This window comes from Mus musculus, chromosome 10, assembly GCF_000001635.26.
Source record: "Mus musculus strain C57BL/6J chromosome 10, GRCm38.p6 C57BL/6J".
NCBI classification, from domain to species: domain Eukaryota; kingdom Metazoa; phylum Chordata; class Mammalia; order Rodentia; family Muridae; genus Mus; species Mus musculus.
This window is the reverse complement of record NC_000076.6, coordinates 3,161,853-3,306,031: the sequence shown is the minus strand read 5'-3', so window position 1 is coordinate 3,306,031 and position 144,179 is coordinate 3,161,853. Positions and strand designations below refer to the sequence as shown.

General features: G+C 41.3%; 1 protein-coding gene, 1 long non-coding RNA gene and 4 pseudogenes across 6 annotated transcripts in view; 4 read left to right on the top strand and 2 right to left on the bottom strand.

Moving 5' to 3' along the window:
• Gm29826 overlaps nucleotides 1–38,334 on the bottom strand; it is a 97,712-nt gene extending 59,378 nt beyond the window's left edge. Inside the window, exon 1 of one of the 2 annotated variants that reach the window (XR_380036.3) lies at nucleotides 37,911–38,334. This is a non-coding gene — a long non-coding RNA (predicted gene, 29826). The remainder of the gene's footprint in view (nucleotides 1–37,910) is intronic. The other variant, XR_003948982.1, reaches the window with a different exon arrangement.
• Gm18703 (predicted gene, 18703) lies at nucleotides 2,651–2,983 on the bottom strand (annotated as a pseudogene).
• Gm16514 (predicted gene, Gm16514) lies at nucleotides 37,261–37,702 on the top strand (annotated as a pseudogene).
• H60c (histocompatibility 60c) lies at nucleotides 37,941–49,830 on the top strand. 4 transcript variants are annotated; one of them, XM_030245225.1, is made up of 7 exons: nucleotides 37,942–38,046; nucleotides 38,167–38,386; nucleotides 38,682–38,791; nucleotides 45,612–45,797; nucleotides 46,060–46,323; nucleotides 46,623–46,760; nucleotides 47,832–49,830. In XM_030245225.1, the coding sequence occupies exons 2-6, from the start codon at nucleotides 38,211–38,213 to the stop codon at nucleotides 46,724–46,726; spliced, it is 840 nt and encodes a 279-aa protein (XP_030101085.1). In that variant the 5' UTR covers nucleotides 37,942–38,046; nucleotides 38,167–38,210; the 3' UTR covers nucleotides 46,727–46,760; nucleotides 47,832–49,830. The 4 variants fall into 4 exon arrangements, with proteins under 4 accessions (XP_030101086.1, XP_030101085.1, XP_006512548.1 ...); XM_006512485.4 differs by having other exon boundaries at nucleotides 37,943–38,046; nucleotides 38,679–38,791; XM_030245226.1 differs by lacking the exon at nucleotides 46,623–46,760 and having other exon boundaries at nucleotides 37,941–38,046; nucleotides 38,679–38,791.
• Nucleotides 49,831–70,998: 21,168 nt separating this feature from the next.
• Nucleotides 70,999–123,766, top strand: Gm6667 (annotated as a pseudogene).
• Nucleotides 123,767–123,829: 63 nt separating this feature from the next.
• Gm51789 lies at nucleotides 123,830–132,052 on the top strand (annotated as a pseudogene).
• Nucleotides 132,053–144,179: the final 12,127 nt, after the last annotated feature.

Genomic DNA, 144,179 nt, shown 5'->3' with positions numbered 1-144,179 from the left:
AGCCCAGAAACTTAGTATACCCAAGATATAAGATACAATTTGCAAACCACATGAAACTGAAGAAGAACGAAGACTAAAGTGTGGACACTTTGCCCCTTCTTAGAATTGGGAACAAAACACCCATGGAAGGAGTTACAGAAACAAAGTTTGGAGCTGAGACAAAAGGATGGACCATCTAGAAACTGCCATATCCAGGGATCCATCCCATAATCAGCCTCCAAACAATGACACCATTGCATACACTAGCAAGATTTTGCTGAAAGGACCCTGATATAGCTGTCTCTTGTGAGACTATGCCGGGGCCTAGGAAACACAGAAGTGGATGCTCACAGTCAGCTATTGGATGGATCACAGGGCCCCCAATGGAGGAGCTAGAGAAAGTATCCAAGGAGCTAAAGGGATCTCCAACCCTGTAAGGTGCAACAACATTATGAAATAACCAGTACCCCAGAGCTCTTGATCTAGCTGCATATGTATCAAAAGATGGCCTAGTCGGCCATCACTGGAAAGAGAGGCCCATTGGACATGCAAACTTTATATGCCCCAGTACAGGCGAACACCAGGGCCAAAAAGTGGGAGTGGGTAGGGGAGTGGGGAGGAGGGTAAGGGGGACTTTTAGGATAGCATTGGAAATGTAATTGAGGAAAATACCTAATAAAAATATTAAAAACATAAAAAAGAAATTATTGTCCTGGCAGGAAAAATGGAGGAAGGGGGCAGACATAGTGCTGGAGGAGTTGAGAGTTCTACATCTTTATTTGAAAGCAGCAGAAATGAATGCCACACTAGGCCTAATCTGGGCATCTGAGACTTCAAAGCCTATTCCCACAGCAGCACAGTTCCTCCAACAATGCCACATCGACTTCAGCAAGGCCACATCTCCTAATAGAGCCATCCTTATAGACCTATGAAGGCCATTTTTATTCAACTCACCACAGTGATGATGATATGGAAATCAAGGTGGTGGATTTAGTAGTGGCGGAGGAGGGTACGGTGGTTACAATAAAGGAGAAAATTATAGTGGATGTGACTATGATGGTGATGGGAACTTATAATAATTTTGTAAATTATAGAGGACAGCAAGGTGCATAAATGCTGGCCAATAGCAGCAGCAGGCTCATTCCAAGAACGTATGATGCTTGAAGAAAATTTTATCATTTAGATAGGGAAAGGAAAGAAGGATTTGTATTTGTCCCTAGATTAAATTCAGAGGTGCAGTGTAGCAGGAACAGCAGGGCTGCCTCTATGTAAATGCTGGGGGTGCTGTGCAGCTGCAAAGGATTCTCCTGCAGGAGGACCTAATTGAGGACTGTTTGAGAGACTAAAGACAATGCCAGCCAAATAGGAACTACTGTTTAGAAGCCATGCTTCCTTGGAACCAATGGGGGCATGGGTGGAGAGTATTAAAGGAGCTTGCAGCAGTGTTCAGATAAGCTCACTATAGTGTTTCTCACCTGCTCCCAGAGTCTGTGTCATTGACTCTGTGCCAAATCACCTCCAATCCCCAAGGGTAGGTTGGGCCAGGAGGCAAGTAGTCCAGGGCCCAGGTGACACCTAGCATCCAGTGTGGTAGATGGGCTACTTCATCATCCTTGTTTTGTGGCTGCTTACGAACCTCCTTTTCTGGGGCTCACTTTTGCCTGTTGCTGCAAGGACTGTGCTTGTGGTTCAACCTGCTCTGCTCTTCTTCTCCTCATGGTGCTGATGTTGTGCCCCCTTTGGTTGTTTCTTTGGTGAGTTGGCCCCTTAGTGTTTTATGTTCTGGGTCCCACGAAGGTGAGCATGTGAACCTCATTTCTGTCTTCTTTGTCTTTTCTGTCTCTGTGTCCCAGTGACATCGCTTTTGGTTTCATTTCAGTTTGAGGGTGAGTGTGTGGCAGCCATCTTTTCATTCTTCTTTGTCTTTGTCCACTCATTTTAACTTTTGATCTGGATTCATCCTGGTACCTGACATAGGAGCTGGTTTCCCAGGTTGTGGTACCAGGAGTCGGCTCCTGAATGCCTTTTCCATCCTGGGTATACCATCCAGGCATAAGGCCTTTGAACTATAACTGAGGGAGTCCCCTGGTTAGTACATATTGAATTTCATCGCCTCTTCTGTCATATTTGTCATATCTGTTCATCGTTTGATTCCTTTGTGCTCATCGTCATGGGTTCCCTCCCCTCAACCATCAAGGAACCCCAGATTAGGGCTCTGAAGATCCTTCTGGTTATTCATGGTCTCAAGATTAAGACTCATGACCTGGACCAATTTTGAGAAAAACTGGTATATTGGCTGTCTGGATATCACTGGAGAACATGTGGGACCCTAACCTCTGGATGCATGTTCTCTTCCTTGCCCATAAGTGCTAGGGACAGCCTAAGATTATCCTTCCCTTGTTCTTTGTCCCCATCCTCCTTGAAGTCATTCCTTACCAGGCTTAAGAATTCTTCCTCAGAGGAAGTTGTGGTTGCCCATAACAAACACTGCCAGGATCAGGCTGATATTCACCTTACTGACCCTGTGGTTGATTTTAGCGATGAGGATGTGGGTACCTCTGCTCCAGTCCTCCAGCCACCAGGCTCCAAGCTACCCTCTAGTGCTTCTGTCCAAGGGTTCCTCAAATGTCCACTTTCATGGGACTTCCTATCCCTTGGGACCACTGCCAGCCTGCACTAGTAGTTCCAACATGAGGGTGACATTGGTCAAATCAAGGTTATCTTAATCAGTTCCTAGCAAATCTTGAAAAAATTTCCACCTATGGCCACTGGTGCTACTCATTGAATGGCCGAATTTGAACCTCTTTTCCTCAAATCTTTGCTTCTGTTTGAGAATGAGCTCATTCACCAAGAAATTAGGATAGAGATGGTCAATATTGCGCACAACATAATTACACTTGGGACATCTATTATTGTCCTCTGAACTCTGATAAATACACTTGTAGCAAAAGCTGTGGCCACATTTTGTCATGTATGCCTCCTCTATCATTTCAAAGCAGATGGGGCTGTGTGATGGAGAGGTGTCAAGAGACCACATAAGACCTGCTACAGGAGCTGAGTCAACTTGGCTACTGAATGTCTACCAAGAGGGCCCAGCTTTGTCAACTTAAGGTCACCTATCTGGGGTACATATTCAAACTAAGTTGGCTAACACATCATATTGGACACCTGCCCAGAAGCAAACCATTGTTAGCATCCCTATCCCAGTTCCCTCAACCTGAAGGCAAGTACTGGAATTTCTGGGATCTGCTGGGTTTTATAGACTTTGTGTAGCCTCCCCAGCCTGAAGCGGGCTGGTGCAGACCTTGTTGCCACTGAGGTGGGGTCACCTGGGCGGTAGCCTTCCGACCTAGATGGTTCTATTGTTCTGTCATCTGCCTGCTCTTCTCTGAGACTCTGCTACCTGCTGAGAGGCCCTTGAGGTATTCCAGAGACTGCAATGGCAGATCACCTACAGGCTGGTGACAGGCACCAAGAATGGATTGGCGGGGGATGGGTCTCCCCTCTTTATAAGCACAGACTCTTAGTAAACTTTGGGGCCTTGAACAGAAACATGTCTTGGCCTCCATTATTTCTCTCGTCATTTCCTTCAATACAGCTCCGGCCTCCCACTCAGGAACCCAGTTAGTGTGGCTGCAGGCAGCTACACTTTGGGTACTAGGGTTCACTGAAATAGCCAAACTATTAAGAAGCTAGACCCACTGGCCCAAGGATCATAGATAGTCACTCTAGATCACTGCCCTGCTAGTCAAGGATGCTGTCAAAATAACCATGGGGCGGGAACTGGTTATCACCACCACCCATGCTATTGAGGGACCCTTAAGAATCCATCCAGTCAGTGGCTGTCTGATGCTAGACTAGTGCACTTTAAGGCTCTACTTTTGAATCCCCCTCATATAAGATATAACCCATTTTCTGCCCTAAACCCACCCTGCTACCTGACCTGTTCTCATACATGTAGCAAGATTGCTCTATAGTTCTGTGGCACATCCACAACATCATGCTGAACTTGACTGACATACATATTCTGGCCAGACATGGAACATATCTACTTCATGGACAGGAGCAGCTTCATCCAGAATGGAATCAGATATCCAGGGTACTGGACTTGGACTCTGTATTTTGGGCAAATGCTTTGCTGCTGGGAACTTGAGCCAAGAAAGTTAAACTAAAGGCTCTAACCCAGGCTTTAAAACTGGCAGGAGTCATAGCTAACATTTACACTGACAGCAGATGGGATTACTGACTGCTGACGGAAAAAAAATCATCAAAAATAAGAAAAAAATAGTTTTGTTATTGGAGACATTATGGCTTCCTCTCAAAGTGGCCATAATTTATTGCCCTGAGCATCAGAAAAGGACATAAGAAATAGCCCAAGAGAACAGGCTAGTCGATAAAGCTGAAAGGGTGGTCGCCAGAGTTTTCACTATTGACATCCTGGTAGGTTTGCTGTCCTTTTGCTCCTGGCTATGCCTGAATATACTTCTAAAGACAAATAGCATCAGATGAAATGCCAAGGAGTTCACAGAAGAGTCTGATGTCTGAAGGCTGCACTTTTTTTTTTTTTTCTAACTAAGGAGTTTGCTCAGCAAATCATCCATCAGATTTATCAATCAGGTTAAAAGAGTTAATTGGGTTAAAAGAATAGTCATTTTTCACTGTGTTACTAGGCTCTCTCCTTGGCATAGGGCTGGCTACAATAGCTAGTGTAGGGACCTCAGCCCTAATACTCCAAGATAAAAATGATAAAGCCCTAAGAATGGTGATAAATGCAGATATATAGGAGATGGAAAAGTCCATCATAGCCCTGTAGGATTCCCTATCCTCTCTGGCAGAAGTAGTCTTACATAAGAGGCCTAAACTTGCTGTTCCTCCAACAGGTAGGATGCAACCTTAGATGAGGAATGTTGTTTCTATGTTGACCACTCAGGTGTGGTCAAAGAACCCATGGCCTTAATCAGAAAGAGACTACAAGACAGATCCTTCTGATGTTACCTTTGACTTGTGGTCCCTACATAATCAATGCTTTAGATAGGTTTTTTAAGGAAAGGATGGATTTATTAAACATCTCAAAGATTTGAGATAGCCCAAAACTGAAAGTAGAAGTGAGAAGGCTAGGCTCACTCCAAGATAGGCTTCAAAATGGCAGTTCAGCAGACTAGGCCTAAGAACTGGGCAAGTCCAAGCAAGTAATTTACTAATAGAAAAAAACCACAGGCTGCAGCCTCCTCACCCCGGTAATAGTTCCTCAATGCCTAAAAACAGAGCAAGATAAGGCCACCTACTTGGGCATTCCTCAGCAACAGTTACCAGCTTCCACACCCAGGTAATAGTTCCGGAATTAAAGATAAGTACGATGACAACCAACTGTGTTTATTTACTTACTTACTTTTTACTTATTGCATGATGATGTATGTATGTGGGGAGAGGGCATGCAAGTCATCACCAGCCCTAGGAATTGAGTAATTTATACCAAAATGGATACTGAATTCCTATAGTTGTATAAGATAAGAAATCAAATTCAATATGGTTGCTGTGATACAGGACAGGAAGACAAGTGAACCTGACCACTAGGGAAGAGCTTATACTCACAGCCTTGAGCCTTTTCTAATCAACATGAATATACTCATGAGGGATCCATATTAATGTTGTAAATGCCTCTTAACTACCACCTCCCAACAGGGCTATACCAGGAATAAAGTCTCCAGTAGATGTGGAGCTGTGCTCACACTGCAGCAGATAGTAGAGAAGGATGGCTCTCTACCATCTTTCATGTCAAAATAAAGGAATAAAGGAAAGGCTGCTGCTGCTGTCTCATCCTGATCTGACATTCCCTGTTGCACACCTTAGGAGGGTTTCCCGAGGGAAGTAAGTGTCAAACAAGTCAGAACATAGACCCTTAGAAGGTATGACATTAGCCAAAGCTCATGTTGCTATTAGAACTACTTATACAAGAACAGGATTTCCCAGTGTCATCTAGGTTCATAGATCTTAATCATGCACATTTGACTTACAGAACCTATCATTCACTTCTTCTCCTGGCAAACCCACCTCATTTGCAAGCACTCATGTCAGATGGCTTTCCACAAACCTGCATCCATTCCACAGATTTGCTTAGGTTCTGTAGGTACACATTTTTAAAAACCTACTTTTAATATGGATTCTTTAATGATTTTACCTCCCTTCTAGCCCACCACTCATCAGATGTAGTAGAAAAGAAAGGTTATTAGGATACAAGGGAGGTGGACATGTTTAGAAATTGTTCTTTGGAGCAAATCCAATTTGCATTGTCAGGAAGCCAGCAGCTCAATTCACAGGAATCAGTAGCAGCACCTCAATCCACTTACAAATACTTCATGAATATATCTGTAGTACAGTTTAGTAGTGTTGGGATAGCAAACTCGAATCATCAGTGGTGGCATGACCAAGTAGAAACAGCCAGGCCTCAGCCGAATCAGCAATAGTAAGCAGGAGTGACCAGGACCATCAAGAGAAGTTCTTTGTTGTGCCTTTCTCAATGAAGTGAAGATCAGTGAAGACATGAGACCAACAATGTGTTGTAAAGCTAGTTATATAAACCCTCATCACTGTACTTGAGCCCTAAGGGTCTGTTGTCTGCTGTGTGGTGTGGGATGACTGCTGAGAGTAGCATACATGACACTAACCTTGTGGAGTTCCTGGCTAGAGGAGGTGATGCAGAGAGATTAAACCATGAGATAAGAATCAAAGCAGTCTTTGAGGCAGTGATATCTCAAGCTGCCTCCACCCTCAGCATTGTCCTTGCCTGTTATAAAAGTGGGCTGGCTGGTCTATGCCAATGTGATACAGACTTGAGTAATTGGAGAAGAGGGAGTCTCAATTGAGAAGATGACTTTGTAAGATAGGGCTCTAGTCAAGTCAGTGGGGTATTTTCTTTATTAGTGACTGATGTGGGAGGGCCTACTTTCTATAAACCTGGTCCTGAGTTAAACACTTAAACACACACACACACACACACACACACACACACACACACACACACAAATTGGGGAGGCCACTAAGCAGCAGTTCTGCATGGCATCTGCATCATTTCCTGTCTCCAGGTTCCTGACTTTCTTCTATAATGAACAGTGATGTTAGACACATAAACCAAAGCAACCATTCCCTCCCTCCTCAGTTTTCTTCTGCTCACAACATTTCATGATAGCACTAGTGACTCTATGACAAGCTAATCACTGATATTTAGAACTGTGGGGTCAATCAGCTTCCTGCCATAATAATAAGGGACTAAACCTCTGAACTGTAAACTAGCCCCAATTAAATGTTTTCTTTTATAAGATGTGCTGTGGTCATGCTGTCTTTTTACAGCAATAGACACCCTAACTAAGACAAATAATTTGGTAAATCTCAGATAGTATCAATAAAGAACAGTCCACAAACTTCAAATTAGATTTGTTTATCATTATGGCAGCCTTTCCATCACCACAGTGCTTTGAAGTGTTGGATTCCAGTCTTCACCTCTACCCTCCTGTCCATCACTTCAAGATTCTTTCCACAGCCTTTACCATGTTTGCTCTTTCCAATAACCTGAAAGGCAAGCAGGGTGGCTATTCATATTTCCCTCTCAGAGTACATTTATGTGGACTGATGAAATGGTTCCACACATAAAGCAATAGCTGTACAAGCCTGACAAGTTGAGTTCTATCCCTGGGACCCACATAAAGGTAGGAGAGAACTGACCCCAAGGAGTTGCTTCTGACCTCCACACATTTGCCTTGGCATGCATATGCACACATGCACATGAATACACACACAAACCAACACACACACACTCACACAAACATACACACATACACACACACACACACACACACACACACACACACACACACACGCCATCACCACCACCACACGATGCACACATATAATAATATGGAACTAATATCAAAAATACATTTCTCTATTGTTAAGGGGCAAAGACTAACTTTCTTGCTTGGGTCGTGTGTTGATTGGGTATACAGAAAATGCTAGGGCCATAGACCATCCTGGGCTCTTCCCTGGGCCACTAAAACATTACTTTTTAAAAATTTCTAATTGGTTAAGAAGCATCCAAAATTAAACTGAAGGACCTCCACATAAAGCCAGATACATTGAAAGTGATAGAAGAGAAAGTGGGTAAGATCCTCACACACATGAGCACAGGGGGACATTTACTGAACAGAACACCAGTGGCTTATGCTCTAAGATCAACAATAGACAAATGGGACCTGGTGAATTGCAAAGCTTCTGTAAGGCAAAGGACACTGTCAATAGGACAAAATGGCAAACAACAGATTGGCAAAAGATCTTTACTAAACCTACATCCGATAGAGGGCTAATATCCAATATATACAAAGAACTCAAGAAGATAGACTCCAGAGAAACAAATAACTCTATTACAATTGGAGTACAGAGCTAAACAAAGAATTCTCAACTGAGGAATACCAAAGGGCTGAGACACACCGAAAGAAAAGTTCAATATTCTTAGTTATCAGGGAAATGCAAATCAGAATAATCCTGGGATTCCACTTTACACCAGTCAGACTGGCTAAGATCAAAACCTCAGGTGACAGCAGATGCTGACAAGGATGTAGAGAAAGAGAAACACCCCTCCGTTGTTGGTAAGATCGAAAGCTGGTATAATCACTCTGGAAATCAGTCTGGCGGTTCCTCAGAAAATTGGACATAGTACTACCTAAGAACCCAGCTAAACCACTCCTGGGCATATACACAAAAGATGCTCCAACATATAACAAGGACCCATGCTCCACTATGTTCATAGCAACCTTATTTATAATAGCCAGAAGCTAGAGAGAACCCAGACATCCTTCAAGAGAAATTGTGGTTCATTTACACAATGGAGCACTACTCAGCTATTAAAAATGAATTCATGAAATTTTTAGGCAAATGGATGGAATTGGAAAATATTATCCTGGGTGAGGTAACCCAGTCACAAAAGAACACACATGGTATGCACTCACTGATAAGTGGATATTGGCCCAAAAGCTCAGAATATACAAGATAGAGTTCACAGACCACATTATGCTCAAGAAGAAGGAAGGCCAAAGTGTGGATGCTTCGGTCCTTCTTGGAAGGGGGAACAAAATATTCGAGGGAGGAAATATGGAGACAAAGTGTAGAGCAGAGACTGAAGGAAAGGCCATCCAGAGGCTGCACCACCTGGGCATCCATCCCATATACAAACACCAAGCTCAGACACTATTGTGGATGCCAAGTGCTTGCTGACAGGAGCCTGATATAGCTGTCTTCTGAGAGACTCTTCCAGAGCCTGACAAATACAGAGGCAGATGCTCACAGCCAACCATTGGACTGAGCACAGGGTCCCTAGTGGAGGAGTTAGAGAAAGGACTGAAAGAGCTGAAGAGGTTTGCAACCCATAGGAAGAACGACAATATCAACCAATCAGACCCCAATCCCCAATCTCCCAAGGACTAAACCATCAACCAAAAGAGTACACACGGAAAGATCCATGGCTCTGGATGCATATGTAGCAGAGGATGACCTTGTCAGACATCAATGGGAGGAGAAGTTCTTGGTCCTGGAAAGGCTCAATGCCCTTGTGTAGGGGAATGCTGGGGTAGGGAGGCAGGGTGGCAGGGTGGTGGGAGTGGGTGGGTGGATGAGGGAGCCCCCTCATAGAAGCAGGAAGAGGGAAGATAGGATAGATAGAGGGTTTCTGAAGGGGAAACTGGGAAAGCAGATAACATTTGAAATGTAAATAAATAAATACCCAATAAAAAAAAAAAGCCAAGAAATACGGCCCAAAGAAGCTGTCTGCAAGAAATTCCTTTGAGTCTTTAGTTCTTGTATTAACAATCATTTTACTTCATAGTCCAGTGTAATTCATTTTAATATAAATATGAGTTAGTTAATTTTGTTAATTCATAATAAATACGAATTAGCTAATTTAGCTTACTTTTTTTTTTTTACTAAAATAGACTTTCTGTGCCAATGCACTAAACCAATGCAACCTCCTGCATGCTTGTCACTCAGCAGAGAACGAAAAGATATGCAGCATGAAATTCACTTTTATACCTCACTTACATCTCTATCCACAAACTTCATGAGCTGACACATGTGTCTCAAAGAGAAAGATATAAGGCCATACATAGAGTGCACAATGAGTACCAAGGAGAGAATTATTTGAGGCACTGACTTTTGATACATTTTTTAAAGAAAGGATCTCACATATCCCAGGCTGCCCTTATACTTATACAAGCTGAAACTGGACTGGAAGTCCTGATCCTTCTGCCTCCCCCTCCCAGAGTGCTGGGATTACAGGCATGTATCACCACGACCAAGAATAACATAGTGATTGTTAGACTGTGCTCCCTAAGGGGCAGACTTTTCATGCTTGCCAGCTGACACCACACCCAGGAGTTTCCAGTAGGATCAGACAGGCACCAAGCAAAACATCATCAGCCAAAAAGGAAAACAGGAGATTCATCTGCTCTGTGCGTTAACTGGTACTCTGTGGGTTTTCCCAATAGCATGGAAGGATGAGGAATTTACTTTATGCCTCAAACACATCCAATCATGTAGCAACCACTGCACATGTCCACTGTTGATTTGTAAGAAGCACCAAAAAACATCCTTGCTCTTTTTTAGTAGCCGTATCTGCTCAGGTTTGTGGAATCTTTTCTGTGTTTGAGTTGATCCACTTTTCCCTCTACCCTTATATTAGCTGGTTGTAGCTCATAAAAATCTCTAGTTTACTGAACATGTCAGGGTGGAGATCAAAATGGGAACCATAGGGCCCAAGAGGTGGCTCAGGAGGTAAAGATTCTTGCCACCAGGACTAAAGACCTGTGTGTGTGTGTGTGTGTGTGTGTGCGTGCACACACACACACACACACGAAGCAACTGTAATGTTTTAAAGACTGGCAACAGTTGATGGAAAGTTCTGTTATCTATTAGAGGCTCCATTCGCCTTTATTTGCTTCACTTTTGAAACATTATGTAATTTATCCCATTATATACAAGGTCATTTCCATAAAGTTCTTTATTCATGCCCTTTATGTAATTTCAACTGAGAAACAGAGCATATATCAACATAAACATTATTATCCTACAGATAGATGTGGATAGGTAGCTTAAGAGTTATAGAAATTATTTCAGGATCATGAGGTTGTCTCTTTTATAAAAGTTGATTATAGCTCTGCTTTTCAAACAGTATCATCTCTCACAGTTAGAAATGGTTCACATATCCTTTTATCAATGGTGATCTGCCTCCAAGATACAATGGCTCTGTGGTGGCACACAAGTTGAGGGAGAGACCAACCATTATCTGGAATTGAGGCACACTCCATGACATAGAACTCATGCCCAACATTTGTAGCCAAGAACCTGGGACTATTTGGTTTCCTGTTAGATTCATGGCCTACATAGTCTCAGGTTCATAATACCACTGGAGTTGTGTTGTGAATGGATTCTATATGAGTAGGCTCATGAATGTAAGGGAAAACCAAATACTACTGTTCTGAAAACAAACAAACAAACAAACAAACAAACAAAACAAAACAAACAAACAAACAGCATCATTACAGCCAGGCATGGTGGGTGACTCATGCCTTAAATTCCAGCACTTGGGATGCAGGCTGATCTCTCTGAGTTTAAGGACAGCCTGGTTGTCCAAATTGAGTTCCAAGGCAGTCAGGCTGTTACACAGAGAAACCCTGTCTCAACTTAAAAAACAAACAAACAAACAAACAAACAAACAAACCAAAAGACTGATGACATTCTGCTATACTTGTAGATTCGTTTTATGCTCAGCCAGCACCAGAGAGACTTTCTTCTGCAGCAGATGGGAAGAAATGCATAGACCTACAACTGAATAATGCAGTGTAAGAGTGTGCAAAGTAAGACATCTTGCAATTCTCAATTTTACATGGGATGTCTTCTTTAAATCCCTCCCCTTGGGGCTCAGAGAACTCTGCAGGAGACAGAAAGATTGTAAGAGCCAGTTGGAATCGAAAACACCAAGGAGACAAGGCCTTCTAGACACACATAAGAACTTGGAGAGACTGTAGCAGCTTGCACAGGGTCTGCATAGGTCTAAGTCAGATGGGGTTCCAGTACTGAGAAGGGAAGTAGACACAAGCCCTAACCCTTACCTGGAAGCTACCTCCAATTTATAACCACTAAAAGAGGAAAAATTAGTTTTCTCCAATAGAGTCTCATTGGGTACCTAACCACATGTAAGGGCAGACCCCATGTCCAACAGTCGATGGCTTAAACAAAATGAGCTCAGTGGTGTTTTGGGAGGTTGCTTGGCTTTGTTTTGCCTAGCAGTACTTTGTTTTTTCTGGGTTTTTGTTGTTGTTTGGGGGTTTGTTTGTTTCTTATGGTTTTTTTTTTTTGCTTATATATTATTTTTTCTGATTTTGTTTCTATAGTTTTTCTGTATGTGTGGATGTGTGTATCTCTTCATCTGTATGTATTTCTTGTGTTTTTTCTTTGGCTTTCTTTTTCCTTTTTTTCCCCTCTCTTTTGGTTTGTTTCTTTTTATTTTACCTCATTTTATTTTTAGATGCTTGTTTATTTTCTAATGAGAGAGAAAAAGGGAGGGGGGGGGAGAGAACCAGTTGGGTGGTGGGGAGGATTTAGGAGTTGGGGAGAAAAAACTGTAATCAGAATACATTGTATGAAAAACATCTATTTTCAACAAAATACGTTAAAAGATAAAAATGGTTCAAATGAGCACAGTAATTGAAACTAATTTAAGCTTTCACTCAACAATCACCTATCCATCTTTATCAGTATTTGCTATTGTCCTGATGTATATGTCTTGGAGAAGAGTTTTTCCTTGAAGCTGTAGTTACATGCAGTCATGGCTATGACTCCACTCTTCATTTATTTACAAGACACATCTTCCATGAAGTACTGTGAAAGTTTACAAAACTGACATAATATAAATATAGATTTTTCTCCTCCTCCTCCTCCTTCTCCTCCTCCTCCTCTTCTTGATGTCCCACAACTTCTATGGTTTGGCATATATTCTTATGCAGTAGAAAGTGGCATGATTTCCTGTTGTCAGCCCAGGATATGATTTTTCTGCCTAAAAGGTCTCCCTGAGAAATCATCCAAGCTACATTGGTATACCAAACACTCAGTATAGTTGTTTATTGGCTCAAACCCATGTCTGGGTAGTCTTCTTTGGTGGAAACCTCAGGACATAATGTGAAGGTAACTCTATAAAACGATTTTGGTGGAGCTGGGAAATGTAAGTCAGTTGGTAGAGGATTGCCTAGCATGATTGCTTTACCATACATAATCCCCAGCACCATACAAACACATTTAGTCCTAGTATTAGGGGCTATCAGCAGGAGTATCAGAAGTTCAAGGTTCTCTTTGACAGCATAGTGAGTTCAAGGCCAGTATGGACTATAAGAACCCAGGTCCAAAAAAGAAAAAAAAAGAAGAAGAAAAAAAAAAAAAAGAAAACAACAACAATGACAACAACATCAACAAACAAGCAAACAAACAAAAAACAAACAGACTAGCCTGGCAACAAAACTGTAGTGGGAGGAGCTGATAATAAAATCTGGTTCCCTAATTGGTTCTTGATTTGGCCAATAAAGAAGGTGGAAGCTAATTGCTGGGTGAAGTTAAAGGTGAGACTTCCAGGTCCTGAGAGGAAGAGAAGGGACACAGGGAAGGAGGGGCTTTTCAGCAGGTTTTGGAGTGGGAGGCAGGCTACAACTATGCAAGAACTAGGCAAGGCTACAACAATGGCCTCTGCCACCACCAATTGGCTGAAATCCATTAGCTGATAAGAACCCAGCAATTGTGTGATCTGGCTAGTTTTAAAATAATAAAGCTGTCTAGTGTTTTTCTTCCATGAGGCTAAGGTGGGCAGGAGAAAGGAGGAAGCTGGGGCAATAGCCGGTGGCTTGGAGAAGCTAGCCTAAAAAAGGTGGTAGAGTGCGGACAGCAGCTCCTGGATTTCCAGGGTTGGGGGATGGTTGAGATCCAGTTGGAGCTTGGGGAATGAACAGAGGTCAGAGCCCTGGATACGGCACAGGGCAAGGAGGAAGCATGTTTTTAAAATTACCTGCAACACATGACTCAGCAGATCATTCACTCCCCTGGACTCACATTGTAGACAGATAAAAAACCGACTCTCACAAGTTTTCTTCTGACTGCCACACATTATGCAGTGACACAATCAAGTCAACATGTGTACATATACTAAATACATACATTTGGATGTTTTAATTAATTAATCTTGGTTTGTCTTCATGTTGGCTACAGCCTGGGGTTATCTACACAGTTTTCCAGCTGTACTCAAAGAATTTGATTTTGGAAGATTTAGGCTCTGTAATTTTAGATTAGGGATGTTTCATCTCTCATCTAAATGCTTGGAGGCCATTATTTATGCATAACACAAAACGTTAAGCAATGAGCTATGTGGATAACTCAGTCAGTAAAGTGTGTGCCTTGCAATCATGAGACCCTGGTTTTAATCCTCCCTCAAGCCCAAGTTTAAATAAGAATGGTTGTAGTACTCAGTCAGTGGCCACCCAATCTCACCTAATCAATGAACCCCAGACCAGAGGCAGACCCTGTATCAGTAAAGGTAGACAACAGACCATTGAGGTCTGCCCCTCTCATAGCATAGCTATAACCATTTGTTCGGTGCTGCCAGCTATTTCATATTGTTGCTGTAACATGCCTACCAGTCTTTGACACAGAAAGATAACTCAGAGCAAGGTCATACCAATCACATTCCATGTTATCTTCATTAATCTTAAGAAATTCCACGGAGCTTTATGAACCATTATGTCTAAAATGGCTTGAGTCAGAGCCAACCACCAGGTAGCACTTCCTGCACCTGCAAATGAACTCATTGTGGTTTTTGTGGGTTTTTATTCCTTTATAGGCTGACAAAGATGGATGTTCGATACCATGGCTCAGTGCCTGAATTCTTAGCTATGGTCCTGATTGCTCAGTATTAGGGTCTGCATTCAATAAACTATCCCTGTCTAATTGAGATTGGTGCTTGTATGATTTGTGGGGTCACTCCTGAACCCCAACAGGACTGGAGAGATGATTCAGAGGGCTCAACAGTTAAGATCACTTTCTCTTGTTTAGGCTCAGTTCCCAGTACCCACAATAGGTGGCTCACAACTGCCTATGGTTCCAGTTCCATGTGTCTGATGTTTTCTTCTGCCCCATCATGTGTGACACACACACACACACACACACACACACACACACACAAACTCATACATTAAAATAAAATTAAGAACCAGTCTGTGCAGGTGAGCACACAGACTGCAGAGGCAACACATCTTCTGGGACAGGCCATGTTTCTGGCCTTCATCTTCAGCCAGAAGGCAGGTCTGAGTGCCAGACCTCTGTGCACCTTCCCTGCAAGAGAAGAGCTTGCCTGTAGAGAGTACTCTGATCACTGAGACTCAGGAGAGAGCTGGACTCCCAAGACTGCTGACACAGGCTAACAGAATCACAGGAGAAACAAGCTCCAGCCAGAGACAATTATAACCAGAGTTTTCCAGATGGCTAAAGGCAAACATAAGAAACTTACTAACAGAAACCAAGAGCACTCGCCATTATCAGAACCCAGCACTCCCAACTCACCAAGTCCTGGGTACCCCAACACACCCGAAAAGCAAGATTTGGATTTAAAATCATATCTCATGGTGCTGGTAGAGGACTTTAAGAAGGTCATTAATAACTCACTTAAAGAAATACAGGAGAACACTGCTAAACAGGTAGAAGTCCTTACAGAGGAAACACAAAAATCCTTTAAAGAATTACAGGAAAGCACAACCAGACAGGTGATGGAATTGAACAAAACCATCCAAGACCTAAAAATGGAAGTAGAAATGATAAAGAAAACCAAAAGCAAGACAACTCTGGAGATAGAAACCCTAGGAAAGAAATCAGAAACCATAGATGTGAGCATCAGCAAAGGAATACAAGAGATGGAAGAGAGAATCTCAGATGCAGAAGATTGGACACAACAATCAAAGAAAATGCAAAATGGAAAAAGATCCTAACTCAAAACATCCAGGAAATCCAGGACAAAATGAGAAGACCAAAACTATGGATAATAGAAGTAGATGAGAACGATGGTTTTCAACTTAAACAGCCAGCAAATATCTTCAACAAAATTATAGAAGAAAACTTCCCAAACCTAAAGAAAGAGATGCCCATGAACATACAAAAAGCCTACAGAACTCCAAATAGACTGGACCAGAAAGAAAATTTATCCTGATACATAATAATCAGAACAACAAATGCACTAAATAAAGATAGAATATTAAAAGCAGTAAGGGAAAAAGGTCAAGTAACATATAAAGGCAAGCCTATTAGAATTATACCAGACTATGCCAGCACCGGGTACCTTGGGTGTGGAGTCTGTGGACACCTGCAAGGTCCCCACGGGACCCTCCACGGGATCTTAAGACCTCTGGTGAGTGGAACACAACTTCTGCCAGTAGGCAGGTTCGAACGACAGATATCTGGGCAACTTCCCTGCAAGAGGAGAGCTTGCCTGCAGAGAATACTCTGACCACTGAAACTAAGGAGAGAGCTAGTCTCCCAAGTCTGCTGATAGAGGATAACAGAATCACCTGAAGAACAAGCTCTAACCAGAGACAACTATAACAAATAACTCCAGAGATTACCAGATGGTGAAAGACAAATGTAAGAATCGTACTTACAAGAAACCAAGACCAATCACCATCATCAGAACGCAGCACTCCCACCCCACCCAGTCCTGGGCACCCCAACACACACGAAAAGCTAGATGCGGATTTAAAAGCATGTATCATGATGATGGTAGAGGATATCAAGAAGGACTTTAATAACTCACTTAAAGAAATACAGGAGAACACTGCTAATCAGGTAGAAGACCTTAAAGAGGAAGCACAAAAATCCTTAAAGAATTGCAGGAAAACATGACCAAACAGTTGATGAAATTGAATAAAACCATCCAAGACCTAAAAAGGGAAGTAGACACAATAAAGAAAACCCAAAGTGAGGAAACGCTGGAGATAGAAACCCTAGAAAAGAAATCTGGAAACAAAGATGCGAGCATCAAAAACAGAATACAAGAGATGGAAGAGAGAATCTCAGGTGCAGAAGATTCCATAGAGAACATCGGGACAACAATCAAAGAAAATACAAAATGCAAAAAGATCCTAACTCAAAACATCCAGGAAATCCAGGACACAATGAGAAGACCACACCTACGGATAATAGGAGCGGATGAGAATGAAGATTTTCAACTTAAAGGGTCAGCAAATATCTTCAAGAATATTATAGAAGAAAACTTCCCAAATCTAAAGAAAGAGATGCCCATGAACATACAAGAAGCCTACAGAACTCCAAATAGACTGGACCAGAAAAGAAATTCCTCCCGACACATAATAATCAGAACAACAAATGCACTAAATACAGATAGAATATTAAGAGCAGTAAGGGGAAAAGGTCAAGTAACATATAAAGGCAGGCCTATCAGAATTACACCAGACTTTTCACCAGAGACTATGAAAGCCAGAAGAGCCTGGACAGATGTTATACAGACACTAAGAGAACACAAATGCCAGCCCAGGATACTATACCAAGCCAAACTCTCAATTACCATAGATGGAGAAACCAAAGTATTCCATGACAAAACCAAATTCACACATTATCTTTCCATGAATCCAGCCCTTCAAAGGATAATAACAGAAAACAAAAAAACCAAAAAAACAATACCAGGACAGAAACCAGCAGCCTAGAAAAAGCAAGAAAGTAATAATTAAACAAACTTAAAAGAAGATAGCCACAAGAACAGAATGCCAACTCTAACAACAAAAATAATATGAAGCAACAATGACTTTTCCTTAATATCTCTTAATATCAATTGACTCAATTCCCCAATAAAAAGACATATACTAACAGACGGGCTACACAAACAGGACTCAACATTCTGCTGCTTAAAGGAAACCTACCTCAGGGAAAAAGACATATGTGAAAGACCGGTAAACAAGTTTCCAAGCAAGTGGTCTGAAGAAACAAGCTGGAGTAGCCATTCTAATATTGAATAAAATGGATTTCCAAACTAAAGTTATCAAAAAAGACAAGGAGGGGTACTTCCTACTCATCAAAGTTAAATCTACCAAGATGAACTCTCAATTCTGAATGTCTATGATCCAAATGAAAGGGCAGCCACATTCACTAAAGAAACTTAGTAAAGCTCAAGACACACATTGCACCTCACACAATAATAATACTGGGAAACTTCAACACCCCACTCTCACCAATGGACAGATCCTGGAAACAGAAACTAAACAGAGACACATGGACACTAACAGAAATTATGAAACAAATGGATTTAATAGATAGCTACAGAACATTTTATCCTAAAACAAAAGGATACACCTTCTTCAGCACCTAATGGTACCTCCTCCAACATGACCATATAATTGGTCACAAAACAGGCTTCAACAGATATAAAAATATTAAAATTATCTCATGCATCCTATCAGATCACCACGGACTAAGGCTGATCTTCAATAACCGCATAAATAACAGAAATCCAACATTCATGTTTGTTGTGTCCGGCCAGCGGCTCACATGTCTGGGTTCTAGTCTGGAAAGGCATCTTGGAATCTGGAAGAGAAGGGGGGGGGCGAGGTGGCGAGAGAAAGATGAAGCTAAGACAAAATTCTGATCAAAGCTCAATTTTAATGACAGCAAACACACTTTATAAAGAAGAGGGGAGGCCTATTCCTAGCCATGCAAAGTTCCTTTGAAGTAGACAGATCAACCTTCTAGTGGGAACTCATGAAGATCACAGTTTGGTGCTAACTCCTGAGAACGGGTTCTGCCTCAGGCAGGTTCTGCCTCAGGCAGGTAGTGGCACATCAAAGGAGAGGGATGAGAAGCAGCACAGCAGGTGGCTCAGCTTAAGCAGCAGATGTTCACAGCCAGCCTTGCTAGGCTGGAAGGAGGTAACACATATTGAAACTGAACAACATTCTACTCAATGATTCCTTTGTCAAGGATGAAATAAAGAAAGAAATGGAAGACTTTTTGAGTTTAATGAAAATGAAGCCACAACATTCCCAAACTTATGGGACAAAATGAAAGCAGTCCTAGGAGGAAAACTCATAGCTCTGAGTGCCTCCAAAAAGAAATTAGAGAGAGCATACACTAGCAGACTGACAGCACACCTAGAAGATCTAGAACTAAAGGAAGCAAATTCACCCAAGAGGCATAGACTGCAGGAAATAATCAAACTCAGGGCTGAAATCAACCAAGTGAAAACAAAAAGTACTATTCAAAGAATCAACCAAACCAGGAGCTGGTTCTTTGAGAAATTCAACAAGATATATAAACCCTTAGCCAGACTAACTAGAGAGCACAGGGACACTATCCTAATTAACAAAAACAGAAATGATAAAGGAGACATAACAAAAGATCCTGAGGAAATCCAAAACACCAGCAGATCCTACTACAAAAGGCTATACTAAACAAAACTAGAAAACCTGGATGAAATGGACAACTTCCTAGACAGATACTAGGTACCAAAGTTAAATCAGGATCAGATTAATGATCTAAACAGTCTCATTTCCCCTAAAGAAATAGAAGCAGTCATCAAGAGTCTCCCAACCAAAAAAAAAAAAAAAAAAAAAAAAACCAGGACCAGATGGGTTTAGTGCAGTGTTCTATCAGACCTTCAAAGAAGACCCAATTCCAACTCTTCTCAAACTATTCCACAAAATAGAAACAGAAGGTACCCAATGGTATTCATTCTATGAAGCCACAATTACTCTGATACCTAAACCACACAAAGATCCAACAAAGACAGAGAACTTCAGATCAATTTCCTTTATGAATATCAATGCAAAAATACTCAATAAAATCCTCGCAAACAGAATCCAAGAACACATCAAAACTATCATCCATCATGATCAAGTAAGCTTAATCCCAGGGATGCAGGGATGGTTTAATAAATGGAAATTCATTAACGTAATCCACTATATAAACAAACTCAAAGACAAAAAAAACATGATCATATCGTTAGATGCTGAGAAAGGAGTTGACAAAATCTAACACCCCTTCATGATAAAAGTCATGGAAAGATCAGGAATTCAAGGCCCATACCTAAACATAATTAAAGCAATATACAGCAAAGCAGTAGCCAACATCAATCTAAATGGAGAAAAACTCAAGCAACCCCACTAAAATCAGGGACTAGACAAGGCTGCCCATTTTCTCCCTACCTATACAATATAGTACTTGAAGTCCTAGCCAGAGCAATTAGACAACAAAAGGAGATCAAGGGGATACAAATTGGAAAGGAAGAAGTCAAAATATCACTATTTGCAGATGATATGATAGTATATATAAGTGACCCTAAAAGTTACACCAGAGAACTCTTAAACCTGATAAACAGCTTCAGTGCAGTAGCTGGATGGAAAATTAATTCAAACAAGTCAATGGCCTTTCTCTACACAAAGGATAAACAGGCTGAGAAAGAAATTAGGGAAACAACACCCTTCTCAATAGTCACAAATAATATAAAATACTTTGGTGTAACTCTAACTAAGGAAGTGAAAGATCCGTATTACAAGAACTTCAAGTCTTTAAAGAAAGAAATCCAAGAAGGTCTCAGAAGATGGAAAGATCTCCCATGCTCATGGATTGGCAGGACTAATATAGTCAAAATGGCTATCTTGCCAAAAGCAATCTACAGATTCAATGCAATCACCATCAAAATTTCAACTCAATTCTTCACTGAGTTAGAAAGGGCAATTTGCAAATTCATCTGGAATAATAAAAAACCTAGGATAACAAAAACTATTCCCAACAATAGAAGAACCTCTGATGGAATCACCCTGCTTGACCTCAAGCTGTACTACATAGCAATTGTGATAAAAACTCCATGGTACTGGTATAGCAACAGACAGGTAGATCAATGGAATAGATTTGAAGAACCAGAAATGAATCCACACACATATGGTCACTTGATCTTTACCAAGGGAGCTAAAACCATCCAGTGGAAAAAAGACAGCATTTTCAACAAATGGTGCTGGCACAACTGGCAGTTATCATGTAGAAGAATGCGAATTGATCCATTCTTATCTACTTGTACAAAGCTCTAGTCTAAGTGGATCATAGACCTTCACATAAAACCACAGACACTGAATTTTATAGAGGAGAAAGTTTGGAAAAGCCTCAAAGATATGGGCACAGGGGAAAAAATTCCTGAACAGAACAGCAATAGCTTGTGCTGTAAGATCAAGAATCAACAAATGAGACCTTATAAAATTGCAAAACTTTTGTAAGGTAAAAGATATTGTCAATAAGACAAAAAGGCCACCAATAGATTGGGAAAGGATTTTTACCAGTCCTAAATATGATAGGGGACTAATATCCAAAATATACAAAGAGCTCAAGATGGCAGACTCCAGAAATTCAAATAACCCCATTAAAAATGGGGTACAGAGTTAAACAAAGAATTCTCAACTGAGGAATACCAAAGGGCTGAGAAGCACTTGAAAAAATGTTCAACATCCTTAATCACCAGGGAAATGTAAATCAAAACAACCCTGAGATTCTACCTCACACCAGTCAGAATGGCTAAGATCAAAAATTCAGGTGACAGCAGACGCTGGTGAGGATGTGGAGAAAGAGGAACACTCCTCCATTGCTGGTGGGATTGCAAGCTTGTACAACCACTCTGGAACTCAGCCTGGCAGTTCGTCAGAAAATTGGACATAGCACTACCAGAAGATCCAGCAATTCCTCTCCTTGGCAAATACCTAGAAGATTTTCCAACTGGTAATAAGGACACATGCTCCACTATGTTCATAGCAGCCTTATTTGTAATAGCCAGAAGCTGGAAAGAACCAGATGTCCCTCAACAGAGGAATTGATACAGAAAATGTGGTACATTTACACAATGGAGTACTACTCAGCTATTAAAAACAACGAATTTATGAAATTCTTGGGCAAATGGATGTATCTGGAGGATATCATCCTGAGTGAGGTAACCCAATTCCAAAAGACGTCACTTGATATGCACTCACTGATAAAGTGGATATTAGCCCTTAAACTTAGAATACCCAGGGTATAATTTGCAAAACACAAGAAAATCAAGAAGTTTGCTTTGTATTATTTCTGTTGTTATTGAAGATCAGCCTTAGTCCATGGTGATCAGATATGATGCATGGGACAATTTCAATATTTTTGTATCTGTTGAGACCTGTTTTCTGACCAATTATATGGTCAATTTTGGAGGAGGTACCACGAGGTGCTGAGAAGAAGGTGTATCCTTTTGTTTTAGGATAAAATGTTCTGTAGATATCTGCTAAATCCACTTGTTTCAGAACTCCTGTTAGTTTCACTGTGTCTCTGTTTAGTTTCTGTTTCCTGGATCTGTCCATTGATGAAAGTGGAATGTTGAAGTCTCCCCCTATTATAGTTTGAGGTGCAATGTGTGCTGTGAGCTTTACTAAAGTTTCTTTAATGAATGTGGCTGCTCTTTCATTTGGAGCATAAGGTATTCAGAATTGAGAGCTCATCTCGGAAGATTTTACTTTTGATGAGTATGAAGTGCCCCTCTTTGTCTTTTTTGATAACTTTGGGTTGGAAGTTGATTTTATTCTATATTAGAATGGCTACTCCAGCTTGGTTCTTCGGAACATTTGCTTGGAAAATCGTTTTCCAGCCTTTTACTCTGAGGTAGTGGTTAGGAAGCAACTGAAGTGCCCTATAGAAGAACAGGCTGAAATACAAAACTGGAATACTACTGATGTATCAGCTTCTTGGCTACAGGACAAGAAAAAAACCTACAGAATGGTCAAGGAAATATTGCTAAAATATTTTTGTAATATTTGACATGTCATCATTACATTTAGTCAACAAATTCTGATTTCTAGATAATATAAAGGTTTTTTCTTCAATTCCAGAAGAAAGAAAGAAAGAAAGAAAGAAGAAAGAAGAAAGAAAGAAAGAAAGAAAGAAAGAGAGAAAGAAAGAAAGAAAGAAAATCAAGAAGAAGGAAGAACAACATGTGGATACTTCATTCTTCTTTAGAATAGGGAACAAAATACCCATTAAAGGAGTTACAGAGACAATGTTTGGAGCTAAGACGAAAGGATGGACCATCCAGAGACTACCCCATCTAGGGATCCATCCCATAATTAGCCACCAAACACAGACACTATTGCATATGCCAGCAAGATTTTGCTGAAAGGACCCTGATATAGCTGTCTCTTGTGAGGCTATGCCAATGCCTGGCAAATACAGAAGTGGATACTCACAGTCATCTATTGTACCCCCAATGGAGGAGCTAGAGAAAGAACCCACGGATTGGAGGGGATCTGCAACCCTATAGGTGGAACAACAATATGAACTAACCAGTACCCTTAGAGCTCATGTCTCTAGCTGCATATGTAGCAGATTATGGTCTAGTTGGCCATCATTGGGAAGAGAGGATCCTTGGTCTTGCAAACTTCATATGCCCCAGTGCAGGGGAGTCCCAGGGCCAAGAAGTCGGAGTGGGAGTGTAGGGGAGCAGGGCGGGGTGGGGGAGGGTATAGGGGACTTTGGGATAGCATTTGTAATGTAAATGAAGAATATATCTAATAAAAAATGAAAAAAGTAAAATAAAACTAATATCTTTTAATTGAAAAAGTGAATAGCTCTTGAGGAACAACACCCAAAATTATCCTTTGACTTCCATGAACATTTACAGGCATGCCAACAGACACACACATACACACACACACACACACACACATTTTCCTACACACTAAAAGTGAGTAACTTTTTTTTTTTTTTGGTCTTTTTGAGACAGGGTCTCTCTGTATAGCCCTGGCAGTCCTGGACCTCACTTTGTAGACCAGGCTGGCCTCGAACTCAGAAATCTGCCTGCCTCTGCATCCCAAGTGCTGGGATTAAAGGCATGTGCCACCATGCCCGACTGCAAAAGTGAGTAACTTTTAGTGCTGCATTTTCTCCATGAAAGTACTTGTAAGACTAAGCTTAGGAATATACATTATAGATAAGGACTTACCTAAAAAAGACAACAAATTAAGACCAGAAAAATGATATGACTAGTCATGATCATACAATGCCCTGGCCTTACTAACCTAGGCCTTCTGCTACCAGAAAACAAAAAGAGTTATGATTTACTAAGTAGCTATCTCGAGCCAAGCATACAACAGTGTTCTGAGGGAAGTGTTCTCACATTTACTTTAGAGGTGGGAGGGATCTTTGAGAGGTATTGAGAAAACACATACCCCACATCACATGAACAGAGGTTTTGATGTGGGGTATGTGTTTTCTCAATACCTCTCAAAGATCTCCCCACCTCTAAAGTAAATGTGAAAGCACTTCTAGAACCCATGCTTGAAATCACTATTAATCTTACTCCCTTTATAAGATTATGTACACATATACACAACTGCAAATATATGAGCATACATGTAGATATGATAAACCAATAAGCAAGATGAAGTATTATTCACACACTTTTGAGACTATAGTAATTCCATTCTAATTGTGCATACCAGTGGTGGGGGTGGGGCAAAGCGAGTGGGAGGCCTGGCGTCCATGTTATCTTCTTAATGCTGTCTCTTCCTATGCTACAAAAACAGTGAAGCTAAAACTGCATTTTCCAGGCTCCTTTGCAATCAAACTCCTGAATAAGATTCAGATTCCATCAATCAAATACAGCAGAATTGGAGTAAGGCCAGGCCTCTGTTGCCCTGGCTGGCACACATGGATATGGAGACATGTGACTCTACCACAATAACATTGGCAGTCACACTAGTCTAGGCTGTGGTCACAGCTTAGAGGTTCTCAGTATCAGTTAAGGGCACATTCTCAAAGGCACAATGTGAGTCCAGACCAGTAGCAGCTGTGGCTTCCCGCTGTGGTGACTTCTTGACTACTGTGGTTTCCTAGTCTTGCTTGGTGGTTTTCTGTAACTGTGGTAGAAGTGGTTGGGGGGGATTTGTAAGATGGCAGAAGACACTCAGGTATAGTTTGTTAGACCTGTTAGGAAATAATCTGTGGGAAATTTAAAAAATAAAGCAATTACTAGAAGAAGAGAATGGTACCCAAATGTTTCTACTTTAATTAAAAAACCGAGGCTGGGTAGTAGTGATGTACACCTTTAATGCCAGTACTCAGGAGGCAGAGGAAAATGGATCTCTGTGAGTTAGGCCAGCATGGTCTACAGAGTGAATTCCAGGACAGCCAAGGCAAAGCAAAGCAAAACAAAAAAGAAAAGAAAAGGAAAAAAAAGAAAAGAAAGAGAAGTTGACAAAATAGGAATAAAACAGAAGGCAAGTTCAGAACTACAAGAGATTAGGTATGTTTGAGGTAGCACTCTGTTCCCACTATGAGGGAACTCTTTCTACAGACTTAAGGAAACAGAGAGGCTTCACTGTACTTTCAATGACAGACATTCTAAAGACCTGAAAGAAGTTCTGGACCCAAGACAGTAGTAGCACCCAAAGAGGGAGAAAGATGCTGGGGGACCTCTCTCCTCTTGGTACGATGTGGTTAGTACTTTCACATAGGGAAAAAAAAAACGGCCCCACAGCATCATCAGGCCGGGAGCCCAAGATTTTCTGCAAGTCACATTCTAGGAAAACTAAGGACAGGTGTCATAGGACAGACTATACACAAAAACTGGTCACCTGGATATCGCTAGGATATGGGAAAGAAACTTTAAATCAGGACCATGCACACTCTGAGAGTTGAATATTTTCTGGTTGGACCTGGAGTCTACAAAGAGACTTTTGCACAATCGCCAAACAGAGCATTTTTCTGGACACTGGGGAGGACCCACCTGAGGGACAGGACCTGCATTTATAATTAGAATGCTTAAGGAACAATCAGAGATAGGAGCAGCCTCTGAGAAACATCACCCACAGCCTCGAACAGCATTTGTAATACAGTCTCAAAAGAAGGCCCAGGGGGAAAAGATAAGTGTCCACTGTACAGGAATTCTCAAGCACCAGAGAAACTTCTAGAAGCCAGGCAAGGAACTCCAAGAGACCTGAGGCTGAATCCAGTAATCAGGCTCACCAACTCTCTCCCACGTTCCTTCATGTCTGTTTCTCCTTTATTTAATAGCCAGAGTTAATTTGGCTCTGTTCTCATCCTATATCACAATTTGTACTCCCTTCTTATCCTTTGGTTTTTTTTTTTTTCCATTCCTTAAAAACAAAAACAAAACAAAACAAAACAAAACAAAACGTCCTCCCTGCAACAAAAACCAACAAAACCAAATGGACACTGGCATGGTTTGCCAGTTCTCTGTATCTCAAGACTTTTAAAAAACGCGACCATTCTCACATAATCTGGTTGTATATCTTTCTCTTTCTCTTCTTCATATATCTTTAGCCAAACTCACCCATGTCTCCCCTCACCTGATACTGATCACTATCTTTTTTTCTCCACTTATAAACACATGGGGTTGCTGGTGTCTTTACTTCCAAAACTAATGCCAATTGGACACAATTTGGAATACTAGGAAAGCAAGTCTTGTTTGTTTTTAGTTTGTTTGTTTGTTAGTTTTTCTGTTGTGCAGACCTGGCTGTCCTGAAACTTCAGCAAGTTTCAAACTCAGAGAGATCTGCCTGCCTTGGCCTCCCATGTGCTGTGATTAAAGGTGTGCCAGCACACCTAAAAAGAGAGTCCTAATTGAGGAATTATCTACAGAAGGTTGGCCTGTGGGCATGACTGTGAGGGGATTGTTTTGATTGTTAATTGATGTTGGAATCCCCATCCCAGTGTGGCCAACATTGTCCCCTAGTCAGGGTCTGTAGCTGTGACATCACTAGCTGCTTTAAGTTAAGAGCTGAATGAAACCCCCTTTTCCCCTAAATTATTTTATGCCATGATATTTTTTATCACAATAGTGGAAATGAAATTAGAGCAAGAGGTGGTCATTTAAAGTTCTTAATGTTTTGTAGTTGGCATACCCCTGGATTGTGGCTGTTGTCACAGACAGCATTCTATCATCAGGGAAGGACTGGGGACAGAAATGAGAAAGAGAGGATTCAAATAGTGTGAGATAAGAATGGTCTGCAAGCTGAAGTTGAGCAGAAGAAGGCAAGAACATTCCTTTGAGATAAGGATTACCAACACAAAGAAATATGAAATAGCTTGACAGCGATGAGGATGGGTAGCACTCTCTAGAAGAGCAATTTTACCATTTACCATTGTGAGAGAAAGAAAAAATAATCCATAACAGTACATAGAGCATAAAAGAAAGGAAAATTAACATCATTAACTCCTTAGGTAAACAGAAGTCAAACTGAATAATTATTACATGCCTGCTCTTCAGGCAAAGTAATCTCATTAAAAAGCACCTTGTTAGCTTTTTGTCTCGTATTCACACATTCTCAGGTAAATAGGACTCCAGTCTGTGTAAAATGACCGTCCAGTACACATAGGCAAGAGAAGTATATGCTATTTATCGTTGTTACTTGTTTATTAGTTTGTTAGGAGGAAGAAGCATCTTCACCAAAATGTTTCAGAAAATAAAGATTTAAAATAAGTTTATTTCTAGCAGAAATCTCTCCTGGCTCTCTTCCTTTGCTGTTGCTAGGTCACATGGCATCTGCCAGCTAGAGCTCAACAGTCAATTATGCCGTTTCTATGCAGAAAATGCTCCCATGGTAAGCAAACAGCCAGTCATCCCATGAGGTGACTCTGGTAATAAGGGTTTCACTGCTCAGTTGGGTTTTCAAATGTACAGTTCTCCTGACTCTTTTCAAATGTGTTCCTAGTGTTTGCTTTTGCATATTAGCATCAAAGTCAGTGACTCCCCCTCCCCCCACAAAGGCCAAATGTTACTATAATTCACACAGATTAGGCATATTAAATATTCAGATCTATTTAAAATTATTCATAAAGCTTATGTTAGAATCATGAAGATGTCTCATAACATCTGATGAGTTTAGTGGAGAGTAGTTTTTAAAAGAGGGCTGTTCTGCAAAATTCATTGTCTGTCTTTGTTTGTTGGTTTGTGTTTGTGGAGCCTGAGATCCAACCCAGGCGTTTGTGCATGCCAGACAAGCGCTCTGCCACTGGATTCTCACCCCAGGTCAATTGTTCTTATAGCCTAAAATTAATGTGTATGTCCAATTATGGTTTATTTATATACCATAATTACAATCTAGGATCACATGAGCTGACTTCATGGAATGCATAAAACACGGAAAGGATAAAGAATGTAAGAGAACTTGATGCGGTTCTGACTTTCATTTTGTCTAAAATATAAAGCACATTCACCAAAACCATGGTTTTTCTGCTGCATACCTAAAAATAGTACTACTTGGAAAGAGGTACAGGGTGTTAGGTAACTAGGAGTGGCTACATAATGGACAGGGCGTCAGGTACTGCGAGCCATCTGCTTTGACTTCTGTATTGTCCATTTACTATTTTTGCTTTCTTTCTTTCTTTTTTGTAATTTTTTGAGACACACTTATATAACCCTGGCCATCCTGGAACTCACTATGTAGACCAGGCTGGCCTTGAACTCACAGAGATCCACCTGCCTTAGTCACCCCTTCTAGGGTTAGGATTACAGAAGTATACCACCACACTTAGCTCTAGGCTTCCAATGATGCTCCCTCAAATAAAATATTTTTAAAGTACTGTCTGCATGTTATAATTTCAATAAATTCAAATTTTATAAAACAAAATTATATATATAATATATAATTATATAATCATATAAAACAAATTTTATAAGACAGGAAGAGATAATTATTAGCTGAATTATAGAAAAAAAATCAACTAGCCATGGCCACAAATGCCAGGTATGAAACAGGGGGAAGGTGACTAACTATGATTAGCAGCTAAGCAAGGTGGAAACCAATTAACTGAGATGTACCTGAGCCACCCAGATCTCTAACTTACAAAACTGTGCAGTGACAGTTTAAGCTGTCACTTGAGACACTCTAAAACCACCTAGGAAGAGTCTCAAAGGTGGGTTGTCTAGATCCGTTCGACTTTTGATCGTGTCTGTCGGGGATTTTCTTGCTTGTATTAACTGGGGTGGGAAAACCAGCTTATTGTGGGGGGCACCCTGCCCCGGGTTGGGGTCCTAAACTGTAGAAATATAGAGAGGGGACTGAGCATATGTGCACATGAACACAAGCATTTATTATATCTCTGCTCTTGGCTGTGCACATGACCATCTACATCAAATTTTTGATGTCCCTGATCAAGTGCATTGAGATCCCTGAAATAATGGACCATAATCTGGTATTGGGAGCTAAAATAAACCATCCCTTCCTAAATGGCTTCCCTCACCCCACTCTGGTATTTTATCTCAACAGAAATGAAAGTAGATTATTCGATTTAGACAGCATATCTGTTAGATTTCTATTGTTGTGATAAAACACCATGTCAAGTTGGGGAGGAAATAATTTATTTCAACTTACAACAGTCCACCATGAAAGGAAAGTCAGGGCTCTACTGGCCAGGAAGAACGACGCTGCAACAGGATCCTTCTGCACATGTTTATTGGGAGAGCTTGATTGTAGAGGCGAAAAGACCCTGAGCCCAGAACTGGTGCTGCTTACATAGGCTTAGGAGAGGCGTGTCTCACATCTGATTGGTTAACTTGTCTTGGCAAAAGAACCTTCACTGCCTATGTATGTGTGGTGGCCAGCAGTAGCCAACTGCCACTCTGCAACAGCTTCCCACATCTCCTCCTTTTTGTTTTAATAAAATGAGGCTGGTCTAGGCCTGTGCAATTATGTCCATCCGCCGTAGCTCCTGTTTTAGGTCATTCCTGTAATGTCACAGCCTTTCCCGTCATAGGGTAACCCTATCGCCACTGGGCCCCGTGTCTTAGGTTGGTCTGTGCATGAGGAAAGTTGACCGTCTCTGGATAACGCAGTACTGTGTGACAGTAACTGCTAAATGACCTAGGGCGAACTTATGGCCCACAAAGGTATACTTATCCCGGTCTCAATCATCAGGAGCAGGATCATCTTCGGATTCATCTTGATCTTTCACGAACCCAAAGTGGATTTTCTTTACCCGGTACCACCATTCCTCAGCTGAAGAGTTCTGAATCCATGCAGTCCGGATCCTTCTCAGCAGTCTGTTTTGCAGGAACACTTCATTACCACCATTCCCCAGCTGAAGAGTTCTGAATCCATGCTGGATCCTTCTCAGCAGTCTGTTTTACGGGAACCTTTATTACCACCGTTCCCCAGCTGAAGAGTTCTGAATCCATGCTGGATCCTTCTCAGCAGTCTGTTTTACAGGAACCTTTATTACCACCGTTCCCCAGCTGAAGAGTTCTGAATCCAGGCTGGATCCTTCTCAGCAGTCTGTTTTACAGGAACCTTTATTACCACCGTTCCCCAGCTGAAGAGTTCTGAATCCATGCTGGATCCTTCTCAACAGTCTGTTTTACAGGAACCTTTATTAACCGCTCCTTCCCCGTGATGCAGTTCTGAATCCTCCCTGTAGCAGGGGTCTTCGATCATGCCTGAAGATGTTTCTTTTCCCGGATTTTCCGCACCACTTCTTGCGCGCGCTCGACTGGCCAGGAAGAACGACGCTGCAACAGGATCCTTCTGCACACGTTTATTGGGAGAGCTTGATTGTAGAGGCGAAAAGACCCTGAGCCCAGAACTGGTGCTGCTTACATAGGCTTAGGAGAGGCGTGTCTCACATTTGATTGGTTAACTTGTCTTGGCAAAAGAACCTTCACTGCCTATGTATGTGTGGTGGCCAGCAGTAGCCAACTGCCACTCTGCAACGGCTTCCCACAAGGGCAAGAACTTGTGGCAGGAACTGAAGCAGTGACCATGGAAGAATGCTGCTTCCTGGCTTGCTTCCCCATGGCTTGTTCAGCCTGCTTTCTTACATCACTCAGGATATCTGCCAGGGTTAGCACTGTCCACAATGGGTCCTCCCATACCAGTCACCAATCAAGAAAATGCCCAGTAGATTGTCAACAGGCCAATCTGATGGAGAGATTTCTCGATTGAAGTTCCTCTTTCTAGATAACTCTAGAGTTGGCAAAAGCCTAACATGGACAGGCAGCTAGGTTTATTATAATTTGCCACAACCATAAATGCGAATGACTACAGCTTCCTTTTCAAGGGAAGACTTGATTAGATATAAAAGTATTTCCATTTCGGAAAGACTTTATACTCTTGCTGTTGGAGAACCTAGTTTTAGGCTTTAAACATAATTGGATGGGGCTATAGTTCACATGAGCAAGTGCCTGGGTTCAATCCCTGGTTTCACAGACACAAACAAATTGGAGGTGCAATCCAGAAAGCTGTCCCATGGTGGCTTGAGAAAGAATAACCCCATAGGTCATAGATTTGAATGTTAGGTCACCAGGGAGTGGCACTAGTTGAAAGGATTAGGAGAATGTTTGTCCCTGGGTGTTGGGGAGTGGGCTTTGAGGTTTCACAAGCTCAAGCCAGGCCCAGTGGCCCTATCTTCCTGCTGCCTATGAATCTGGATATAGAACCCCTTCTCTAGGACCATGTCTGCCTATGTGCTGCCGTGTCTCCTGATGTGCTGATAATGGGTTACTCTTCTGAAACTGTAAGCAAGCCCCAGTTAAATGCTTTCCTTTATAACAGTTACTATGATCATGGTGTCTCTTCACAGCAACAGAACAGTGACTAAGATATGTGTTTACATCTCAGCTAATTGGTTTCGACTCTGCTTAGATGCCAATCATTGAGTCAGAGGAAGTTGGGGACCTTCAACTTCTCGAGGCCTGTTGCCACATTACAGAGCCAGACACAGCACAACCAATACTTCTCCTGTCTGCAGTCTCTCTAACTTCTGCCTTGGCGTTTTCTCCCCTGGCCAGAGAAACCTCTCTGATTTTAAAGATTGTGGAGCAGCACTAAGCCTCCTCCAAGAGTCTGGGGGAGAACTTTGCATTTTATGATTAACTGACTTATTATAATGATAACTGCAGATTACCTTTTGAAAATGACCTAAGTTTGATTAAATGACCAAATGACAGGCACCTGAGAGAGTAGAATTTCCCTATGGAAGTGTATTTAAAATATTTTGAAGTTGGGTATGGTGGCACAGTCCTGTAATCCCAGTACTTGTGAGGCAGAGGTGATTGTTTTTGTCATTTGTTTCAAAAGGAAATTGCAAAATTTAAAAAATTATATTACATATTCTATGATAAATATACACAAATATATATTACATTGAATGCCTAAAATATATTTGCCCAATAAAGTTGTAAATTGACAATAATGTTCTGTGGAAAGTACTTTAACAAGAAACAGAACCAGAGGAGAGGGGGAGCACCCTCTTGGAGGCAAGGGGGAGGAGAGATGGGCGGAGGAACTGTGGGAGGAGGACCAGAAGGGGAGCCAATGGCTGGAATGTAAATAAATAAAATAATTAATAAAAAAACAGAATAAAAATGAAACAAAACAAACTGGTGACAATAACTAAGCAACACGAGTGGCCCATTAATTTATTCAGAGTTTTAAATGTGCAACCAAGTAGGAGAGGAGGGTTATATTGAGACAGCAGAAAATAACACTACAGTTAACCGAGTTATATAACTAAGCACACAAAAAAGGATATGAATACATGATATATATTGTTTTCATTGAATGTAAGACAAAAACAATAATACATGTGAATCAAGGTTGGTTTGGTTCAGAGGTCTGTCACAACTATCATGAGAAGAAAAATCGATGTCTATCATTTCAAACAGAAGAAACTATAGCCTGAAAACTGATCCCAGATGAAGGGAAGTACCATCTCCAAATGCACAATAAGGAGATAAGAAGGCAAGAGGGACAACTATTTTAGTGATTACAGTAAGTTATTCGATCCATCAATTAAATAAGTTAAACCCTTAGGTTCAACCTTTAAAATGTATTCTAACAAATCATGGTTTTGAAGATGCTCTTGAAATGAAAAAATAGGTTAAAAATTACGAAGGTGCTTAGTATGTGGTGGTTCCTTTTCATAAGCACTCTGAAGGATCAAAATCACTCGGAAGACACAATTCTAGGCGTGTCTGCAAGGGGGTGAGCTAAGTCATTTGAGGTGAAGACATCCACCCTAAATACCTGAAGCACCATCTCATGGGGTGGGTACCTAAACTAAATAAAAAATAAACAGAAAGGGGACAGTAGCCTCTCTCACTCCTCACTCGCTCTCCTCTCTCCCTCCCCTCCCTCTCTCCCTCTCCCTCTCTCTCTTTCTCTTCCTCTCCTTCTCCTCCCCCTGTCTCTCCCCTCTTGCTTCTGTTCTCCTAGCTCTCATCCCTCCCTCCCTCCCTCCTTTACTCCCTCCCTCCCTCCCTCCCTCCCTCCCTCCCTCCTTTACTCCCTCCCTCCCTCCCTCCCTCCCTTCCTCCCTTCCTCCATCCCTCTTTCCTCTTTCTCCTACTCTTGCTCAATCCTTCCAGACTCCCAGTGTGACATCAGCAGCTAGCTGCCTCCTGCCCTGTGACTACCCCTGCAGCAAAATCAACTCCTCCTTCCTTAAATTGCCGTTCTTTTGTAGTTTGTTATAGCAACCAGAAATGTAACCAATACATAGTATATCAAACAAGACATGCTGTTTTTATTGCCAAAATAGATACCAAATAGTATTTACTGTATGAGAAGGGAGGGGGAGGGCTGTGATCAGGATGTAAAGTGAATAAAAAAGAAAAAAAAAGTAAAATTTTAAAAAAAGTTACAATGAGAAATGTTTGTACATTTTACACAAGGTTGTCTCCCTGCTCACTCCCCCCTCACAAGACTGTGGGAAAAATTTAATAATACTGTAAAGGGTTATATCTGTCATTTATAAATAAATAAAATAGAAAAATTATCTCCTCATATATTATCTGAACTATATTTACTGTAGCTTCTCCCCTTTTCATGTAAAGCATTTTTTATTGGTTGAGATTTTATTTTCTTTTTTTCTTAAAGCAAGGCATACAACTATAATACATGGTTCTGATTTGCCAAACACCTAAACATATACAAAACTGTTAACGAACTGGTAGATAGCAACATTTTCTTGGACAAACCACTGAAGAGTTAGAGATCACATTTTCACTTTCTACTACTGTTTCTGGGCTAATCTTAGCGCTGTGGTAAGAAAATTTTCTGTGCTCTGAAAATGTCTAAGATTTGCCCTTACTAAGTGCTACATTTTTATTAAATTTACAAATGAGGTACTTGTTCTTTGGTTTAAAAGCAAACACCATAAAATGTGATCAACTATCATACTTTAAATCTCTGCACTGGGTAGGGGGTTGTCAGCCTTTTGACTGGTTTGATATTTGGTTTTCAAGTGTTTGTTAAAGAATGATTTTTTTCTTCAATGTCAAATACCCTCACATTGAACTTGATTATTTTGAATTTGTTCACAGGGGTAGATGATTCTTAGCAAATAAGAAAACTTTGTTCAGAGAAGAAACTGTGTCTCAAAATTGGGTTTCTGTTCAATTCCAATAATTTACTTGTTTATAGTTGTCTTTCCATTACATTTATTTATCACAGCTTTTAAAACTTAATTTTAAGTGATCACAAATGGGCTGGCACGAAAAACAGCTAAAATCTGACCAAAGGCCTTATTATAACACCTGAAACTTAGAAACTGCCAGAAAACAACAAGGGCAGAACAAGATCTAGGCACAGACAAGAACTTTGTGAAAAAAGTTTCACATACCACAGGAAACAAGAACTATTTCGTAAGGTATGTTCCCCGAGGTTGACAAAATGAGATTGCACAAACTGAATAAGCTTCTGCCAGCAGAGGGAACACCCAGGAGAATGCAGAGGGGGCCAAAGAGCACAGTGGATCACTGCCAACTGTACTTCAGGTGGGGGTGAGGGATGGAGGGCGGGGCTGAAGCCTGACTGTATAAAGACCTATAAATCTCTCTCTCTCTCTCTCTCTCTCTCTCTCTCTCGCTCTCTCTCTCTCTCTCTCTCTCTCTGTCTCTCTCTCTCTCTCTCTCTCACACACACACACACACACACACACACACATGCAAACGAGCATGCACCTTCTAATTAATAAATTGGTTATTGAACTAAACAGATAATTCCAAAAATAAGTACCAGAAAGAGCAATAAACATTTGAAAGACAGCTGTTGTACATCTTTAGCCTTCAGGGAAATGCAAACTAAAACTTCGTTAGAGTAGCTATCACCCTGGTCAAATTAGTTTTCACGGAGAAAACAAACTATAGCTAACACTAGTGACTCAAGACTTACACACTGCTGGTTGAACTGTAACTGACCCAACCACTGGGGAAATCAGAAACTAAAAAGCCACTCCTGAGCATTCCAAATTATCTAAGTCCTGTCACATCCATGTTTATTGGGGACGTATTCACAATAGTTAAGACATAGAACCATTCAGTTCTACACAGAGAAACTCTACTGAAAAACTGAAAAGAAAGAAAACAAAACAAAAGAAAGACATAGTGCTTCTATGTTAGCAACCCTCACAGCAAACTGTGATCTTCTTGGGATTCATGACTTAGCTGCTGAGAGGCCTCAAGCACATTCTTCGCCCTTCCAAAGACTAATTTTCATCCCTGTCTCTCTATGCTGCTTCTTCTCAGAGCTCCTCTCAGAGTTTCACCTGCTCAGGGATGAACACTAGGCCACTTCTGTTGTTTTCTATTGTGATAGAAAGGCGGCTCGTGTCCAGACAGACCATACCAGATGGCTCTCTTAGATAGAGAAACTAGTGGATTAGGCCAGAAAAAATCCTGAAAAGATAGATAGATAGATAGATAGATAGATAGATAGATAGATCAATAGATCGATCTCAGGCTCCTGAAGGTTTAAATGAAAGGTGTGTACCCCCACACCTGGCCTACCATTATTTCTTTTATAGAAAGATATTTTTAAATAAAGATGTTAGAATGGCAACAACCTTGTGTGACCTTCCAATATAGCTTTATTCCTTTCCAGGGTTATTTCTAAGATTCACAAGCAAGACTAAATCATTGTTTTCAGTTAAGAAAAAAAAAATCTCATGCCCTGCTCTTCTTTTGACTTAGGCTTTTACTCATCAGTTTGGATTCTATCCAATGAACCCAAGAGCTACATCTGGGTTCATTTGTCAAACAAAGGAAAAGTATACTGGCAACAGTAGCAACACCTTCTCAGAGGTCTTCCTGTCTTGACTTCCCTCCCAGACACTTCTGACCCTCATCTTTAAAATCTCTTTTTAGTTAAGCCCAACTCTGCTCCAGACTTGCTCATCCTGAAATTCTTTTCTATGGTGAAGTCAAGAATCTGGCTTAACCCTGGCAGAGATCCCTAAAGGCGAGGGATCTCTTGGGTAGGGGGAAGTCTCCATCCTAGACAGGAAGGGGCTTGACAGTCCAAGCCCATGAGGCCTTCGAATCAGCCAGGATCCTGGGAGAACAAGAATAGGGCAGAAGGTTGAATTAGAGAGCTTTAAAAGAAAGCCAGATGAGAATGGGATGTGTCTCTAAGCTTTCCTCTGCCTGCCAATCTCACACCAGTCTCAAGATGGTCATGGACTTGGCCCTAGAGATGATTTTAATGAGTTGCAGGCTACAGATACAGCTTTCAAAAGTTTAAGCATTTTGATGAAATTGTGGCATTTAAAAAATGTGTCCTGCTCAATTTCCACATAGCTAGGAGTGAATACTCTTCCCTCGAGGAATTAATTGGGGTTAATTATGGAAGTGACCCTAGATGAATATAAGTAGTACAAGTGACTAGCTTAGTAATAACTCTGATTTCTGTGACATCACAGGTCCCAGTTTCAGCTAATTCAAGCTGGAACACTATCCTAACCAGGGCCACTTGAATGGATGGAAAAATCCCTGAATGGAGAAGAGAAAGATCACAGAAAGGGGCCACCAACCAAAACCTGAGTCTTCTCAGAGTCCATACCTAGGTGTTACTATTTCACTCTCACTGGTCACCACACCAGCCTCAAACAGTCACTTGAGGTTGTTTAACTAGCCTTTAGCCTATAGCTGGGTGAATCCATGAATGACTGTAGGGACACCATGGTTGCAAAAGTCACTAAAAAGAAAATCTCAAGAAAAGGGACCCTCTCCCTCATCACCACCACCACCACCATCACTGCAAGCTGGGGTGCGGATAGCTTGGTTATTAAAGTATTTGCCTTGCAAACGTGAAGACCCCAGAACTCACGTTCTAAAACTTAAAATACATTTAAAAGCTGTCAGTGAGGTGGTGTGGACTTGAAGTGAGTCTTCAAGAAAGAAAATAGGCGGCGGGGATTGCTTTCCTCTTTCCGCCATCTTGGCACCTGTGGAGGCCTGCTGGGAACAGGACTTCTAAAAGCAAGTATGTCTGGAAGGCTTTGGTGCAAGGTCATTTTTGCTGTCTACAAGCGAGGTCTCCGGAACCAAAGAGCGCACACGGCTCTTCTTAAAATTGAAGGAGTTTATGCCCGAGATGAAATGGAGTTCTTCTTAGGCAAGAGATGTGCTTGTGTGTACAAAGCAAAAAACAATACAGTGACTCCTGGAGGCAAACCAAGCAAACCCAGAGTGATCTGGGGAAAGGTAACTCGGGCCCACGGAAACAGCGGTATGGTTATTGCCAAATTCCGAAGCAACCTTCCTGCAAAGGCCGTTGGACACAGAATCCGTGTGATGCTGTACCCATCCAGGATTTAAACTAATGGAGAGTAAATAAATAAAAGTAGAAAGAAAGAAAGAAAGAAAGAAAGAAAGAAAGAAAGAAAGAAAGAGAGAGAGAGAGAGAGAGAGAGGGAGGGAGGGAGAAGAAAGAAAGAAAGAAAGGAAGAAAGAAAGAAAGAAAGAAAGAAAGAAAGAAAGAAAGAAAGAAAGAAAGAAAGAAAGAAAGAAAGAGAAAGTAGACAAATCCCTCAGGGTCGGCTGACTGGCAGCTTACCTTAGTCGGCAGGTACCACGCCCAGGCACTTGAGGAATGACACCCAAGGAAAACTCTGGACTCCACGAACACTTTTCCTAAGGTCTTGGCTTTTCCAAGTCACGGTGTATACTGGGAATGCACAGCGCTGCTAAAAGTATGGTAACAATTGTCTTTAATCGTCTTGATTTCTTATTAGGCAGTATTTGGGAAGAGACCTTCTGGGCTTTTAAAAAACTGAAAATAAACCAAGCCAGAACTTGTCTTTCTTCTGCAGATGACTATGCAATTTCGGGCTAGGAGGTAGGAGGAAGGAATGGCATGGGGAAGAGCACAAACACTCCAAGCTCCACCTGGCTGGGTGGGGAGACAGACACACCTATTTCTCCCCCACGGTGCAGCCACCAGTTTCTCCCTCAGCCTGCCAGCGATCCCAGCAGAAGGCATCAATTTTATTGTTCGTTCCTGCTTCTGATATTGATGGTCTCTGGGCACTGGTGAGTTCTGGGAAGGGACCTCCAAGCCCCTGGGAAAACCAGGGGATCCTGGAGACCCGGGTTAGTCAGGACTTCTGTGAACTGTCGGAACTGGATAGAAAGAATCATCGAGGTCCAGAAAGTGAGCAGCGCCCAGGGACCCGGGAGTGATTCCCCTCTAAGAGTTCAAGGAAAGGATGGGACTAGGGACAGAGATAGCAGGAAGGACAAAGAGGGAATGCTTGAAAGCACAGCCCACAGCTCTGCAATCATCCGCTGAGTTACTTAGGCTTCCTTTGTTCTCTCTTGAAAGCAGTCACGCCTGCCTTCAGCTGGCTCCAGTCATCGAAGGCAATGCTCGCAATGCTGGCAATGCTCTGCTTGTTATGGCTCTACTTCTCTTGATCCTGGAGTCCTGTAGTGCAGGTGAGTCCCTGGGATCTGACTGGAGGGATGCAGGGAGTGCAGACTCAAAGCCAAAGTGACTAAGACTGGTCTTCCCTGTGGGACCGCTTCTACCCTTCCTCAGCCAACCATCACTTCTGTAGGCTCCTTCTGGGTCTTGTTCTCCAATGTTTCACCACTTGGAGAGGGGTGGAAGAATGGCAGCATTTAGTTACTGCAGGGTGGGATGAGGGAGGCTAGGAATCATGGGAGGTTAAGGTGGCAGATAGAAATCACTAAACAGATGTTGTGACTGAATTGGCACACGGTGGATCCCTCTAGGAAGTGGCACTTCCTCTCTCCACGTTTTGTGCACTCTACAAACTGTCTTCCTCATTCTCCTTATAATCACTCCAGTGTCCCTGGGTTCTTTGCACTTAAACTTTATCTTGAACTTTACCAGGTGGAAGCAGAGAAAACTCATTCACTTCAGATACAGAAGCTGAAAACATGAAAGCTTTACTTTCTGAGTGGTCAGGGAGGAAGCCAGTTTGGGATCTGAACCGTGTCCCAGAAAATCGATTGCATAACATTTTAAAAAATATTTATTTATTTATTATTAATTATTTTATTTATTTACATTTCGAGGGTTGTCCCCCTTCCCATTCTCCCCTCCACAACCCCCTTCCATCCTATCCCCCTCCCCTTTGCCTCTAAGAGCCACCCACCCACTCTTGGCTCATCCCTCCAGCATCCTCCTTCACTGGGGCAACAAGCCTCCAAAGGACCAAGGGATTCCCCTCCCACTGATGCCAGATAAGGCAGTCATCTGCTACATATGCAGCTGGAGCCAAGGACCCACCCCTGTATACTCTGGTTGGTGGTTTAGTCCCTGGAATCTCTGTGGGATCTGGTTAGTTGATGTTGTGGTTCTCCCTATGGGGTTGCAATCCCCTTCTGCTCCTTCAGTCCTTCCCCTAACTCCTCCATTGGGGTCCCAGGCTCAGTCCAAAGGTTGGCTGCGAGTATTTGCATCTGTCTTAGGCAGGTGGCAGAACCGCTCAGAGGACAGCCATACCAGGCTCCTGTCAGCAAGCACTTCCTGGCATCCACAATAGTGTTGGGGTGCAACTACCTCCTAAAACCCGGCAAATCAGAACACCCAGAGCCTGACCATCCATAGCTACCCACTGCCCCTTTTGTTGTCTGTTTTGAGGCAGATTTCACTCTGTGACTCTAAACAAGGCTGAGCTATAAATCACTGAGTAATCAAATCTGGCTGCTAGTGGGAGCAGTCACCTCGCTCAGCCTGTAAGGAATGTTCCACCACACCCAGCTTGATTCTCTAAATCAGGATCCCAGCTCTCTCATAAGTGACAACATGCAGCCTCCTTCCTGATCACGAATCCTTGAGTTTGGTAATTATTTAAATATAGCAACATCTGATTGGCTGATCATCTGTTGTGCTCTGGGACCTCTGTGTTCCGTTAGCCATGACCCATCACCTTGGTTTCTGGTCCCACACTGCAGTTACCTCATTAGTCGTATAAATCATATGCTGTTCACATTTGCCTGATTTTATTTCTGTTCCTATGACAAAACACTAGGACTGAAAGCAACTTGGAAGAGAAAGTCTTGCCTGATGTATAAATCCAGGTTAAAGTCCATTATTAAAGAAAGTCAAATAGGAATTAAATCATGACATTTATAGTCAAGATCAGAGAGAGACAATGTACCCATGTGACCTTCTTACCTGAGCAGGTGAATTTTTCTTAGGTAGTACAGCATTTCCTACCCAGGAATGTCTATGTATAAACACTAGCTTTTTCAAAACCTAAGAGGATAGCATTGCCCAGGTACTTACTCATATGTACCCTGAAGATCTTCATAGACCAGCACATATAAATAGTCACTTTTCATTTTAATAACACATGACATATCATTCTAGAACTGTGTCCTAAGATTCCATCTGTGCTGTGTTTATGAAGACTATTCATACAGACTTAGTTTTGGCAAAAGATGATAAAAAGTAGCCGAAAAGAAATTGATGCTTTTCTGAAGGACAATTGGTAATATTTATCAAGAGGCTAAAATAACAAAACCTAAAATTGAGACTATAAATACTGGAGCTGAAGAGAGGAAGAGAGAGAGAGAGAGAGAGAGAGAGACAGAGACAGAGACAGAGACAGAGACAGAGACAGACAGACAGACAGACAGAGACACAGAGAGAGAGAGAGACAGAGAGGGGGGGGGAGAAAGAGAGACAGAGACAGAGAGAGACAGAGAGAAAACGCTCTGCAGTTAAGAGTACTCTGAAGCAAATCCACTGCTATTTATACCTGGGAAGGGTATGAAAGTTCATTCTAAGAACAAACCCAGGTTTAAGAGGAACAGAGGTTACAAGGCTCATGGCTTATTTTCCCAGTTTCTCAAAAGCTCAGAATTCTCCTCACACAGTTTCATTCATGGACTGTGTTCTGGCAGTACCCATCTCTTCTGCATCAACGGGAGAAAGGGGGAAAAAGCTTCTGACAGTGTTAGTAATCTGTGCAATTTCATTTCTGACAAAATATGGTATGAATTAGTGAAATAGACAGTCTCCACGCCTCCTGTCTCACTTCATCAAGATATATCAGGTCATTGACATCAGTGACTCCATCTTGCTTTGTTCCGGTTCTCACTCTTAGACTTGTAGGGATCAGGCTGTGCCCTGCTCTAGGTTACTCCTTATTATGTAAAATGATGGCTTTCAGGCTGGATCTTGCCCGAGGTGATTCCATTTTACAAGCAACAAGTTGATGACTCGACACCATCTCCTCTACAAATAGATATACCCTCTGTCCAGCACCACCATTGAGGCAAAGACAGATAAATCAGTAATTTTAAAAGTGAAAATGTATCATTTATAACTATTATCAAAAATTAATTGGACACAAAAGCATGAGGGCATATCAAAACCATACTGGAAATAACAGATATAATATTCCCAACTGAAAAAGGGTGCAACACACTCACCTGGACCCATAAAAAAAACACACCTAACTCTGCCAACCACCACCAATCTGCCAACAGACTCTGATGTGTGTATCAAGAGGCCACCAAGCAGGGAAGTCTTGATGGTCCCCTGAGCTTTACCTCAGTGACTACTGTTAACATGTGCTTCAATTCCTATCCATGCTGTCTATTCAAACTGACCTGTCCTTCACCTCATCTCCCTAGTCCCATGATCCTGCACTTCATCTTCTGCAGTACCATTCAATTCTGAGCCTGGCCAAGCCCCGTTAGCCGATAGCTCTGCACCTGGCCAACTGCGTCTGCATCAACTCTACTTTTGTTTTAGTGATCTTTTTATGCTGTGGACACCTTAATCTTTCTCTGGTCATTCTATGACCTACACACATACATCATGTGTATGTGCACACACACATACACAAAGACAAACACCACATACCTGTGCATACACACACACACACACCACCATTCATGCATACATATACACCACATACACACACACACATATATACCACATAATGCATACACACATATCACATACATACATATATACACCACATACATGCAAATACACATGCATGCAAACCTACATATATATGTATATATATATATGTATATATGTATATGTATATATATATATATATATATGCATAATCTGAGACCTGGCAGGAAGTTGTATCACACACCTTTAATTCCAGCACATGGAGACAGAGGCATGTGGATTTCTGAGTTTTTGGCCAGTCTGGTTTACAGAGTGAGCTCCAGGACAGTCAAGGCTACACTGAGAAACCTTGTCTTGAAAAATCAAAACCAAACAAAAAATCTGGGAGTTAAAACTAGTAATCACTATTGGAATAAAGAACCCATATTTGCCATTAGCCACCTATCAAAGGTAATTGGAAGTCCTTGGCAGATTGAAACCAATAAAACAGATGTATCCTGCAATTTCATTATTTCTCAATAAATACTGGTATTGTAGAGGACAGAAACATATCCACCTACAAGCTGACATAGCATTTTTATGGCAGAATTCCATTTGTTAAAGAAATCAAATGAGTAAACAAGCCTTTAGCAAAGGAATTAGAAACATATAATTTTCCCTATCAAGTTAAACCATTTAGGCATGTAAATAAAAGTCATTCGCCCTACCAAAGACACATAGACAAGAGACCGAGCTGCTCTGCTGATTCAGAACCTGCCTCACACCACAGTGTAACCTTACACTGTTCAGGGTGATACCTGACCCATGGGCTGAAATGAGGGAAACCTAAAATCCAGGAAGATCAGGAGTCAGAGATCTGGGATTACAGGTGTGTGACATCAGGTTCAGCTTCAGTGATCACATGGCTCATCAGCCACTAGCCTGCTCAGCTCCCTTCCCTGCCCAACTAGCCTTCCCCACTTTCCCTTCCCCAGAATGCCTTTTACCCCAACAGGGGCAGTCTGTGCTCATTCCTGAAGACACCTCAGCTAATCAGAGGCTGGAAAGCCTTGTCCTCTGTGGAGGACTCTGGCAATGGTACTGAGTGGAGACCTATAGAAATTCTGCCCTTGCTTCCAGGCCCATGTAGTCTACCTTCTATGGAGATGGCATTAGAAAATGGTGTTCATTAGTCAGGAGTGGGTTCCTTATTTTCTAAATGGAAGATACTACATTTTAAAATGCAATTCGACAAGCTTCACTGTATATCTCTCTGCATCAAATACTCAATTCTGCATTTGGTGTGACAGCAACAGAAAGCAACAAGCTGATGACTGAGTAGCAGATTTGTCCTCTAACCCAGATTAGGGTGTTTCCCATGTATAGGTGCCCATTCCCCCCAGAGTGTCTTCAAGAGTACTGTGAAAGCTGCATCTTTCCCAGGCAGCAGTGGATTCTAAGCTGCCAGTGACTTCTGGGTCAGGTAGAAATGGCTGGAGGAGGTCCTGGATTTAAGACGTCTTGATCTCTCCATGGCTGTCCAATGCATTCCGTGGATCCCATAGAACAAAGAGGACACCCCCTTGAAGCCCGAGGTGCTTGATGAGGAAGAGGTGGCTGCTAACTTGAGAACTGGCCACAGTCACTTCCTCAAGATGAGATAAGATTTACAATCATCTGGGGAAAAGAGGATACTCAGGCAAAAGTGCTTGTCTCTTTCTGCTCTCAAAACATAGTGGCTTGTTATGTCTCTGCAGCAATTCCCTCTCATTTCTAAATATCTTATCTGAATGTGACTTGTCCATCTAATAACCTGGGGAAAAGAACTCACCTTATGATGTGTCCCTGAGCCTGATGCCCTATCTGATAGTACAGGAGTAGAGGCTGATCTCTCCCAGAGCCCAAACCTGCGACATATGGCACAGAATAAGCATTATCTTACTGAAAGGGAGAAAATGGAGCACAGTGAGGAAATGCCAGGCCCAGACAAGATGAATGAGCAGCAGATTAAACTTCAAACCCTGCATCTCCATGTCTGATGTCAAAGTACTCTCCAGTTCTCCAAATCCTTTCAGCTTTGCTGACTGCAACAGACTTCTGTCCCTGATGCTGGATCTACCAGTTAGCAGATCTCACTGTCAGGTAGCCCTAGACTGTGGCATCTCCAAAATTTTGGGTTCTCAATGAAATCCAGCCTTCTCCTTCAGAGCTTCACGCCAGGGTCTCCCTGAGTCTCCATGCATGGACACCCCTGACACAGGCCTGGTCCCCACAGCTTACTTAGCTAAGCATGGAAATTCCATAACCCCTTTCTTGTATCCTTGACTCTAGAGCCAGAGCCACAAGACCAGAGCTGCCAAGTTCTTCTACTTTTGCTGAGGCAAAATAAGAAAAAATAGTAGAGTAGGGGAAAATGAAGACAGGAAGAAAACAGGTGGAAGTGGCAGAGAGGGAAAAGGAAGGGGAAGCTGGAAGCTGGTTGAAGGGAACAGGAAAGAGGTCCCCACACCTATGTCACTGTACTTGACACGTAAAATCTTAGGGAGAGAAAGGGAAAGAGGTTTTGTTTTTGTCTTTGTTTTGTTTTAGCACCCCATTTGCAGTTTTTAGTGTAACTACAATGCAAATTTGTTAGATGTTACTTTTATAAAAAAATATTTAATTTTAGATTCCAATGCTCACACAAACACGGGACAATAAGTGTGCACACACATCTCTAGGTCTTGCTTGCTTCTCTGTGCATTCTGCTAAAGAGGATAGCTCCATGGTATTGAGTCCTCTTTAGCTGTTAATGAAAGTCTGGGTGACCAGGAGCCGTAAATGTGCTGGGAAACAAGGACCCAAAGAAGGAGAGAGAGATTGGGGTTTCAACCAGGCCACAGACAGAGATCTCTCCCTGAGAATGCATTAGGTGTGTGGTTTAGGGTAGGAGAACCTGAGATCTGATGCCCAGCAGTGTTGTGTAAAGGGTACAGTGGGAGCAAAGATGAGCACTGAGCTCACAGCTGGCAGCTCCCTTTCCATGCCCAGCTGCAGCCTTACTCCAGGATCTTTCCTAAACAACAGGCTCCATGTTGAATTTACCATGTGTTTCATGATGCCTCCTTTCCCCTGTGGTCAGCTAGATTTTCATCCCCAGGAATATGGATGCTAACTGACATACTTTATACTTCAGAAATTGATATTCATCAATAAAAGTACTTGTAAGATGAAGCTACCTGGGGATAGCATGTGTACCTGTGGAGTCCTACTAACCTAAGACAATCAAAGATGGCACAGAATGAAGGTTCCAGAAGGTGGTGGACTTCTTGATTAAAGTTTACTCTTCCTAACCCTTCTCCTGTCAGAGGGATTCTGAGTGCTAGAAACCCATGACTCCTCTGGACCCTTGCTCCCACTTTGGACCTCACTTGCATGTTTCTATCATAGGCACATATGCCCTAAATTGCAAACTCACTGTCAAGTATCGTACTCTACAAGGACTGTGCTCAGTGAATGGAAAGACTTTCCTTGATTTTGGTGATGAAAACCATGAGGGAAATGCCACTATGCTGTGTCCTGCTTTATACCAAAGCCTGACAGATATTTCAGAAGTAATGTGGAGCCTGCAATCAGGTAAGTATGGGACAGAATGCAAAGGTAGACATGATGAATGAGAGAGAGCAAGAGAAGAGCTCGTGAAGGAAGGGGCTGCTGAATTATTTGCATAAAAGAGATGAATATTTTCCCTACCTGGAACTTAATGGTATGGATTGTGTAAGCAATGGCAATCCAGGGAGGGAAGATTACAGGTCCCAAGTGTGCAGAGAAAGCCTGGACCATTGGGGGAGTGATGGTTCTATAAAGGTTAGAAGATGATGTTGTGTGTCATTTGTAGGTAATGATGCCTTGAATGTCACAACAAGATCTCAGTATTATCAAGGAGAATTCATTGATGGATTCTGGGACATCAACACTGATGAACAGCATAGCATCTACGTTTATCCACTTAATAAGACCTGGAGAGAAAGTCATTCTGATAACAGCAGTGCCATGGAGCAGTGGAAGAACAAGAACCTAGAAAAAGATATCAGGAATGTCCTCATGGTAGATTTCAGTTGCTGCCTCAACAAATCGTCGCCACACTTTAGAGAAATGCCAAGTAAGTGGTTAGGCAGATTTTCACAAGGAACACTCACAGGGTGGAAAAGACATGGGAGTGCTCTTGAAAATTCTGATGACTTCCTCATTTGAATGTGAGCATGTGTACATAATGGAAATCTTCACCTTTGCTTTCGTGATAGTGAAATAAACTCTGTAAGGTCATCTCACACACTAGCTGTTGCACAGCAAAAGGGGTGGATTTCTGTGTGCTGCTGAATTACCCAAGGACCCAGAAGCTGAGGAGATTTGTTCAGATTTGAGGTCTGGTTTAAGCCTCAACTTATGTCTTCATTTTAGCCTTGCCAACCACTGCTGCACATGTGGACCAGCCTCGATCCATGGCATGCAAGTCCAGCCCCTTTGATGGGTTGATAATGATATTGCTCATCTACATCCTCTAGCGTGTTTTCTAAGGAGAATTCTTGACAGAGACAGGTACTGGGGACAATTTTGGAAGTGGAGTAAGGGACAGATGGGTGAGGACTGAGGAAGCAGGAGTGAGTGAGTTCCAGGAGTCCTGCTCCTGTCGCTCAGCTGCAGATTCTTCCTGAGAAAGGAGGCAGGAGATTCAGGTCAGGTCACCTGCTAGCAATAGCTTGTGCATGTTCAGTCTTGATAGGAGAGGAACATGATAAAGACCAGTGGAAATGCCAAGGGAACACAGCAGGTGTCTGGTCAGAGCAGGTTCCTAGTTAGGAGCATGCCATGCTGCAGATGTGGGGGCTGCAGGAACACATTAGAAGAACATGGTTATTCTTCTTAATCTGTAAAGGGAAGAGGATTCCAACTCACAGAAGAATAAAAAAAGAGAGAAGATTAAAGAATAGGGAGATACCCACTGACAAGCCCACTTGCTGACCCATATTTTATTCCAAACTCACAAGCACTACAGGTCGAGGAGGTCCAACCCCTTCTTCTCCAGAGACAGAGGCATTCACACAGCCACCTTGCAGACACGCAGCTGACACTCATGAACATAACACAGAAACAAACAATGCAGCAGCAGCTGGAGCAGTGTTCCCACTGGAGACAGGTGGACTGAGCTGCTCCTGGAGTCCATTGCTCCCACCTGAACTGCCCTGATGGCTAAGGCGGGGCAGGGACAGTCACCCCCACAGCTGGGAGCTACTCTCAGATGTTGAGAGTTTTAGAATGAAGGGGGAAGATGTCTAGATCCCCACTCAAGGCCTGGACAAACAGGTCCCAGGCTCCACTCTGGATAGGGATCCTTCAAGCTCCTCCAACCCCTCACTTAATCTGAGTCAGGGAGCAGAGCTGTTCATCAGTCCATTAACCTGAACCTCCATGCTCTGCAGCAGGGCCTGAGGCTGACTCTGGGATGCGGGGAAGGAGGGAAGAAGACAGTACAGGCTCCAGGGATGTAAAGCCCAGGAATGATGGGAGGAGGGAATGACCCTCAGCGAGTGGGTTTAGGAGTACTGATGACTGGTACAGGTGACCCAGGCTGTCCTCAGACCCTTTATACGATGTGTTTCCTTGCTGTAGGGTGAAGATGCTCCAGAGAAAGTCGTGACAATTCATCGGGTGCAGCCACTGCCCCTTTTCGTCATCCTCAACATATGACTCATCATGCTACAGACATAGTATTTCAAGGCCTTTCCACTGTGTGCTAGGCACTGTGGCCCTTGCTAATCACAGGTTCCTTTTTCTCTGGGTGATTTGTCCATAACATGCAATTACTTGATCTAGAGATTTGGAAAAAATATATTTATGTATCCATACCAACCATAAAAAAAACAACAAGAACAGAATAATCAAATCTCTTTAGTGGGAGTGTGAAGTCTTTACTCCTGTATAATCCATCAGTGTCTATGTAATTCTGAGACTGTCTAGGAGAAGCCTGCACAAGGCAATGTTCTCTATACCATCAATGAAAAATAGATATATGCGCCATTTTATATGACTATATATGATAGAAAAAAAACTACTTTATAACATAAGGTGAAAGTTTTTATTATTATTACTATTATAGGTTAGTTTGTGTGATAAGCACTAAGTAGCCCAGCCATGGCCACATGTACACTGGTGCAGCAGAGAACTTGGAACCTGCTCTGTCCGACAGGCTGGTTGCCCCTGCAGTGGCAATCTGGCAGTGAAATCTGGAAGGTCCTGGGCAGCTGTCACTACTGAGTCCACACCCTCTGATGCAGGTTCTGGGTCAGTGTTGCTTTCCCCTGTGCTGAGAGCATCTTCTTTGTGCACATACAGAAGCTGTGGTACAGGAGAGTGAACTCACGATTGTTCTCTCTGACCTCGGCATAGGCACTTTTGCACAAGTGCACTAGCACTCACACATCCTAAAAACGTGGAGATTGTAGAGTGTTTGTTCACTGTTGAAATACTGTGTTTTTTGAAGCAAGGTCTCACTCTGTAGACAAGGCTGGCCTGGACCTCACAGAAAAACACCTTGCCAGCATTAAGCTTAAAGACGTGTGTCACCATGCCTGAGTGATCACAGGATTTTAAGCTCTAATGGTGTGCTACTCAAGTATTAGAGATTTAAAATTGTCTTTTTCACACAGACGGTCATGTTTCTGAGAATGGGTGCTCCCTATTAATTTGTGAACTTTAGTGGCACTGAGTTGATGGGTATTATTATGTATCTGAGGAATCACTAAAGGGATCTAAGCCTAGGAAACAGAAATTGAGGAGTGTTTGTTTAGTAGAAGTAAATGGTAACTACATCAGGTCCCCAGACCTTAGCACAACTGACTCCATTGTGGAAGTGTTATTCAGGCTGTAAAACTCAGCACACAGACATCACCTACAGCCAAAATGAAAACAAAGACCTCATCCACCAAAGTCCATGGTTCTGAGATGTCTCTAATTGCAACAACTTTGCTCTTTGGCTTTTGTAGTTCTGCTTCTGACTAACTTCCTGGCAACTGAAGTATATCAACCCAGAATGGTTTTTGTGCTTAAAAGATCTCCCTGGTTAAAGCTCCATTCTATACTGGAACGCCAAAAATTTAGAATAATCAGGGCCAGCTAATAAAGAGTTTCTATTGGCTTAAATACCATTGTTCGGGGAGTTAGGTAGTGGAGGAAGCACGGAAGGGAGACTGCAAACAGGAAATAAAGTAATTAATCTAAAAAACATCGGAGCATTCTTCTTGGCTGAATTCCCCTAGAACAGCAATGTCCTTTCTGCAGTTTCCTTACTAGAAGGCTCTTACCGCTGGCTCTGGATGTCTAACTGCTGACTTGTATCTTTAAATGGATCTCTCTCTCTTTAGACGTTTGCTAACTTTCTTCAGGTGATTGGTTTTCAGGTGTTCAGGTTCCTGCGAATGGGTGCTGTCTGTATTATACAATGTGTACTTGAAATTTTCATAATATTTTCAGAGTATTCTATTGTAATTATATTACCTTACAAGATTTGTGGGGCTTCTCTTTGATTTGTGATTACACAGTTTTAGTATATTTTGTGTTCTTTAGTCAGACTATGCAATTGTCTATGAAGTTCAGTAAACTTTTGAAAAAATTTTGTTTCCATTGAATTTCTTTATCATTTCTATTCCATATTTAATTCTTGCTGAGACCTATTCCAACTTTCTTGCTTTACATTTGGTTGCATATCATTATTTATTCATGGCCCTTTTTTTATTTCGCATATGTTGATTAGGGATGTGTTGTTGGATGGGCTTGATGGATTATGCCTTTAATTCCAGCATTCTGGAGGCAGAGATAGGCAGATCTCTGAATTAGTGGGAACCTCTCTGATCTACACAGAGAGTTCCAGCACAGGCAGGTGTATACATAGAAACCTTGTCTTGAAAAGATGAAACAAAGAAAGAAAGAAAGAAAGAAAGAAAGAAAGAAAGAAAGGAAGGAAGAAAGAAAGGAAGGAAGAAAGAAACAAGTGTGTGGTTGGGGTCAAAGTGCAGAGAATGTGTGTCTGCAGAATACAAATGGGACATCTATATCATATGCCCTGCCCCCAAGGCTTAGGAGCCATCATGAAGAAGGAACGTCCTATCCAGGTTTTACAATAGTAAGTTTTCCTTCATTAGCTTAAAGATTTATTGTCATCTTCAATGTTTATTTTTATTATCAGTTTATGGTGCACACATATATGAGCACCATGTCATGCAAAGCTGGCAAAAGCCAGAGAGACATCTGAGCCCCGAGAACTGGAGTCAAAGACATTTGTGAGCCACAATGTCAGTGCTGAGAATTAAACCCAGGTCATCTGGAAGAGCACCCAATGATCTTAACCACTGTACCATCTCTCCAGTTCATAAAATATTTTTTATAGAGACAGAAAGTTGGAGTGGTAAGAGTTGGTCTGGAAGGAGTGAGGGGAAAGTGGGGGCCATGCATATGGTCAAAATACATGAATACAGGCATGACAAGCTCAATGAACAAAAACACCGTGTTTAGAAATGTCTTGTTTGAATTTAGAGGCCCACTGTCAAACCTTATGCAGAGAGTGCAAGACCTTGGAACACTCAGCCCTAAATCTATATCTCCAACAAGTCCCTCTTCTCTAAGAGTATTAAGTAGTGTTTCCAGCCCAAATTTCCAAAGTCTTCCACACCTATTCCTCCCCAAATCAACAAATTCAGGTTATCATATATTTAGCCCCACATCCAAGGCTAGAATTTCTTTTAATTTTATGTGTGTGTGCTATTACTATACACACACACACACACACACACACACACACACATATAATATATATATATATGTATATATATATATATATATATACACACACACACACACACACACATGTAGTCTCCCCTCCCCCAGCCTGAAACCTGCTTGCTCAGGGGTGGAGCTTCCTGCTCATTCGTTCTGCCACGCCCACTGCTGGAACCTGCGGAGCCACACACGTGCACCTTTCTACTGGACCAGAGATTATTCGGCGGGAATCGGGTCCCCTCCCCCTTCCTTCATAACTAGTGTCCCAACAATAAAATTTGAGCCTTGATCAGAGTAATTGTCTTGGCTACATTCCTTTCTCTCGCCACCTAGCCCCTCTTCTCTTCCAGGTTTCCAAAATGCCTTTCCAGGCTAGAACCCAGGTTGTGGTCTGCTGGCCGGCCACAACAATTGGCGAACCAACGTGGGACTGAGAAACGGCAAAGGATTTTTGGAAGAGACGCTGCTGGTTCGGAGCTCCATAAAATAAAGGATAAAGGAAATTCATACCGGAGAAGGTATGGGCTAAGCTGAGACAGCGTTAAACCCGAGCGCTGGTTCACTTAGGTTCAGCAGTGAGGAGCTGGGTAATAGGCGGTAGGCCGTAGCTCTCCGAAGCTACATGAGGTGTGAGAAAAGAAAGGGTTTATTAAAAGGAATAGGCGGATTGCCCCAGTTAATAAAAAATGCATCATAAGGGAGGAAAGTGTCCCCAAAAGCAGAGAGAAATTTCTCTCTGGGCCTTATAGCAGGAGTACTCTGTTCCCTTTTGTGTCTTGTCTAATGTCCGGTGCACCAATCTGTTCTCGTGTTCAATTCATGTATGTTCGTGTCCAGTCTGTATGAATGAATGTTCTATGTTTTGTGTTGGATAATAAAGATGGTATAAAAAGCTTTATCTGCAAAGCCGAGAGCTGCCACGTGTTTCAGCCAGGAATCAGACACGTGGCGGGAGGGCCCCTGCTGGAAAAACTGTTCGTTTTAGGAAATAAGGGCGAGTGCACAGCCTCTTAGTTTCGGAGTAAAAAAGCTAATAAATGGTTCATGATTAATGTGTTTGACAATGGTAAAGTGTTTTTTATTTTTATGGTTGTAGCTACAAAAATTATTATTCTCTGATTGGTCTAAATGTAACTGCTTCATTTGGTTCTTTTTTATTGGTAATGTGCTCTGAGTGTCTTCACATTCAGCTCATAAGTTGTTGGTTAAGATTAATAATTGTTACATTGCTACAGATGGTTAGTGTTATGTCAGGATACTCTGGTGGAGTCAGCTTGTGAGGCAGAAATGCCAAAAAGCTGCTCATGAGAAATGAATTTCTAGGACTCTCCTCCTGGATATTCTGGCGAAAGCCAACTCTCCAGTTTGGATCGGTTTGTCAGGCGAATAGCCTGGAAGCTGTTTCACGAGGATAAGAGTCCAGGGAAATTTTCCTCCCAGAGTTATGGCATCTCTTTCTCTAACCCATTATATTTAAATTTCCACCACATTAATCTAGTGTATAGATTCACGTGCACTCTATATAGTATTACTTTATAGTAAATGCCTTTTAAGACTGTATTCTAACATAGCTAAAGCCTTTTTCCAGTGTTCTTAGATTTCAGATAGCAGCAAGGAGCTTAACCTATTCAGTAACTAATTAGCCCCATCATAAAACAATATAAACATCTGTCATTTACTCAGCTGTCTGTAGATAGAGACTAAAAGTCTCACTGAGATAGAAATCTTTTACTACAGGCTACATTCTATGTCAAGTATAGTTGATATACTACCCTGATAAGGGGAAACTCTCCAGACAAGATAAGTTTTACTAGACCTAAAAATTTAGAGCTCTGTGATAGCGCATTACTCTTAAGGCCTGTCAAGAGTTAACAACCCCCTGATGCTTTTAACCTTAAAGTGTGAATTTCTTGCCTGACATTAGGCTGATCCTAGGCAGGGCTTGTTATCCCTAATGTAAACATTTAATTAGTCCCTGTAAATTCCTTTCTGCTGTAACTGGTGAATTTCAGTGTATCTTGTCTTTTTGTGATTTGTATCCTCTGAAAATTCGTTGTTATATAAGTCTGAAGCTCAACCAGAACAATACATTCAGATCCAACACCATTCTCCGTGTTCGACTGTCTGTCACTACATCTTATCTCTGCCCATCTACTCTAGAGACCCTTTCTTATGCAGGCACAAGGGACCAGAGGGCCTGTGGCAGATGGCGCCTTCGAACAGGGACACCAGAGTAGATTAGTCTTTTCTTTTCTTTCTTTTTTTTTCTTTCTATTCTTTATTTTCTCAGGCAAAGATAGGACCTCGTCAACCGCGCTGCAGACGGGCTGATACGTATATCAGTTAAGAAACGAGTAAGTTTTTATCATGGGGCAGTCAAAATCAATAGGGAATATTAAAGCATGTGTAGATGCCTCACTGGCTGTAATGCAGGAATTAGCTTACGCCACAGCAAGGAAAGGGAAGAAATTCGGCGCTACGTGTGGAATTACATGTTTCGGTTGCAAGAAACCGGGGCACCTGAGAAAAGATTGTAAAAATCTCTCAGGAGACAAGAAGAGCATTCCTTTGGGTCCCTCCCAGTGTTGTGACAAGCACTGGAGAAGTGAATGTAAATCAAGGTCCCATAAGGATGAGACTCAGCTCACTAGAGAAGCTGGAAAGACAAAGAACTATAGAACTGCATGTTTCGGTTGTGAAAAACCGGGGCACCTGAGTAAGGATTGTAAAAATCCCTCGGGGAAACAAGAAGGGCCTTTCTCCAGGTCTCTGTCCAGGCTGCGGTGGAAACGTTGGGGGAATGATTGCAGATCAAAGTCCCATAAGGATGGGACTCTGCTCACTAAGAAGCAGGTAAGGCGAAAAACTAAAGGGGCAGTCTCTTAGCCCCGTTCAGAAACTGTGGAGCTCATTATAGGACACAGCTCCAGTTATAAGAAAAACTTCAAGTTGTGAATTCTGATACTTTAGGCTAAATTAAAAGTTATGGTTAAATTATGGTCAAAGTATAAAAAGAGACTTCATAAAAGTCAAAATATAGGTCACTTCTTACTGTTATCTTATTTACAATTTCCCAATCCTACATTGTGCTAAAAATTCGTAGAAAAGGCTCTATTGAAAGTTAAGTAATCTCCTAAAACATACATAATTCATTCCATAAATGGTATTTTTGTTGGTTGCAGAAAATAGCATTTTTTGCAGGTGACTATAAAATATATGACTAAGTGTGGACTGATGATGGCTTCAAAAAGATTCAGCATGGTAAACTTTTAGGCTATTTGAGACATTTTAGTGTATAGAGATTGTGTGTTTTCTCAAAAATTTGCCCTCAGATTAAATAAATTAGAAGTTTGGATGCTTGCCAGAGCTGTTAGAAAATTTTGGATTTTAATCTTGATTTGACAACCTGTCTCTTACAAGCAGGAAAAGAAAGGAAGGGATAAAAGAAAATAGATTTTAGAATTCTCCCAGGGACAGAGAGAAATCGGGGGACGCCCTGTTTCATTCTCTCTGGCCCCTACAGGAGAAATTCTTTACCCCCTATATGTATTGTCTAATGTCAATTCATGTATATCTCTTTTGTTTCATTGTCTGAATGATTGTGTCGTTGTCTGAATGACTGTTTTATGTTTCATGTTGAAAAAATAAAACAAAAATAATGGGTAAAACTTTACCTGCTGATTCACTCTCAGTTTGCACAAAGGAGGCTGAGAAAGAGCCTTCACTATAGCCATAAATCAAGCACTGCAAGAGAGGCCCTGCTAGAAACTGTTTTTAAAGAAAAGGAATCTGCAACCTCTTAGTTCTAAGGCAAATAAGCTGATAGTTGTTTTTTCCTAAAACTTTCTCTGCAAGTTTGTGATCATTGTGTTTAGCAAATAACAAATTGCTTTTTTATCTTACAAGTATAGCTATAAAAGGTAAAATTCTTTAATTGATCTAAATCTATAAGATTCATGTAACCACTTCATTTGGTCTTTGATTGGTCTTAAAGGTATAAATATGATCTAACATGTCTTGGTCATAGAGAATTGGTTTTTAAGTTATTTGGGTATAATTAAAAAGATGTAACAATAGTTACAAAGTTAACTTAAAAGTAGTAACTCAAAGATAGAGTCATTTTCAAACAAAAGCACCTGACATAAATCAGCCCAGAAAACTAGTCCTCTAAAGATACTTCTAAATTGAGATAACATTTTATGTAATTCTTATCCTAAAAGATAGACTTATGAAGATAAGATTTTAAAACAATGTCTCTTTAATGAAACATTAAAATTTAAACTGTCATACATTAATGAAAATTTTGTAACGTGGTAGTGATGTTTTTAGTATTGATTTTAAGGAAAATAAATTGTTTAAAATTGGGTCTTACTTATCAAAAGTTATAGATATGTTCTAATATTACAACAAAAACTTAAAAATTCTGATTAAAATTGCCAGTGTCCCATTGACTGCAGTTTGCAGTTTAATCAAAAGCTTAAGACTTTTAACTCACCCATAATTAAGATTATTACTAGAATAATCAACTTATAAGAGAGCTAATGCTGCTCACTTGGGCCATTCAGCCATACAAAGCAAAACAAAATTAACTAGATATATTCATCTTTGTACAGAAATTAGACCCTCACACAATCAATTTGACTATGGCTGCGGCCTTGTAGGACCATAAAAGGTCATAAAAGAAAATGTTTAAGGTATAAGTCATCTTAAGAAAGATTGTCCAAAATCAGAGGCATGGACAAACAGTTAAATTGCTCCTTTAGAATCTGTCCTCATTGCAGGAGGGCAAGATGCTCAAATTAAAAAATATATACATTTGGGTTAATACAAAGCTTAAAGCAGCCTCAGAGAAGCTTGTGCAAAGTTTCTTGCGTTTTACAGACTGCGCCTAAAAAAGTTCTTGAAACTTCACCCTCCCTGCCTACAGGGGAAATTTCTTTTAGCTAAACAACATTTTTTCTTTTCAGATCTACCCAGGTGTTGTTCATAATAAAGACTAAATTAAAGATTTATATAAGGTCAATCAGGCTATAAAACTTATAAAGGCATTACAAGATAACTTGCCTACTTCATGTAAAATTATTATAGATTTAAAAGTTTATTTTTTCCATTTATAAAGAGTTTACTTCTAGTGAACTGGTGACCATTAAAGGTTTTTACCCCTAGGTACGGCTAATATAGTCTTATATTATGTAAGAAATTTTCATTGTCCAGGCTTCAATACAAGAAGCAAAAAGTTTAAATCTTTCAGTATATATTGTTTCCTAAGTGGAAAAGTATTTTATTAACTAATGTCTCTAAAGAGAAGTTTAAAGTTCTGTAAAATAGTTGTTGCTTCATAAGATTCAGAGGCAATATCTTTTTAATATCTAGGGTTTTAGTTATATTAAAAATTGGTACAAATTTACTTCAAAATTTTATTTTCAAAAAGCTTCCAGGAGATGTTAATTGACTAAGACCTCACCTTAAATTCACCACAGGAGAACCTAAGCCTTTGTTAGGTACTATCAAGTGAGATTCAAATTAACTGGAGAGAACTAAAAAAGCTTTAACAGAAAGTAGAGAAAACTTCTATAATATATTAGTATCAATTGTAATTGATGGTAATCAAATATTAGCTACATATTCTAGTTATTGTTATTAAATGTGTCCACAGCTATTCTTTGACAAAAGAAAACATTAATGTAAAAGTTCACCTTTCTTCACCTTAAAGTTTTAACATCCTATTATATATAAGGCTGCTGTGGTACTAATTAAGAATTAAAAATTCTTTTTTCCAAACAGCTATTAGTTATTACAAAATATTGATATTTGACCTATTGCATACCATCATTTTAAATAAAATTAATATTCATCCTAAAAATAAGCTAATTGCTTATTATACATGCTTTTGTAAATTCATACATACATGCATCCCATTTACTGTATTTAAAAACAACCTTTCTATGGAAAGAAAAATATATGTAAATTGGATCACATGTTTATTCTTTTGAGTTTCTGCCTACTTCAGCACAGATAATTAAATTATGTGCTGTAGATAGTGTTTTAAAATGTTAAAGATTGCCTGATAAAAACCTCTTAAGACAATGCCACGCTAGATTTCTATCCCAGGTAAATTATAGATCTTATACAAAAATAATTGCCATATAATCTCATTCTTTACATCATCAAAATAGTAATGGCTCGAGATAATAATTTGGTATTTAAAATAAATAAATAAATTAATTAATTAATTAATGTGCATGTCATATTGTAAAGATTTTATCTCAGTGTCCTCAGTTTCTACCTGTTACACACATTGGTATTAATTCTCGAGGACATATATTTAAACAATTATTACAAATAGATACTTTTTGATTTAAAAAAAAATAAATCATGCACATGTGACTATTGATACCTTTTTAATCTTTCTAATTACAACTGCTCTAATAAAATAGCAACTAAAAGTATAGTTGCCTGTGTTGATTTTTCTTAAACTTGGTGTTCCAAATCAAAATTAAAACTGGCTATTACAGCCAAGCATTTGAGATGTTTTATCAACAATTTAATGTTATCCATGTTACTGAGATTTTTATTATTCCCAAGGAAACAGTACTGTGGAACTTTAAATCTATATCTTTTAAAAAAAATTTAAATGTCAAAAACCTCTCTAAGTGTCTATGGCACCCTACAATCTAACATACTCATAAGATAAAGGGATCCACTTATTGGCACATGGCATGATCCTGTTCAGATACTTAATATGGGGAAAGGGGGCAATATTTCTGTTTTTTCCACAGAATGCTACAAGAGCATGCTAGCTCCCAGAATGATTCCTGTGACAGGCTGACCTGTGAGTTCCTGAGTGCCCTGACAGTGGTGACCAGAAAGCTGTATTGAGTGCACAGAAAAAAAAAAAAAAAGAAATCAAAAAACAGTCACTCACAAGCAAAATAAAGAAACTCTTCCTATCTCCGCCATGGGCTATAACAAGGAGAGCAGACCTGGTGTCAACTTGAAAACAACTAAAAAAGCTGACTCGTGAGGCACAAAGACTGCTACTAAGTATTGGACAAGATTTCATCAGAGACTGTTTTTGGCCATTCAGGCCAACTCCCCTATAGCTGTAAAAGCTTGTGTACCTTACCTGTATGCTTATTGTTAAATGATTTTAAGAGTTAAGATCACCAATCTTGACAAGTCTTTTTATATACATTGTAATTCCTGTCATTTAACTAATTGTGTAGATCCTAATTTAAATAAGAAATCTACTGTTATGATTTTGTTAAAAAGATTCTGCTTATGTTTTACTGTCTGTAGAGTTAGGAAACGATCCTTGGTTTAAAAATTCAAGATTGCAAGCTTTAAAAAGACTAAATGAACTTATTAGACCTAAGAGATTTGTAGCAGCTTTGATCCTAGAAATTACTGCTTTAATTGCTATTTTAACTTCCTTTACAATATCCACCACAGCCTTAGTACAGCAACAACATACTGCTCATTTTGTTAATGACATGCATAAGAATATTTCTGTGGCATTGTCAGAGTTGTATTTTATAGATAAAAAATTAGAAGCAAAGGTTAACGCCCTAAAAGAAGTCGTGCTGGCAATAAGATAAGATATTGCTAATATCAAGACCAGGTTAGCTACTAAATGTCATGCTTCTTTCCAATACATTTGTGTCACTCCTTTACCTTACAACGACTGACTAGAAAAAGACAAAAACTCATTTACAGGGTATATAGAAAGACATTGATATTTCTCATGACTTAGAACAGTTAAAGGTAAAAATTTCAGATATTAGTAAAAGCCATCTGGACACTTGGAACATTGATGAATTGGCTAGAGATTTAAAGAACAACTTAAGTGCATTAAACCCTCTAGATTGGGTTCAATATATTATCCTACTTGTTATTATTTTTGGCATTACTTTATTAGTAATCATTGTGTTTCCACTCATCTTTAGAGTGCTCCTGAAATCTGTAGCTACGACGAAGCGGGACATCCTAGAACTTCGGCTAAGAAATAAAGATAAATTAAAAAAAAAAAAAAAAATAAGGGTGAGATGTCAGGATACTCTGGTGGAGTCAGCTTGTGAGGCAGAAATGCCAAAAAGCTGCTCATGAGAAATGAATTTCTAGGACTCTCCTCCTGGATATTCTGGCGAAAGCCAACTCTCCAGTTTGGATCGGTTTGTCAGGCGAATAGCCTGGAAGCTGTTTCACGAGGATAAGAGTCCAGGGAAATTTTCCTCCCAGAGTTATGGCATCTCTTTCTCTAACCCATTATATTTAAATTTCCACCACATTAATCTAGTGTATAGATTCACGTGCACTCTATATAGTATTACTTTATAGTAAATGCCTTTTAAGACTGTATTCTAACATAGCTAAAGCCTTTTTCCAGTGTTCTTAGATTTCAGATAGCAGCAAGGAGCTTAACCTATTCAGTAACTAATTAGCCCCATCATAAAACAATATAAACATCTGTCATTTACTCAGCTGTCTGTAGATAGAGACTAAAAGTCTCACTGAGATAGAAATCTTTTACTACAGGCTACATTCTATGTCAAGTATAGTTGATATACTACCCTGATAAGGGGAAACTCTCCAGACAAGATAAGTTTTACTAGACCTAAAAATTTAGAGCTCTGTGATAGCGCATTACTCTTAAGGCCTGTCAAGAGTTAACAACCCCCTGATGCTTTTAACCTTAAAGTGTGAATTTCTTGCCTGACATTAGGCTGATCCTAGGCAGGGCTTGTTATCCCTAATGTAAACATTTAATTAGTCCCTGTAAATTCCTTTCTGCTGTAACTGGTGAATTTCAGTGTATCTTGTCTTTTTGTGATTTGTATCCTCTGAAAATTCGTTGTTATATAAGTCTGAAGCTCAACCAGAACAATACATTCAGATCCAACACCATTCTCCGTGTTCGACTGTCTGTCACTACATCTTATCTCTGCCCATCTACTCTAGAGACCCTTTCTTATGCAGGCACAAGGGACCAGAGGGCCTGTGGCAGTGTTAAATTTGATAACTCAAGTTTAGAGTCCTTCCGACACATGGCATAAGGCAGCCCAAGAGGCTGGGTCTCTAAAGATATTTCTAGTTTAGGTAATAATTAATGTGGTTCGTATCCTAAATAGTAAAATTTAAAATAAGATTTAAAGCAATGTCTCTTTATTAAAGCATTAAAGCTTGCTTTAATAGGTATTCATAGGTATTAATTGACATCCAAACTTCGTAATATGATAGTAATGCTTCTAATATTGATTTTAAAGATAATAAATTGTTTTAAACTTGGGTTTTGCTTTCCCAAGGTTATAGGTATTATCCTAACCTTGCACAAAAAACTTAAAAATTATGGTTAAAACTGCTATTGTTCCATTGACTGCAGCTTGCAGTTTGATTTCAAATTTAAGATCTTTAATTCACCTGTATACTGTAATTAAGATAATTACAAGAGTAATAATCTTATGAGAGCGCTCATACAGCTCACTTCATACAAACTGTGACAAAGTTATCTAGTTATGTTTGTCTTTGTGAATAGATTAGACACACAGTTTGGTTATAGTTGCTGCCTGGCAGGAAACTGCAGTACGGGCAATTTTTTCACAACACTAAAGTTGTGAAGAACATTTTAACTGTAAGTCATCTTAAGAAAGAGTATCAAAATTTAGAGGCGTAGACAGTTATATTGTTTCTCTAGAATCGGTCCTTATTACAAGAGGGCCAGGATGCTCAGATTAAAAAGTATTTTACGTTTGAGTCAATGCAGGGCTCTGGGCAGCCCCAGAGCGGCTTGTGGCCTTTCTTTTGTTTTGCAAACAGTGCCTGAGAAAGTTTTTTCCCTGTGTTCAAGAGAATTTCTTTTTAACAGTGTTACAGATCTATTCAGATGTTTAAAATAATGCTTAAATTCAAAGAGTTTTGCTTCTAGTGAACTGTAATCACTAGAAAATTCTGCCTCTAGGTACAATATCCTTTTATTACTTAGGGTTTTAGTTTACTACAAAGGTTTTTACAAAAAATAAAAAAAGCTTTTATAATTGTTATTAATTGGTAATTAAAAATTGGTTGTGCCCAAAACAATTCTTTGGCCAAAGAGAAAACATTATTGTAAAGTCATTTTTCTCATCCTCCCAGCCGATCGTTGGCCCACGTGGGCCCAACTAGCTTCTGTGGGGCGGAGTCTTAAGACACAGTTTTCCCTGTTCCAGCACAGATGATCTAATTGTGTGCTGTAGATGGTGTTTTAAAATGCTGAACAATCAAACCTTAATTTGTATATTAATAGTCAATGCCATATCTCTGAGCTCGCAATTGCTTAAATTGTTCATCCCTCAGATACTATTAATTCTCAAATTTACAATTGCTTATGCATATTTCTAGTTAATAAATAAATTATGCTCATGTGACTCTTAATAACTTTGCAAGCCTTCTAGTTACAACTGCTCCTTAAGAAAATTGATTGAAAGTGCAATTAGTCACTGCCCTTTACAGCCAAGTATTTAAAATGTTTTGTCAACTAGTTATTAATTCAAAAGTTTAGGTATTGTAAAATTTTAAAACTTTAACTTCTTAAAAGACAAAAAAGAGAGAAATTGTATCCCCGTGCATACTATTTAGTGCATTCCCATGCACACCATTGAAGTCTTACCTTTATTTTCAAAATTTAATATTTTAATGTCAAAGAGTTTAATAAATGCTTTATAGTATCTTAAAGGGATCTACTTATTGGCTTATAGATTAATCCTAAAACAGCTACCTTATTAGAAAAGGAAAAAACAGGTTTTCTCCACAGAACGCTGCAGAAGCATATTAGTAAATTCGTGTGACGAGCTGGTAGGTAAGTTGACTCATGTCCTGATTGAATTGACTAAAAAACTAAATTAAATTCATGTTTTAGATCCATCCTTACTTGTCATTTTTCCAGTTTAGAGTAGCTTCTAGCCTTTTAACTTTATGGCAATAGTACATCAGAGACTGTATATTCAGACTTAGTAAAATTAGTCATTTAATAGAGTCATAATGATTTTTCTCTTTTCTTCAGTGTGACCAGCCATTCTAACTCAATCTCAGACTGGTCTAATATTCAGTCCAATGTTAGAGATTCCTATATTCTAAATTACCTAGCAAAGTTAATTCAGAGCACATCCCCCACTTCCCCTAGATCCCTAACCTCAGAAGGATTGCTGGCCTTACAGCTAGTGGAAAAAGCTATTAAAGAGCAATTGGTCACTTAATACATTGGTAAAATAGAAGGACCCCCTGACTAACAAATGGAAGGGTCCAGATCCAGTTCTAATTTGGGGTAGGGACTCAGTTTGTGTTTTTTCATGAGATGAAGATAGAACGCAGTGGCTGCCAGATAAATTAATTTGTTAGATGAACACAGATTCTAAATCTTCTAAAGTATCACCTTGAGGACTAAAATTCCTCTTTTGCTTAAAAGTCGGCTTGAGGACTCAGGCTCTGAAAAAAGCTACTCTCTGAGCCAGCTCCCGACAGGAGGCCAGAGACTAGCCTCAGCTTTACAATTTGCATTTAAATAAAGTACCTAGACTTCCCCAAAAGAAGTTCTGCTTTCCTACTTTCTCACTGTCGAGATTTTGTCTTTCAAGCAGGTAAATCAACATTCTCGAGGCGGACCAGCGGATGTGCATCCCCGCCCCCCTAGAGCACACAGGTGGCTGCTGTTATCTCCATTCTCAAGACATTCCAGCACGTGGCCTTCAGTCTGATTTAGAAATTAGGTTTACCAAGAGGGCTAGAAAAGTAGATATTTCTATATTAATAAAGATTGGTTTTTATTTTGATAGACAGGCTTAGTCCCTTAGCTGACCTCTGGCTTTTCACCCTTGCTGTTACTGCAAGGTGTCCTTAGGCTGTGGAAAAAACAGGGATGAGGAGAAACGACTTCCAGCTCCTATTTTAGCCACAAATCGTGGTGTTACTAACGACATAATTCTTGCTTAGGCTTTGCTAATTCTGAGGTTGATAATTCTCCTTTAGGAGCTGCACAGCACTCAGAACTGTGCATACTGGTTTGTGATTGTACAAATTCAGTATGGGCATCGCTTGGTGCAGAGGTACTGCAAGGGAAGGGCCGGCTTGACCATTTCTGAGTTTCCTGTGAGATAAACCCGGTTTAAAAGAGGTTGGTATCATATTTTGGTTAAAAATCAAAAATATTTTCCGGCTCTGCCTCGCCTCCACAAAAGATACCCAGAGCCACATGTGTGGGTCTTATCAATACCCACGGGAGGAATCAGGTCCATGTCCACCCAAGCCAAGGTTAAAAGCCCACTCATCTACGGATGAGAAAATCATTTGATCACCTCAGTTAAGCGTTGCCTTATTTAACTTAATCAATAGGGGGGAGAGAGATTGGAGACGTACTATTGAAAGGGCAAGCCCTTCACTGCCTCCCACCCAAATAAAAAAGCCAATTGGCCTTGTACTACAAGAGCCGGTCAAACTCCTTCTCCCTGTTTCCCACCTATCATCCAAAAAAGCGGAGAAATATCAACTTAGTGTTATTATAGTGTATTTCACATTTGTTCAGTCAAACTTAGCCAGAGTTCCAACGCCCTACTTAAAATTCAACTAGAAAGTTACCTACCAAGTACTAATTAGCATTATAAAGTCAGAGCCTACAGCTCCAGGCTTTTCAGTTAGTTGTTCACTAAGATAAGAAAGGACAGTCTTAGCCTTATACAGTTTACCATAAGAAAAGTTAAGGAATCCCATGAAAGCAAGTTTTTTCTTTAGCCCTAGATTCCAGGCAGAACTATTGAGCATAGATAATTTTTCCCCCCTCAGGCCAGCTTTTTCTTTTTTTAAATTTTGTTAATAAAAGGGAGGAGATGTAGTCTCCCCTCCCCCAGCCTGAAACCTGCTTGCTCAGGGGTGGAGCTTCCTGCTCATTCGTTCTGCCACGCCCACTGCTGGAACCTGCGGAGCCACACACGTGCACCTTTCTACTGGACCAGAGATTATTCGGCGGGAATCGGGTCCCCTCCCCCTTCCTTCATAACTAGTGTCCCAACAATAAAATTTGAGCCTTGATCAGAGTAATTGTCTTGGCTACATTCCTTTCTCTCGCCACCTAGCCCCTCTTCTCTTCCAGGTTTCCAAAATGCCTTTCCAGGCTAGAACCCAGGTTGTGGTCTGCTGGCCGGCCACAACACACACACACACACAAAACTCTCTCTCTGTCTCTCTCTCTCTGTCTCTCTCTCTCTCTCTCTCTCTCTGTCTCTCTCTCTCTCTCTCTCTCTCTCTCTCTCTCTGTGTGTGTGTGTGTGTGTGTGTGTGTGTGTGTGTGTACATCATGTGTATGTCTGGCTTCTGAAGAGGCCAAAAGAAGGCATCAGATCTCATGAACCCAGTGTTGAAAATGGTAGGTTACCATGTAGATTCTGAGAATAGAATTCTGGTCCCATGGAAAAGCTACCAGAGCCCAGGATACACCTTAAAGTTGTTGAATTTTCACCTGTTCTTTGGATCTCTCATTCAGGGAGAAACAGAACGAACACACTTGGCTGTACCTAAATTAGGTATTCTGTTACAGTCAGAGTTTTAGGACACAGTGGCGATGAAGACTGTAGCATGAGGGATAAGTTAGCCGAGGATGAAGAGATCTGGGCCTGAGGAAATACTGCTAGACTCAATGGAAAACAGTCAATTGAAGAGGAGAGGAGCAGACTCAGGCTATGTCACAAGCTGCTGTGTAGACAGCAGCACACCAAGAGAGTGGGCCATGGGCCCTGAGGAAACATCACTGGGGTGGGCTTGGGGGGGGGGAGCTGCCATGGAGGACACTGAGCCCTTGACAAGTTTCCCCCTGAAATCTCTTTCTGCTGTTCATTGTCTAGAAAGGCAGGGAGATAGGATATGAAAATAGCAGTTGTACATCTTAATTGGGAGTAAACTCTGCAACTATAAAAAGATTAACTTTTGCTAAAGTGATCCTAAATCAGAAATTATACCCATGCACCTCTCTGCATATCAGTCTTTCCATGGAACTGTACTGAGTGACAATAGGTCAATTCCCATGGTCAGAATTTCATTCTGTCTTAAGTTCCCTTCCGTCTCATTGCTGCTATTGATTGACTAAGCCTAGTCGTTTGTAACACAAACTAATATTAGAGACTTTTATGATTATTTAACGCTACTGTGGGAGTTTTTATTTTATTTTTATTTTTATTTTATTTTTATTATAATGAAAACTATTTCTTCAATAAGATTTAGAAGTCTGTGTAAAATGATAACTTTTAACAAAACGATCAGGAAGCATTGTCCAGGTGGTCGTCATTTCTATCTTCAAGATCTTCTTAGACCAGCACAGACAGTCACTTTTCATTTTAATATTGCATGACATGTCATCCTGTAAATGTGTCCAAATATACCATCTGTCCTGTATTTATGAAGATAAAGTCTTTCCTGTTAGCTACTCAACAGGAAGTCAAAATGTTTCAATGTTATAAAGATAACAGCGTGGATTTCCATAAAGATTTTGGAAGTTTTATTCACTACATACACATGGACTCTGAAAACTGATATGATTTACATTATCATTTCACCTAATTACAACATTATCTATATACTTTGTGAAAAGAGTTAGCTTTGCCAAAAGATGGTAAAAATTGTATCCTTAGTAGAAAACAAACTTTGAAATCAGCATAAGGATCTAACAGTTTCTAGTCTGGCAGTTTTGGTCCCTCTTTAAGAAATGATGCACCAGCTTGAGGTAAGGCAAAGCCTGCCCTGATTTCGACCCCATTATTCTCACTCACGTGCTTCTGTAGGTCCTCCCTCTCCTAGGTTGTAGTAGATTTCAGGTCCCCATTGATGTGGAACTTGTTACTATAGATGTAGAGCAGAGCATTAATTGAGGCAGACTGATGTCTTATACAATAGCCAACTTTATTCAAAGATCAGACACTTGGGTTAAGCAAGGTCACAGAACTGTACACAGTCACAGGGCACCATGCCTGGACACACTTCTTAGCAACACAAGTAAGCAGCAAAGTGTGATGTGGAGAAAACTCACCCCTGTTACACCTGGGAGGGGCATGAAAGCTCATTCCAAGAACAAACCCAGGTTTAGGAAGAACAGAGGTTATAAGGCTAGTCTCATATTCTTAGAATTTTCTGAAAAGCTCTCTGAACTCTTCTCACAACTTGACTCGTGGACTGTGGTCTGACAGTACCTATCTCTTCTCCACCAAAGCCACACACACTCACACACAAACACACACACACACACACACACACACACACCACACACACACACAGCTTCTGATGGTGTTGGCAATATCTGTCATTTCACTTCCAACTAAGCATAGTGTGCAATATTAAAACTGACAGTCTCCATGCTCCCTCCATCACTCCATCAGGATGTAACATGACGTTGACATCAGTGACTCCATCTCTTGCCTTGTTCCTGTTCCCTTTCTCACGGTCACCCATAGACACATCATCACACAAATCCAAATAATAAGCAATAAATTCATTCTGGAGAAATTAAATAAAAATATAGAAAAGAATCTTGGAAAACATATTAGCTCAGGAAAGAAAATGAGGGACAGACTGAAGGAAGAGATCTGTCCTAAAATGGAGTTGACCTCTTGGGAACCATGGCATCCCATAGAGTGAAAAGTTAGATCAAGATGATTTCAGATAATACTGAAAGACTCCGAGAGGAGCCCCTCGCTCAGGCCTCAGGACAATAGCGGACACCCAAGAACTCACGATAGACCGAGCTTGTTGCAAACCACATGAGGCTTTATTCGGGGAAAGCCAGAGCTCTGGGGACGACTCATATCCCACGCAGGGGTAGAGGAGTCGACCTCGAGGGGAAAGAGGACCCAGTTTTTATAGGCCCTCAAGGGGGGGGGGAGGAGAAGGGGGGAGTAGGGGATTTCCAGATCTAAACAATATCTATTCTAAAATGATTGATTCCTCAGGAAATGGGTATGGGAGGGAAACAAGGAAAGAGTCGAATGAAGGTGCAGCACTGGGATTGGCCCTGACTATTGTTGCTGGGGAGATTTTCTGACTCTTTCTCAGCAACCAATATCACAAACACCTGGCAATGGGCTTCATCAGTGGGCACACACATGGGTTCAAGGAATGGTCAAAACATTGGCAGACACACAGGTTCAAGGAGTGGCCAGAGCATTGTGCACCTCTATTTTTCTAAATCAGTGAAGCTAGTTCTGCTAACAATGAAATCTATTTTGCCAATTTCAGGGCTTCTGTGACCTTTTACATTCTGTCAGGATCTTTCAATACCATAAGATCAGATAACCGTTCCGGAGAATAATCTCACATAGGAAACACAAGGATTTCAAAGCACAGAGCTGACAGTTATGCATGTCTCAGAACAGAACTGATACCGGAGTGTTAATAGGCCTGGTGAGTTGACTCAGCAAGGAAAACCACTTGCTGCTACATCTGATGTGGTTTGCTACTCAGAACCTATGGGGAGCCAGGCAAACCCAAGACTTTTTCAGATGCCCTGATGAAAGGACAGAGAGGAACCTTAGTTCTGTGTATGTGTCTTGACATAGCCCATCTAGAGCTGGAGCCCCGGCCTCAAACGAATCATTCTTAAGGTTTCCTGGGGAAACAACTCTGCTCCCTGGGCTGTGGTTGTCAGTCCTAAGGCAGCTATGTCTGAAAATCTCAGATCTGCTGAGATAAAGGGAGACAAGTCGATTATTGGGGCTCACTGCTCAACCAGCCTAACCTGCCCATTTACTAATCTCCAAATTGGTGAATCTCTCTGTCTTAAACCAAAAATGTACAACTGCTAAAGAGCCACAGTCTTGTGAGTTCTCTGGAATCCCTGCACAGGCTTGAACACAGTGTTGGTGGGCTCTACCCCTGCCCATGAGTGCTCAGTCCTGCCCTTCACCACACACAGGAACAGAAACAGGAGGACCATGTGTCAGCAGAGTCATACAACCCTAGCCTGCCATGGTAATCTCTGAAACTGATTGTTGTTGGTGTGTGGGTGGGTGTGCACATGCGTGTGCACACACACACACACATATGTGTATATATATGTGTGTATACATATATATATACACACACACATACACATATGTATATATATATGTGTGTGTGTGTATACATACATATATATGTGTTTTTAAGACAGTATCTCACCATTGACCTCTTCCTTTAACTCAACAGGTATCCTCCTGAATGTCTCGACCTCCCAAGAGCTGGGATGGAAGGCAAGTCCCACCACAAGCAGCTAAGAAGTTGCTATCATTTTGAATCTCCAGTCTTATAAACAAGAGGACCTACATTTCATCTTCCATAGACCCAGGAAGAACTCCAGAAATGTTGATTTGTGCCTATAATCCTGGACACAGGAACATCCACAGATTTTGAAAGCTGGCCAGTCTAGTCGAATCCAGGAACTTCTAACTTTAGAGGAGATCTTGACTGAACAAACTAGGTGCAATGAAAGACCCATGGACACTCAGAGCTGACCTCTGGGCTCAAAAGGCAAGAACATTATGGTGGCAAAGCACAGCTTGCAGACTAGACAGGGAAACAACTGTGATTTCCAGTGTGGGGCATAAGTTCTTAGGCTTTTAAAAGCATTTTTAAGACGTGCAGATAGGAAGAGAGAGGAAGTGGGGATGGGGAGATGGGTAGCTACAGCCAGAGAGGTGCTGGAAGGATCCCTAGTAGGCAGCAGGAAGCTGGAGGCATCAGAGGTGTTGGGGTGTATGTGTGTTGGGGGCTCCACAAAAGCATGCGTATCTAAGCCACAGCCAGGGTTACTATCTGTCTGCTTACAGCTTCCTGTGCCCACATTCTTTGGTTTCTGTCCAGGGTTGCAGCTGGGGATTACTCAGCTTCTGATGACCTTGCCCCTGAGGAATCTGCAGACAATGAATTTAGAAGCCTGGAGCTCCTGCTTGCTCTGTAGATCACCCCACCTAGCCTGTGCAGTGCACTCCCTTACCCTGCCACCACACCCTGCCTCTCCTCACTCACCCCGCCCACCTGCCAGCCATCCAGCCAATCAGTTCCTGGCACTTCCCTTCTTTTTCCCACTCTTTTCCCTTTCCTGTACTTTTCTTCCTGCCCTTCTCAGTTCCCTGGCCTCAGGAGCTTCACATGCTAGGGCACAAAAGACACGTGCAGCTGAGTTCCTTCCTGCCCCACTCTGCAAAGCACTGAGACTTGAGATAAGAGCCCAATCTGTAGGGCACAGGGACCAGGACACAGGGACCAGACTGCAGGGGCTGCGGAGCGGCTCTGAAAGGATCTGGAGAAAGTGGAAATAGAAGTTGGTTTTTATAAGATCAGGAGGAGGAATTGCCTTGAACTCCCAGCCAAGTCTCAAAAACTTTCTGTGGTCGGGACCATCATCAGGAAGTTGCTACATCCACTCCACTAGTGTCTTGGTGACTCGGGAGGTAGAGACAGGCGAATTTCTGAGTTTGAGGCCAGACTGGTCTACAAAGTGAGTTCCAGGACAGCCAGGGCTATACAGAGAAACCCTGTCTCGAAAAACAAAAACAGAAAAACCAAAAAAACCAAAAAACCAAAACCAAACAAACAAAGCAAACCTGGAAGCAGTCCCGAGGTGAAGAGTTTCACGGAAACTTAGTCTCCTGGAACTGTGGCATCCCATAGCACGTATGCTCCAATTTTATCCTTGCGAATGGATCTGTGTGCTTCCTTCCAGTATTGTTTTGTTATAGGTGCCTCCAAGTAATGACTTGCCAAATAACTAAGCAAAATTGAACTTTGCTTCCTGGCCTTCACCAATGCCTGTTGCGCGCGCCCAACTGGCCAGGAAGAACGACGCTGCAACAGGATCCTTCTGCACACGTTTATTCAGTCCTGTTTCTTCTTTCTCTGTATCTCCTTTGTTTATATCTCCCCCGAACCCTGGGCCTCTCACTCTTAAATACTCTCAGTTCCCATCCACGCACAACAGGCCACGCCACCTCACCAGGCACACAGCTTCAGCTAATCAGGGCAGCAGGGGCATATCTCCATCAAAATGTATTCACCCGTATCCTAGTACACCTGCGCAGCTCTCAAGATGTTTGTGGCTTATATGAGGAAGTCAGGTGCAAATCATACGACTTAGCTGCAGTCCCTGGCGCCTTTGGGACTGCCGCCACACCCGCTCCTCACAAATGCCCTAGGTAGTCCTTGAGCTGACACTGGGCTTGGAATTCAGTAAGAATGTTGCCTATTCAGTTACATTCAGAATTGCCTTTAGTATTGTAAGAGAGATAGTGAAAGAAATCAGGCATTACTATACTCTATTACATAGAGTTAGAAATCTCAGGGCAAGCTTAGCAAAGTAAGTTTAGAATTCTTATTATAGTTATATATGGCAGACTACATTACTTATTAGTAGAAAGTCCCCCCACACTATCACTTAGAATAAAAGCCAAGTTTCTCCCATATACAGGAATTTACAATGGTTTAGGAAGTAGATCCAGCTGTGGTTTTAGAGTATTGCATTATTCGTGAGAAGGTTAGCTAGAGCAGAACTCCCTAATTAGAACCATGGCTTAGGTGTGAAAGCCCTTGCCCTGGGAGTGTAAAGACCTCACACCTGGCTTCTAAGACCATAGCTGACCTTAGATAGAGCTACTTTTGTCTCAGTTGTTTTATTGCCCAATTCCTGCCAGTCTTTGTGTTTACATTCCTCTCTTTTGTGTAAGGGTCATTAAGCATCCAGTAACCTCATTGTACCTTGCTGATGTGCCACCTAATTACCCTAGTTTCTTCTGTATAAAAAGTTTGATGCTCAATTTGACATTACATTCAGATCCAACGCACTCTCTTTTGCTGAGTCTGTCACCCCATTCTCACCGACTCTATGCCCATCTGTCCCAGACCCTGATTCCCACAGATTGGGGGGGAGGGGTAATTGACCGGTCCATGGCAGGAAGTGACCAAGACTTCCTGCCCTTTCAGACAGTTAAAATTGTGCCTTTGGCCACCAGAGTCTAGAGAAGAAGCTATGGAGCTGGCTGCTGCTGCCAAGGTCCTTTCCTACCTCTTGGCCCTGTTGTGCCTGCTGTCTGTCTGTCTGTGTTCAGGGATAGCAGGTAAGTTCCTGATACCCTATAGGGACAGAGGGTGATGGAAGCCGGGGGGCGGGGGGGGGGGGGAGGAGGGAACACGGTTTGCCTGTGTTCAAGGATAGCCCTGGAATTTCCAAAGCCTGGGGTGGGGGTGGGGGAGCACAGCTCTCTCTGTCTTGAGCTAGCCAGTGACTTCCTGGGACCTGAACCTGAGAGGAATCCCAGGGGCACAGTGTGGAGGACAGGACCTCCTCAGCCCAGAGACTCTTTTGAAAATAGTCTAGGTCCCAAGTTCTTTGGAGTCCTCTCCCCACCCCTCCCCTCTTTACCAAACCTGGCTCTCTCTTCAGGAGTTCTCTGGTCCTTTTGCTTCTGAACTTCTCAGTGTGCTTAATCAGGTTATAGCACAGGCAACCAACAGCTGCTCCACACATTCGCACCCCTCCCCCCAAAGTCTGGGACTTTTGCTGAAAGAGTTCACTCTGTAGCCCAGGCTAGCCTTGAACTAGAATTTTGCACCCAAATATAAGAATTAAGGGCCTGTGCCACCACACCAAGATTTAGAGCCCACTTGGTGTATGCTGAACCCACCCAGCTCATCTCCCTTCCCTGTCCTGCCTCACTATTCCACTCAGAAAAAGGCTTTAAGTTCTTCCTTCCTTCACAGGGTGACAACAGAGTTAAGTGGTCCTTAGTTGGGCATATGGACGCTTCTGCCCCTGCCCCTGGGCCTGTCTAGACTTCTTCCCCTAGAGGCAGATCAGGTAGTGGGGTTCATTTAGACAGAAGTCAGTTTTTCTGTAAAAGTTAGGACAGTAATAATTCCAATTGGCAAGCTTATTATATGTGCCACACCAGTTGATGACTAGGAGGCCAGGTTTTCTTCCTTCCTTTCTTCCTTTCTTTCTTTCTTTCTTTCTTTCTTTCTTTCTTTCTTTCTTTCTTTCTTTTTTCCTTCTTTCTCTCTCTCTCTCTCTCTCTCTTCTCTTTCTTCTTTCTTTCTTTCTTTTCAAAAGATGAAAATATATTTAATTTCAAAAGATTATGATGATCATGGCCTGTATTTGCCAAACAATTATTAGACATGTCTCATTGTTCCCCTTAATTTATATAATAATCTTCAAATTGTATATTATATTTTTTAAAAAAATATATTTAATCCTTTTTTACAGTCTAGATTTTAGCCCCCTCTGGGTCCACCCTCCAACTGTTATATATTTCATAGATCCTCCTTTCCCCACTTCAAAGAGGGTGTCCCCATCCCCATTGCCCCACACCACCATATGTCTAAACTTTCTAGGGCCTCCAGTCTCATGAGGGTTAGGTGTATCTTCTCTGACTGAACCCAGACCAGTCAGTCCTCTGCTGTATATGTGTTGGGGGCATCACATCAGCTGGTGTATGCTGTCTGGTTGGTGATCCAGTGTCTGAGAGATCTCTGGGGTCCAGCTTAATTGAGATTGCTTGTCCTCTTGTAGGATTGCCCTCTTCCTCAGCTTCGTCCAGCTTTTCTCTAATTTAACCACAGGGGTCAGCAGCTTCTGTACATTGGTTGGGTGCAAATATTTGCATCTGACTCTTTCAATTCCTTTTTGGGTCTTTAAGAGATCAGTCATGATAGGCCCCTTTTTGTAAGCACACCATAGTCTCAGTAATATGGTCAGGCCTTGGGGCCTCCCTTTAAGCTGGATCACAATTTGGGCCTGTCTCTGGACTTCCTTTTCCTCAGACTCTTCTCCATTTTTGTCCCTGCCATTCTTTCAGACAGGTACAATGATGGATGGTCTATGTCTGGAATTTTTTAGATTTAGTGTTTTCTTTGCCTAGTGTATCCTTTTCTTCGGTGGTATTGTCCACTCCTGAGATTCTCTCTGCCTTGGCTTGTATTCTGTTGGTGAAGCTTACCTCTGTAGTTCCTCTTCAAATTCCTAAATTGTTCATTTCAAGATTTCCTTCAGTTTCTCTTTTCTGTGTTGATTCTATTTCCATTTTTAGGTCTTGAACAGTTTATTTGTTTCTTTTAACCGTTTGTGTTTTCTTGAGCTTCTGTAAAGGATTTATTTATATCCTCTTTAAGGATTTCTCTCATCTTTATATAGTTGATTTTAAGGTCTTTTTCTTGTGCTTTGACTGTGCTGGAATATCCAGGGCCTGGTGTGGTGCAATAGCTGGGCTCTCCTGGAGACATATTGTCCTGTGTGTTAGTGATTCTGTTTTTGCTTTCGCATCTAGGCATCTGGGTTTGGGATAATTACAGGTCTAGGTGCTGACGTCTGGACCTTTCTTTTTTGCATTGGGTGATTTGTTCTTGGTTTCTGTTTCCTCTCTGGATTTTGGGGGATTATGATGATTGTGTATTATCTGCTTCCCTGGCCTGCTCAGCTGCTGTGTTCACAGGGAGTGATTGCTGGTATTGGGACTGGAATACTGGAATGAGCTGGCGAAGGGAAGGTCTTTGTGTTCGCTTGGGGATGGGGTCAGAAAGGAAAGGGAGGTCACAATTGGACCTCAGGGGCAAAGGAGAAGTTTAGGTCCACCTTCACCCTACTTCTTGCCCTGGGTAAAGTGATCCCTGTTGTCAGGGTCACAGGGCACTGCTGTAGTTGGGGGTTGGAAATAAGCAGCTAATGGGGTGAGGGAAGTAGCAGGGGAAGACCTGTGGGATCAGTTGGAGGTGAGAACTCGGGGTTGGGACAGGGAGAGCTGCCATAGTGTTCTTAAGAATGAACTGGGGCTGAGACTGGGAGATTGGATATGTGGGAACAGACAAGAAAGAGAAGATCTGCAGGTAGCATACCTGGTTTCTGGCAGGTTCACACCTGTCAATGATGTTTTCACAAAGAGGCTTTGTCCAAAGGTTGGATCCTGGTTAGTCATCAGGAAGAAATTCTAAACATTCAAAATTGATGAACTTCACTTTGGGAAAACAAGCATCATTTTTCTTTCTTGCTTCCATTTTGTCATTGGTGTCCTCTAAAGATTTGGGTCCCTTTGGTGAGTTGTGGTTGTTTTCCTAAATTTGGACCAGTTTTGATCACTGTAAGTTAGTGTTGAGTTATGAGTTATTTCTGTGCTAGTGAGCTCTGCCTGGCAGGCTGTAGATGTCCTCACTGCAGATGTCTCCTGTAGATGTCATCATGGGAGGTTGTCAGTCACACATCTTAGGTTAGAGTTTTACTATGTGAACAGACAGCATGACCTAGACAATCTTATAAAGGACAACATTTAATTGGGGCTGGCTTACAGGTTTATAAGTTTAGTCCATTATCATCAAGGTGGGAGCATGGCATCTATGTAGGCATAGTGCAGGCGGAGCTAAGAGCTCTATATCTTCATCTGAAGGCTGCTAGTGGAAGACTCCCTTCCAGGAACCTAGGAATAGGGTATTAAAGCCCACACTCATAGTGACACACCTACTCTAAGATGACCATACCTCCTAATATTGCCACTCTACTGCTATGGCCTGGAAGACATAAAAGTAATGTTCCTTTAGGTGGAGGCTAGACCAGGTAACTGACACAAGGTCCTGGAGTTTGAAGATGACATTGGGGTACCAGGTGCCTGTGGGGGCCACCCTATGCACCTGCTGAGAGATGTCAACCATAGGGGCATTATAGATGATCCAAGTTAGGTTGTAAGTCTCAAGGGGGGTGTTAGAGGAGGAGCAGCTATTGGTTAAAGGCAAGGCTATTAGAACCACAAGCGTTGCAATTTGATTTTCAAAGGATTGCTTTTTTCATTGACAATCTGCCATCTGGGTATGATGTCCTCTGGGTCTGAAGGAGGGTCTGTGTGGCAAACGTGGGTGTGGTGAGTCCAGTTGGCAATTCAGTCAGCCTTAAGTCCAGTGGGTGTAGATAGCACAACTACACATGATCCTTTCCAGGAGGATTAAAGAGTCTGTTTCTGATGTCTATTCAAGAGCACCCAGTAGCCTATAGGTAATTATGAGGAGTAAGTGGAGGAGCAGCCTCAGAGCTGGCTCTCAGATGTGGCCAGAAGTCTTTCTGGGTATAAGCTAGGGCACTGAGGGAGACAAATATATGTCTAGCAGTCACATTAGCTAATACATTTGATTTTAGCTTGGGAATCATGGGAGGGGGCCTCACATACATGATCTCAAAGGGGATCAGTCCCAAGGTATAGGGCATGTTCTTGACCATATAGTGGGTAGAAGGGAGGAGAGTCACCCAGTCCCTGCCAGTCTCCATGGTTAATATGGTAAGTTTCTCTTTCAGAGTTCTTTTCATCATTTCTACCTGTTCTCAACCTTGGGACCTATAATCCCAATGTAATTTCCATTCACCCCAGTGGTCTTGACCATTCCCTGTGTTCCTTGAGCTGCAAATGATGCACTAAATATTAAAACCGATCTAATGCATCCAGGGAGGTACACGTGCACACTTTTTGCCACCCACCCAAGTGTTTTGGATTCAAGAAGTAAACACACACACACACACACACATACACACTAGCTTATTTTTAATATGCTCTACCTAGTTTAATGGCTGGGTCACTCCTAAATTTCCACGTGGCTAACACACTCCCCTCCAATATTCCTGAGGTAGTACTTATTAAATTTATATTTTACCTTTGCTGCCCTGGTTCCATCTGAGCAGCCCTCCCATTAAGCCCACTTTCCCTTTGCTCCTACATTTTGCCTGCTTCACTCTCCTGCTCCTGATCAGTGTGATGCCCCTCTCATGACTCTCTCCTCCTCTCTCTCCTGCATTTCTTACCCAGTAATCCTATAAGTTCTGCCTCTGTCTCCCTGCCCAGCCCTTGGCTGCTGGCAACTTTATTTCCCAGTCAAAGCCAAGTGAAGTCAGGCTTCCTTTAGCCTATGTGTGGGGCACTGCAAACAGGTTATTGGCTATCATAATTAGTCTAAGAACACAGTCCACTAAGGTGAAGGCAGGTCCATTATCAGAGGTCAACATAGCTGGCATACCATACCTAGGAAGGATATCTCCAAGTATCTTCTTGACCACTGTTTGTGCCAGTTCAAGTGTGCCAGGGAAGGCCTCAGTTGATCCTGAAAAATATCTACAGGTACTAATGTTGGCCTGGATCCGTATTTGCCTGGTTTTACCTCAGTGAAGTTCAACACCAAATGAACTCCTGGTTTGTTGCCTCTCTGTCAGGAACCTTTTTCTTTGGGCTTGTTGTCAGCATTGGGGAGCTTGCTGGTGAGGTATTGCTTCAGAACCTTGGGGCCTATAAGTGCAATGTAATTGAAGGCAATTTATCCCACTAAAGATTTTAGATAAGTAATCTTCAGGTCTGCTTGTTGAAAGAGGGCCTCAATTTCCCCAGTACCCAGATCTAGTGTATGGATGTGAGCAGGTTCTGAGCAAGTGTTTCTGACAGGATTAAGTTACAGTCCCCTGTTATCCACCAGTCTTGTGATTTGTGGCTGTTGTTAACCTAGTTTTTCTGTGCTTTATGTATTCTGGAGTATACTACAGCTTCTCTGGTAGAGTGGATGGCCCAGGATCTGGCAGCCAAAGGGTCAGGGCTGGTGTGGGACTAAGGGTGGCCTTTGCTGCCTCATGGGCCTTCTGATTTCCCTTGGCTTGAGCACAACTGCCCTCTGATGGCTGGATAATTGAATGATTGCTAGCTTTTGAGCAGTAATGAGTCTCAAATTTCTTGCTTGCTTTTAATCATCTTTCCCTCAGTCATAAGCAGCCCCCTCTCCTGATACCCAGTCCCATGGATATTCACAGCGGCAAAGGCATATCTATATTAGTGTAAATATTGACTCGCTCGTCCATGCCCAGGTTTAGGGCATTTTCAGGGCAACTAGCTCTGCTCTTTGGGCCAAAATTCCATCAGATTTGGCTGAGCTGCATGCAGTTCCTGAATCAAACACCACTGCTTCACCCGCATACCTCTGTCTTGTATATAGCTGCTACTGTATCTGTACCAAGTGACCTCAGTGTTCAGTATTGGATAGTCAGATTTCTGGGCCAGGATCCCAATACAGTCATGGAGAGGTCCCCTGAGATCCAGGTCTGGAAGTAAGGAGGCTGAGTTTAGGACCTTACTTGGCAGGAAGCAGATTTGTGGGGGTGCTGAGCAGTAAATCCTGGTAATGAGGCAAGCAAGTGTTGCTTAGTCATTGTTCTGGGGGTTGTTTAAGGATCTCTTTGATGGCATGGGGTGGTGATATATAGTTCATTTCCCTGTGTAAATTTGTCTGTATCTTTGACTTGCAGATTAGTAGCCCTGAGGATCCACAAGTAGTGGCCATTCTGACACTTCTGGGTCTAGTTTCTTTGGCAGGTAGCCAAAGGCCTGTTTTATGGCCCTAGTAACAGGCCTAAGATTCATTTCGCTATGCCTGTCCTCTAATCCACAAAGAGGTGAAAAGGCTTAGTCATATCAGGCAGTCCTAGGGCAGGAGCCATCAATAAAGACTTTTTATGTCCATTGAAAGAGTCCTCCTGAGCTTCAGTCCATTTGTAAGTCTCTTTCTTTGGTGATTTCATAATCCATAAATGACACAAATCTGTTAGCCCGAGGAACAAGCAGACCTTCTGCCTTGATATCACAGTAGGGGGTTTCAGAAGAGTCTCTTTTCTGGCCTCTGACAGCCATCATTGTACCCCCTTCAGAATATAGCCGAAGTATGTTACCTTATGTTGACACTGTTGATCCTTTTTGGCTGATGCTTGGTACCCCAGAACACCAAGATGCACCAGTAAGTCTTCTTTGTTTCGCTGACATTCTTCTAGGATCTCTGTTAACCACTAATAGGTCATCTACACATTGCAGGAGGGTGGTCTTGGAGTGTACCCGCCAGTATTCACTCAGGTCCTCATGTAGGGCCTCGTTGAAGATGGTGGCTGAATTCTTGAATCCCTGGGGTAGCCAGGTCAGATGAGTTGTCCATTTAATTCTTTGTCAAGATCATGCCATTCAAAGGCAAATAGCAGCTGGCTTTTAGGTCCTCGGGGTAGACTAAAGAAAGCATCTTTAAGATCTAATATGGTCTACTACTGAGGGCCAGCCCCAGCATGGGGTGTTTCATCTTTTTTGTCAGTTCTTCTTGAGGCAACAGAGGAGGAAGAGAGTAGCCAGAGGGTAAGACTTTGTCTAAAGAGTTTCTGGGTTAAGACTTTGTCTTATGAGGAATTTAAGTTTGCTGTATAATAAAACAGTTTACTTATCTAAGTCTAAGTTACTATGCTATTGTAGCTGACCTGCCTTCTGTGATCCTTTGAGACCAGAAACTGCAGTCTCTGGCACTTAGCACCTCATCCTAAATCAGCAGGGGATTAAGTAAAGGATTAATTGCTAGAGCCCTTTCCCTATTGTTCAGATGTCCCTTGCTTGTCAGGCTAGGGGGAAGTTTAGATCAATAAACTTCTATTGAACTAGGAGAAGAGAATAACACTCACAGAAGGGAAAACTTTTACATAAGCAAATATGCATAATCTCACATAAATTCATATTCAGCTTCATTCATGCTCATTTATTCATTTTCATTCAAACCCAGTTGGGCCCAGCTTGCATGCATTCTCACAATTTCATACTTACACACACACACACACACACACACACACACACACACACACACACACACATATACATACTCACATTTACATACTTACACACACATCCATACTTACATATGCATATGAAGCAAAAGACCAAGCACCAGTGCAAAAAGAACTCACTCATTCTGGATGAAAAATGTGCTCCAATCTTTATTACATAGAGAAAGAAAAGGCTTCTTTATTTTTTTTTTTAAATTTTTTATTGAGTATTTATTTCATTTATATTTTCACTGCTATCCCAAAAGTCCCCCACATGCTTCCCCACCAACTCCCCCACCCACCTGTGAGGAGCTGGTGTGGCAGCAGTCCCAAGTTGGCGCCCGGGACTGCAGCTAAGTCTTATGACTTGCACCTGATTTCCTCATACACCTGAAAATAAGCCACAACCATCGAGAGAGCTGTGTAGGTGCACCAGGATACTGGCGAATCCATTTTGGTGGAGACATGCCCCTGCTGCCCTGATTAGCTGAAGCTGTATGCCTGGTGAGGTGAGGTGCCCTGCTGTGAGTGGATGAGGACTGAGAGTATGTAAGAGTGAGAGGCCCGGGGTTAGAGAGAGAGATAAAGTTGAGAGAGAAAAAGTTGAAGCGAGGGAGATGAAGACAGAAGTTTGCTGAATAAAGTGCTGTTAGAAGGACTGGCAGTCATGTTGTTCTTGCTGGTCTAGAGTGGACACGACACCCACCCACTCCTACTTCTTGGCCCTGTCGTTCCCCTGTACTGAGGCACATAAAGTTTACATGACCAATGGGCCTCTCTTTCCACTGATGGCTGATTAGGCCGTTTTCTGATTCATATGCAGCTAGAGACACGAGTTCAGGGGGGTACTGGTTAGTTCATATTGTTGTTCCACCTATAGGATTGCAGATTCCTTTCGCTCCTTGGGTACTTTCTCTAGCTCCTCAATTGGGAACCCTGTAATCCATCCAATAGCTGACTGTGAGCATCCACTTCTGTGTTTGCTAGGCCCCAGCATAGTCTCACACTACTCAGAATGGCTAAGATCAAAATCAAGCTGCTAACGTGTGCTCTCTCTAGTTTTTTTTGGAGGCACTCAGAGCTATGAGTTTTCCTCTTAGAAATGCTTTCATTGTGTGACATAAATTTGGGTATGTTGTGGCTTCATTTTCATTAAACTCCAAAAAGTCCTAAATTTCTTTCTTTATTCCTTCCTTGACCAAGGTATCATTGTGAAGAGTCTTGTTAAGTTTCCACGTGAATGTTGGCTTTCTATTATTTATTTTGTTATTGAAGATCTGCGTTAGTCCATGGTGATCTGATAGGATGCATGGGACAATTTCAATATTTTTGTATATGTTGAGGCTTGTTTTGTGACCAGTTATGTGGTCAATTTTGGTGATGATACCATGAGGTGCTGAGAAGAAGGTATATCCTTTTGTTTTAGGATAAAATGTTCTGTAGATATCTGTTAGATCCATTTGTTTCATAACTTGTGTTAGTCTCACTGTGTCCCTGTTTAGTTTCTGTTTCCATGATCTGTCCATTGGTGAAAGTGGTGTGTTGAATTCTCCCACTATTATTGTGTGAGGTACAATGTGTTCTTTGAGCTTTATTAAAGTTTCTTTAATGAATGTGGCTGCCCTTGTATTTGGAGCATAGATATTCAGAATTGAGAGTTCCTCTTGGAGGATTTTACCTTTGATGAGTATGAAGTGCCCCCCCTTGTCTTTTTTGATAACTTTGGGTTGGAAGTCGATTTTATTCGATATTAGAATGGCTACTCCAGCTTGTTTCTTCAGACCATTTGCTTGGAAATTTGTTTTCCAGCCTTTCACTCTGAGGTAGTGTCTGCCTTTTTCCCTGAGATGGGTTTCATGTAAGCAGCAGAATGTTGGGTCCTGTTTGTGTAGCCAGTCTGTTAGTCTATGTCTTTTTATTGGGGAATTGAGTCCATTGATATTCAGAGATATGAAGGAAAAGTAATCGTTGCTTCCTATTATTTTTGTTTTTAGAGTTGGCATTCTGTTTTTGTGACTGTCTTCTTTTTGGTTTGTTGAGGGATTGCCTTCTTGCTTTTCCTAGGGCATGGTTTCCATCCTTGTATTGTTTTTTTTCTGTTATTATCCTTTGAAAGGCTGGATTCATGGAAAGATATTGTGTGAATCTGGTTTTGTCATGGAAAACTTAGGTTTCTCCATCTATGCTAATTGAGAGTTTGGCTGGGTATAGTAGCCTGGGCTGGCATTTTTGTTCTCTTAGGGTCTGTATAACATCTGTCCAGGATCTTCTGGCTTTCATAGTCTCTGGTGAAAAGTCTGGTGTAATTCTGATAGGCTTGCCTTTGTATGTTACTTGACCTTTTTCCCTTACTGCTTTTAATATTCTATCTTTATTTAGTGCATGTGTTGTTCTGATTATTATGTGTTGGGAGGAATTTCTTTTCTGATCCAGTCTATTTGGAGTTCTGTATGCTTCTTGTATGTTCATGGTCATCTCTTTCTTTAGATTAGGGAAGCTGTCTAAGTTAGGGTTTACTGCTTCGAACAGACACCATGACCAAGGCAAGTCTTATAAAAAACAACATTTCATTGGGGTTGGCTTACAGGTTCAGAGGTTCAGTCTATTATCATCAAGGTGGGAGCATCCAGGCAGGCATGGCACAGTAGGAGCTGAGAGTTCTGTCTTCATCCAAAGGCTGCTAGTGGAAGACTGACTTCCACGCAACAAGGGTGAGGATCTTATACCCACACTCACAGTGACACACCCATTCAAACCAGGTCACACCTATTCCAACAAGGCCACACCTTCAGATGGTGCCACTCCCTGGTCCAAGGATATACAAACCATCACAGAAGCTTTCTTCTATAATTTTGTTGAAGATATTTACTGGCCCTTTAAGTTGAAAAATCTTCATTCTCATTCACTCCTATTATCTATAGGTTTGGTCTTCTCATTGTGTCCTGGATTTCCTGGATGTTTTGAGTTAGGATCTTTTTGCCTTTTTATTTTCTTTGATTGTTGTTTCCATGTTCTGTATGTAATCTTCTGCATCTGAGATTCTCTCTTCCATCTCTTATATTCTGTTGTTGATGCGTGCATCTATGGTTCTTCATTTCTTTCCTAGGGTTTCTATCTTCAGAGTTGTTTCCCTTTGGGTTTTCTTTATTGTTTCTACTTCCACTTTTAAATCTTGGATGGTTTTGTTTTATTCCATCACCTGTTTAGCAGTATTTTCCTGTAATTCTTTAAGGGATTTTTGTCCTTCCTCTTTAAGGCCTTCTACCTGTTTAGTCATGTTCTACTGTATTTCTTTAAGTGAATTATTTTTTTAATATATTTATTAGGTATTTTCCTCATTTAAATTTCCAATGCTATCCCAAAAGTCCCCCATACACCCCCCCCCCACTTCCCGACCCACCCACTCCCACGTTTTGGCCCTGGCATTCCCCTGTACTGGGGCACATAAAGTTTGCAAGTCCAATGGGCCTCTCTTTCCAGTGATGGCTGACTAGGCCATCTTTTGATACATATGCAGCTAGAGTCAAGAGCTCTGGGGTACTGGTTAGTTCATAATGTTGTTCCACCTATAGGGTTGCAGATCCCTTTAGCTCCTTGAGTACTTTCTCTAGCTCCTCCATTGGTGGCCTAGCACTTCTTAAATGTTTTAAATTATTGGATGTATCCCCGGATATGGCAGTCTCTAGATGGTCCATCCTTTCGTCACAGCTCCATACTTTGTCTCTGTAACTCCTTCCATGGGTGTTTTGTTCCCAATTATAAGAAGGGGCAAAGTGTCCACACTTTGGTCTTCGTCCTTCTTGAGTTTCATGCATTTAGCACATTGAATCTTATATTTTGGGCATTCTAAGTTTCTGGGCTAATATCCACTTATCAGTGAGTACATATTGTGTGAGTTCCTTTGTGATTGGGTTACCTCACTCAGGATTATGCCCTCTAGGTCTATCCATTTGCCTAGGAATTTCATAAATTCATTCCTTTTAATAGCTGAATACTACTCCATTGTGTAAATGTACCACATTTTCTGAATCCATTCCTCTGTTGAGGGGCATCTGGGTTCTTTCCAGCTTCTGGCTATTATAAATAAGGCTTCTATGAACATAGTGGAGCATGTGTCCTTCTTACCGGTTGGGACATCTTCTGGATATATGCCCAGGAGAGGTATTGCGGGATCCTCCGGTAGTACTATGTGCAATTTTCTGAGGAACCGCCAGGCTGATTTCCAGAGTGGTTGTACAAGCTTGCAATCCCACCAACAATGGAGGACTGTTCCTCTTTCTCCACATCCTCGCCAGTATCTGCTGCCACCTGAATTTTTGATCTTAGCCATTCTGACTGGTGTGAGATGGAATCCCAGGGTTGTTTTGATTTGCATTTCCCTGATGATTAAGGATGTTGAACATTTTTTCAGGTGCTTCTCAGCCATTCGGTATTCCTCGGGTGAGAATTCTTTGTTCAGTTCTGAGCCCCATTTTTTAATGGGGTTATTTGATTTTATGGAGTCCACCTTCTTGTGTTCTTTATATATATTGGATATTAGTCCCTTATCCGATTTGGGATAGGTAAAGATCCTTTCCCAATCTGTTGGTGGTCTTTTTGTCTTATTGACGGTGTCTTTTTCCTTGCAGAAGCTTTGCAATTTTATGAGGTCCCATTTATCGATTCTCGATCTTATAGCACAAGCCATTGCTATTGTATTCAGGAATTTTTCCCCTGTACCCATATCGTCGAGGCTTTTCCCTACTTTCTCCTCTATAAGTTTCAGTGTCTCTGGTTTTATGTGGAGTTCCTCAATCCACTTAGATTTTACCTTAGCACATGGAGATAGGAATGGATCAATTTGCATTCTTCTACATGATACCTGCCAGTTGTGCCAAAACAATTTGTTGAAAATGCTGCCTTTTTTTTGCACTGGATGGTTTTAGCTCCCTTGTCAAAGATTAAGTGAACATAGGTGTGTGGGTTCATTTCTGGGTCTTCAATTCTATTCCATTGGTCTACTTGTCTGTCGCTATTCCAGTACCATGCAGTTTTTATCACAATTGCTCTGTAGTACAGCTTTAGGTCAGGCATGGTGATTCCACCAGAGGTTCTTTTATCCTTGAGAAGAGTTTTTACTATACTAGGTTTTCTGTTATTCCAGATGAATCTGCTGATTGCCCTTTCTAATTCGTTGAAGAATTGAGTTGGAATTTTGATGGGGATTGCATTGAATCTGTAGATTGCTTTTGGCAAAATAGCCATTTTTACAATGTTGATCCTGCCAATCCATGAGCATGGGAGATCTTTCCATCTTCTGAGATCTTCTTTAATTTCTTTCTTCAGAGACCTGAAGTTCTTATCGTACAGATCTTTCACTTCCTTAGTTAGAGTCAAGCCAAGGTATTTTATATTATTTGTGACTATTGAGAAGGGTGTTGTTTCCCTAAGTTCTTTCTTACCCTGTTTATTCTTTGTGTAGAGAAAGGCCATTGACTTGTTTGAGTTAATTTTATATCCAGCTACTTCACCGAAGCTGTTTATCAGGCTTAGGAGTTCTCTGGTGGAAGTTTTAGGGTCACTTATATATACTATCATATCATCTGCAAAAAGTGATATTATGACTTCTTCCTTTCCAATTTGTATCCCCTTGATCTCCTTTTGTTGTCTAATTGCTCTGGCTAGGACTTCAAGTACAAGGTTGAATAGGTAGAGAGAGGACAGCCTTGTCTAGTCCCTGATTTTAGTGTGATTGCTTCCAGCTTCTCACCATTTGTTTATATACTGGATTATGTTGATGGATTTCCGTATATTGATCCATCCCTGCATCCCTGGGATGAAACCTACTTGGTCAGGATGGATGATTGTTTTGATGTTTTCTTGGATTCGGTTAGCAAGAACTTCATTGAGTATTTTTGCATCGATATTCATAAGGGAAATTGGTCTGAAGTTCTATATCTTTGTTGGGTCTTTTTTGGTTTAGGTATCAGAGTAATTGTGGCTTCATAGAATGAGTTGGGTAGAGTACCTTCCATTTCTATTTTTTGGAATAATTTGTGAAGAACTGGAATTGGGTCTTCTTTGAAGGTCTGATAGAACTCTGAACTAAACCCATCTGGTCCTGGGCTTTTTTTGGTTGGGAGACTATTAATGGCTGCTTCTATTTCTTTAGGGGATATAGGACTGTTTAGATCATTAACCTGATCTTGATTTAGCTTTGGTACCTGGTATCTGTCTAGAAACATGTCCATTTCATCCAGGTTTTCCAGTTTTGTTGAGTATAGCCTTTTGTAGAAGGATCTGATGGTGTTTTGGATTTCTTCAGGATCTGTTGTTATGTTTCCCTTTCCATTTCTGATTTTGTTAATTAGGATGCTTTCCCTGTGTCCTCTAGTGAGTCTGGCTAAGGGTTTATCTATCTTGTTGATTTTCTCCAAGAACCAGCTCCTTGATTGGTTGATTCTTTGAATAGTTCTTCTTGTTTCCATTTGGTTGATTTCACCCCTGAGTTTGATTATTTCCTGCCTTCTACTCCTCTTGGGTGAATTTGCTTCCTTTTGTTCTAGAGCTTTTAGGTGTGTTGTCAAGCTGCTAATGTGTGCTCTCTCTAGTTCCTTTTTGGAGGCACTCAGAGCTATGAGTTTTCCTCTTAGGAATGCTTTTATTGTGTCCCATAAGTTTGGATATGTTGTGGCTTCATTTTCATTAAACTCCAAAAAGTCCTTAATTTCTTTCTTTATTCCTTCCTTGACCAAGTTATCATTGAGAAGAGTGTTGTTCAGTTTCCACATGAATGTTGGCCTTCTATTATTTATTTTGTTATTGAAGATCAGCGTTAGTCCATGGTGATCTGATAGGATGCATGGGACAATTTCAATATTTTTGTATATGTTGAGGCTTGTTTTGTGACCAATTATGTGGTCAATTTTGGAGAAGGTACCATGGGGTGCTGAGAAGAAGGTATATCCTTTTGTTTTAGGATAAAATGTTCTGTAGATATCTGTTAAGTCCATTTGTTTCATCACTTCTGTTAGTTTCAATGTGTCCCTGTTTAGTTTCTTTTTCAATGATCTGTCCATTGGTGAAAGTGGTGTGTTGAAGTCTCCCACTATTATTGTGTGAGGTGCAATGTTTGCTTTGAGCTTTACTAAAGTTTCTTTAATGAATGTGGCTGCCCTTGTATTTGGAGCATAGATATTCAGAATCGAGAGTTCCTCTTGGAGGATTTTACCTTTGATGAGTATGAAGTGCCCCTCCTTGTCTTTTTTGATTATTTTGGGTTGGAAGTCGATTTTGTTAGATATTAGAATGGCTACTCCAGCTTGTTTCTTCATACCATTTGCTTGGAAAATTGTTTTCCAGCCTTTCATTGTGAGGTAGTGTCTATCTTTTTCTCTGAGATGAGTTTCCTGTAAGCAGCAAAATGTTGGGCCTTGTTTGTGTAGCCAGTTTGTTAGTCTATGTCTTTTTATTGGGGAGTTGAGTCCATTGATATTAAGAGATATTAAGGAAAAGTAATTGTTGCTTCCTGTTATTTTTGTTGTTAAAGTTGGCATTCTGTTCTCGTGGCTGTCTTCTTTTAGGTTTGTTGAAGGATTACCTTCTTGTTTTCTCTAGGGCATGCTTCCCGTCCTTGTATTGGTTTTTTTCTGTTATTATCCTTTGGAGGGCTGGATTCGTGGAGAGATAATGGGTGAATTTGTTTTTGTCGTGGAATACTTTGGTTTCTCCATCTATGGTAATTGAGAGTTTGGCTGGGTATAGTAGCCTGGGCTGGAATTTGTGTTCTCTTAGTGTTTGTATAATATCTGTCCAGGCTCTTCTGGCTTTCATAGTCTCTGGTGAAAAATCTGGTGTAATTCTGATAGGCTTGCCTTTATATGTTACTTGACCTTTTTCCCTTACTGCTTTTAGTATTCTATCTTTATTTAGTGCATTTGTTGTTCTGATTATTATGTTTTGGGAGGAATTTCTTTTCTGATCCAGTCTATTTGGACTTCTATAGGCTTCTTGTATGTTCATGGGCATCTCTTTCTTTAGATTTGGGAAGTTTTCTTCAAAGATTTTGTTGAAGATGTTTGCTGGTCCTTTGAGTTGAAAACCTTCATTCTCATCCACTCCTATTATCTGTAGGTTTGGTCTTTTCATTGTGTCCTGGATTTCCTGGATGTTTTGAGTTAGGATTTTTTGCATTTTACATTTTCTTTGATTGTTGTGCCGATGTTCTCTATGGAATCTTCTGCACCTGAGATTCTCTCTTCCATCTCTTGTATTCTGTTGCTGATGCTCGCATCTATGGTTCCAGATTTCTTTCCTAGGGTTTCTATTTCCAGCGTTGCCTCACTTTGGGTTTTCTTTATTGTGTCTATTTCCCTTTTTAGGTCTTGGATGGTTTTATTCAATTCTATCACCTGCTTGGTTGTGTTTTCCTGCAATTCTTTAACGGATTTTTGTGCTTCCTCTTTAAGGCCTTCTACCTGTTTAGCAGTGTTCTCCTGTTTTTCTTTAAGTGAGTTATTAAAGTCCTTCTTGATGTCCTCTACCATCATCATGAGATAGGCTTTTAACTCCGGGTCTAGCTTTTTGAGTGTGTTGGGGTGCCCTGTACTGGGCAAAGTGGGAGTGCTGGGTTCTAATGATGGTGAGTGGTCTTTGTTTCTGTTAGTAAGATTCTTACATTTCCCTTTCACCATCTGGTGATCTCTGGAGTTAGTTGTTATAGTTGTCTCTGGTTAGAGATTGTTCCTCTGGTGATTCTGTTAGCCTCTATCAGCAGACCTGGGAGACTAGCGCTCTCCTCTGAGTTTCAGTGGTCAGAGCATTCTCTGCAGGCAAGCTCTCCTCTTACAGGGAAGGTGCACAGATAGCTGGCGTTCAGACCTCCCTCCTGGCAGAAGATGAAGGCCCAAAACAGGACCTGTCCCAGATGCTGTGTTGCTTTGGCCTGTCACAGAAGCTGTTAGCTTCTGTAGTCCACACTCTCACCTGTGCAGACTACTTTCGGAGGAGTCTTGGAACCAAGATGTCTCCCACCGATGCTAAGGCAATGCCTGCCAGGGGCGGGCAGACACCTATCCTCTGGCCGGGAAGGTGTCAGATGTCTGGAGCCCGAAAAGGGGGCTACCTCAGAAGCTCTGGCTCCCACCTGTCCCAGAAGCTGTTAGCTTCTGTAGTCCACACTCTCACCTGTGCAGACTACTTTCGGAGGAGTCCCGGATCCAAGATGGCTCCTGCCGATGCTGAGGCAAAGCCCTCCAGGGCCGGGCGGACACCTATCCTCTGGCCGGGAAGGTGTCCAGATGTCTGTACTCTGAAAAGGGGGCTGCCTCAGAAGCTCTGTGGCTCCTGCCTGTCCCAGAAGCTGTTATCTTCTGTAGTACACACTCTCACCTGTGCAGACTACTTTCGTTGGAGTGCGGATCAAAGATGGCTCCCGCCGATGCTGAGCGGCTTCTTTCTTTTTAATGCTAAATGAATGAAACCCATGTTTGTAAGAAAAAGCTTTGTTTATTTTAATAAGACTAAACCTGCCTTGTTCTTTCCATGGGACCTGTTCTGTCCCATGGCAAGGAGAAGCCTGCCTGCTCCTTCTGCTCTCTGTCACATCTTTTTTCCTCTTTCCCTCTGTATTCTGTACATTGCTCTCTTAGTATTTTATGTTACCTATAGTTTCTAAGTTACTCCACTCTGCATTCTCTTTCTAATCTAAAGTGTTCGGTCTAAAAACTTCTCCTCAGCTCAGTTCTTCTCTTAGCTCAGTTCTTCTCACCTCCATTCTTCTCACCCCACTCCCTCAGTTCTGACTCTTCTCTTTGTCCTCAGCTCTTAAACATCATTCAGAATACTTGATCACGTTAAAAAGTCCATCAAAAGTTCACACAGAAAATCAAATCATAAATTGAATTAGAAGTTTAGAGCAGAGAATGTTTACATGCATATCCATTAGGAGTGATTATCTAGCTAAACATCCATCACTTGTCTCAGCTCCACAGGTTCACCAAGTGTTTAAAACCATAACTAAGTTATAAGTGAAGTTTGGTATAGATAAACCCAGTCAATATTTTATCTTCTGTCCTAGCACCTATAATAAATCATTAGTTCTCTTTTTATGACCTCTGGTTAATTGTTTTACAACCTCTTGGAATGTGCCCTGAGTAGGAGAAAGTCTGGTTACCATCTAATAGATGGTGACACTTGAGAGACTGACAGAGTTCTCAATGCAGCTTTGAGTATCAGAAAAGGACCTAGTAGCAGTCCCATTAATAAAAGAGCTTAATAATCACAGATATAATTTTAGGAATTTTTATAGGATCATCATTAATACTTAAGCCATCTATTTGTCTATATAGCATCACTACAAGATAGTGCATCTTCGTGGATCTGCAGAGATCTGCTCCAGAGGGTTGTGCTCCTACTTAGTGATTGTTATGTATGTTTAATAATAACAAGAAAGCATATTAATAGCAGGAATCTTTCCTAAAATGAGTCCCTCACAGCCTTGCTTAATGAGGGCTCACCTGTCCCAGATTATATAATAATTCGAGGCAGGCCACTTCAGGATGATCACCTGCTAGTTATTACCTTGTCCCATTATGGCTTCTGACAGTCTACCAGGTTTTGGACAGCTCCAGTGAACTCAAGAGATTGTATGGCTACACACCATGGGGTGGATGTCCATACCTCCCTTATTGACCTCTTGAAGGTCCTGCACGAGCCTATAATCATTTGGGTTAGGTTTTTTAACTGGCAGGAGCAGAGTGTTCCAAGGAGCCTGGTACGGTCCCCAAATCTCTAAGCTTTGTAATACAGGGATTGATTCCCTTCTTGGCTTCCTCTGTCATATCTTTTAACCTGAGCTGGGGTAGCCCCTGGTTTTAATTCTATCAAAATAAGGGTCTCGATGAGCTTCCTGTCCCATTCACCCAGTCACTGCTCACCCTGAGGGAAACTGTGGCAGCCATGTGGAGATTCCTTCTCCAGTGGGCTTCGTGAGAGAGAGAGAGAGAGAGAGAGAGAGAGAGAGTGTAGTCTATATTAATCTTCTAAACATAAAATGAGACCTGTATTGGCTCCCAATCTTGACTTGTGATGGAGTTCTCCTTGGGATCAAACATGTTTTAGGTCCTGATTACTGTTAGCAAGTCTCTTCCTAGTTGGAAGTAGGGACTTTCAGGCATGACTAGGAAGATGTGGGATACCCATCCTATCTCGAGGTCCACTATTCTTTGGTTAGTCCATGTGTATTGATTGATGCCTGTGGCCCCTATAACCATGACTTTTTGTTTGATGATTGTCCATGAGACTCTGTTAGAACCGAATGATAGGCTATTGTGTCTACTAGAAACTTGATGGGTTTTCCCTCCAGTATAATGGTTACTCTAGGTTTGGGAAGTGGCCAGTGTTGGTAGATGGAAGGAGAGGAGAGAAGGAAGTCTGCATCTCCTCTATCCTGCACAAAAGTGGGGGTGGCAGTTGGTTTAGATTTCTCTGTTTTGTCTTCTTAACCACTAGGATGTGTTTTAGTCAGGTGGGTAGGTTGTATTTGATGTCTTTCCAGGTGGTAATGTAGGGGATTTGGGGTAAGTGTGTGGTCCAAGTATAGATGACATCCTTGACTTTCTGTAACATGAGGGGGTCCTATGTCCCTTCAGGTGGCCAGCCAACATGGAAAGCTGTCCACTCCCACCTGGCAATAATGGTTAGTCTGTCCATCCTACCATCTGGTCCTAGTTCTAAAGTTTTTAAACCTATCCAGGAAAAGCACTGGGGGAAGGGAGACATCTGGGTCTGTTCCATCCTTCTAACTTCCACACAAGAAATAAATCAGACACAATTTAAATAAACAGCCAAAGAACACAGAAATAAGAATGCCGATTTGTATACAGTAGCAAAAGTGAAAGTGAGATGATGACAAAGTGGGCAGGAATCAAAATGTCGCTCTAAAGAAATTAGGGGATCTAATCCCTTACTCATGGGTCTGGTAGGTCTCCTGGCATTGCTGACTCTTGGGGGTCCAGTGCATCTGCTGCTGTCCCCTGTGGCAGTGCTAAATCACAGGTTTACAGATTTACTAGAGTTAAAATAGGCAGACACTCAGACAATCATTATCCAGAGAATACATAACAATCAGTCTTTGACTTTAAAGGTTGGGGGTCCTAGTGGGGGGTCAAGAGGGTCCCAAATGAGCCACCAATATTATGCCCAGATTGCATGGTTCCCATAGAACACCAGATTCCACCAGGAATTCAACTCATATGCCAAAGGATAGAGTCTTTATTCAAGCTCAAGCTTGTACCCTCCAATCTCTCCAATGCAGTGGTTGGGTGTGGAAGCTCCCAAGCTGGTGAAGCTTTGCCTTTTCATCACAGTTACAGCAGGGTAGGTGTCGCATCCACTCTTGACCAGCAAGAACGACACGACCACCAGTTCTTCTAACAGCAGTTTATTCAGCAAACTTCAGTCTTCATCTCTCTCGCTTCATCTTTTTCCTCATCTTTCTCCTGAAATCCGGGCCTCTCACTCTTATATACTCTCAGTCCCCATCCACTCACAGCAGGCCACATCACCTCACCAGGCACACAGCTTCAGCCAATCAGGGTGGCAGAGGCATGTCTCCACCAAATATGGACTTGTTTAAACCGCCAGCATCATGGTGCACCTGTGCAGCTCTCATGCTGGTCGTGGCTTATTTTCAGGTGTACGAGGAAGTCAAGTGCAAGTCATAAGACTTAGCTGCAGTCCCGGGCACCTTCTTGGGTCTGCTGCCACACCCGCTCCTCACAGGTAGGTGCTTTCCAATTTAGCAGTTACTTGATTGGTTAACATTTAAAAATTGTAGCTTGGAACATTTCTATGGGTTAGCAATGATTTCAGCTAGTTATGAATAATTATGGTTAACTAGAGTAATCTTTTTCAAAACATCTGAAATATTAGATACTTTCTTCTTTGGAGCTGATTGGTGGTTATTAAGGGTGGAATGGCTATTTTAGGAAAGTTATGGCTGTTGATATGGGTGTCTTGGTTCCTGGAATATGCTGTGGTTTTTCCCGTAACTGATCTCAGCTTGAGGACAAGCATAACATAAGATGGAGACTAAATACAAAATGGAGTTTGTAACACATGACTGGGCCCTTCAGATCTCTGTTCTTTCCTTTCTCCATCATCATCCTCAGCACTGGGTTCTCTATTTTTGTTGAAAACTGGTGTCATCTTTAGGGACAAATTCCTTTTCCAATGCAGTGGAGAGTTTCCCCCATTCACTGTGCTCTGCCTTCATCTTCCTCCAAGGACAAGCAGCCTGAAGCTGCCACTATTGTTTAGATAGACCATCTTCCTGGTCCACTGCTCCTTCTTTAACCACATGCTGTCCATACATTGATTGACCCAGCTCCTAAACCCAGTTTGTACTAGAGAAAATTTGTGCTCCTTTTAGCATATGCACTTTAATCTGAGGGCCTTGATGGCTTTTTGTTCACAACCAAAGTGAGAGTTCTGTGGCTGCAGACAATTTGTTTTCATGTCCATCACACTTTTTTATGATGTGCGAAAGAACCTCAGGCAATCAAAAGGAATGAACCTCAAAAGTTTAGGTATAGGAGTTGGAAGAAATTGTGAAGAATTTAAAATGGTAGAGGAGGCAGTTGGGAGAAGCAGAGTGAAAGTGGTTGAGCCTCTTCTCTCTCTGTCTTTCTCCCCTGTCCCTTCACCTCTCCTGCCCTCCATGCCTCTCCTCTCTCTCCACCCTTTCATAAGGCTATTCTTCGTTCCATAGGTAGAAACTTTCTCTGAGTCACTTACTCCCTGCCCCTAACTTCACTGAATGTTTTCTTCACAGTGGCTGCTTCTCTTTGCTACAGCTTCAAGGTTGACAGGTCAGAGTCTGGAAAGTGGAGGAATGAAGTCCACGGCCATCTGAACAGAAAGACTTTTTTTCTCTACAAGGATAACAAGTGTCATTCCATTGGTGCTCATGAGAACAGTATGAATGCCACAAACATCTGTGAAAAACAGCTTGAAACTCTGAAACATGGAATTGACATTTTCAAAGGGATGATACTTCAGAGGTTGGAGGAAGAATTCAACACAATCAGAGGTAAGTTTCAAATGGTCCCATAGGGCTGGAGATGTAGCTCAGTGGTAGAGTGTTTGCCAGCATGTATGAAGTCTTAGATTCAATCCTCACTGCTACAAAATAAGTAAAAGAACATATCAGACAGCCCTGCCCCCACAGGAAACAACAGGGGTACATGTTAGGGACGTTCACTGTTTTAACAGAGGGGAAAAAAAAGAATCACTTTTAGTCCTATCTAAGCAGCAGCAAGGGCAAAATGTAGAGGGTAACGCAAGGTCAGTGGATGGGAAGGGCCGATCAGTAGAAAGATAAGATTCACCAAGGCCAGAAGCTAATCTCTTTCCAATGGACATAGAGCCCCTCACTCTGCAGACTGAGATGTGTGGCCAGTATGAAGTAGACAAACATTTCACAGGATACTCCATTGTTAGCCTCAATGGAAAGAACATGTTCCATGTTGACACAAGCACTGGCAACTGGACCCAACTGGATCCTAGATTCGAGAAGATTATAGAAATGTGCAAGAAAGACAAGGTTGTAGCTGCCTTCTTCGAGAAGGCTACAGAGGGGTGACTACAGGACCTGGCTTGATGAGCTCAAGTTGCACTGGAAAGAACATCTGGAGCCTACAGGTAACTGGGAAAATGGGGCAAAAGCTATCTCCATATTTTGGGGTGGTGAGAGTGGATCTGGAAGGAGTGAGGAGGAAAATGTGTGCCATAAAAATCAAAATATATGTATGTAGGCAAGACAGTCTCTGTGAACAAATTTACTATGTTTAGAAATATCTTTTTTAAAAAAAATTTTTAATATATTTTTTTATTATGTATTTTCCTCAATTACATTTCCAATGCTATCCCAAAAGTCCCCCATACCCTCCCCCCCACTCCCCTACCCACCCACTCCCACTTTTTGGCCCTGGCATTCCCCTGTACTGGGGCATATAAAGTTTGCGTGTCCAATGGGCCTCTCTTTACAGTGATGGCTTACTAGGCCATCTTTTGATACATATGCAGCTAGAGTCAAGAGCTCTGGGGTACTGGTTAGTTCATAATGTTGTTGCACCTACAGGGTTGCAGATCTCTTTAGATCCTTGGTTACTTTCTCTAGCTCCTCCTTTGGGGGCCCTGTGATCCATCCAACAGCTGACTGTGAGCATCCACTTATGTGTTTGCTAGGCCCCGGCCTAGTCTCACAAGAGACAGCTATATCAGGGTCCTTTCAACAAATGCTTGCTAGTGTATGCAATGGTGTCATCGTTTGGAGGCTAAATATGTGATGGATCCCTGGATATGGCAGTCTCTAGATGGTCCATCCTTTCGTCTCAGCTCAAATGTCTTGCTGATCTTCGGTGCGAACCCAGCGCAGGGTCCTAAGGTCCCCAGAGGACTCTCCACACCACAGGTGCCCTAGCACACCCAGGATCTAGGGATCACTGGTGAGTGGAATGCAACATCTGTTACAAAGAATCCCAGAGGGTCTTGTGCCAGCAGGAACAGGGACAAAGGAACCCTGCCCAACCAGAGGCTGGGATTCCTTCTGGTGGCTCAAGCCCCACTCCATCTTAGGCATGATCTGAGCAGAACCTAGCACACCCAGGATCTTGGGATCACTGAGTCCAGTCTACCCAGGAAAGCACATGGGCAGCAGAAGCGACAGAGCTTTTTGGACAGGGTCCCTTCGGACCTTCATCCTCAGCCAGGTGGCAGAGCTGAGATCCAGACCCCTGGGCACCTTCCTTCTCTTCTTGCCAGAGGAGAGTCAGCCTCCAGGGAGGGCTCTGACCCTGGCACACAGGAGGTTGATCTGAGCTCCAGACTTCTGGGCACCTTTCCTGCAAGATGAGAGCTTGGCTGCAGAGAGTGCTCTGATCACTGGGAATCAGGAGAGAGTTGGACTCCCAGGAGTGCTAACAGAGGCTAACAGAATCACAGGAGAAACAAGCTCCAGCCAGAGACAGCTAGAACATCAAACAGAGATCACCAGATTGCAAAATGCAAATGTAAGAATCTTACTAACAGAAACCAAGACTACTGGGTATCATCAGAACCTAGTACAGCTACCACAGTGAGTCCTGGATACACCAACACACCCAAAAATCAAGACTCAGATTTAAAATCATATCTTACGATGCTGATAAAGGATTTAATGAAGGACAATAATAACTCACTTAAAGAAACACAGGAGAACACTGCAAAACAGGTAGAAGTCTATAAAGAATTACAGGAAAACACTGCTAAACAGGTAGAAGTCCATAAAGAGGAAACACAAATATCCCTTAAAGAATTATAAGAAAACACAAGCAAACAGGAGATGGAATTGAACAAAACCAGCCAAGATCTAAAAATGGAAGTATAAACAATAAAGAAAACCCAAAGGGAGACAACTCTGGAGATAAAAATCCTAGGAAAGAAATCAGGAACCATAGATTCGAGCTTCAGCAACAGAATATAAGAGATGGAAGAGAGAATCTCAGGTGCAGAAGATTCCATAGAGAACATGAGCACAACAATCAAAGAAAATGCAAAATGCAAGAGAATCCTAACTCAAAACATCCAGGAAATCCAGGACACAATGAGAAGACAAACCTAAGGATAATAGTTGTAGATGAGAATGAAGATTTTTCAAATTAAAGGGCCAGTAAATATCTTTCACAAAATTATAGAAGAAAACTTCCCTAACCTAAAGAAAGAGATGCCCATGAACATACAAGAATCCTACAAAACTCCAAATCGACTGGACCAGAAAAAAAATTCCTCCTGAGACATAATAATCAGAACAACAAATGCACTAAATACAGATAGAATATTAAAAGTAGTAAGGGGAAATGTCAAGTAATATATAAAGGCAGACCTATTATAATTACACCAGACTTCTCACCAGAGACTATGAAAGCCAGAAGATCCTGGACAGATGTTATACATACCCTAAGAGAACACAAATGCTAGCTCAGGCTACTATACCTACCAAAACTCTCAATTACGATAGATGGAGAAACCAGGGTATTGCATGACAAAACCAAAATCTCACAATATCTTTCCATGAATCTAGCCCTTCAAAGGATAATAAGAGGAAAACACCAGCACAAGGACAAAATTACACCCTAGAAAAAGCAAGAAAGTAATCCTTCAACAAACCTAAAAGAAGACAGCCACAAGAACAGAACCCCACCTCTAACAACAAAAATAAAAGGAAGCAATATTTACTTTTCCTTAATACCTCTTAATATCAATGGACTCAATTACACAATAAAAAACATAGACTAAGAGATTGGCTACGTAAACAGGACCCAACATTTTGCTGCATATAGGAAACCCACCTTGGGGCAAAAAGACAGACACTACCTTAGAGTGAAAGGCTGGGAAAAAAATTTCCAAGCAAATGGTCTAAAGAAACAAGCTGGAGTAGCCATTCTAATATCAAATAAAATCAACTTCCAACCCAAAGTTAACAAATAAGTGAAGGAGGGGAACTTCATACTCATCAAAGTTAAAATCTTACAAGAGGAACCCTCAATTCTGAATATCTATGCTCAAAATGCAAGGGGAGCCACATTCATTAAGGAAACTTTAGTAAAGTTTAAAGCACACATTGTACCTCATACAATAATAGTGGGAGACTTCAATATCCCACTCTCATCAATGGAAAGATCCTGGAAACAGAAACTAAACAGAGACACATTGAAACTAACAGAAGTTATGAAACAAATGGATTTAACAGATATCTACAGAAAATTTTATCCTAAAACAAAAGGATATACCTTCTTCTCAGCACCTCATGGTAACTTCTCCAAAATTGACCATATAATTGATCAAAAAGCAGGCATCAACAGATACAAAAATATTGAAATTGTCCCATGCATCCCTATCAGATCACCACGGACTAAGGCTGATCTTCAATAGCAATATAAATAATAGAAAGCTCACATACATGTGGAAGCTGTACAACACTCTACTCAATGATAACTTGGTCAAGGATGAAATTAAGAAAGAAATTAAAGACTTTTTAGAGCTTAATGAAAATGAAGCCCCAAAATACACAAACTTATAGGATACAATGAAAGCAGTCCTAAGAGGAAAACTCATACCTCTGAGTGCCTCCAAAAAGAAACTAGAGAGAGCTTACAGTAGGAGCTTGACAGCACACCTGAAAGGTCTAGAACAAATAGAAGGAAATTCACCCAAGAAGAGTAGATGGCAAGAAATAAACTCAGGGCTGAAATCAACCAAGTAGAAATGAAAATAACTATTCAAAGATTCAACCAAACCAGGAGCTGGTTTTTGAGAAAATCAACATGATAAATAAACCCTTAACCAGACTAAATAGAGGGCAGTGGGACAGTGTCCTAATTAACAAAAGCAGAAATGAAAAAGGAGGCATAACAACAAAACCTGATGAAATCCAAAATATCATCAGATACTACTACAAAAGGCTATACTCAGCAAAACTGGAAAACCTGGATGAAATGGACAATTTCCTAGACAGATATAAGGTACTAAAGTTAAATCACAATCTAATTAATGATCTAAACAGTCCCATTTCCCCTAAAGGAATAGAAGCAGTCATTAATAGTCTCCCAACCAAAACAAAACAAAACAAAACAAAACAAAACAAAAACAAAACAAACAAACAAACAAACAAACAAACAAAAAAACAAAAAACAGGGCCAGATGGGTTTAGTGCAGAGTTCTATCAGACCTTCAAAGAAGACCTAATTCCAATTTTCCTCAAACTATTCCAAAAAATAGAAAGAGAAGGTACTCTACCCAATTTATTCTATGAAGCTACAATTACTCTGATAACTAAACCACATGAAGACCAAACAAAGAAAGAAATTTCAGAGCAATTTCCCTTATGAATATTGATGAAAAATACTCAATAAAATCCTCGTGAAGTGAATCCAAGAACACATCCAAACGATCATCCATCATGATCAATTAGGCTTCATCCCAGGTATGCAGGAGTGGTTTAATATATGGAAATCCATCAATGTAATCAACTGTATAAACAAACTCAAAGACAAAACAACAACAACAACAACAACAAAAAACAAACAAAAAAATGATCATCTCGTTAAATGCTGAGAAAGCATTTGACAGAATCCAACACCCCTTAATGATAAAATTCTTGGAAAGATCAGGAACTCAAGGCCCATACATAAACATAATAAAAGCAATATACATTAAAACAGTAGCCAACATCAAAGTAAATGGAGCAAAAATTGAAGCAATCCCACTAAAGTCAGGGACTAGACAAGGCTGCCCACTTTCTCCCTACCTATTCAATATAGTACCCGAAGTCCTAACCAGAGCAATTAGACAAAAAAGGAGATCAAGGGGATACAAACTGGAAAGGAAGAAGTCAAAATATCACTATTTGCAGAAGATATGATAGTATATATAAGTGACCCTAAAAATTCCACCAGGGAAGTCCTAAACCTGATAAACAGCTTCAGTGAAGTAGCTGGATATAAAATTAACTCAAACAAATCAGTGGCCTTTCTCTACACAAAGGATAAACAGGCTGAGAAAGAAATTAGGGAAACAACACCCTTCTCAATAGTCACAAATAATATAAAATGCCTTGTTGTGACTCTAACTAAGGAAGTGAAAGATCTATATGATAAGAACTTCAGGTCTCTGAAGAAAGAAATTAAAGATCTCAGAAGATGGAAAGATCTCCCATGCTCATGGATTGGCAGGATTAGTATAGTTAAAATGGCTAACTTGCCAAAAGCGATCTACAGATTCAATGCAATCCCCATCAAAATTCCAACTTAATTCTTCACTGAGTTAGAAAGGGCAATTTTCAAATTCATCTGGAGTAACAAAAAATCTTAGGATAGCACAAATTATTCTCAACAATAAATGAACCACTCGGGGAATCACCATGCCTGACCTCAAGAGAATTACAGAGCAATTGTGGTAAAAGACTGCATAGTTCTGGTAGAGCGACAGACAGGTAGACCAACAAAATAGATTGAAGACCCAGAAATAAACTCACACACCTATGGTCATTTGATCTTTGACAAAAGAGTTAAAACCATCCAGTGGAAGAAAGAGCATTTTCAACAAATGGTGCTGGCTTAACTGGTGATTAGCATGTAGAAAAATTCGAATTGATCTATTCTTATCTCCTTGTACAAACTCAAGTCTAAGTGGATCAAGGAATGCCACATAAAACCAGAGACACTAAAACTTATAGGAGAGAAAGTAGAAAAAGCCTCAAAAAAATGGGCACAGGGGGAAAATTCATGAACAGAAAAACAATGGCTTGTGCTGTAACATCTAGAATCTACAAATGGGACCTCATAAAATTGCAAAGATTCTGTAAGGCAAATGACACTGTCAATAAGACAAAAAGGCCACCAACAGATTGGGAAAGGATTTTTACCAATCCTAAATCCAATAGGGGACTAATATCCAATATATACAAAGAACTCAAGAAACTGGACTTTAGAAAATCAAATATCCTCATTAAAAAATGGGGTTCAGAGCTAAACAAAGAATTCTCACCTGAGGAATACCGAATGGCTGAGAAGCACCTGAAAAAAAATGTTCAACATCCTTAATCATCAGGGAAATCCAAATCAAAACAACCCTGAGATGCCACCTCACACCAGTCAGAATGGCTAAGATCAACATTTCAGGTGACAGCAGATGCTGGAAAACGAGTAACACTCCTCCATTGCTGGTGGGATTGGAAGCTTGTAAAACCATTCTGGAAATCAGTCTGGCAGTTTCTCTGAAAATTGGACATAGTACTACCGGAGGATCCTGCAATACCTCTCCTGGGCATATACCCAGAAGATGTTCCAACTGGTAAGAAGGACACATGCTCCACTATGTTCATAGCAGCCTTATTTATAATAGCAAGAAGCTGGAAAGAACCCAGATGTCCCTCATCAGAGGAACCGATACAGAAAATGCGGTACATTTACACAATGGAGTACTACTCAGCTATTAAAAACAATGCATTTATGAAATTCGTAGGAAAGTGGATGGATCTAGAGGATATCATCGTGAGTGAGGTAGCCAAATCACAAAGGAACTCACATGATATGCACTCACTGATAAGTGGATATTATCCCAGAATCTTAATATACCCAATATAAAATTTGTAAAACACATGAAACTCAAAAAGAAAGATCAAATTGTGCATACTTCGTCCCTCCTTAGAATGGGAAACTAAATACCCATGGAAGGAGTTACAAAGACAAAGTTTGGAGCTGAGATGGAATGAAGGACCATCCAGAGACTGCCACACCTGGGGATCCATACATAATCAGTCACCAAACCCAGACACTACTGCAATGCCAGCAAGATTTTGCTGACATGTCCCTGATATAGTTTTCTCTTGTGAGGCTATGCCAGTGTCTGGCAAATACAGAAGTGGATGCTCACAGTCATCTATTGGATGGAACACAGGGCACCCAATGGAGGAGCTAGAGAAAGTACTCAAGGAGCCAAAGGGGGTATGTAACCTTACAGGAGGAACAGCAATATGAACTAATCAGTACCTGAGCTCATGTCTCTAGCTGCATAAGTTGCAGAAGATGGCCTACTCGGCCATCATTGGAAAGAGAGGCTCCTTGGTCTTGCGAAGATTATATGCTCCAATACAGGGGAATGCCAGGGCTAGGAAGTGGGAGTGAGTGGGTTGGGGAGCAGGGCAGGGGAAGGGTATAGGGGACTTTGGGATAACACTTGAAATGTAAATGAACAAAATATCTAATAAAAATTGTTTGTTTGTTTTTTAAAAAGCGTCTTCCTGAAGACTCTTTATTGTTTATAAAGACTTGGCTTTGACAAAATGTTTGTGTCTGAAAAGAAAGAAAGAAAGAAAGAAAGAAAGAAAGAAAGAAAGAAAGAAAGAAAGGAAGGAAGGAAGGAAGGAAGAAAGGAAGAAAGGAAGAAAGGAAGAAAGGAAGAAAGGAAGAAAGGAAGAAAGGAAGAAAGGAAGAAAGGAAGGAAGGAAGAAAGTTCTTTCTTAAATATAGAGAACTACAGCAGGTATTCTATGCAGAACATTCAACCCTAAATGGGATGTCTTCAACACATCTCTCTCCCAGAGGTCAGGGAATGGTATGGAAGAGAAGGCACACAGCATGTAAGAACCAGAGGGGATTGAGGATACCAAGGATTTCTCCTCTTAAGTCAACACGATCCACACACATATGAACTCACAGGTACTGGAGCAGCATTCACAGGGACTGACTGCACCACGTCCTCTGTGCTTGTATTATGGCTTCCAGTTTAATGTTTTTATGAGTTTCCTGAACAAAGGAACAAGTTTGTCTCTGACTCTTGTTTGTGCCCACTTTGGACAGTTTTCCTTCTGTTGGTCTATCTTGTTTGATTTCAATGTGATAGTTTTTGTCTTTTCTTCTTTCATTAAAAAAAAAAAAACGAATAAATGAATGAGTGTGAACCTAGCCACTAAGGTGAAGGTTCACATCATACTGTCATTTATACCTGCTGAGAGAGGGAAAATCAATTTTCTTTGTTGAATAAATAACTCTGGTAATATCAAATACTCCAAGGAAGATCACATTATCAATAATTGACCAATAAATAAGCAGTGACACAGATTTTTTGGGGGGGGGGTTGGTGTGTGTATGTGAGTGTGTGTGTGTGTGTGTGTTTGCTTTTATTTGTTTGCCATTGGTGGTTTCTGTCATTTTTGTTTTTTCTTTTTGTTGATGTTATATTTTGTTTTCTAGATTTTGGGCATTTCTAGATAATTTTGGATTTTGCTTTGGATTTTGAGAAATAACTTAAAGTTGTATAGGTAGAGAGATGGGTGGAGAGGATCTGGTTGAACTTGGAGGAGAAGAATAAGACCAAAATATATTTAAATTAAAAATAGTTTTAAATAATAAAAATATTTTAAAAAACTATTTATAAGTGGTAGTTACAAATTCAAAGACTATCATTCATTGTATTTAATTGTTGAGAAAAAGGAGGTATTCTTTCCTTCCATATTCCCATGAGCACTGTCCAAATGCTCTAATCCTGAGCTAGAGTCTCTTCACAAGAACCAGCAAGTACCAACATCTACTGGGTGTTCGATAGGCTTTTGAAATAGAGACAAACCAACACGATTCCAATAAAGTTATGAGTGCCAAAGATGATACATTTAAAAAATTTTTGTAATTTTGTGAATTTATCTATTTTCTTCTTCCCAGCGAAGGTAGCTTTCAGACTCCTCTTCATTTTTTTTTCCTTTAATTAGTAAAGTCCAGCCATATCTGCATTGGCTAACCATCTATTTATTTGCATTTAAGATCTTTGTGTTCTGTCTGCCATGGATCCCTTATGCAGCCAGGTCCCAGGCTGTTAATCCTTCCTTCCTTACTCCTTAATATACCATTGTCTGTACTTGATGTTACTGGTCCTAACAATCAATTCTGATTGGAATTTTCTGTACCTTATTGGCTGGGACTCAGGAATACAGTCTCCTAACTCCACACTCAGCCTTGAGCCCTCAGCATCCTTGAGCTTCCACCAATGCTGGTGTCCTTCTCCCTGGTCATTCTCACTATGCTTCTCAACATGGCAGCTCCTGCATCCCACAGCACAGCATGAACTCTGCACATTTCCCATAATGCTTTGCTGTTCCATCCACTTGGGCACATGAACATCTCTGAAACGTTTGATCAGCACTTTTCAGCTACTAGACTTATTAACCATCTTAGGTTTTCTCTGTCTTGCACTGAGGTTCACCCTCTGACCAGTTCCAGGAAGATATTTCCAGAAGTCTGCTTTAGGTCCAAGGGATCTGGCATTGTGTTGTTCTAATTTCATTCTGTTTCTGTGATAAAACACTCTGGCCTAAAGCTACTTAAGGGGAAATAGGATGTCTTGCTCTGTGTTCTGTCACTTTAAAGAGACTCCATGACTATGGCATATCTGATAAAAGACAGCATTTAATTGAGGCTTGCATATGATTCTAGAGGTTTAAGCCATTATCATCATGGTTGGGATCATTGTGGTACATAGGCAGATATGGTAGCTGACAATTCTACATCCAGTTCCAAAGGCAGAAAGAAGTAGCAGGCTCTGGGCTAGAAATGGGCTTTTTGAAACTTCAAAGCTCTTCTCCAGGAACATGTCCTCCAATAAGGCCGTACCTACTCTTACCATGGCATGCAAACAATCCTCGTTTTATAGTGCCACTCTCTAAAAACCAAGCATTCAAATATTTGAATCTATGGGGGCCATTCTTATTCAAACCACTGTATTCCACTCCCTTACCCTCATAGACTTGTAGCCATATCATAATGTAAAAATGCATTCGGTCCAACTTCAACAATTCTACAGTCTATCACAGTCTCTGTCCCTTTTAAAAGGTCAAAGTCTCTTTTAAGACTCAATGCAACCCCTTCACAGTAACACACTGTAAGATTACAGTGAAAATGCAGACCCCAAACTTCCAACATAAAATGGCAGAGAATATGCATTTCCATTCCAAAAGGGAGAAAACAGAGCAGAGCGAGGAAATACTTGGCCAAAGAAAGATGGATGACCAGCAGGTCAAACTTCAAACCCTGCATCTCCATGTCTGATGTCAAAATGCTCTTAAGAATGTCAATCCTATCAGCCTTGTTTGCCTGCCATGAATTTCTGTCCCTTGTGCTCGATCTCCACTTGTTAGCAGATCTCCTTGGCAGATATCCCATGACTCTAGCATCTCCAAAATCTTGGTGTCTCTAACATAATCCAGGCTTCATCTTCACAGTTTCACACAAGGGCCTCTCTTGGCCTCTATGCAGGGGCATCCCTGCCACAAGATGGCCTCAGCAGCTTTACTTAGCTGAGAAGTGGGATTCCATACCCTCTTCTTGTATCCTTGACTCTAAAGCCAGAACCACATGGCCAAAGCTGCCAAAGTTTTCTGCTTGCTTAGGCTGGAACATGGCCTCTCATTCAAATACACTTTCATTGGATTTCTATATTTTATAGCTTCTGTCATTAGTTAGCCATCTTTTTAATTCTTTTAGACAGATTAGAAGTTTAGCTGAGTGGACTCCTTTTCTGAAGCCACAACTTCTTTTTATTACTTTTAGAATCTTTCTTTTCTTTACATTTTCTCTCTCATTGAGCACTGGGCTTTGTTATTACACTTCCTGGTGCACCTTTCCTCCTCAAACTGTACATTTTTTTTTTTTTTTTTACTTTTCCTGGTCAGCTGGCTCCTTTCATTATATAGCTGTATAGGAGTGACCACTAACAACCACATGACCCAATCAATACTTAGATGCTTTCACATCTCTGTCAAAGCTATTAATGCAAAACTCTTAGCTGGAGGGAGAATTTTTATTATTATTTTTGAACTGGGGCAATAAGCAACCACATTCTTCTCCTCTGAATCCTATTACACCAGGCTATCCTAATTAGTATTGCTCTAGGTACTCCTGTGTTCAATTCTCCTACTAGTATAGCCCACTAACTCCAACTTAAGATGTTTAATTTCTTTCCTAATCCAAAATTGATTAGTCCTCATTCTGCACACAAGCAACATAGCCTGTCACATCAATACCCCACTCTCTGGTACCAACTTGTATATTGGTCAGTGTCCTATCTGAGTAGCATGGTGGCACACAGGTAGATATGGTAGCTAAGAACTCTACATTCCTATTTAAAGACAGCAAGAGGAGAAACTCAAGGGCTAGAATGGGTTTGTTGAACTTCAAAGGCCACCTGCTATGACATACTGCCCCCAATATGGCTATAGCAGGGTTTGGTAAATAGTCCTCACAAAGGAGTTCCTTGGTTTACCTAGGGAGAGAATTTGTTTATGGAGGTGTGTTTTTTTGCTTTGTTCATATTTTTTTGATCTTTTTAAAGGATCTTCCAGTACCTTGGTGATTATTCTATGCATGATTGCAGCTATTGCCTTTATCAGATTGATCATCTTAGGTCTATTGTTGGGTATCAAGACATTTACATACAAAATAGGTAGGAAACTGGCTGGGATCTCACTCTTGTTCTTGGTAATATGAGGTCAATTTGAACTTAGGTGACAGGGCCAAATGGTCTCATCCAAGACCCTGACCATCACAGTGCCTATCTGTCCACTAGAATGATGCTCCTTTTTAGTCTTGAGCACCTTCTTCATATCAATGTTAGCAATGCGTATAATTCAAGGTCAGCCTAAATCTACAATCAGAGAAGCAGGATGAATTACATGAAAGTCCTGAGGTAACGGAGAATTCAGTGGACCAATGATCCAAATAAATAAAGGAAAATGGAGATGAGGCGATGTCATCTCAAACAATAAAACCTTCCCTGAAGACTGTTATTAAAATCAATTTGCTTTCTGAGGGCCACATAATTTAGCACAATAATTCTTGCAGTTAGGACCAAGTCTGTACATTAGTAGCTCCCAACTTAGGACAGCCCTTAATCCAAAATTATCAAAGTGATCAGACAACTCAAGGAGTGAGCAGTGATGGACTGAACTGGAATCCCAGTACTGGGAAGGCTGAGGCAGAAGAATTAGCAAGTTCAAGGTCAGCCTGGACAGGGCAGTGGTGGTGCATGCCTTTAATCCTAGCACTTGGGAAGCAAAGGGAGGCAGACATCTATGTTCAAGACCAGTCTTGTCTACAGAGTAAGTTCCAGGACAGCCAGGGCTTCACAGAGAAACCCTGTCTCGAGAGACAAGGTCAGTCTGGGCTGCCTAGTCATATCTTCTCAAAAGAACAAACAAAGCAAACAAACAATGCCGCAGACCCTCTGGGTCCCTGTGTCTGCGTGGAAATGGATCTCTTAAGCAGATGGGCAAAGAGTCGGATGGGGTGACAAACAGACGAACACGCAAGAGTGGTGTTGGATCTGAATGTAATGTTCCAGTCGAGCCTCAGACTTTTTATAATACAGAGTAAATTGCAAATCATAACAGAATAAGGCACATTGAATTTTTCCAGGTGCAAAAGGAGTGACTTCAAAAGGAACCAGATAAATGTTTAACACTAGAGATTAGCACAGATGCAAGGGGAGTGACTCCAAAGGGAATTTGTAGGGATCAGATAAATGTTTACACTAGAGATTAGCACATTCTGCCAGGCAAGAGTTTTACACTTAGTGTTAATAGCACCAGGGTTGTTAACTCTTGACACGCCTCAAGAATAATGTAGTGTCACTGACCACGAAATTCTCTAGGCCTTGTTAAATTATTTTGTCTGAAGGATCCTCATTATTAGGATAGTGTATTAACTTATTCTTGGTATGGAATGTAGTCTGTAATGAAATTTTTATCTTAGTGAGAATTTTAGTCTTTTAATGTAGACAACTGAGTTAATGGCTATGATTTTATTGTAGTGCTTAATTAGTTACTGAATAGGTTAAACTCCTTGCTGTTATCTGGAATTTTGGAACACTGGGAAAGGCTTTAGCTATGTTAGAATTCAATCTTAAAAGGCATTACAATAAGGTAATACTATATAGAGTGCACGTGGATCCATACACTAGACTAATGTGGATTTGGAAAATTAATTTTATGGGTTAGGGGAATAGCCAAAGATCCAGGAGTAAGTTTCCTTGAAACTCTTTCCTCATGAGAAAGCTTTCAGACTTTCATCTGTCAAGCTGACTCCACCGGAGTCCCGTGGCAAAACAATAAAAATCCATTCATTCAACTAGGTCACTTTACTTCTCCACAATTCAGTGCTTGAAGTTGAAGTTACCTGTGTTTGTGCAGGTAAAGTGGTGTGAGAGCCCACTGCTGTCATTGATAGGTTTTGCCAAATACAGTCTGAGTCAAAATACAGACTTCTGATGAAAATGCCAATGTTCTATTTTAATATGATCTAAAATTTCCCTATAAGCATAGACTGAAAAAAGGTTTACATCTAATCTTAGGTGACATATATTCAAGTTAATATATTCATTTTGGAATAACTTTTATTACATAAAAACTTTTAAATCTACCTGGATATTTGGCAGATCTTCAACTCCAGTATGTGGATAGCTGAGGCAGGAAGATTGTCATAACAGTTCAAGCCTGTTGTGGATAATATACTCAGCTCAAGTCCAGCTTGGGAGCTAAGGAGAATTCTTGTCCCCAAAAACCTAAAAATGAAGGCTAAAAGGCCAGCAAAGACAGAAACACGGGTGGATTTTTCTAGATTTTTCTTATTTACTGATTTTTTTTCTTGTTTCCTGATTTTTAAAAATTTTTAATTCATAATATTGCTTTGGTATACTTTCGACTCTAGAAACATCTGAAATCTTATCATACTAGAGCTTACAGTGGCTGAAGGATCTATAATGAAGAATGACAGAGAAAAGGATTGTGCAACCGAGTTCTGTGGTCTGTGATGTGCGATCTGAGGGCACATCAGAAAAAGAAGTGAGGAAACCTCAGATCACACATCTATTCTTATTCATGTAGAAGATGAATATAAATTATATCTATCATAGGAATATGTACCATACAAATGAATGCTAAGAGAAATGTTAGCTTGAGTAACAAGATGAGCAATACACTAAGGAAAAGATGAATCCTCAAATGTGCTGCCTGTAGGCATCCACAGTACACACCGAGACTGTGTTAGGAACAGGTGACAGTACCAGTCCTTGGCTCTCCATGTCAGGAACTACCAAGGGGTGTGGCATAAGCATAGAAATATCATATTCAGTGACCCATAATTATATAAATGTTTTAGTTAGGAACAAGGAACAAAAAGAGAGCTCAATCATACAGTGATTTCCCCTTCTAAGCATGAGCACCTGAGTTCCCTCCTCAGAACTCATGCACACTGTGGTGGCACATGCTTAACAGAGAGAGAGAAGTGCATCTCTGGGGCTTCCTCCTCAGCCAGAATAGTTGAATTGGTGAGTTTCAGTATGGACTGACTCAAAACACAGTGTGCATGGCATCCTGAGGAGAGACATCCAAAGGTAATGTGTAGTCTCCATACATATATGAACAAGCATGCACACATGTATATATGTACATGCGCAAAAGATAGACACTGTGGATCCAAACATAGCTCGTGATTTCCCAAGAGGAAATATTCCTGAGAGGTATGTGGGAGCTTTTAGTACTAATTCCGAGATATTACCTAGCCTTCTCTCTGGCCATTTTTATGTTTATATTTGGATAAGAGGGAAACAGCTTATGTCTTCTTAGATAATAAGTTTTGTAGAACCATTGTTCAACCTCTGGCCTGAGGTGCCAAGATTGGAGAGATGCACACTCTAATTTCATGAGATATATTGAGGAACTGAGTCATACTCCAAGCATTAGACTTTAGTTATTATAAGAGAATTTTTTGTTGAGGTTTGGTCTGTTGCTATTGTATTGTAATGTTAATTCTGTACTTGAGGGTTTAAGCCTATGAGTCACTTCTCACATTTATACTCTTGTTGTGCAAACTTCTACCTTGATTTAAAACTGTTGGTTAAATAAAATTGGCTACATCCAGTTAGTGGAGGGATTAGAGGTAGGTGGGTTTGCAGTGACCTGGGACGGGGAGAAGGAATAAGAAGAGGGAGGAGAGAGAGAGAGGAAGCTGCCATGAGGGGAGATGGACAAACACCCATGCCCAGGAGAGACAGCAAGTGTCTGGGGTACATCACTGGAGAGATAGCCAGGCCATCGTTAGAAAAGTAGACTAGGGGTTAACCCCCAGTATTTGTCAAACCCAAATAAAATAACCATAGTCTGAGTCTCACTTATTTGCTAGTTAAGGATAAGCTTAAATTTGTTCTTCTACATATTTTGATTTTATTTTCCAGGGAGGGAGAATGTCATTCTTCATTGACGTACATTATGGAGGTGGTCCTTGGTGCTGACAGATAGGTGTTGGTGTAGGTGGTAGTGATGGAATAGCCCTGCCACAATGTTATCTCCATCTCAGTGGCTTCTAATCTAGAGGATATAAATCATATGGAAAGATTAAGTGAGACCAGCCAAAGACACTGAAGATTTAAAATGAGAAATAGGTTGTGACTCATGTCAAGGATTCTATAACTGAAAGTAAGTCAGAAAGCAATTAGTAACTAGAGAAAGAAACACAGAAGTGTTTCATAGCTGTGAATGCACAATAGCTTAGTAACAAAAAGAAAAGGCTTTGTGATACAAAAGGATTTTGAATGAGGTTTGTCCTAACGTAAAGATACTGAAAACATAAGAAAGAGATGAGGAATAGTCCCACAACTTGGAAGTAGGGCACAGGAATGTTGTAACAGGACCCAGACCTTAACTGGCCATCAGACCTTAGCACAATTGACTCCATGATGGAAGTCTCTTTCAAGCTGTAGAACTCAAAACTTAGAATCACCTGCCCAAATTAAAATAAAGGTCTAATCCATCCAAGTCCATAGTTAAGGGACAATCTCTAAGTGGACTAACTTTGCTTTTTGACTTTTATAGTTTTGCTTCTGATTAACTGTTCTTGTTAGCTGAAGTATATTAAGACAGGATAGGTGTTTTTAATGTGTTCTTAAGAGGTCACATTGACATGAGTTAGTATTTTCTCAAATAGTCACAAAATCTTGACACAAGCCACATCTGATCACTTTGTCTCCTTTAATAGTAGATATGCATTTATTAATACTTAATTCTAACAAACTTTCATATACCTGGGCTTGGTGGTAAACATGTTTAATCCCAGATCCTATGAGGTAGAGGGAGGCAAGTTCAATACTAGCATGGTCTACAAAGCTAAGTGTAGAGGATCCAGGGATACACAAACTGTTTTGATAAATAAAACTAATGAAAAAACTTAAAAATAATTTGCAAATTTCAGAAAAAATCAAACAGCAAAAGTAATCAGACCCAAAGTCCACCATCACTATAAGAGGAAACTCAAAAGATGTTTTTACATAGACTTAGTTTACTTCTATGCAGTTAAAAGAGCCATTCTGATTAGTAATTCTAGAATTTAATAAAAAGATACTGTTAAAGTTCATATTATTATCAGTTAATTTTTTTCAACCTGTAACTGAGGACTGGAGAGATGACTTGGTGTTTGAAGTGCACCGTCTGCTGTCACTGAAGTCCCAGATTCATTCATTCCCAGCACCCACCTGTGACTCACCACTACCTACATCTGCAGCTGCAGAGGATCCTCTGTCCTTGGCAAGCCCCTGAATTTAACACACAACTTAAATCATTCAGTGTCATTGTTTGTATGGATGAGATTTGTGTTACATCAAGGTCACAGAAGGTCAAACTTACAATAACGTTTTTGTGATTTCATGAATTGAAAGCAGAACAAAAGTCCATACTCTCTTGCTCATATAAAATCAATTTAAAATAACCCCTCTTTGGGTGACTTTCTTTTATAATCATTCATTATATAGCACAAACTCTTACCCTAAAGAAGACAAATATATCAAATTACAGTATCATCCAAGAGGTGGATCTGAAGACCAAGGTGCAGGATATATTGCTTTAAATAAAAAAGAAAGAAAAACTTTAAAAGACCTCAGAGATAATTGTGTTTAAACTGTGTTTCTCTTGTGGTGAGGGCCAGGTGGGTAAGGGAACCATTCACACCACAAAACACAACTTAACTTAAACAAGGGAGATGCCAGCATTTACTTTTCTCTGAGTTCCTGGCAGCAAGTTTCCAAGCACTGCATGAGGGGAGGGCACTGGGGTGACACAGGCAACAAACTCTAGGTGTATCATTTCACTGCTGCAAACTCTAGGCTACTTTTGCAATAAAGCTAGCAGACACAGAGAGGAGACAGGCTGAGGGCAGACTACACACACCTTGTAATACCTTTCCTTTATGGGTGCTATATGGCATTTGGACAAGAGTGGAAACCAAAGGCAGGTGAACAGAGTGTCCTAGGAGAGACTTAGAAAAATAAATGCAAATTCAAAATGTGGATGTAGAGACTGAGGGTCACAGGTAGGGAGTCAGGGATTGGAACCTCTCTGAATACACAGCTCAAATTTCTGTTCCATGGTACCCAGTGCAGTCAGCACCCTGCAAGAGCTACTTGGGCTTTGCTGTCTTTTGGAAGCTCAAGTCAGCCCAGAATCCTGCAGGTACTGAAGAAAAGAGCCATGGTCTGGACTGGAGTCCCCAACCTCAATCATCGCACCTAGACTTTGCTGTTCTACTCAGTTGTTTTACTCCTCAGCTTGTGTGGATGCCTGGTGGGGAGTTCAAGTGATCTGGCATAGGGAGCCTGAACACAGGGACCAGCAATGAGGATCCTGAGCCCTGCTTGGCCACACTGTCTAAAATTAGTGCCCAGGTTCCCATGGAACTGTAGTTTTAAGATGATGACCCACCTTTTCCTTTCCAGACCACAAATAGAAAAGTTGACAAAAAAAAGTCACTGCTGGACCCAGGAGTTGGGGATGTTCTACTGCCCTCTGAATGCGGATCCTACCAGGAGAGAGTTGGTCTCTCAGGAGTGTCCTTGTTTCTAAGCTCACCACTTTCGCTCTAATAACTGTCCAAAGTGGCATTGGCCTGGAGCGCACAGGGTACAGGAACAGTGAAGCAGATAGGACAGGATACTACTGGTCCCATCTGCACCCAGGAGCTGCACCTAAACCCTTCCCAGCAGAGAGCTGGTCTTTCCAGGAGTGCCTACATAGGCATATAGGCCCACGGGAGGGACAAGTTTCAGTCAGAGGCAGCAAGAGCAACTAACACAAGAGATAATCAGATGGGGAGGGCAAAGGTAAGAACCTTATCAACAGAAACCAAGGCTACTTGGCATCATCAGAACCCAGTCCTACAACCATAGTGAACCCTGCTTACCCCAACACACCAGAAAAGCAAGACTCTGATTTAAAATCACATTTCATGATGATGATAGAGGAAGTTAAGAAGGACATAAATAACTCAGTTAAAGAAATACAAGAGAACACAGGTAAGAGGTAGAAAACATTAAAGAGGAAACACAAAAATCCCTTAAAGAATTACAGGAAAACACAACCAAACATGTGAAGGAACCAAACAAAACAATCCAGGATCTAAAAATTCAAATAAAACAATAAAGAAATCAGAAAGAAAGACAATGCTGGAGATAGAAAACCTAGGAAAGAGATCAGGAGTCAGAGATGCAAGCATCACCAACAGAATACAAGAGGTAGAAGAGAGAATCTCAGGTACAGAAGATAATATAGAAAACATTGATACAACAGTCAAAGAAAATGCAAAAAGCAAAAAGCTCGTAACCCAAAACATCCAAGAAACCAAGGGCACAATGAGAAGACCAAGTGTAAGGTTAATAGATACAGAAGAGAGTGAAAATTCCTAACTTAAAGGGCTAGTAAATATATTCAACAAAATTATAATAGAAAACTTCCCTAACCTAAAAAGGAGACACCCATGAACATACAAGAAGTCTACAGAACTCCAAATAGATTGGACCAGAAAAGAAATTTCTCCTATCACATAATAATCAAAACACCAAATGTACAAAACAAAGAAACAATATAAAAATCAGTAAGAGAATATGTCAAGTAACATATAAAGGCAGACCTATCAGAATTACAGCAGACTTCTCAGCAGAGACTATGAAAGCAAGACAATCCTGGGCAGATGTCATACAGACCCCAAGAGAACTCAAACGCCTGCCCAGGCAAAACTCTCAATTACCATAGATGGAGAAACCAAATATTTGTGACAAAAATAAATTTACACAATATCTTTCCACAATTGCAGTCCTACAAAGGATAATAAATGGAAAATCCCAACACAAGGAAGAAAACAACACTCTAGAAATAGCAAGAAAATAATCTTCTTTTAATCTTCTTTTAATAAACCCAAAAAGAAGATAACCACATAAACACAATCCCATCTCTAACAACAAAATTAACAGAAGCAACAATCACTATTCCTTAACATCTCTTAACATCAATGTACTCAATTCCCCAATAAAAAGACATAGACTAACAGACTGGATATGTAAACAGGACCCAACATTTTGTTGCATTCAGAAAACATGCAGACACTACCTCAGAGCAAAAGGCTGGAAAACAATTTTCCAAGCAGATGCTCCCAAGAAACAAGCTGGAGTAGCTATTCTAATAGCAAATAAAATCAACTTTCAAACAAAGGTTATCAAAAAGATAAGGAAGGACACTTCATACCCATCCAAGTAAAAAAAAATCTACCAAGAAGAACTCTCAATGCTCCAATCTATACTCCAAATGTGGGTGCAATGACACACACATTCATAAAAGAAACTTTACTAAAGCTCAAAGCACACATTGTACCTCATACAATAATAGTGCAAGACTTCAACCTCACATTCTCAACAATAGACAGACCAGGGAAACAATAACAGAAGTTATGAACCAAATGGATTTGACAGATAGCATATTTCATACTAAAAGAAAAGAATATACCTTCTCCTCAGCACCTCACCATACCCTGTCCAAAATTGACCATATAATCGGGCCCAAAACAGGTCTCAACAGATTCAAGAGGATTGAAATAATCCCATGCATTCTATCAGATCACTAGGGACTAAGGTTGCTTTTTTAGTAACAACAAAACAATAGAAAGCCCATATATACATGGAAGCTGAACAATACTCTACTCAATGACAGCTTGGTCAAGGAAGAAATAAAGAAAAATTAAATTCTTTTTAGAATTCAGTGAAAATGAAGCCACAGCATAACCAAACTTATGGGACACAATGAAAGCAGTGCTAAGAGGAAAACTCATAGCTCTGATTGCCTCCAAAAAGAAACTGGAGAGTGCATACACTAACAGTTTGACAGCACAGCTCTAGAACATAAAAGAAGCAAATACACCCAAGAGAAGTAGATGGCAACATGTAATCAAATTCAGGACTGGAATCAACCAAATAGAAACAAAAGAGTACAAAGAGTCAAACAAAGCAGGTGCTGGGTACAGCGGAAGAACCGGTTTTGGAGTCCCTGGGCTGCCTTGGGTCAGGGACAAAAGGTTCTTGCTCTCAAACATCCTAGATCCTAGCAAGAGGTGAGGACAGACCCTAGGTCTCACTCTGGCCGGGGGCCAAAGGGAGAGTAGGGGGAGAGCTCTAGCAGGTGACTGTGGGATGAGAGAGTCTGCCTAGCTCAGGCTGCTAGCTCTGTGGGCTGTTTGGGTTGGTCTGCCTAGTCTGTCTCCTGGGGACACAGTAGCAGATAATGGTGATCATTTAAGCAAGCATTGTGTAGTAGTTATTCAAAAGGGCACATAATAATATTTCCAACTTGGCAATCTGCTCCGCACACTACAGTGAAGTTTGCTTGGCAGGCCGAGAGGCTTGAGAGCACTCACGAGGCAAAGAGTTTCAGAGAAACTCACCTCCAGGAACCTTGGCATTCTCATAACCCTTATACTCAAACCCTATCCCCACGTTAGTCTGGTGTATGGATCCACATGCTCTCTTTTAGTATTATTTTTATTATAAGTGCCTTTTAAGATTGAATTCTGACATAGCTAAGCCTTCACCAGTGTTCCAACATCCTAGGAAATCCTTGAAGCCAACAAACTTGGAATTCAGTAGGAATTCAGTGAGAAGTTTACCTATTCAGTAACATTCAAATTTACTTCTAGTAGAGATGGTGAAACTAACTAGGCATTACAAAGAACAGAGCCAGAATAGCTCAGGGCTAGTCTGCAGAGTGATTACTTAGGACAGTAGCCAGTCTCACCCAAACAAGGGAATTCACAATGGCCTAGCTAATAGGTGGGTTTACCATGTAAGAGTTAGGGAATCCCACTGAGACAGGAATCTTCACTACAGCCAGGTATAGCAGGCTACATTGCATATTAGAAGCAAGGTGGTGAATTCTTCTGTCAAATGGAGATTGTCCACAGATACTTAAAAGAACAGCCAAGTTACTCTCATACAAGAATTTATCAGGGCCTAGGAAATAGGGGGGTAGTGCATTATTCATGAGAAAGTCTGCTAGAGCAGAACCCCCTGGTTCTAACTTTCACAAGGCTCAAAGGAGTAGCACAAATTGTGACTAGGGTGTGAAATCCTTAGCAGTCATTAAGCTGACCCTAGGCAGGACTGCTTTATCTTTACTGTAAATATTACCTGGTTCCTGTGAGTCCTTTTGTAGTCATTCCTTTGTTTTGTGTCAGGTAACTTCAATGTACTTTGCCTGCTGTGACATCCTACCCCTTTATTTTCTGTATTATATAAGACTGGTGTTCACTTTGTGACACTACATTCAGATTCTACACAATCTCCAGTGTCTGTCTGTCATTCATTCACCGACTCCTTGTCCACCTGTAACCAGAGACTCGTTCTCTGCAGACAAGGGACCAAGAAGGTCTGCAGCACCAATCCATTCCTTGTCTGGCTCTGCATCAACCATTCTATCCCACTTTCAGTGTGAAAGCAGCTGAAGAGCCTTGAGAGACAACAGGAGAGCAGGTTTGGCTTCTGTAGTAGACTTCTGCTCCAGATTAGATAGCATCCTGTATCCCAACACTGGGGTTGATGGGCACTCCCTGGGCCCTTTCTCCAAGTATGCCAAATCTGTGGGTTAAACAGTCAGGAAAGGGTCCTTGATGCCTGTGGCTTCTGGGTCAGCTAGAGATGATTGGAAGATGTCCTGGTGTTTGTGGCCCATTGTTCTCTGCAGTCCTATGAAGTGAGAAACACAACCAAAGTTACAGAAGCTTGCTAAGGGAGAGAGGTAATCCCTTCCTCTAGGATAAGATTTCCACATATCATCTGGGGAAATGAGACTGCAGTGACAAGCATTGTTTCTCTCTGCTAGAGATCTCTCAACACAAAAGTGACATGTTACTGCCCTGCAGCAATGTGTCACTTTTGGATATCTTTTTTTTTTTTTTTAGGTTTTTTGAGACAGGGTTTCTCTGTGTAGCCCTGGCTGTCCTGGAACTCACTCTGTGACCAGGCTGGCCTCGAACTCAGAAATCTGCCTGCCTCTGCCTCCCGAGTGCTGGGATTAAAGGCGTGCGCCACCACACCCGGCTACTTTTGGATATCTTGTCTGACTGTGACATGTCTACCTAATAACCTGGTGGGAAAGAGCTTACCTCATGATGTTTCCCTGAGGCTTAATGAGCAATTTGATAGAACCTGAGGCCTCTCTCTCCTAGGTTCCAGTACCATGCCAGCAGCCACATTGAGATGGAATACATTTCTCTGCTGCAGGTCGCTCAGTAAGGTGATTCTCACACTAGGAACTGCTATGAACTCTACAGCAGGACAGTTTCTAGCACAGATGCCACGGGATTAAAGATTGTCTTAGGATGTAGGACCCTAGAGGCAGATTCAACAATGCTCTTTGTGGATGTATTAACTCTGTCTGCCTTCAAACTATAAGAACAGAGATAGCACACACCTTTAATCCCAGCACTTGGGAGGCAGAGGCAAGCGGATTTCTGAGTTAGAGGCTACCTGGTCTACAGAGTTAGTTTCAGGACAGCCAGGACTACACAGAGAAACCCTGTCTCAAAAAACAAACAAACAAACAACAGAGATAGCAGGTTTAACTGAGACTGTCTGCAAACCCTTCACCTTTTACACCATAGCCATTTACAGCAGCACCTAGGGGACATAGCCCTAGTGACAGGCCAATGATGAACAGATATGGAAAAGAATCACTACATTTTCTGTAGTGTTGAAGGTTCCCTCCTTCTGGAGACCTGATCTGTCTGCCAAGAAATGCAGTCTCAGAATTGGTTTAGGAGCCTTGTGATTTCGTGGGATGGAAGCTTAAATCTTCCTTGTCCTGTGTTTGTCTTTAATTATAAATGTCCACCACATCTTTGCTAACTGACCATCTGCCTCTGCAGTCTCTGTTTGTTAGTAGTGTTGTGAGCCCTCTGGGTTTCCCACCCCAGGCTGCATTCACCTTACTAATCATATAGACCAATGGGCCCTCCATGTTATTACACCTGAGCACCTGACCTGGCCTTATTTTCATGAGATTTCCTGCCCCATCTTACTTGGGTCCCAGTTTAGGAATACAGTTTCCTCCCACCCTTCCCTTGCTTCAGCCCTCCTCCTCATCACTGACTTGACAACACTGTTGCACTTCTCCATCGCTCATGGTCATGCTTGGTTTACAGGAGTCTCCTCAGGATCCCCCCAAAGCAGAGTGGACCGGACATTTCTCTGCATGCCATTGACAGGGCTGCCATTCTGGAACATGTTCTCCATTGTAACTTTTGCTTCCCTACTCCTACCAGCGGAGACATTGTCAATTTCTTCCTTTCACAGTGTGTTCATCCTCTGACCAGGTTCCAGGAAGCCATACATAGAACACTCTATTATCCTCCTTCATCTTTTCCTTTTGTCCTCTCTCTCACCTTCTGGGCTACTTGGTATGTTTCAGGCTTCTCCCCACACATACTCTCCATTAAATAACTATATTTAAACTTCGGATGCTGGGATCCACAAATGATAGAGAATAAGCATTATTTGTCTGAGCATGGGTTATCTATTTTAATATAATACTTGCCTGTTCTGTCTATTTTCATCCAAATTACATTTCTCCTTGTAGGTGAATAAGATTTCACTGTGGATAAACCACATTTTCATCTCTTGATGAACAGTTCCTTACATCCTGTTAGGAAATGAGCTCGCTTAACCATGAACATGCAGGTATATCTCTGAAATAGAAAGCAGAGTTCTATGGTTTTGTGCCCAAGAGTGAGGGTACAGTTGAATCATATAGTAGCTATTTGCCATTTTTGGGAAGCCTTCACATTGATTTGTATCATGGCTGTCCCAGTGACACTCCTACCAGCAGTGTACATTGCTTCCCCTAGCAACACATCCTTGCTAGCATTTATTTGTGTGGGGTGATTGTTTTCTTTATTGTCTTCTTTGTTTTTATTTCATTGCATGAGCGCTTTGACTGAGTGTACACTGTCCCTCATGCATGAAATACTCTCAGAGTTTAGAAGATATCTGATCCCTTTGGACTAGAATTATAGGTGGTGACAAGCTGCCACGTTGATATCCTGATATCCAACCTCGGTGTTCTGGAAGAGGAGTCAGTGCTCTTAATAACAGAGCCTGCATCCCAGGCCTCATTTCTTTGTTATTTGGTGATACGAATTCTGACTAGGGTGAGATTGGAAATCAAGGTTGTTTAATTTCATGTTTCTCTATCCCAAAGGATGTTGAACCCTGTTTAAATATTAATTTACCATGAATAATACTTATTTCCTCTCTCTCTCTCTCTCTCTCTCTCTCTCTCTCTCTCTGTGTGTGTGTGTGTGTGTGTTTGGTGTACATTTGTATGCACAGGTTTACATATGTGTAAATGTGTCTGCACATGTGTGGAGGCAAAAGAGCAACGTGGGATATTGTCTTCTGTCTTACTTAATGTTTTATTGTAAGTGTGAGACTGGGCCTGCAGTGGGGTTTGGAAATCTCAAAGCCCACTACTGATGACACACCTTCTCCAAGAAGGCCACCCCAACATCAGCAAGACAATAACAAGGCCACAGCACCCAATCTTTCCCAAGGATTTCCACTACCTTGGGAACCCAGCATTGAAACCCATGAGCCTATAGAGGCCATTCTCACCCAATCTACCACAGCCGACATCTTTTATTTTTCTTTCATCTGTGCCTGTGGTGTGTGTGTGTGTGTGTGTGTGTGTGTGTGTGTGTGTGTACAGGCACATGCATGCCACAGCATGAGAAGACTTTAGATGAAAACTTTCAAGAGTTGGTTATTGACTTTCACATTGACTCCTGCTGACCAGGTCTCTCTTATGTCTGCCACTGCATCCTGCATTCAGACTAACTCCCCTCCTAGTTCCGTGTCAATTCTCTCGTCTATGCCTCTTGTTTTATTTTACAGAACCTCAAATTTTGCATTATCATTTTCAGATGCTTGAACTTTAGAAGTCAGGGAAATGTCTGGGTACTTGTTACAAATTGGCAGGCATGGCCAAGCATCCTCAGATACACTTAAGAACCACCCTTTTGGTAAGCAATCCTTACCCTCACATCATCCCCAGGAGAGAAAGTACACTGCACAGACCGTGGTTAATTCTGTCTTCCTCTTAATTACAATTCTGAATGGACTTCCCATGTAAAGTTTTGTCTCCCAACCTTTTCAGCTCTGACCACACACTTCATCCTATCAGAACACCCTTTACACAGAGAAAGCCAAGCAAGATGGGTAGTTCTGAATTTATAGGCTTTAAATATAGGATATATGCATTAATGTACCCCTTTGTGTATCTTTATGGTTTCTGTACATGTCATGGTCTTGTGAAGGTCCCAACCACTGAAGAAGCACTTTGTGAGAGGACTGAGCAAAAGAAACCCATGGGAGTCTGAGTTGTTTAGGGTTTGTAGAGGTTTGTGTAAAGCCTCATGGCTTCTCTGGTTTCCCTTCAATAGTTTTCCCTTTGCTGGAGTGAGTCAGGGTCTTTCCCACCAGGCAGCTTCCCTTGGAAGTACTGAGGATGCTTCCTGTGGTGCCCTCTCTCCTCTTCCCAGAATGCACTCTGGTTAAAGTAAGAGCTCACTTCTACCCAAGGTCTCTGTCATCAGGAGGGCAGGTACCCTGCAGAGAACATAGATGCTGGAGGAGAACCTGAAACTGCCATGTTGCCATAACAATACAGATTCTAACTGTATTTCAAACATTTATCCTTGTGTCCACAGGCAAGTGCAGATCTCTGGCCAGACTGGTGTCCCATGCATTTAATCCATGCATTAAAAGAGGAGGCATGTAGATCCCGAGAGATCAAGGCAAGCCAGGTTTACATAGCAAGTTTTTGGACAGCCAGACTCACATAAAGAGATACCAGGTCCAACAAACAAACCAACCAACCAACAAACAAAAGATAGGAAAAAAAAGAAAAAAAAAAGGAGTGAAGAGAAAGTGCTATTGACGGGCGGAGAGCAGGTGACCTTGTGTTTCAGACCTGAGCTGATAGATCTACAAGGCAGCCCAACACACAAGACTCGGGGATATTTGCAGGGCAGTGCTGGAAAGATTTTTCAGATGCAGAGGATCAGGATGCCTAATGCCACAGTGTCTTCTAGTCATGACAGAGTGCCATACCCATGAAATGTGGACAATATGTCTGCCTACGAAAGGCCTGCATAATGATCTCACCAGTTGCCATGCCACTGTGCATGGGGGACAGTGTACAAGGCCCTGTCCCTACTTGTCCCAGCCAGTGGCTGCTGCTGGAGGGAGAATGAGCATCTCCAATTACAAGCTCTCTATAGTGTCATCCAATCACAAGAGGTCAGCAGGAAGCCCATGTACATATCAGTACCACTCAATGAACCCAGAAGGCACAGTGTGTTTGGTGTGTGTGTGTGTGTGTGTGTGTGTGTGTCTGTGTATCTGTGTGCATCTGTGACTATTTTATATAAACAATAATGACTAAATGGGGTCATGAATATGTCAGGGAGTGGGCAGACTATGTAGGTGGCACTGGAGGAGTCAGAAGGAAGCTGGAAATGATGAAAATACAGTTATCAGAAAATTATCAACATGTTTACTTTTCATTTTTTTTAAAAGATGCCAGGTGACTTACCAGAGATATAGGTCTTGCTTAGAGGTGTTCCACTGTCGACAGGGAGAACTATTTGACCTGGGAACCAGGGCCAAAACATTGGCTTTCACCTTTGCTTTGTTTTCTTCATCAATTTTAGGATCTGAGTATGAGCTATTGAATGTAGAGACTGTCTTTTGTGTCAGTACTGAAGAACACATAGTCATTTGATATCCAGCCTCTGTAAACTTGAAGATTGACCAAAAATTGATTTTAAAATAAGCTTTGACCCAGGATTTAAATGGTAAATAGCCTGACAATCTCAGAGGAAGCCATAGAGACATTATCTTGACTGAACATAAATTTATGATATTTAAGAAAATAGATTTTCCTTAGTGGCTTTTTGTGTCCTTGTTTGTTTATTTGTTTGTTTTGAGATATACCTCTCTACATAGGCCTGGCTGTCCTGATTCTTACTTTGTAAACTAGGCCAGCCTCAAACTCACAGAGATCTGCCTGCCTCTGCCTCTTGAGTTCTGGGATTAAAGGTGTGTACCACAAGGCCCCATATCATTGCTCTTTTTAAATTAATTTTCACAGATATTCTTGTGAAAAATTAAAATATATATTACATGTTATATATTATATATGTTACATATAATATATATTTTATATTAAATATAATAATAATGGCTATAGATGTATACATATGCATATATATTTATAATTATCCTCTTAGGGTTACTATAGCTTTGATGAGAGAGAATGACTAAAGCAACTTGAGGAGGAAAGCATTTAATTTTTGCTTACACTTCCACATTACTGTTCATCACCAAATAAAGTCAGGAGAGGAAACAGGTCAGAAACCTGGAGGCAGGAGAAGATGCAGAGATCTGAGGGGGTCCTGTTTAGTGTCTTGATACCCCAGGCTTGCTCAGTCTGATTTCTTTTTTTTTTTTTTTTTTTTTGGTTTTTGGTTTTTGGTTTTTGGTTTTTTGAGACAGGGTTTCTCTGTGTACTTTGTGTACTTTGGCTGTCCTAGAGCTCACTCTGTAGACCAGGCTGGCCTCAAACTCAGAAATCCGCCTGCCTCTGCCTCCCGAGTGCTGGGATTAAAGGCGTGCGCCACCACTGCCTGGCGGGTGTTTGTTTGTTTGTTTGTTTGTTTCGATGGCTTCTCCACAGTGGGCTGGACCCATTCTCAATCAATCACTGAGAAAATGCCTTACAGAATTGCCTACAGTCTGATCTTATGGTAGCATTTTCTCAGTTGAGGTTCCTTTCTCTCAGATGACTTTATCTTGTGTCAAGTCAATATAAGACTACCCACCACCTTATTAGAAAAACAAAACAAAACAAAACAAAACAAAACAAAAAACCAAAAAAAAAAAAACCTGATCATAGAATTCCATGCTTATATGAAAACATTCCTTTTTTTTATCAGCAATCCATCTCTAACTGTTGTGTCTTCTCAGTCTCAGTGGTCTTTCCTCTTGTACTTTCTGTTATAAGAAAGAGTCTTGGCACAATTTAGGCTTTTCTCTTCCAGCCTTAAAAGCCTGGATGTCCACATCAACCACTGCTGCCCTCGGTAGAGAGGATCGAGCTGGAGCATGATATGTCAGGGTAAATTCTTACTCACTAAAACATGGAAACGTCACACTTAAATTATTGGTGACATTGTGCAAGGTTTCTATATAGTCACACTTGTATAGAATCAATTTTAAAATAATATGAACGTTTACTTACTTATAAGCTAATTAAGATGACGACATTATTATGTAAAACTTTTACACAAAATACACTTAAATGTGAGTAAGGCATCATCATAGGTGCAGCTAACAGCTGGACCCACAACCAAATGGCACATAAGCAACTACTTGAACACAGCTGGGAGCACTCTAGCAAGAAGCTCAAAGGACAGAGAAGGTGAGTGACTGTGCTTCATCAGAGTGTTTCCATAGGAGAGACACGCTCACCTCAGTCAGGTAGATCAGCCTCAGCATGCAGGAGGGACAGTTGCTCTGAGTTCCCTGTAGGAAGTCCCCAAGCCTCTGTGTGGGGAGAGTGCATTGCATAATGGGTCTGTCACACTCAACAGAGGGTTTCATTAGCTGTGACTTAACCTACACAGGCAAGAACTGAGCATCTTAAGTTATTTACCTGGAATGACACACAGGTTGTATGGCACCAGTGAATCTTCACCCAAAATTTATCTTTCTCCTGTATATTCACTCATCCAACACTCCACTCTACACACACACACACACACACACACACACACACACACACACAGCTATTTACAAACACACAGTTCATTTGTAAAAGATCACTCAAGAAAAAGTAACTCACACATGATATGCCAGGGATCTGACCATTTCTGATGCAGAAATCTGTCCTACAACAGAAAATAAATTGTTTCATTCATTTTTGTCTCACTTATATGAGACTCTCTCTCTCTCTTTCTCTGTCTCTCTCCGTGTTTCTGTCTGTCTGTCTCTCTTTGTGTGTGTGTGTGCGTTTGTGTGTACCATGTGAGTACAGTGGAACCACAGTTACAGAAGGTTTTGAGCACCAGGCCTTTAATCCCAGCACTCTAGAGGCAGAGGCAAGGAATCTATGAGTTTGAAGGTAGCCTAGTCTAAAGAGGGAGTTTCCCAACAGCCAGGGCTGTACAGAGAAATCTTTTTTTTTTTTTTTTTTTTTTTTTTTTTTTGGGAAAAGAAAATAAAACAGGAGAAAACCATGAGGATGACGTCAGTTTTGTGAGCACTGGGAATCCAGCCTGGGTTTTCCAAAAGAGCAGAAGGTGCTCTTAACCTCAGAGCATCCCTTCAGGCACCTGAAGCTGCTTTTAACTGGAAAAAAAAGTGATTGCAGGACTTGTCACAAGGTCTTGAGTTTTAGTTCCAGAGCTAAGGGGAAAATCACAGCCTTCCTTCCCTGCAAGACAGTAGGGAGAGGAACAGAAAGGAAATGGAGGTGGTAATGGAGGGGGAAGAGGTGGCGACTGAGATGCATTGGGGAGGGGCTTCAGGAGGAGGCAGTAGGATAAGAAAGAACTTGAGCATGCACCAGGGGACCATGGGGAAGGGACCTGAAGGGACAAAGGGGTGTGTTATGGAAAAGTGAAGAGACAGAAAAAGTGAGAAAGATCAGGGTGGATGTCTGAGGGAGACTGATGGCGTGTCTCTGGCTAGAGGAGAAATGGGAAACAGCTAGGAGACAGTGGCAGCGAGGTGAGGACAGGAAGTGATGACTGTCACTAAGTGATTCTTGGCTGGCCATGGGCATGGGCGTGCCACTGGGCAGAGCTAGAGTGATTTAAATTTGTTCGATTCAGGCTGAGGTCTGCCTAGACTCCTGCGGAAGGCCTTGACTTTTTTGTGTGTTTCTTGTCTCTGTTTCCAATCAGCTCTGAGGGCACAGCTGCTGGTGAATGAGATGAAGGGACCGAGGGGCTTGGGAGTACTGGAGAGAGCACATCTTCCTTACAGCTCAGTTCATAGTCAAGTTCTCCAGATGCCATCACATGACAGGAACCTGGGTCCGAGGGAGGAATCCCCCACGAGGTCCTGGAGGAACCAGCCTGGCTGGAGCACAGAAAGTTCTGAATTCACAGTCCAGATGCCTGCTGGAACTTTTGTGATTCTCTGTGCTGGGTCCTTTGCAGGGCAGTACTAAGGAATTCCTGATTCGCTCTGCAACTCTGGTCACACCATAAGCAGCCAAGTCTCAGGAAGTACCATGGAAAAGGGAGCCACCACCAAGTGCAATCTTCCCCTGATTCCAAGGCTTTTAATTCTGCTGAGCTATCAGTGGATGGTGCTCCAGGCTGGTGAGTTCCCAGAATCTCCATGGAAGGGCTTGGGCAATGGAACAGGGGATGTGGCTCAAGTCAGAAAGTTTCCAGTTCTGGGCTACCTTCTTCCCTTCACCACCACAGTGGCTGGAAATCCTGGCTCTCCCTCACCCAGGCTTCAGTGGATTGAGTAAGTAAAGAGAAAGGTTGAGCAGAGGCTAAATGAAGAGGGCAGGGGTCAGAAGGGAGCACCTGGTGATGTCCTCAGCCCCACTGGGATCCTTAGGAAGTCTAAAACCCAGGCACCAGGACAGAATGTGCCGGGCACAGTGCAAGACTACCAGGAAGCTACCCTGGAGCTAAGGCAGGCTGTGCTCTGAAGACTTCCTTCCTAAGGGATTCCTCACAAGCACTTCACCATGCTTGGGAGTATTTGCTCTTGACTTTTCTTTCCCACCTCTCCAGCAAATCCAGGGACAAGTCAGCCACAACCACTGTCCTATCTCATTATATTTTCTCTCCCTGCCTCTTCTTTTGCTCTCTTTTTATATTGCTTTAAGGCTTCACATTATTGCCACATTAGAATCTAAAACAATCCCTTCTCTCCTTTACTACCAAGTGCTGGGATTACAGGTGTGTGACACCAGGTTCAGCTTCAGTGCCCACATGGCTCACCAGTCACCATCCTGCTCAGCTCCCTTTCCTGCCCATCTGTCCTTCTCAATGTTTCCATCCACAGAATGCCCATTAGATCCTTGTCCACCAGGGAGTAATCTGTTCTCATGCCTGAGGACACTTGAGCTAATCGGGGGCTGGAAAGCCTTGTCCTCTATGGAGGATCCTGACAAAGGCACTGGGTGGGGACCTATTCAAGCTTCTGTCCTAGGTCACAGACCCATGTAGTCTACCTCCTGTGGAGATGGCATCAGTAATGGTGTTCTTTAGGCAGGAGTGGATTCTTTTTTCTTTGTAAATGGAAAACACCAAATCTTGATTGAAATCAGGCAAGCTTTGCTGTATATCTCTCTGCATCAACTACTCAATTCTGCATTGGGTGTGACAGTGGCAGAAGACAACAAGCTGATGACTAAGTAGCAAATTTTTCCTCTAACCCAGATTAGGGTGTTTCCCATCCTTCCAGAGTGTCTTCAAAAGTATTCTGATAACTAGGTCTTTCCCAGGCAGCAGTGGGTTCTGTGCTACCTGTGACTTCCAGGTCATCTAGAAATGATAGGAGGACGTCCTAGGTTTAAGGACTCTTGATCTCTCCATTGCTCTCTAATGGATTCCTAGGCTTCCATGGTACACAGGAGACTCTCCTTGAAGCCTAAAGTGCTCCCTGAGGGAGAGGTGGCAGCTTACTTGAGAACTGACCTTAGACACCCCCTATAGATGAGAGAAGATTTACAGTTACCTGGGGAACAGGAGATGCTCTCGCAGTCAAGAGTTCATGTCTCTTCCTGATAGGGGGCTCTCAACATACAAGTGACTTCTTATATTCCCGCAGCAATGCCACATTTCTGGATGTCTAATCTGACAGTGACTTGTTCACCACATACCCTAATGAGAAAGAGCTCACCTCATGATGTATCCCTGAGGCCTGAGGCCTTTCCTGACAGCCTGCAACCAGAGACCACTCTCTCCCAGAGTCCTATACCATGTCAGAAGACACTTAGAAATGGAGTGCATGTTCTCTGTTGCAGGAGGTCAGCCTGGCTTTTGCCCAAGCAAGGTGATTCTGTAATTAAGAACTGCTATGAACACTACCCAGGAACATTTTTCTCTCACTGACACCTCAGGCTGACAGATTGTCCTGGGTCATAGGTCCAGTGAGACAGGTGCAACCTTGTTTTTCACAGATGGCTTCTCTCTGGCTGATTTCAACAGCCAAGCACAGAGTATAACAAAGATGGTCTGGCCTACAAACACTCTAGTATTTATATAATGGCATTAGTTACATTCTACTGCAGTGATAAGACACATGACCATGGTAACATACAGAAGGAAGGATTTGGGGAAGCTTATAGTTTTACAGGGATAAGAGTCCATCACCTCACAGCAGAGGAACATGGCAGCAGACAGGCATAGTGGCTGGAGCAGCAAGTTGAGAGCTCACATATTATTGGTTGGGTTTGGTTTGGTTTTGAGCACAAAGACACACTGTGAAGTTCTGTCTGTTTAGAACTCACTGTGAAGATTAGATGGCCTCAAATTCATAAATAACCATCTAACTCCACTTATGAAGTGCTGGGATGAGAGCCATGATACCATGCCCAGCTGGGAGTCCATATCTTAGTCACCAAGTATGGTTCAGAGATGAAGAGATGGGAATGTCTTTGAAAACCACCTCCCCACCCCCATCCTCCAGACCTTCAGCTAGGCCATACCCCATAACGTTATCCAAACAGCTTGCCACTAACTGGGGCAAACATCTTACTGTACAGAGGACAAGATCATTGAAACTACACATTCATAATAGCATCTAGGGGTTTGTTCCTGGTGGCAGCACAGTAATGAACTGATACAGAGAGAAAGACTGTACCTGCTGTGGGGATGAGTGGTCCCTCCTTGCTGGTACCTGATCAATTTTAGGAGGTCAATCTGGGTCTGTCTTTGAGGTGTTCAGTTTGAAAGGGTTTTAGATTTGTTTTATGCATTTGAATGTTGACTAAAAGTATGTATGTGCAGCAATATATTCCTGGTGCCCTAGGAGGCCAAAAGAGGTCAGAAGTGAAATTCCAGGCAGTGGAGAGTGACCTTATGTTGCTGCTGAGAATCAATCAAGATCAAGCTGGATCCTCTGCAAGAGCAACACGTGCTTTTGAGCGCTACACCTACTCTCTTGCTCCAGTGGTTCAGTTTAAACCGTAGGCACAGGACCCTATGTTTTCATAACTCAAAAGAGTTTTTCATTATCTGTTTTGTCTTTAATTCTTAAAATCCAGCCACTTTGGAGTTGACTAACCATCCCTCTATATTAGGATGTCCTGTTAGCCATGGCCCCCTTAAGCAGTCAGGCTCCAGGCTGTGTCTCCTTTACTCAAAAGTGGACCAGTGTCCTTGATGTTACTGTCTCTTGACCACTGCGCATGATGGGATTTTTTGTAACACACTGCTGAGATTCCAAGTTAGAGATACAAATTCCTACCTCCACATCAGGCTTCAGCAATCAGTATCATCCCTGAGCTTCTCCCCATGCTGAGGCCCTTCTCTCTGGTTGTTCTTCATCATCTTATTTTTTTAAAGATATTTTCTTCATTTACATTTCAAATGCTATCCTCAAAGCCCCCTGTACTCTCCCCCTGCCCTGCTCCCCAACCCATCTACTCCTGCTTCCTGGCCCTGGCGTTCCCCTGTACTGGGACATATGATCTTCATAAGACCAAGGTCCTCTCCTCACTTTGATGACAGACGAGGCCATCCTCTGTTCCATATACAACTAGAGATACATCTCGGGGGGGGGTGCTGGTTAGTTCATATTGTTGTTCTTCCTATAGGGTTGCAGACCCCTTTAGGTTTTTGGGTACTTTCTCTTTCTCCTTCATTAGGGGCCCCGTGTTCCATTCAATAGATAACTATGACCATCCACTTCTGTATTTGCCAGACTCTGGCATAGCCTCACAAGAAAGAGCTATATCAGGGTCCTGTCAGCAAAATCATTCTGTAATATGCAATAGTGTCTGGGTTTGGTGGTTGTATATGGGATGGACCCCTGGGTGGGGCAGTCTCTGGATGGTCCTTCCTTCTGTCTCAGCTCTGAACTTTGTCTCTGTAACTCCTTCCATGGGTATTTTGTTCCCCATTCTAAGAAGGAGCGAACAGGCTGAGAAAGAAATTAGGGAAACAACACCCTTCAAAATAGTCACAAATAATATAAAATACCTTGGTGTGACTCTAACTAAGGAAGTGAAAGATCTGTATAATAAGAACTTCAAGTCTCTGAAGAAAGAAATTAAAGAAGATCTCAGAAGATGGAAAGATCTCTCATGCTCATGCCTTGGCAGGATCAATATAGTAAAAAATGGCTATCTTGCCAAAAGCAATCTACAGATTCAATGCAATCCCCATCAAAATTCCAACTCAATTCTTCACAGAGTTAGAAAGGGCAATTTGCAAATTCATCTGGAATAACAAAAAACCTAGGATAGCAAAAACTATTCTCAATGATTAAAGAACCTCTGGTGGAATCACCATGCCTGATCTCAAGCTGTACTACAGAGCAATTGTGATAAAAACTGCATGGTACTGGTACAGCGACAGACAGGTAGACCAATGGAATAGAATTGAAGACCCAGAAATGAACCCACACACCTATGAAGGGTGTTGTTTCCCTATTTTCTTTCTCAGCCTGTTTGCTCCTTCTTAGAATGGGGAACAAAATACCCATGGAAGGAGTTACAGAGACAAGGTTCAGAGCTGAGACAGAAGGAAGGACCACCCAGTGCTAAAAACATCCAGTGGAAAAAAGACAGCAGTTTTAGCAAATGGTTCTGGCACAACTGGCAGTTACCATGTAGAAGAATGTGAATTGATCCATTCTTACCTCCTTTTACAAAGTTCAAGTCTAAGTGGAACTGTGGTTGTTCTTAATAGCTTCTCAGCACAGATCTCCAGCACTCCACAGAGCAGCATGGACTCTTCACACTTTCCGCCAAAATGTTTGCTTTTACATTCATCTGAGACTATGAATGTCTCTGAGATTCGTGATCACCACTCTTTCACTACCAGACTTAACCATCCTAGGTTTTCTCTGGTACTGGTACTGTTCTAGTACTGAGGTCCATCCTCTGACCACTTCAAGGAAGCCATTCCTGGAATGCTACATTAGGTCCAGGAGATCTGGCACTGGCACTGTGTTGATCTAGTTTCCTTCTGTTGCTGTGATAAGACACTCTGGACAAAAGGAACTTAAGGGAGAAACTGACTTATGAGACTCCTACTTCAAGGTTATACTGTTCCATGGAGGAAAGTCAGGACATGATCTCAGAGGCAGGCTTACTTGCTATCCTACACAGCATGTCCTATGGCCAATAAACTTGCTTCCCAGCTGAAGAGATATAACAGGGACCAGAAAAGGATGGCAGTTGCAGTCTGGATCACCAGCTCATAAAGGGCTAGATTTCCTATTCATCCAGAGAGCTCTTGGCCAGAGAATGATAATGTCCACATTAAGACAGGCGTTCTTACATCATTAACCATCAAAACAGTTTCCAATTAGAGACTCATTTTTTTCTTTTTTTTAATTAAAAAAATTGTATTTACTTAGAAGCATTCAGAATGTCAACAAATCAGCCACTTTTTTTTTTCCATTACAGAGTGGTATTCAGTTAACAGAACAACAATTATCTTCGTATAAGCTGCATCAGAGACAAATGAAGATGAAAAAAATAAAACCCAAAAATAAAACCAAAAGAAAAAAAAACCCAAAACAAAAACCAAATTACTGTTCCCATATATAACTAATCTGTGCTGTCCACCAACAAGAACCTGCTTTAAATTTCCATGCCAATTACAACCCCCACACTATATCAAGCAAGGTTAGTAGCTATTGAAAATACCACCAGGACAGGGCTATCTAAAGACACATTTGGTAGTGTGTTAACTATACAAAAAAAAAACCCCAAATCTTACACAGCCTTACATTTCAGTTTTTTTTCTTTAAATGGAGTGAGTTGTGTACAGAGGGCTTAAATTCTTTATAGACAAGAAAAAATAGCCGGGCGTGGTGGCGCACGCCTTTAATCCCAGCACTCGGGAGGCAGAGGCAGGCGGATTTCTGAGTTCGAGGCCAGCCTGGTCTACAAAGTGAGCTCCAGGACAGCCAGGGCTATACAGAGAAACCCTGTCTCAAAAAACCAAAAAAAAAAAAAAAAAAAAAAAAAAAAAAAAAAAAAACTGTGCTAGAACCAACTTCATCTTCATCATGAACTTCTTCTTTCTCCTCCTCCTCTTCCTCCTCCTCTTCCTCTTCCTCTTCTCCTTCTCCTTCTCCTTCTTCTTATTCTTCATCTTTGTCTTCCTCTTCTTCCTTCTCTTCCTCATCTTCTTCCTTCTTTTTCTTGTTCTTTTCAGCCTTGCTCACCCCCTTTTCACTGCATCAGGTTTTCCTTTAGCTCTGTAGACAGCAATATAGACACTCATTTCTTAGGAGAATATAGGCTCGATCACACTGACAGTTAAAATTTCTTATAGATGTCCAACTCTATGATGAGAGTACAGATCAGAAAAACTCTCTAAGCAACTTCAGTAACACCCTTGTCCTGCTCCACTATGACCCAGCATCTTCACACACCATCCTGTCTCCACACAGTCTACACTGGCAGTTTCTGGAGACTCTCCAGAGTAAATAGATCTAGAAAAGACATCCTGAACTTTTCCTGGCATGACTGACAGTGCCCATGGCTAAGAAGGTCATATATAACAGACAGGTGGATTGTATTGATAGAGAGCAGGAGAGAATGAGCATGAATTATTTAGCATAGTGAAGATGGGTCAGGGATTCCCCCCTGCCCCCATCCCTTACATCATTTTTCCAGAAGGATCATCAGGTAGAGAACGTCCCTGAGTCCCTTGCTCCCCAGCCCTAACCTCACTGCATGTTTCTTCCACAGAGTCCCCTACTCTCTGCAGCAGTTTCAACATTAGCAACTCAGTGTCTGGACTGTGGAGCTATGAATTCCAAAGCCAAGTGAACCCAGGGCCTTTCCATCTCAACAGAAATATCAAATGTCATGTCACTGATGCTCTTGGGAACAGACTCAATGCCACAGAGATCTATGAAAAGCCGTTTCACAGTCTACAAGATCAAGTTTATCACTTCAAAGATGTGCTATATCAAATGCAGGGGGAGAATAACACAATCAGAGCTAAGTTTCAAATGACTCCATAGAGCTGGGGATGTAGCTCAGTGGTAGAGTTCTTGCCTAGCATGCATGAGACGGTTCCATCCCCACTGCTACAAAGTTAGGGAAAGAAAATATCAGATGCCCACTGATGGAAAGAACAGGATTTGTAACAGTTAGGGACCTTCATTGTTTCCCAGAGAAACAAAATGAACTACCGCTATTCCCACCTAAGAGGTCCATCAGCAAGGGAAAAATGTGGAGGGTAAAGCCAGTTCAGAGGATGTGAAGGGAGAGTGGGTAGGCAGACAGGATTAATCAAGGCCAGAGACTAATGTCTTTCCAATGGGCACAGAGCCCCTAGCTCTGCAGTCCATTGTATGTGGCTGGTATGCAGATGAAGGATTCAGGGGATCCTGGAATGTCAGCCTCAATGGAAGCAACATGTTCCATGGTGACACTAATAAAGGGCTTCAAATCTATCCTGAAACAACTGGATAGAAGAGATATTGGAGAAAATTGGAAATCTAAATGACTTCTTAAACACGACATCACGGAGTGCATTCAAGAACAACCTTAAGGAGTCTAAGTTGCACTGTGAAAAAAACCTGGAGTCTACCGGTAACTGGGAGGAGGGGGACAAAGCTTTCTGCAGATGTGGAGTGTGTCCGTTTATCTGTGTGTGTGTGTGTGTGTGTGTGTGTGTGTGTGTGTGTTCACGTTTGTATGACCATGTGTGTGTATGGACATGTGTGTATCTGTGTGTGTGTGACCTATTCCTCATGAGACTTTGGGTTAAGTCACTCTTTCCATCCCTCATTTCCTTCCTCATCCTCTCCTGTCTCACTGTGTTCACACTGGTCACCATCCTTGTGTCTCTCCACTCTCACAGTCTGAGAATCCTTCTACTTCCTGCCTTCTCCACAGTCTAGAATCACTGTTGCCTTCCTCTCACCCTTCATGTCCCTCACAGGTCAGCTCCTCTTCTGTCAGCAGGAGAGATGAGGTCCCATCATGACCCTAATCCTTTACCATAGCTACATGAGTCTGTTGAGGTCAGGGACATCCCCTGTCTCTTCCTACTTGGGACCCACACAAATATCTGTTGCAGCAAAGGGAGTAGAAATCTGTGTGAATTTCCTGAGGACCCAGAATCTGAGGTGAGATTTGTTCAGATTTCAGTCCTAACCAGAGACTCAACTTCAGTTTTCACTTAGTCTTGCCAACACTACTGTAGATGTGGATCAGCCTCCATCCAGGGCATGCCTGCCCAACCCTTCTGTCCTGCTGATAATGCTCAGCTGCTTCCTTCTGTATGTTTTCTGAGAAGAATCCTTGACAATGACAGGTACTAGGCACAATGTTGGAAGTGGAGTTAGGGACAGATGGATGAGGACTGAGGAAGCAGGAGTGAGTGAGTTCCAGGAGTCCTGCTCTGATCACTCAGCTGCAGATTCTTACTGAGAAAAGAGGCTGGATATTCAGAGTTCATATCACCTACTAATAATAGCTTGTGCATGCTCAGCCTTGACAGGAAAGGTATTTGTCATAGTCTAGTGGAAATGCCAAGGGAACACAGCAGGTGTCTGGTCAGAGCAGGTTCCTAATTAGGAGGATCCCATGCTGCAAATGTGGGAATTGTTGGGACACAAAAGAAGAAGATTAAAGTTCTTCTTAATGTGAAGAGGGGAGAGAATTCAATCCCAAAGACATAAAGAGATAACACGAGGAGACTGAGGGAAGACCACTTTCTGACTCAGGTTTTATTTTCAGCCTGCCATGGACAGGGGCTCAATGGGCCCTCCTCAATCCATGTGAATCAGAGTCTCAGACAGAGAGCATAGAGCCAGCAGGTGACAAACAGATACGACAGAAGAGAATGTGTTGGACCTGAGCATTTCATCCAAACAAACACCAGACTTCTTTATATAGAAGAAAAAAACAAGAAAAGCCAGGAGGGACACATCCATGGAGTTACAGCGACACAAAACAAAAGGAATGTATACAACAAAAGATGGCGGGGACCAGGCCGCTGTTTACCACTAAGAAGGGAGCCAGGTGTAATGCTAGTCTATTGTTAAGCCCACCACCAGGGGTTCTTAGTAAATGCCTGATTGTGCTGTTCCTTTGGTCTTAGTGAAGGGACCTGTCTCTGGGGGATTCCCTAACTCATGGTAAACTACCTATTCGCTGGGCCATTGTGTATTCCCTTGTTTGGGAGAGACTCAGCTACTGTCTTAAGTAATCACTCTGCAGACTAGCCCTGAGCTATTCTAGTTCTGTTCTTTGTAATGCCTAATTAGTTTCACTGGCTCTACTAGAAGTAAATTTGAATGTTACTGAATAGGTAACCTCACTGAATTCCTACTGAATTCCAAGTTTGTTGGCTTCAAGGATTTTCTAGGATGTTGGAACACTGGTGGAGGCTTACTTATGTTAAAATTCAATCTTTAAAGGCACTTATAATAAAACAATACTGAAAGACAGCATACACCATTCTAACGTGGGGATAGGGTTTGAGTATAAGGGTTATGAGAATGCCAAGGTTCCAGGAGGCTGAGTTTCCTTAAAACTCTTTGCCTCATGAGTGCTTCTGGGCCTCTCAGCCTGTCAAGCAGACTTCACTGGAGTGGGCACAGCACCAGCCCCCACATGGCAGCTCCCAACTGCTCCAAGTCCTGGGGATCCAGCCCTTTCTTCTCTATAGACACTAGGTACACACACAGCACACATGCATATAAAATAGAAACAAATGAAGCAGCACTAACAGTAGTGTTCCCTGTGGAGGCAGGTGGGACTGAGCTGATAATGGAGTCCACTGCACCCCTCTGGACTGCCAGATGGCCAAGGTGGGTCAGGGATGTCCTGATTGACAGCTGTTGTGCTCAGGAATGCAGGGAGGAGGGAACAAATGACCCTCAGGTATGGTGGGGGGGGTATTACTTGTCCTGTTCACCCAGGAGAACAGACCCCGGCTGTCCTCAGACACTTGATACAGGTTTCCTTGCTGTAGGGTGAAGATGCTCCATAGAAAGTCTTGAGTATTCATCTGGTGCAGCCCCTGTCCCTTTTTGTCAGCCTCAAGCACAGGCATCATCATGTTGCTGACACAGGCTTCATGTTCTTTCTACTCTGTGCTAGGCGTTGTGGCCCTTTCTTATCACCTGCTACTTTTTCTCTTGGTGCTCCCTGAAGAGACTTGTCCCTTCACATAAAACTACTTGAACAAGAGATCTGAAAAAGAATATAGCTGTATTTTCATACCAAGCATAGAAAACAGGATAACCAGATCTCCTTCCCGGGAGTGTGAAGTTTTTACTCCTTTGTATCTAACTCATCGGGTTCTGTGTCAGTGTGAGACAGACTAGGAAGAGATAAACTGTGTAAGGGTATTTGGGAGTTAATTTCTTGTAAGAATATTAATTTTGTAATAAATATTTATTATCACCAGTTCTATATTTGGAAGCCTTCTCTAGAACAAATGAAACATACCCATTATTGTTATCTGAGTATATATAACAGAAACAGACTATTTAATAGCATAGAAGGTGATGTTTTGTTTGTATTCTAAATTAGTTTGTGTGATATGCATTAAGTAGTCCAGCCTTGTCCATATGCACACTAGAACAGCAGAGAACTTGTAACCCTCTCCGTCTGACAGGCTGGCTGTCCCTGCAGTGGCAATCTGGCAGTGAAACCTGGAAGGTCCTGGGCAGCTGTCATACCATCTGATGCAGGTTCTGGGTCAGCGCTGCTCTCCACTGTGCTCAGAGAAGCTCCTCTGTGTACATCCAGAAGCTGTGGTACAGGAGAGTGAACTCACGATTACTGCGTCTGACCTCCGCATGAGCACTTTTGCACAAGTGTACTAGCACTCACACATAGACATGGTGCACATACACATGATGCACACATGGTGCACATACACATGATGTACACACACTAGGTGCACATACACCTGGTGCACACACACTAGGTACACACACACACTCAATGATGTAAACCCACATTGCACACACACATGGTACACACACATGGTGCACACACATGTGATGCATACACATAGTGACAACAAATAAAAATAATAATAACCCAAGGACTCTAAAATTATGGAGAGCATAAAGTGCATAATTCACTGGTGAGAACAATTTTTATTAAGCAGGGTCTCATTGTGTAGACCAGTGTGACATGGAACTCACAGAAATCCACCAGCCTCTAGTTCTCCAGCATCTATATCATATTCTCTGCCTTCAAGGCTCATTAACCATCATGTAGAAGGAATGCCCGATTCAGTGTTTACAGTGGTAAGTTTTTCTTTCTGTTGTTTAAAGAGTTATTCTATATGTACTCATTTCTAATGTTTATTTTTATGCCATGTTTATGGATGCTTTAGTACACATATGTATGAGCACCATGTCATTCAATGCTGGTAGAAGCCAGAGAGACATTTGATTCCCTACAGTTGAATTAGAGTCCATTGTGAGCCACAATGTTGATGCTGAGAATTGAAAATTGAGCCCAGGTTCTATGGAGGAGCAGTCAGTGGTCTTAAGCACTGAGGCATCTCTCCAGTCTCTAACATCAGTATTTTTAAGAAAGACACAAAGTTGGGAGATGGCGAGAGCGGATCTGGAAGAAATAAGTTAAAAGTGGAGGCCATGAATATGGTTGACATACGTGTATGTAGGCATGAAGATCTCAATGAATAAAAAGACTGTGTTTGGAAATGTCTTGTTGGAATTCAGAAGCCTACATCCAGACCTTATGCAGGGAGTGAGAGACCTAGGAACACTCAGCCCTAAATGGGGAGTCTCCAACAAATTCTTCCTCTCAGAGCTCAGGTTACCCTGTAGAAGAGAAGGCAGAAAGGATATAAGAGTCAGAGGGGATGGAGGACACCAAGAAGACAAAGCCCTTTGCGTCAGAAGGAGCAAAACTCATATAAGCTCACCCAGACTGAAAAAGCATGCACAGGACCTGCACAGGTCTACACCAGGTCCTCTGGGCTTACATTATGGCTTTCAATTTAGTGTTTTATGAGGTTCCTGGCCATGCCAACAAGTTTGTCTCTGACTCTTGTGCCCTCTCTTGGGCTCTTGTTCTTCTGTTGGTCTACATTATGTGATTTTGATGTGATAGTTTTTGTCTTATTGTGTTACACTTTTTTTAAAAAAATGAATGAATGAATGAATGTAAACCTAACCACTAGGGTGAATGTCAACAACAGTTATTTATACCTGCTGAGAGAGGGAAAATCATTTCCCTCCCCCAATGGAATAACTCTGGGAATATCAATCACTCCATGGAAGATCACATGATCAGGAGTAGTTGACCAATAAATAAGTGATGACACTGTGTGTATTTGTGTGTGTATGTATGTGTGTGGGGGGGGGGGGTGGGTTGGTGGGTGGGTGTGTACGTGTGTGATTATTTGGATTCAATTGCATGGTTTCTTTTGTTTATGATTTTGATTTTTGAGTTGTATTGTGTTTTCTAGATTTTCTGTAGATGTATTTGGGTTTGGGCTTGTTTTTTTTAGAAAGAACTTAAAGTTGGGTGGGTAGGGCAGAGGGAAGAGAGGATATGGATAAACTTGGGAGAGGGGAAGAATATGGTCAAATATATTTAAATTAAAGATAGTTTTAAATAATAAAAATATTTTAAAAGCTACTCATAAGTGCTAGTTATAAGTTCAAAGAATTTCATGTATTACATCTAATGCTTGAGAAAAGGGGGCTTCTTTTCCTCCAGATCCCCATGAGCACTAATCAAGTGCTCTACCCATGAGCTAGGGTCTCCTCATCAGGACCAGCAAGTACCAATAGCTGTAGATCCTTAAGTGGGCTTGCCATATCGAGACAAACTAACATGATTCCAATAAAGCTGTTGAGTGGCAGAAAAATTTATTTTTGTGGATTTCTCTGTTTTCTTCTTCCCAGATAAGGCAGCATTCAGACTCCTCTTCATCTGTTTTGTCTTTAATTAGAGAAGTCCAGCCACATCTGGGTTGGCCAACTATCTATCTGCATTTAAGATCTTTGTGTTATATTAGCCCTGTACCCTAGGCCCACCCTTCCTTCCTTCCTTCCTTCCTTCCTTCCTTCCTTCCTTCCTGCCAGTCTCTGGATGGCCTTTTCTTCTGTCTCTGCTCCACACTTTATCTCCGTATTTCCTCCTGTGTGTATTTTGATCCCCCTTCTAAGAAGCTCTGAAGCATCCCCACTTTGGTCTCCTTCCTCTTGAACTTCATATGGTCTTGGGTTTTCTGAACTTTTGGGCTAATATCCACTTATCAGTGAGTGCATACAATGTGTGTGTGTCGGTTACTTCACTGAGGACAATATTTCCAAGTTCCATCTATTTGCATAAGAATTTCATAAAGTCATTGTTTTTAATAGCTGAGTAGTACTCTATTGTGTATATGTACCACATTTTCTGTATCTATTCCTCCGTTGAGGGACATCTGGGTTGTTTCCAGCTTCTGGCTATGATAAATAAGGCTGCTATGAACAGAGTGAAGCATGAGTCCTTATTACCAGTTGGAACATCTTCTGAGTATATGCCCAGGAACGGTATTGCTGGGTCCTCAGATAGTACTATGTCCAATTTTCTGAGGAACGGTCAGACTGATTTCCAGAGTGGTTGTACTAGATTGCAATCCCACCAGCATTGGAGGAGTGTTCCTCTTTCTCCACATCCTCGCCAGCATCTGCTGTCTCCTGAGTTTTTGATCTTAGCCATTCTGACTGGTGTGAGGTGAAATCTCAGGGTTGTTTCCCTGATGACTAAGGATGTTGAACATTTTTCCAGGTGCTTCTCAGCCATTTGATATTCATCAGTTGAGAATTCTTTGTTTAGTCTGTACCCCATTTTTAGTAGGGTTATTTGATTTTCTGGAGTCTAACTTCTTGAGTTCTTTGTATATATTGATTATCTCTTTCTATTGGATGTAGGATTGGAAAAGATCTTTTCCCAATCTTTTAGTTGTCAATTTATTGTATTGACCATGTGCCTATTGACCTTTGCCTTACAGAAACTTTGCAATTTTATGAGGTATCGTTTGTCTACTGTGGATCTTAAAGCATACGCCATTTTTATTCTGTTCAGGAAATTTTCCTGTGCCCATGTGTTTGAGGCTCTTCCCCACTTTCACTTCTATTAGTTGCAGTGTATCTGGTTTTATGTGGAGGTCTTTGATCCTCTTGGACTTGAGCTTTGTATGAGGAGACAAGAATGGATCGATTTGTGTTCTTCTACATGCTGACCACCAGTTGAACTAGCACCATTTGTTGAAATGTGCTGTCTTTTGCCAATGGATGGTTTTAGCGCCTTTGTTGGAGATCAAGTGAACATAGGTGTGTGGGTTCATTTCTGGGTCTTCATTTCCATTCCATTGATCTACCTGACTGCCTCTATACCAATACCGTACAGGTTTTTTTTTTTATCATTATTGCCATGTAATATAACTTGAGGTCAGGGATGGTGATTCCCCCAGATGTTCTTTTGTTGTTGAGTATAGTTTTCACCATCTGGATTTTTTGTTATTCCAAATGAATTTGAGAATTTCTCTTTCTTTTTATTTTATTTAAAAAAAATTTTTTTTGAGAATTGCTCTTTCTAACTCTATGAAGAATTGAGTTGGAATTTTGATGGAAATTGTATTGAATCTGTAGGCTTACTTTTTGTAAGATGGTCATTTCACTGGGTTAATCCTGCTGATCCATGAGCATGGGAAATATTTCAATCTTCAGAGTTTTTCTTTGATTTCTTTCTTTAGAGATTTTAAGTTCTTGTCATACACATCTTTCACTTGCTTCATTAGAGTCACACCAAGGTATTTTTTATTATATGTGACTATTGTGAATGTTGTCGCTTCCCTAGTTTCTTTCTCAGCCTGTTTATCCTTTGAGTAGAGGAAGGATACTGATTTGTTTGAGTTAATTTTATATCCATCCAATTTGCTGAAGTTATCTACAAGGTTTAGGAGTTCTCTGATGGAAGTTTGGGGGTCACTTAAGTATTCTATCATATCATCTGCAAATAATGATATTTTGACTTCTTCCTTTCCAATTTGTATGCTTTCATCTCCTTTTGTTGTCTAATTGCTCTGGCTAGGACTTCAAGTATTATATTGAATAGATAGGGAGAGGGTGGGCAGTGTTATCTAGTCTCTGATTTTAGTGGGATTGCTTCCAGTTTCTCTCCATTTATTTTGATGGTGACTACTTGTTTTCTGTATATTTAGGTATGGGCCTTGAATTCCTGTTTTTTTTTTTCCAAGACTTTCACCATGAAGGAGTGTTGGATTTAGTAAAATGCTTTCTCACCATCCAATGAGATAATCATGTGGTTTTTTTTTGAGTTTTGTTGTGTAGTGGATTACATTGATGGATTTCCATATATTGAACCATCCCTGCATCCCTGGGATGAAGTCTACTTGATCATGATGAATTCGTTTTGATGTGTTCCCCGATTCAGTTTGTGAGAATTTCATTGAGGATTTTTGCATCGATATTCATAAGGGAAATTGGTCTGAATTTCCCTATCTTTGTTGCATCTTTGTGTGGTTTAGGTATAAGCATAATTGTGGCTTCATAGAATGAATTGGATAGAGTACCTTCTGTTTCTATTTTGTGGAATAGTTTGAGAAGAACTGGAATTAGGTCTTCTTTGAAGGTCTGATAGAACTCTGCACTAAACCCATCTGGTTCTGAGATTTTTTTTTTTTGGTTGGGAGACTAATATTGACTGCTTCTATTATGTTAGGGTATATGGGAATGTTTAGATTGTTTATCTGATCATAATTTAACTTTGGTACCTGGTATCTGTCTAGAAAATTGTCTGTTTCATTCAGATTTTCCAGTTTTGTTGGGTATAGGCTTTTGTAGTAGGATCTGATAATTTTTTAAAAAATTTCCTCAGTTTCTGTTGTTATGTCTCCCTTTTCATTTCTGATTTTTGTATATTTGAATACTTTCTCTGTGCCCTCTGGCTAGTCTGGCTAAGGGTTCATCTATCCTGTTGATTTTCTCAAAGAACCAGCTCCTGTTTTTGTTGATTCTTTGTGTAATTCTCTTTGTTTCTACTTTGTTGATTTCAGTACTGAGTTTGATGATTATTTTCTGCCATCTACTCCTCTTGAATGTATTTGCTTGTTTTTGTTCTAGAGCTTTCAGGTATGCTGTTAAACTGCTAGTGTGTGTTTTCTCCAGTTTCTTTTTGGAGGTATTCAAAGCTATGTTTTTTTTTTTTTTTTTTTTTGTCCTAGCACTGCTTTCATTGTGTCCCATAAATTTGGGTATGTTGTATCTTCATTTTCTTTAAATTCTAAAAAGACTTTAATTTCTTTTTTTATTTCTTCCTTTACCAAGTTATCATTTAGTAGGGCGTTGCTCAACTTCCATGCATAGATGGGCTTTCTGTTGTTTTTGTTGATCTAATAGGTTGCATGGGATTATTTCAGTCTTCTTGTATCTGTTGAGGCCTGTTTTGTTACCCATTATATGGTCAGTTCTGGAGAACATACCATGAAGGTATATTCTTTTGTTTTAGGATGAAATGTTCTATAGATATCTGTTAAATACATTTGGTCCATAACTTCTGTTAGTTTTGCTGTGTCACTGTTTAGTTTGTACTTCCATGGTCTGTGCATTGATGAGAGTGGGGTCCTGAAGTCTCCCACTTTCATTGTGTGAAATGCAATGTGTGCTTTAACCTTTAGTAATGTTTCTTTTATGAATGTGGGTGTCCTTGCATTTGGAGCATATATGTTCAGAATTGAGAGTTCGCCATATGAGATTTTTCCTTTAACGAATATGAAGTATCATTTCTTTTCTTTTTTGATAACTTTTGGATAAAAGTTTATTTATTTATTTATTCATTTATTTATTTATTTTTGTATATTAGAATGGCTACTCCTACCACACACTCCGGTCGAGTCAGCTTGACAGGCTGTAAAGCCTAAAAGCCACTCACGAGGCAGAGAGTTTCAAGGAAGCTCACCTCCTGGAGTTTTGGTGTTCTCATTTACCCATGTACTCATACTCTATTCCCGTGTTAGTCTGGTGTATGGATCAACAAGCTCTCTTTTAATATTTCATTATAAATGCCATTTAAGATTAAATTCTGTTATAGTTAGTCTCCCCAGTGTTCCAAGGTCCCAGAAGCCACCAAGTTTAGAATCCTGTAAGAATGCAGTAAGGAAGTTAACCTATTCAGTAACTAATTAGGCATTACAATAGACAGAGCCAGTGGCTCAGAGCTGGTCTGCAGAAAGAGCCAGGGAATCTTACTGAGATAGAAATCTTCAGTAAAGGCTACATTGCATATTAAAGCAAGTTGGTATATTCTCCTGACAAATGGAGATTCTCCAGATACTTAAAAGTTACACTCATATAAGAATTTAGCAAGGCCTAGGAAATTAGGGGGGTTGTGATATTGCATTATTCATGAGGCCTGCCAAGAGCAGAACCCCCTGGTGCTAGCCTTCACAGGTTCAAAGGTATAACACTAGTGTGTGAAATCCTTGCCTGTCACTAAGCTGATCCTAGGCAGGTCTGCTTTATCTTTATTTTAAACATTTACCCAGTTCCTGTAAATCCTTTTGAAGTCATTCCTTTGTTTTGACCTGGTAACTTCAATGTACGTTGCCTGCTGTGACTTCCGACCCCTTGTACTATATAAAATTGGTGTTCACTTTGTGACAATACATTCAGATTTTACACAATCTCTCGTGTTGGTCTGTCTGTCATTCCCTCAAACTCCTTGCCCACCTGTGACCAGAGACCCGTTCCACGCAGACAAAGGGGCCCAGAGGGTCTGGGGCATACTCCTGCTTGTTTCTTTGGACCATTTGCTTGGAAATTTTTTTCCAACTCTTTACACTGAGGTAGTGACATTGAGGTGTGCTTCCTGTATGCAGCAAAATGCTGGGTCCTGTTTACATATCCAGTCTTTTAGTCTATGTCTGTTTATTGGGAAATTGAATCCATTGATGTTAAGAGATATTAAGGAATAGTGATTGTTGCTTTCTGTTATTTTTGTTGTTAGAGTTGAAATTATGTTTGTGTGGCTATCTTCTTTTGGGTTTGTTGAAAGATTACTTTCTTGCTTTTTCTAGGGTGTAGTTTCCCTCCATCTGTTGGTGTTTTACATCTATTTTCCTTTGTTTGGCTGGATTTCTAGAAAGATATGGTATAAATTTGGTTTTTTCATGGAATATCTTGGTTTCTTCATCTATGATAATTGAGAGTTTTGCTGGGTATGGTAGCCTGTGCTTGCATTTGTGTTCTCTTATGGTGTGTATGACATCTGCCCAGGATCTTCTAGCTTTCATAGTCTCTGTTGAGAAGTCTGGTGTAATTCTGATAGGTCTGCCTTTATATGTTACTTGACCTCTTTCCCTTACTGCTTTTAGTATTCTTTCTTTGTTTTGTGCATTTGGTGCTTTGACTATTACAGGAAGGGGAGAAATTTCCTTTCTGGTCCAGTCTATTTGGAGTTCTTTAGGCTTCTTGTATGTTTATGAGCATCTCTCTCTCTCTCTCTTTTTTAGGTTAGGAAAGTTTTCTTGTATAATTTTGTTGAAAATATTTACTGCACCTTTAATTTGGGAATCTTCTCTTTCTTCTATACCTATTTTCCTTAGGTTTGCTCTTCTCAGTGGGTCCTGGATTTCCTTGATGTTTTGGATTAGGAGCTTTTTGCATTTTGCATTTTCTTTGATTGTTGTGTCAATGTCTTCCATAGTATCTTTTGCACCTGAGATTTTCTCTTCTATCTCTTGTATTCTGTTAATGATGCTTGCATCTATGGTTCCTAATCTCTTTCCTAGGTTTTCTGTCTCCAGTATTGTCTCCCTTTGTGATTTCTTTACTGTTCTTATTTCCATTGTTTGATCCTGGATGGTTTTGTTCAATTTTTTTCACCTGTTTGATTGTGTTTTCCTGTAATTCTTTAAGGGATTTTTGTGTTTTCTCTTTAAGGGCTTCTAGCTGTTTACCTGTGTTCTCCTGTATTTCTTTAAGGACATTACTTATGTCCTTCTTAAAGTACTCTATTATCATTCTCAGATGTGACTTTAAATCAAAGTCTTACTTTTCTGGTGTGTTGTGGTATCCAGTGCTTGCTGTGGTGGGAGAACTGAGTTCTGATGATGACAAATAGCCTCGGTTTCTGTTACTTATACTCTCACCCTTGCCTCTTGCCATCTGGATATCTCTAATGTAAGCTGTTTTGCAGTCTCTGACTGTAGCTTGTCCCTCCTGGAAGCTTTTATCAGACCTGTGAGACCAGATCTCTTGGTGATATTTGTGTATGGATAACTGTGGCACAGGATCAGCTGTCTCTGAGATTTTCCACATCACTCTTCTACTACCAGACTCAGCCATCCTAGGTTTTCTTTGGTACTAGTACTTGTCTGGTACTGAGGTCTATCCTCTGACCAGTGTCCAGGAAGTCATCCCTAGAAGGTTGTATTAGTTCCATAAGATCTGGCATTGTATTGTTCTAGTTCATTCTGTTGCTGTGATAAAACACCCTGCCCAAGGCAACTTAAGGGGAAACATTGTCTTGCTCTGTGTTCTTTTGCTGTAAGAGATACTATGCTCATGGCAACTCTTATAAAAGAAAGCATTTATTGAGGCTTGCTATGGTTCCTTATGGAGGCTAATTTCATTATCTTCATGAGTGCGATCATTGTGGCATACAGGCAGATATGGTAGCTGAAAGTTCTATATCCAGATCCAATGGCAGCAAGAAGTAACAGGCTCTGGGCTTGAAATGTGCTTTTGGAAAAGCCTCAAATCCTTTCCCCAGTGACACACTTCCTCCAATAAGGCCACACCTACTCCCTAAATGCCATACTCCAGCCCTCTTAGGTAGTGCCACACCCTAATGTTCAAGTATTGAATTATTTGAGTCTTTGAGTACCATTCTTATTCAAACCAGTATTATACTTCCTGACCCCGATTGGCATGTAGCTATATCCTAATACAAAAATGCATTCAGACCAACTTCAATGTTTCCACAGTGTTATCACAGTCTCAACGTCATTTAAATGTCAAATACCCAGTCTCTTTTAAGACTCAAAGAAACCTCTTAACTGTAATCTCCTTTAAAATTAAAAAGCAGATCCCATCCTTCTTACATAACACAGGATATGCATTTCCATTCTAAACAGTAGGAAAGGGAGCATAGTGAGCAAATACTGGACCAGAGCAAATGGATGGCCAGCAGTTCCAACTTTAAACCATGCATCTCCACGTCAGATGTCAAAGTTCTCTTCAGAACTCCAAATCCTTTCTGATTGCTGACTGCAACAGACTTCTCTGTCCCTTGTGCTGGTCCTACATTGGTTAGCAGATCTCCTTGGCAAGTAACCCATACCTCTGGCATCCTCAAAATCTTGATCTCATCAATGCAATCTGGGCTTTACACAAGAGTCTTTCTGAAC

Coding starts and splice junctions, on each gene's coding strand:
- H60c (XM_006512485.4), top strand. CDS start 38,211: ATGGGGAAGAGCACAAACACTCCAAGCTCCACCTGGCTGGGTGGGGAG. Junction 38,387..38,678: donor TTGATGGTCTCTGGGCACTG/GTGAGTTCTGGG, acceptor CTCTCTTGAAAG/CAGTCACGCCTGCCTTCAGC. Junction 45,798..46,059: donor AATGTGGAGCCTGCAATCAG/GTAAGTATGGGA, acceptor TGTCATTTGTAG/GTAATGATGCCTTGAATGTC.